Source organism: Zea mays, chromosome 5 (assembly GCF_902167145.1).
Source record: "Zea mays cultivar B73 chromosome 5, Zm-B73-REFERENCE-NAM-5.0, whole genome shotgun sequence".
Lineage (NCBI taxonomy): Eukaryota > Viridiplantae > Streptophyta > Magnoliopsida > Poales > Poaceae > Zea > Zea mays.
The window spans coordinates 212,617,042-212,758,569 of record NC_050100.1 but is presented as its reverse complement, the minus strand read 5'-3'; the positions used below and the strand labels follow the sequence as shown (position 1 = coordinate 212,758,569).

The 141,528-nt window shown below is 48.8% G+C and overlaps 8 protein-coding genes and 1 long non-coding RNA gene across 17 annotated transcripts; 4 read left to right on the top strand and 5 right to left on the bottom strand.

The window, feature by feature from the left end:
• Positions 1-38,098: 38,098 nt before the first annotated feature.
• On the bottom strand, positions 38,099-39,070 carry LOC109939596 (E3 ubiquitin-protein ligase ATL23). Its single transcript, XM_020537782.1, has one exon. The coding sequence runs from the start codon at positions 38,697-38,699 to the stop codon at positions 38,304-38,306; it is 396 nt and encodes a 131-aa protein (XP_020393371.1). The 5' UTR covers positions 38,700-39,070; the 3' UTR covers positions 38,099-38,303.
• A 5,404-nt stretch (positions 39,071-44,474) lies between these two features.
• Positions 44,475-46,703, bottom strand: LOC100191517 (uncharacterized). Of its 2 annotated transcripts, none has more exons than NM_001382609.1 (4): positions 46,078-46,703; positions 45,829-45,965; positions 45,474-45,713; positions 44,475-45,359 (listed from the first exon to the last, which is right to left on the bottom strand). In NM_001382609.1, exons 1-4 carry the CDS (start codon positions 46,184-46,186, stop codon positions 44,853-44,855), a joined length of 993 nt encoding a protein of 330 aa, NP_001369538.1. In that variant the 5' UTR covers positions 46,187-46,703; the 3' UTR covers positions 44,475-44,852. The 2 variants fall into 2 exon arrangements, with proteins under 2 accessions (NP_001369538.1, NP_001369535.1); NM_001382606.1 differs by having other exon boundaries at positions 44,638-45,359; positions 45,829-45,973; positions 46,078-46,701.
• A 16,122-nt stretch (positions 46,704-62,825) lies between these two features.
• Positions 62,826-65,240, top strand: LOC109940002 (protein trichome birefringence-like 20). Its single transcript, XM_020538679.1, has 2 exons — positions 62,826-64,074; positions 64,196-65,240. Exons 1-2 carry the CDS (start codon positions 63,577-63,579, stop codon positions 64,952-64,954), a joined length of 1,257 nt encoding a protein of 418 aa, XP_020394268.1. The 5' UTR covers positions 62,826-63,576; the 3' UTR covers positions 64,955-65,240.
• Positions 65,241-66,244: 1,004 nt separating this feature from the next.
• LOC100216912 (PRM5N superfamily protein) lies at positions 66,245-70,073 on the bottom strand. Of its 2 annotated transcripts, XM_035967757.1 has the most exons (5): positions 69,354-70,073; positions 68,568-69,122; positions 67,429-68,440; positions 66,802-67,350; positions 66,245-66,703 (listed from the first exon to the last, which is right to left on the bottom strand). In XM_035967757.1, exons 1-3 carry the CDS (start codon positions 70,020-70,022, stop codon positions 68,204-68,206), a joined length of 1,461 nt encoding a protein of 486 aa, XP_035823650.1. In that variant the 5' UTR covers positions 70,023-70,073; the 3' UTR covers positions 66,245-66,703; positions 66,802-67,350; positions 67,429-68,203. The 2 variants fall into 2 exon arrangements, with proteins under 2 accessions (XP_035823650.1, NP_001136770.1); NM_001143298.1 differs by lacking the exons at positions 66,245-66,703; positions 66,802-67,350 and having other exon boundaries at positions 68,097-68,440; positions 69,354-69,961.
• A 27,391-nt stretch (positions 70,074-97,464) lies between these two features.
• On the bottom strand, positions 97,465-100,934 carry LOC100193550 (rRNA processing 7-like). 2 transcript variants are annotated; one of them, XM_020553070.2, is made up of 8 exons: positions 100,745-100,934; positions 100,515-100,655; positions 99,911-100,249; positions 99,635-99,691; positions 99,382-99,531; positions 98,630-98,727; positions 98,332-98,542; positions 97,465-97,709 (listed from the first exon to the last, which is right to left on the bottom strand). In XM_020553070.2, exons 1-8 carry the CDS (start codon positions 100,758-100,760, stop codon positions 97,624-97,626), a joined length of 1,098 nt encoding a protein of 365 aa, XP_020408659.1. In that variant the 5' UTR covers positions 100,761-100,934; the 3' UTR covers positions 97,465-97,623. The 2 variants fall into 2 exon arrangements, with proteins under 2 accessions (XP_020408659.1, NP_001132133.1); NM_001138661.2 differs by having other exon boundaries at positions 97,471-97,709; positions 99,635-99,712; positions 100,745-100,901.
• A 138-nt stretch (positions 100,935-101,072) lies between these two features.
• On the top strand, positions 101,073-104,648 carry LOC100193012 (uncharacterized). The gene is made up of 4 exons (NM_001371032.1): positions 101,073-101,242; positions 101,350-101,419; positions 101,826-101,931; positions 103,997-104,648. Exons 1-4 carry the CDS (start codon positions 101,128-101,130, stop codon positions 104,156-104,158), a joined length of 453 nt encoding a protein of 150 aa, NP_001357961.1. The 5' UTR covers positions 101,073-101,127; the 3' UTR covers positions 104,159-104,648.
• A 2,421-nt stretch (positions 104,649-107,069) lies between these two features.
• LOC100280233 (putative leucine-rich repeat receptor-like protein kinase family protein) lies at positions 107,070-111,598 on the top strand. 6 transcript variants are annotated; one of them, XM_035967958.1, is made up of 13 exons: positions 107,070-107,153; positions 107,521-107,627; positions 107,754-108,052; positions 108,234-108,366; positions 108,458-108,529; positions 108,622-108,765; positions 108,935-109,006; positions 109,100-109,159; positions 109,274-109,371; positions 109,502-109,651; positions 109,750-110,094; positions 110,404-110,783; positions 110,872-111,598. In XM_035967958.1, exons 3-13 carry the CDS (start codon positions 107,947-107,949, stop codon positions 111,190-111,192), a joined length of 1,881 nt encoding a protein of 626 aa, XP_035823851.1. In that variant the 5' UTR covers positions 107,070-107,153; positions 107,521-107,627; positions 107,754-107,946; the 3' UTR covers positions 111,193-111,598.
• A 1,662-nt stretch (positions 111,599-113,260) lies between these two features.
• On the top strand, positions 113,261-116,820 carry LOC109940001 (uncharacterized). Its single transcript, XR_002262529.3, has 2 exons — positions 113,261-114,114; positions 115,468-116,820. It is a non-coding gene; the product is annotated as an uncharacterized lncRNA (long non-coding RNA).
• A 546-nt stretch (positions 116,821-117,366) lies between these two features.
• LOC100216857 (ASC1-like protein 2) lies at positions 117,367-119,916 on the bottom strand. The gene is made up of 6 exons (NM_001359510.1): positions 119,736-119,916; positions 118,833-119,065; positions 118,572-118,727; positions 118,214-118,399; positions 117,945-118,129; positions 117,367-117,697 (listed from the first exon to the last, which is right to left on the bottom strand). The coding sequence occupies exons 1-6, from the start codon at positions 119,865-119,867 to the stop codon at positions 117,666-117,668; spliced, it is 924 nt and encodes a 307-aa protein (NP_001346439.1). The 5' UTR covers positions 119,868-119,916; the 3' UTR covers positions 117,367-117,665.
• Positions 119,917-141,528: the final 21,612 nt, after the last annotated feature.

Below are 141,528 nucleotides of genomic sequence, written 5' to 3'. Positions count from 1 at the left end.
CAGCTTCTTGCGACGGTCGCCATCGTCGCTGGAGTCAGAATCTCCGGTGAAAACGTCCTTTAGGCACCCCTCGGGCGACTGGTAGCCGAGGTCTTGTCCTTCCGCAGCCGCGACTTTTCCGTCAGCTCCCCTCTGGCTTGGCCAGTGATGGGGCGACGTGTCGTCCTTGAAGGACTGCTCGCGCCGCTCGCTGACACGCCGTGCGAGTTTGATAATCTCACGGCAGACGGCAGCTCGGTGGCGGCTCTTGGGGTGCACTTGGCACGTGTCACCACTGTCTCCCTGGGGCCATGGGCGCTTGCTGCGCTCGCCTTGGCCCCCGGCAGCAGCAGCAGCAACTAAAACAACGAACCATGGCTTTTCATGGTTGTGGCTCTTGTTTCTCTTTTTCTTCCTGCCTCCGCCCTAGGTGACGACATCTGAGTCGCCCACCTTAGTAACCTTGGCATGTGGTACCGAGTGCCAAGCACGGCCCTCGGCGGCTCTGGCGCACTTGTCATCTAGAGCAAAAAGTGTGGTGCGTCGTCCACATCATGCGTGGCCAACTTCTCTAGCATCTTCTCATCATGTACCCCCTGGCGGAAAGTAGTGATGATGGATGCATCCGAGATACAGGGGATTGTCCCACGTACCTTGGTGAAGTGAGAAATGAACGCTCGGAGGGTCTCCCCGGATCCCTGTCTCATTGTGTGGAGGTATGCCTCCACTCCGTGCCGCTGGTAAGCGCTGGCGAAGTTCGCCACGAACCACACACAGAGCTCTTCCCAGGAGTAGATGGATCCTGGGGCTTGGTTCATGAGCCAAGTCCGGGCTAGTCCAGACAGGGCTACATGGAAGTAGGTTGTGAAAGGGAAATGTGCCTTTGGGCCATTTCTAAGTATTTTGGTGATTGAGTGCAAACACAAGTGCTTAAATGTGAATCTATGCCCATGAATGAACAAAGTGCAAATCACAAGTAAAGGTATATTTCTAAGCCTTAGTACATTGGTTTTGTGTACTAATATACTTATCTAAGTGTTAGAAACAGAAAGAAGGAAGAAGAGAAGAGTTGGCTGTGTACAGCCAAGACTCAGCTCAGTCTGGCACACCGGACTGTCCGGTGGTGCACCGGACAGTGTCCGGCGCGCCAGGCTGACTCGGCGTAAAGAGGCCGCTCTCGGGAATTCGCCGACGGCGTTCGGCTAAAAATCACCGGACTGTCCGGTGTGCACCGGACTGTCCGGTGAGCCAACGGTCGGCCGGGCCAACGGTCGGCCGCGCGATCTGCGCGGGACACGTGGCCGAGCCAACGGTCGGAAGGGGGCACCGGACTGTCCGGTGTGCACCGGACATGTCCGGTGCGCCAGCGGCTCCCAGATCCACAACGGTCGGCTTCGCCATTTAAGGAAGGAAATCGGGCACCGGACAGTGTCCGGTGTGCACCGGACTGTTCGGTGCACCAGTCGACAGAAGGCAAGATCAGCCTTCCAGTTTTGCTCTCAACGGCTCCTAGCTGCCTTGGGGCTATAAAAGGGACCCCTAGGCGCATGGAGGATAATACCAAGCAACCTTAGAGCATTCTTGATCATCCACACTCAGTCTTTGCGCATTCGTTTGTCATTCTCAGTGATTCGAGCTTCGTTCTAGTGAGAACTTTGAGATAGTCTTTCGAGCTCGATTCTTGGCCGTGTGTGTGCGCATTTTGCTGTGGATTTGTGTGTGTTGATTCTCTCCCTTACTCTGTGCTTCTTTGTGAACTTCAAGTGTAAGGGTGAGAGACTCCAAGTTGTGGAGATTCCTCGCGAACGAGATAAGAAAGGAAAAGCATAACACTGTGGTATTCAAGTTGATCATTGGATCACTTGAGAGGAGTTGAGTGCAACTCTCGTCCGTTGGGACGCCACAACGTGGAGTAGGCAAGTTTTGTACTTGGCCGAACCACGGGATAAATCACTGTGTCTTCTCTGTGTTGAACTTCTTGTGATTATCATATTGTGCAAGATCTTCGCTCTAGCCACTTGGCATTAACTGTGCTAACGCTTAACAAGTTTTTGTGGCTATAAGTTGAATTTTACAGGATCACCTATTCACCCCCCCCTCTAGGTGCTCTCAGGTTGCCAGTACGGCGGTGTCTCCACCTGCTGCCGTAATGGCAGTGACATAAACCTGCAGAAATTTTGACGGGTTTGTCATACCGTCGTATTTTTCCGGCAGATGTGGCCAAAACATGGGCGGTCACGTTGCTGCGCGGAGGTGGTTCGCTAGGGCAGCACAGCCTACTCCAGCCAATGGGATGCTGGTCTGGAATCGAGCATCCCCTTGGGCCCGTGGCGCGACCGCAGCGGAATCTTGTCCGAGGCCGCCGCAGCGCTCACGTGTCTTCTCCGAAGAGATACAGGCATCTCTTCCCGCACGTCTGCGGTTGAGTTTATCCCGCAGGTCTCCTGGTCCCTCTGGAGGAACTTGCGCGTCTCCTTCTACACGTCTGCGGTTGAGCTCCGTTCGCAGATCTCCAGTCGGGGCAGTCCTCACCGAGGGCGTGCGCTCCAAGGCAGATGCTTCGTGCCGGCGCCAGGGCGACCGAGGCCTGGGCTTGATCGAGCCAGTGTGCGCCATGTCAAGGAGGCGGTCCACGTCATCGCGCCACTGCCTCATAGCCCCTGGCGGGGCCGTGGGGCTTGGCAAGTGGCGCAACAACTCTCTGGCCGCAGAGAGTGCCCCAGCGGGGGTATCCCCTGACGGAGTCCGGGACACCCATCCTAGCGTGCGCCGTCGTGTGGGGCGCACGACTGCAGCACCAGGCGTCGGATGGCCAGAGCTCTGTGGCGTAGAAGATGCAGCCTCCTTCTCCATGGAGAAGCCTTCAGAGGTCTCGCCACGATGCTCGGCGATACGGACCATGGCGTTGAACAGGAAATACAAGCAAAAACCTAATGCCTAGGCCCCTACCTGGCGCGCCAAATGTCGGAGAGTAAATCTCCGGCCGGGTGGCAGAGTGCACCCGCCCTAAATCCTGAGATGAGGAGGGGCTTAGGCGTTTTGACTGATCATTGGAATGAACGAGAAGCACTCAAGAACACACAAGGATTTAGAGTGGTTCAGGCCACCGGAGCGTAATACCCTACTCCACTGTGAGATGTATTGCTTGAGAGCTTGTATGAGCTTGCGAGTCTAAGGTGTGACCTAAGATTGCGTGTGTGTGTGTAACGTCGCATGCCTCCCCTTTTATAGCTGAAGGGGGGCATGCACAAAGGTGTTGGGCCCCAACATGTGGGCCTAGGGACATCAAGAATATAACGCTTGGAGCCACTAATGTCTGCTACCGAGGCAACCTTCTTGCGCCTGTCGTCCGAGATCTCCATATCCTCGGCGTGCAGGGGAAGCTTCTTGTAGAAGGGATGATGAGTACAGTGTGCGGCTCGGAACGCGCGCATTGTTCTCCAACAGACTGGTCATGCACGCCGTCTGCTGGATGACCTTGACGCCGTCTGCCAACGGATTGGACAGCGCACATTTAATGTCGAGAGGGCTTGTCGCCTGTCTGCGCGGTGGCATGCGGCGCGTCCTCTCCGCAATAAATGCAGAGGTTGCACGGCTGTATGGGCCTTATGTCGGGCTCGGCCCGTTGGCTTATGTTACGGGCCACAAGCCATTCAGCAGCCGCGAGACTCCGCCTGAGCGGGAAGCATAGGGCAAAGGGCTGGACACGTGTCGGCCACGGACCCCTATTCGTGCCGGGGTCCTCCTGGTCCCGGAACCTTGCCAAGGCCCGGTCCTTACCCGGAGGGACCTGGGACTTACTCGAGGGACCCGGCATGCCCTCTTGGGAACTCCGGACCCGTTCGTACAGGGGTCCGGTGGAGGTCCGGACCTATCAGTGCACCCCGGGGAGTCTTATCTTTCCTTGCCACATGGTGCTCCTAGCCCTCCCCCATGTGGTGGGGTTGGGTGCTGCTCCCCGTGTGACCTGGAGGTGTCGTATGGGTGCAGTGTCTTCATACTGCAGAAGGGGGTACCCCTGTCTCGAGGTACCGACAGTTGCTATTCTAGCAAAGGGAAGGTGTTTTTTCTGACCTTCGGCTTAAGGCCTTCGTTCACGTCACAATATAAATTTGTTGTTATAACAAATTAATACTGCGAGGGGCTACTGTTAGGGCCTTCGTTTTCCGAAGGTCCTCAAAAACATGACTAATAATGTTTCCCAAGTATAATACACATACAGGCACCTTCGGACTCAGGATGAAGCTGTGCACAATATGGGAAGCAGGGTCGGAACAAAGGCTAAACCAGCGCCGAAGCTGCGCGCAAGGGAGCTTCGGCTCAGTACCAGAAAAAGGAACCGACTTAAGGAGAAAAAGGCTATCTAGTCCTCAACAGATTGTTCTTAAGTTAATAGTAAACATGAAGGGCATGAATGTAATTTCACACAGGCTGCGTCCTGTGCCTATAAATAGATGAACAGTACCCCCGTATTGTTCATGTTGACTTGTACTCGCTCGTGCATCACGCTTGTACCTTTGCCTTCTGTCAAGCTGAAGGTACAAATGTAATTCAATATTGTTCTTATTCATTTATGATTATGTAAAAAAAGATATATTGATGGTGTCATATAATTATCTATGTTATTTCTCATGTTTTATATGCTTCGTCTTTCATTGATACATGTTGTGATGATGAAGGTACGTCATTCATGACCTTCGTCCGAAGATCGTTATATCCTTAGAGAAATAATGATTTGAAGGACGAAGTGCATTAACTATTAACCTATTTTTGTGTTGCCTTATTCTTAATTCATAGCATTTAAGAACAAGTGCCAACAACGCAGGCTCTTTCTCTTGCTCTTTGTTTCTCTTGAATAGGGGGTTTCACTTGAATGAATAAATAAATGGGCAAGTGACTAGGCCTGCTAATGGCAAAAAATCCAATCCACTCCCACCCATACCCAAATCTAATTACTTTGATATCCATCCCACACCCAACCAAAAATACTAGAGGGAAGTTAAACCCAACCCATACAATAACATTATTGATCCCAAACCAACCCGTAATTGGGTGGAAACCCATGGAAAACCCGTGGGTTTAGCTTATTGTCTCACATCAAGCCAACTGCATACACATTTTAAAAATCACATTTTAAAGCAGTAAATTAATTCAAATAAAAAAGTTTTCAACTACAAATTTGTATAACTCATCATGATGTACATTTTATATTTTGAACATTTCTTCATATGATAAACTAAAAATAAATTTGTTCATAAAATCTATATCTCTCTCATAGTTTATGGAACTACGAGAGATATGTATAGAATTTGTGCATATTGTTAGAACTATCATGTGAGATGAACAAATGATCAAACAACCAAAATAAACTTTGTAGATCTTGAAAAGTTATAGAAGTTTGTAGTTGACAACTTTTTCATTTGAAGTCATATTGTCAACGAAAACTATGCCTGAATTTAAAAAATTTAAAATTTGAATTTTGAAAACAACCTCGAAAGAAAAAACCACCAACATGAAAGTTGTAGGTATTGAAGAGTTATGAAACTTTGTAGTTGACAATGTTTTGATTTGAAATCATCTTGCCATGCAAAACTATGTTTGAATTTTGAATTTTAAATTTTTCAACCTACATCGGATGGAAAAACCACCAAAATAAATGTTGTAGGTCTTGAAATGTTATGAAACTTTGTAATTGTCAACTTTTTTGTTTGAAATCATCTTATCATTGAAAAATTCATGTGAAGTTTTCAAATTTAAAATTCAAATTTTGTAAACGGTCTCGGATGTAGAAACTATTAAAATAGAATTTGTAGATATCAAAAAGTTATGCAACTTTATAGTTGGTCACATTTTTAAATAAAATGGTACTGATAAAATGGTATAGTATAGTGTGCTGTGTGTGACTAAAGAAATCAAAGACTTCTCTAAACCTGAAATAAAATGGTACTGATTAAGGTGGTAGTCTGATTGGTGAATACCCATGGAAACTCATACCTATACAAATCCATCTATATCAATGGGTATCCACCATTTTGACCCGCAATATAAAATAAACTCACCCAACCCAACCCGTTAATAATTAAAACCCATAAGAACCCACCAAAACAAAATCATTTCTTAAACCCACCTAAAATACCCATTTACACCCACCCCATTTGCAGGCCTACAAGTGACCTCAAATGGAGGAGATGATGTATGCCCCCATGGCATAGAAATAGCCGTTGTCCTTCACTCGACTTTCACGGTGTCCTAGGATATATCTAGTGTACATCAGCTTTCTGTCCAGTATATTCCATCCGCTAGTTCAGAAACTAGTCGTTAATACAGTGTTAGCATCCGGTATTCGTTGAGCGGTGCTTATCGAGCATATTCGGTGAGTATAAAAGTCTGAGGTACATATAGCTACAGACCTTTCCGAGTACTACTATTCCGTGTGTCACTATACCGTGAGTATATACGCCCGACCGTGGAGCTGAAAACCTTTGGTCTTTTGTTTGGACTCGATGGATAGAAGATCTCACGTATTTGACAAACTGAAAACCTATATTTTTTTTTTGGGTGTGTGTCTGCGCGCGCGCGCGCGTTGCTTCAGTTCGCGTAGCTTGACTGCGTTAATGCTCACTCACCATTTGTTTTCGTCTGATGTTCCCATGCTCCTTCTTTTATACTCCCTCCGTTTCTTTTTATTAGTCGCTGCATAGTGCAATTTTGCACTATCCAGCGACTAATAAAAAGAAACGGAGGGAGTACCTTTTTTGTTGTTGTAAATTTAGAAGAAGCAGATAGCGTTTGGGAGAGAGAGAGACTACGCGAAATCGAACGAACAAGCACAGGCCACCTACTCCCAGATCCTGACTCCTGAGAGAGACCGTTGGGAATAAACAGACAGGAACGGAGAAAACCAAGCAGGACGCACGCTTCTTTCTTCCAGGTGAGGCGTACGCCTCGAATCCAAAAGGTGTGGGTGTGGTGTGGTGCCACATGGCTGGGAGGTAATTAAAATTTCGAAATCAATAGATTAATTCGGCCCCAGAGCTGAGTAGCAGTAGCAGGACTAGTACTACTGTTGCTATACTACATCAGTGTCCACGTAGACACCATTATATTTGTCAGAACTTACACGCGGGGGGCGTCGTACGGAGACGCTCAGAGGCAGCGTGTTATAATAATAACTCGAGTAAGTCATGGAGTTGGTGAGCAACAAACAACCAAAGATTTTTCAAATGTACACACGCACGCTCCCAGTTCACTGTTATCGCCCATTCAACTCTCGTTCTAGAAGATGACATGGGGCGTGTTCGGCTGGCTACAAGCCGACACTGTTGCAGCTGTTTGGACTGCTGCAGCTGCAATCCATAGAGAGAAAAATACTGTAGAAGCCGCAGCCGCAGCCGGATTGCAGCCGCAGCAAGCCGCAGCGAACAAGCTCATGGGTTTACGTCTGATGGTAAGTAGGTAGGTACGGGTACGGCCCTTGGATGCGAAGCTTTTTACCCTGATGAATTGAATCAAGTTCCCCCTGTCATGTCAGCCTCTATATATAACGTACGTCACCGCCTCCTCCTTTTGAATATGCTTTAAACCTCCCTTTTTTATGTTTAGAAGAAGATGCCATTGCCTTCGTTGTTCGTCTACCTAGCACGCATTTTATGATCGAAAAAAAAGGATGGCGGGAGGGACTTGCGTCGATCACTATGACCTGAACCGACCGGACGGACGCCTATGAGCGCGATGCTCTTCTCTTCCAACCATTAAAAGTCCCGGCAGAAATTCCAAGTCTTGGGAGCTCGCTCGCTCGTCCACTCTGGGCTCTGGCCGTCGACGGCCTCGATCGAGCCACCCCCACCAACCCGCAGAAGATCCCGATGCTTTCCATGCGCGCGGCTCGCGTTTCCGCTGAAGAAAGAAATCTCCGGGGCTGCAGATTGATCTCGCTTTCAGCTCAGAACACCGTATCAGAATTGTGCTCGCATCGCATTGCATCGCGGGCGGCAGAGTTATAAATTAATCTAGCTTAGTAGCATAAATCTCCGCGTTGATGACGTGGACTGGCCAGTAGACGAAGCAATTAAACCAGCCATCGGAGCGTCCGACTCCGACGACGTGCGCGAGAGAGAGAGTTGGGCTCCCGTCACATCGTCCGTCCGGTCTCCCCGGCCGGGCATGGCGACACGATCGACGTCGCTGTCGGCGGCCGGGACCCGACGCTGGCTGCCGATGGCCGGTCGACGACGCGGACGGCGGAGGCGGGCGTTGAGATTTCTTTTGACTTGGAGATTTGGAGTGGAGTGTTTTTAATCCGGGGTGCGTGCGCGTGAGTACGGGCGCGGGCGGTGCTGGACGGGAATATCTTCTCCTCCATCCATCGTCATCGTCCTGGTCTTCCCCGGCAGGCTCCCACATTATTGGGCCACACAGCCACTCGTTCGTTCGTTCGGCGTGTGTGGTGGCCTGTGTGCTCGTGCGGACCTGTTGTGCTTCCTGTGGTTGCTGACTAACCAGCAGTCGGACGGACTCCGGTAGCTACGGCCCTACGGCGCGCTGGTGAGATTTTCAGTTTGACTTTTCTGTTGGTAAACCAAGTCGTCGTCGTGCGCTGCCGCTACGTGTGAAACTGCATGTGAATATTTATCACAAGAACCGCCCTACAGTCTACAGATACGTATAGGTGCGACTGGCACGTCAGCTTCGTTTCATTTAAACCTGCTGGAATTCTGTAACCAAACTAGCGTCGACAAGTTATATATATCGACCCGTTGTTACCCGTAAGTGCTTGTTTGGGTAATCTTGAATTGGAGTGAATTGAGGTGGTATAAGATGTATTGAAGTGTAATATGAACTAATTTCCTTTTCAATTCCTAAAATACACGTCAATTCCTCTTTATCGAAACAAGGCCTAAGTGTGAACAGTATCCTGCCTGGTATACGTACCCAATCTGCTGGTATGCGGTCGATTCTTTTTTCTTCGTTGGTTGGCTGGATGATCGATCGTAGTCCTCTCCAATAATTTGGGTCTGTTTGATTAATTAATTAATTAATTGTGGCAAGCGAAATATGCATGCTATAGACGCGGAACAGCCGTTGTTGGTGGGTTGGGCTTACTATTCTAAAAGGTTGCCAGCTTCACCTGTTTCCATGAAACTAAGCAGAGGCTGACAGCATCCTTGATCGGGTGGTTAGTTTTGCACCAAGACACCTGAACATGCGTATCGCTGGTTCGACGAACCGCGTGTAACGTACGAGGCGTTGGCTCCGGAAATGAGGTCCCCCCCCCCTCCCCCATTCACGAGCTCTCCCTGTCTCGTGCATGCCACAGCACGTTTGTCCAATCAACGTGCAAAGGCATCGAAATATATATAATCTACAGTGGTAGATTGTAGCAGTTCGGAAATGAAACTACGGCACGTGGAACGCGCGAATAGTGTCCAGAAAAGAATCTCCGACAATATGCGCTCTCCATACGTGGTGGAGTGGATGATAACTATGCCCGCCAGGCGCCAGCAGTTCCGAGGCGCTCGATCGGTCGCCTGTCGGAAAGCCACCGGAACACACGACGACTCGTCGGGAATCCATCATTGAGCTGAGCATGGGGTCCAGGTCTACTGCCTCCCTCCCCGAAGGAAGCGGCACCAAATCATTGAGCCGGCCTCTCCATCTTATCTATCTCCCGAACAGAACAGAACAGCCATCATGCCGCATGGACTGGATCGCGCGGGTTGCTTGATGGCAAATCCAAAGCCTTGGCTAGCTCTGTCCCTTCCTTCCCCCATCCTCATGCTAAACGTAGACGATCACGTGTATATATGTAGTACTACCTCCGTACTCGCGACGACTCTGAGAGCATGGGCTGGCCACGCCGGATCCCGACGAAACACGAGCCACGTGCCCCGACGATCGACGACGCGTGAAGCTATAGGCCGATCGTCGGCGTCGGCGGAGAACAAGTCCGAACGGATCACTCCGCTCATCACTGCATGCCCTGCCATGGCATGGCTAGCTGCTGTTTAGTTTCGCCGTCGATCCGTCTGCTAGGCCACGTGCTATAGCGAGGGGGACGACGTATTCAGAGGCAGGCGGCGAACCATCAGTCGCTGGTCTAGCTACTACCACTACTACTACTCTCGGCCTATGCATCGTCCCCGTCATTTTTTCCCTACTGTTGACAAAGCGAGAGGTTGCCAGAGGCCCAGCGGATCTACTCCAGCATCCACGGGCCACGGCCATGCCCTGCGTCGGCGATCGCGACGGAGGAGGACCGAGTCCGAAATGGAGGCCGCGTCGATTCGATCCCGCCCTCAGCCAGTCTTCACGTCCAGTTCGGCACTCGTCGTAGTCAAGGGCGATGCGCCACCAGGGCCCCCCGTGCGCCGGCAGGCATTGACATCCCCGCCCGGGGGCAAGTGGCGGGCCAGGGATCACAAGTACGGTACGGTCGGGTCGGATGCGGATGCGGCCATCGTCATATCTATCTCCCCAGACCGATCGGATCACCACCCGCACCGACGCGGGACGATTCGCTATCCTGCCGGCGTCCCGGGTGGGGCCGTGGGGGGCCGCACCTGGCGTTCCTCTCCAGCGCCGACGCCCGATTTCCTCCGCAAATCTTCCGGTGCGACCGGGTCGGTCGGTCCGACGGACGGACCCAAGCACTGTGCCCTCCGCGGTTTCATGAGCCCGCACAGACAAGAGTCTGTTCTGTATGCTGGGCCCCTATTTTTTCGCATCGCGTGGGCCGTCTGTTTGCGTCGCGTCGCTGGATTCGGAGGCTGGACACGAGAAAACGTAATTCATGGCCCACTCCCGCCGCGCCACGACAGTCGAGAAGTCGAGAGTCTCGGCGACCGCCATAAGCGATAAGCGGTATTTTAAATCTGAGATATTTATTTCACATCTAACCGCCGAACTGATTTTATAAAAAAAATTCCTTCCACCTCGCTTCACTGGTAAGAGGGTCCCCCATAAAATTAGCTTATACTCTTGGATGTGATATGGATGTCCTGAATTTAAAATAAGCTCATAAACATGGTACCCTTTAGTGTCCCGTTCGGTTAGCTCTAATTAAGACCTGAAACTATTCATGCTCATCAGTTTTAATACTGTTGAGCACCAAATTGAGCGCGGACGGTCCGCGCCTGTGGGCCGGACGGTCCGCGCGTGCGCAGAACAGATTAGGGTTCCGAGTTTTGTGCTACGGTTGTTAGCTAAAATCATGGGATAAGCTCGGAAATTAGTTTGTAAAGGGTCCAGCCCCCCTCCTCTATAAATAGAGAGGTATACGGCCGATTTGTAAGCATCAACAATCGAATCAATACAACTTCTATTTCGCATTTTATCTTAGGAGTAGTTCTAGTTTAGCCCTAGTTTAGTCTTCCAATCCCCAAATTTTCCGCCTCTCCTCGACTCTACGTCGATTAGAGGAGTCTAGGTCGGTCTACCCGAGCCTAGACACCACCTAGGATCTCTACTCCCCGACGGGGTCCCTCCCGGGAGCGAGATCCAGGCGCCGTCGGCGATCTTCCGCCGTCCCTGCGTACGCGCGGACCGTCCGGCCCCAGGGCGCGGACCGTCCGGCCGTCAGGCAGGAGCCCTAGCCGCGCACCAGGCCGCGGACCGTCCGGCCCCAGGGCGCGGACAGTCCGCCCTTGCGCAGAGAGCACCACCGCGCCTCGCACCAGGCCGCGGACCGTCCGGCCCCCGCACGCGGACCGTCCGCCCCTGTGCAGAAGGCACCGCCACGGTTCTTGTTGAGTGTTTGGCGCTCCAAAAAGGCGTCAACATACTTTTTGGCGACTCCGCTGGGGAAAACACATCTAGGCTCATCAAATCGGCCCTCAATGGCCGGTTCAAAAGATAGCTCTGAGGTTTCCACCAGCAATATCATCACACCGACATGGGAAGCCTTGCCGGCTGAAGAACAGCTCCTGTTCGAGGAGCGCCAGGAGCAGCTGATCCAAGAAGCAAAGGCGAAGTTCCTGGCTGACTTCAAAGTGGACAAGAACAACAAAGTCGTTCGGCAACGGGCGACAGATCTGGCTTCGCTCCGACCTACTACGATTACCCCAAATGTAAGTAGCACCAACGAACTCCAATCTCTTAAAGCTTACATAGACGAACAGCGAGAACAGATGCAAAATATCATAGGGGTTATGCAAAACGATTGTAGGAGACTAGTACGTGCATTTGATAAATCTAGTATAGCAAATTTTCCTTCACACGAGGTTGAATTAGGAGATAATACACATAATACATCGGTTAGAGGTTGTCACGATCAGTCACAACCCCCTTATGGGATGCCGATGGACACGTACCCTGAGCAAACGCAAATCGGCAGTAAACCAGCCGATCTACACATGTCCGGATCGTCCGCTCACGAGCGCGGACCGTCCGGGACAGCCACAGCCGGGCCCATTTTTAATGAGTTACCTAGACACGCACCCGAGCCACCACATAGGGCACCGAATTTAAACTATCCAGTCGGACGGTCCGCATACAACGACGGACGGTCCGCATATAATCACGGACGGTCCGGGTACGTATCCGGACAGTCCGCGCATGAGTCTTTTGAGGGGGATTATTACCTGAATCCTCGCTCATCCCAATAACACTTCCCATCACATTATGCAATGCACCAGCCCATTAATTCAGGATCCAGAGCCCAGGAAAGCTTTCCGGCCCCACCCAGGAGGCCGGAAAGAAACGATCAAACCTATGACCCATATAGGGCAAATGGAAATGCACCACATAGCTCAAACCAATGGGGGGAACGACAACATACTAACATGCAACCAACCCCACCTATGTTTGACCAGAGAGCCGGTGGTCTTGCACCGGCTGCCATTGGTATAGTGAGGGAAGAAATAGCCGGGGCATTCCGAGATAAGCTTGGAGTAAGCATGGTCCCTGGGGGGCAATCATATCGGAAGCCTTATGACAGCCGATTTGATCACCACCCATACCCACAGGGAACCAGGATACCCGAGTTTGCAAAGTTTTCGGGTGACCAAGGAAAGAGCACGCGTGAGCACATAGGCCAGTTCCTAGCACAATTAGGAGAATTGGCCGACACCGAAGCATTCTGTGTGCGTTTATTTTCATTATCCTTAACAGGGACTGCATTCACATGGTATGCCACGCTCCCTCCTAATGCCATTTTGTCATGGGGAGACTTAGAGCAAAAATTTCATGAACATTTCTTCTCTGGTGATTATGAGCTAGATTTAGTAGACTTAGTGGCCCTACGACAAGAAAAGGATGAATCGGTTAGTGATTATATCCGGAGATTCCAGGGTACGAGAAACCGATGCTTTCAAATTCATTTAACAGATAAACAACTGGCGTGAATAGCCTTTGATGGATTGCGCTATTATTTAAAAGAGAGATTAGAAGGCATCCAGTTCTTTACTTTAGCACAATTACATCAGAGAGCTTCGGCTTGTTAAAGCCGAGGCAAAGAACTAGTCAGAACGGTTCATCATAATGTCCATATAGTAGAACACAATCAAAGTAGTTCGGACGATGAACCAAAGACAGTTTACACTGCCGAAATAGTTTGGCCCGAGCAGGCCAAATCTTCGGCTTGCTCCTCCTTGCAGTTAGTTCAAAAGGAACAACAGGAGGAGGTTAAGTTTACATTTAATATCGGCAAATGTGATAAGATATTCGATGAATTACTAAAAAATGGTAACATTAAGATCGATTATACCGCCCCACCCGCCGACGAACTAAAGCGTCGCGCATATTGCAAGTGGCACAACTCATTTTCCCATGCCACTAATGATTGTAATGTGTTTCGACGACAAATCCAATCGGCCATTAACGAGGGACGATTGAAATTTCAGGAGGACACAGAGCCCTTTCCAATGAATGCGATCGACTTTAATAGCAAAAAGGTCCTAATTCGGCCCAACACAGCCGATAAGGGCAAAGACAAAGAAATCATCATCGGCAACGCACGGAAGGCCGATGAAAACAACAAAATTTCTTGCAGGAAAGTGATGGCCGAGAAGACTCCTGATGGAGGGGAGACACTGAAGGTGACCATCACAAACTCCGGCACTGGTGGGCAAGCACAGACAAGGGGGTATGCGCGAGAACCCATACTACGCATCGCGGACGGTCTGATGTCTAGGTGCGGACGGTCCGTAACATCACCGGACGGTCCGAAGCGTTCCGACGGACGGTCCGGCAACGTCGAAGAGCCGCGACGACCACGTACCTTCAAACCACGACGACCAGAAATAGGTACGTGGAAAACTAACATGTTCAAGGCAACTGGTCGGTTGGTAAAATCTAGCCCGACCTTTGATCAATTATTGTCTAAATATGTGAAAAAGAAGGCTGGCTCTAGCGACCGGCCACCAAAGGGACCTCGCTTACCCACCCAGGTGCGACGACAGGTTAGGCCGATTGGACCACCACACCAATCGGAAAGGACGGGAGGTCACAATGTTCAATTAAGACCTAACGTACCTGCATGGACACCTCCACCACCATATCTACCTATGCCATATTCATGCACATACATACCTCCACCATACGTCCCAAATCAAATGTGGGGCATGCCACCATACCCATTTAGGATGCCACATTACCCCGCTTGGGGGGCACCCCAAACATCTGTATTCAATAGGTTGACACCTCCAGTACAAGACCGATTGAGAGCCCCTCAATCTGGTCCACGAGCACAGGCCCAGCAAGATTGCCGAACAACTCGGCCCCAAAGGCTAACTAATCCGGCAGGGGGGCATACAGCTACAACCTCCAACAGTACGAAAAAGGGAGATGTCATTAAAATAGGAATGACAGATGTCGTCGTACAACAAAATAACGAAGGGCCGATGATTTTTGGTGAATCGGCCAACACAAACAAAAAAGAAAGTACGACTGTCAATAAAATAGCTGATCCAAAATACTCCATGCCCCGATGGTGCCCATCGGGACTGACACGATCACAAAAGCGAAAATTACAACGCCTCAGAGCAAAGGAGAATCAGGAAAAAGAGGCAGAAAGAATATTCAATGACACGCATCCGCAGTATCCGCCACCGCAAAAGAGATGGAGACCAAAGGCCGTTGAGAAAAGTCAAACGACCACAAAGATAGTAAATAAAACGACAAATGTGCATCTCTCTGCAGGTATGGTAGACTGTCCGGCTATAAAGGCCGGATCATCTGCACAGGACGCGGACCATCCGACCCCTGAGGCCGAACCATCCGCACTACACCAAGACACCTCCGACGACGTACCGACGCCCATGGAGGAAGACGACCTGCAAGGAGAAGACCTGGTCAACTACGGAGCTACGCCAGAACACTTAGAGAATTAGGAAGGCAAGGTGACGAATTGGTCAGGACCAGTATGACGCTCGGCGATGTTGGGACTGACAGTTCGATCAAATCTAAAGGGATCACGTCCGTTGAGTCAACCATCAAGACCAAGGCCACTGCGTACCATCCTAGTAAGTGGCAAGATGCCTAAGAAAACCGATGTGATAACATCGAGTTAGTTACTTTTGGTTCGCTCAGCTCCACCAAAAGGCAGGGGGGCATATGTTGAGCACCAAATTGAGCGCGGACGGTCCGGCCCTGAGGCCGGACGGTCCGCGGTCCGGACGGTCCGCGCCTGTGGGCCGGACGGTCCGCGCGTGCGCAGAACAGATTAGGGTTCCGAGTTTTGTGCTACGGTTGTTAGCTAAAATCATGGGATAAGCTCGGAAATTAGTTTGTAAAGGGTCCAGCCCCCCTCCTCTATAAATAGAGAGGTATACGGCCGATTTGTAAGCATCAACAATCGAATCAATACAACTTCTATTTCGCATTTTATCTTAGGAGTAGTTCTAGTTTAGCCCTAGTTTAGTCTTCCAACCCCCAAATTTTCCGCCTCTCCTCGACTCTACGTCGATTAGAGGAGTCTAGGTCGGTCTACCCGAGCCTAGACACCACCTAGGATCTCTACTCCCCGACGGGGTCCCTCCCGGGAGCGAGATCCAGGCGCCGTCGGCGATCTTCCGCCGTCCCTGCGTACGCGCGGACCGTCCGGCCCCAGGGCGCGGACCGTCCGGCCGTCAGGCAGGAGCCCTAGCCGCGCACCAGGCCGCGGACCGTCCGGCCCCAGGGCGCGGACAGTCCGCCCTTGCGCAGAGAGCACCACCGCGCCTCGCACCAGGCCGCGGACCGTCCGGCCCCCGCACGCGGACCGTCCGCCCCTGTGCAGAAGGCACCGCCGCGGTTCTTGTTGAGTGTTTGGCGCTCCAAAAAGGCGTCAACAAATACAAATAAAACTAACATTCCACGTGAAACAGTTCCAAAGAATCCGTTCCGAACAAAACAAACAACCCCTTGAGCACTAGATATATACTAACTGTATTTTTAAAAAAATGTTTATTTAGCGATTGAGGGAGTAGCGTTGATACCTCTATTCTCGTGTGTCTGCTAAAGTCCACATAAGTTGCACAACCAGCACTACCGGAATTCGAGGCTTTGCCGAGTGTTGCATTCTTTGCCGAGTGCCTTTTGTCGGGCACTCGGCAAAGAAGGCTTTGCCGAGTGCCGCACTCGGTAAAGTTAGGCTCTCGGCAAAGAGCCCCTTTACCGAGTGCTAAACACTCGGCACAGGTAGGCACTCGGCAAAGACAAGTTTGCCGAGTGTAACGCACTCGGCAAACGGGGCTCTCGGCAAAGGGCCGTCAGCGGCCGTCCCAGAGCTGACGGCCGTCAGTCTTTGCCGAGAGCCAACGGCTGGCACTCGGCAAAGAGGCTTGTTTGCCGAGTGCTACGTAATAGACACTCGGCAAAGACCTCTTTGCCGAGTGTCATCTCCAGACACTCGGCAAAGTGTATTTTCATTTTTTTTATTTTGCCTCCCAAACTTTTTGTGGTATGTTCCTACACTATCTAGACCTACATGTATCATTTGTGGACAATTATAACATAGTTTACATAGTTAGTAGATTTAGTTCGTTTATTTAAATTTCTTCGGAAAATTCAAATTTGAACTGCAGGTCACTCGAAACTTCGAAAACTGTGCATGAAAAAATGATATTCATGTTACTTAGCATAAGTTACGACCGATTCCAGGAGCGGACCGGAAACTTCGAGCAACATGCTCACTAAACATGGCCGTGAACTTGCCATACACATGTTTAAAAATTGTATAAAACACAAACAAAGTCCGAAAATCCTGAAACTTGTCCACGTGTCATGATATCATATGTACAGGCTGCGATAAAAATTTTAAAATGTTTGGAGAAAGTTGTGGGACACTATGTGTAGAAACCTGGGAGAACTACATTGAAACTCTATGATTTCATGTGTAGTTCTCCTAGATTTCTACACATAGTGTCCCACAACTTTCTTCAAACATTCTAAATTTTTTATCGCAGCCTGTACATATGATATCATGACACGTGGACAAGTTTCAGGATTTTCTGACTTTGTTTGTGTTTTATACAATTTTTAAACATGTGTATGGCAAGTTCACGACCATGTTTAGTGAGCATGTTGCTCGAAGTTTCCGGTCCGCTTCTGCAATCGGTCGTAACTTATGCTAAGTAACATGAATATCATTTTTGCATGCACGGTTTTACAAGTTTCGAGTTGCCTGCAGTTCAAATTTGAATTTTCCGAAGAAATTCAAATAAACGAACTAAATCTACTAACTATGGAAACTATGTTATAATTGTCCACAAATGATACATGTAGGTCTACATAGTGTAGGAACATACCACAAAAAGTTTGGGAGGCAAAATAAAAAAAATGAAAATACACTTTGCCGAGTGTCTGGAGATGACACTCGGCAAAGAGGGCTTTGCCGAGTGCTAGATGTGTGGCACTCGGCAAAGATGTAGTAAAGACTCTTTGCCGAGTGCCGCTACTGGGGGCACTCGGCAAAGAAGTAGTAAAGACTCTTTGTCGAGTGCCGCAACGGGGGACACTCGGCAAAGAACTCTTTGCCGAGTACCGCCGATCTGGCACTCGGCAAAGAATATTTTACAATTTTTAAAAAATCTTTGCCGAGTGCCAGATCGCGGGCACTCGGCAAAGAAGGAAAATAACTAGCCGGTTCTTCTTTCTCCTTTCTCTTCTCTCACGCTCTCTCTTTCTTCTCTCCCGAGCCGCCGCGCCGCCGTAGTGTCGCCGCCGCGCCGCCCGCCGTCTGCCCGCCTTGGAGGCCGCGCCGCCCGCCGTGGAGGCCGCGCCGCCCGCCGTCTGCCTTGGAGGCCGTGCGCCGTGCCCGCCGCGCCGCTCGCCGCGCCGCCCGCCGCGCCGCCCGCCGCGCCACCCGCCGCGCCCTCCTCGGCCGTGCGTGGTGCTCTCCGCGGCCGTGTGCCGTGCGCCGTCTGTCCGCCCCCTCCCCGCGGCCGTCCCCGCCGCACCCGCTCGCTCGTCGCCCCGCCGCCTCGCCGCCCGCCACCGAAGGTATAAATTATGCGTTTTTATATTATTTATATGCGTGTTTATATGTGTGTTCATGAATTTATGCATGTTTATATGTTGCGTGTTTGTTAGTTAATAAACAAAAATATTTATATGCATGTTTAACTGTTTTGGTCATTTGTTGATAACGAACCGGTATTAGTTAATAAACAATATTATTTACGCCACCTTTTAATTTGAACAAACACATGTTTATATTAATGTAATCAAAGTAGACACAGTCACATTTTTAATGAGAAGGAGAATGAGGGTATTTCTGCGTAGGTTGAATGTCCTTATCATTTTATGCATGGATTTCCGGCCATCGTGCCGTTGAATTATGCGTGGAAGACAGCCATCGTGCTGATACTTTTATTTGCAGGATTTCGAAACCTCCCCGTGCAGGGGAGGTGCTGCCGAAATTTTCTGTTGCTAGGCTTCTGTTAGGGGATGGAGGACCGTGAGTGGATGTACACGGGCCGTAGAGGAAGGAACGATGTCACCACTGAATGGATTAGAAAGACTGATGATTTCGTGGAACGGGCATATGGCGAAGCTGCTAAAGGAGCGAGTCTAGTCCCGTGCCCGTGCAGCAAATGTGACAACCGGAAAAGAAAACCAAAGAAGACCATGGTAGAACATATTTGGAAGAATGGATTTACGTCGGGCTATACTCGGTGGATATTTCATGGTGAAGCGCATCGTACGAGAGAGGAGGTGCTGAGACAACGTGTCGAGGATTATGACGCGGATGCGGGGGTAGCAGATATGTTGAACGACTATCAGGAGGCACAGTACACGGGAGGATGTATGGATGACGAGCCAGAGCCGACTGCAAAGGCGTTCTACGACATGTTCGACGCGGCACAGAAGCCCCTTCACGGCCAGACAAAGGTTTCTCAACTGGATGCCATTGGGCGTGTAATGGCGTTCAAGTCGCAGTACAGCATGAATAGAGACGCATTCGATGGCTTGTTGACGGTTATTGGGAGTCTGCTTCCGGATGATCACGTTCTGCCAAAGAGCATGTACGAGGCACAGAAACTACTTCGTGCACTCAAGATGACGTATGAGCAGATTCATGCTTGTCCGAAGGGCTGCGTGCTATTTAGGAAAGAATACGCGGAGGCAAAGTACTGTCCCAAGTGTAATTCGTCTAGGTTTATGGAGGTAGACTCTGGTGATGGACAAAAGAGGCAGCTCGACATCCCCTTGACAATCCTACGACACCTTCCGTTCGTACCGAGGATCCAGCGTCTGTACATGACAGAGGAATCCGCGAAACAGATGACTTGGCACAAAAATGGAAAACGATACAATCCTGACAAGATGGTGCACGCATCAGATGGTGAAGCATGGAAACACTTTGATGACATTCACCGTGAGAAAGCCGAAGAGGCTCGTAATGTACGTGTTGCGTTGGCCACAGATGGGTTCAATCCCTATGGAATGAGCGCTGCCCCGTACACATGTTGGCCCGTGTTTGTTATCCCAATCAATCTCCCCCCTGGTGTGTGCTTTCAAAGGCACAATATATTCGTGTCGTTGATAATTCCCGGACACCCGGGGAACAAAATGGGCGTGTACATGGAGCCTTTGATCGATGAATTGGTACGTGCCTGGGAGGAAGGGGTATGGACGTTTGACCGAGCTACGAAGACAAACTTCAGAATGCATGTTTGGTACCAGTACTCCATGCATGACTTACCGGCCTATGGGCTATTCTGTGCCTGGTGTGTTCACGGTAAGTTCCCATGCCGAGTTTGCAAGGAAGCTCTCAGGTTCATTTGGTTGAAAAAGGGTGGCAAATATTCGTCCTTCGATAAACATCGACAATTTCTTCCTGCTGACCATCCATTCCGCCTAGACATCAAGAACTTTACGAAAGGTGTCGTAGTGACAGACCGCCCACCTGCAGCGATGACTGGTGCCGAAATTCGTCAATAGATAGATGGGCTCGTGGCCAATACAGAAGGTGGTTTTGTGGGATATGGTGAGCAGCATATGTGGACACATAAGTCTGGCTTGACTCGGCTCCCCTATTATGACGACCTGCTCCTTCCACACAACATTGACGTGATGCACACTGAAAAAAATGTTGCCGAGGCACTGTGGGCAACAATTATGGACATTCTTGATAAGTCAAAGGATAATGTGAAGGCAAGAGTGGATCTGGCAGCGTTATGTGATAGACCAAAACTAGAGATGAAGCCGCCAAGTGGCGGAAAGACATGGAGAAGGCCTAAGGCCGATTTCGTCCTAAGCAGGGCCCAGAGGAAGGAAGTACTTCAGTGGATCAAGATGTTGATGTTCCCTGATGGGTATGCAGCTAACCTGAGTAGGGGGGTGAACTTATCTACTATGCGAGTCTTAGGGATGAAGAGTCATGACTTCCACATATGGGTTGAACGGATTCTTCCTGCGATGGTTCGAGGCTATGTCCCTGAGCATGTCTGGCTAACGCTTTCAGAGTTGAGCTATTTCTTCCGTCAGCTTTGTGCAAAAGAGTTATCTCGGACCGTGGTTGCAGACTTGGAAAGATTGGCCCCCGTGTTACTGTGTAAGCTTGAGAAGATATTTCCACCCGGCTTCTTCAATCCAATGCAGCATTTGATTCTTCATCTCCCCTATGAGGCACGAATGGGGGGCCCCGTGCAGGGACGTTGGTGCTATCCAATCGAGAGATGTCTAAAGACTATTCGAAAGAAATGTAGAAATAAATGCAAAATCGAGGCTTCCATTGCAGAGGCATACATTCTAGAGGAGGTCTCAAACTTCACAACAACTTATTATGGTGACAAACTGCCGAGCGTGCATAATCCACCCCCTCGTTACAATGATGGCGACAATGAATCGAACCTTAGCATATTTCGAGGCCAACTCGGAAGCGCAAGTGGCTCGACCACCAAGACCCTGAATCATGACGAGTGGCGACATATCATGCTATACGTATTGACCAACCTTGAAGAGGTGACGCCATACATGGAACAATTTCTTCATGAATTCTGGCGTCGATCAAGGGACCCCACTCCACAGGAATATGACGCTCTTCTTAGAAAGGGTGCGCGAAATGGGTTGCCCGATTTCATTTCCTGGTTCAAACGTAAGGTACGTGCTTAGTTTGTAAAAGAGATACGTCTTTGAACTCAATTTAGCATCTTTTAACTTGCGAATACTTGCAGGGCCAAAGAGATCCGTCTATGAGTGCCGAGTTGAGACAAGTAGCCAACGGCTTTGCTTATAGGGTCAAGAAATATTCTGGGTATGACGTCAATGGATACCGTTTTCGCACAACACACTACGACCAAAGTCGGCCCAATCGGAAAACAACGTGTTCTGGAGTCTTTACGCCGGGGCTTGACAATGTCGATTATTTTGGACGAATTGAAGAAATATATGAGCTCAATTTTTATGGTTCCAAACCTCTTACTCCAGTGATATTCAAATGTCATTGGTTTGACCCTCAAGTGACGAGACGGACACATTCTAATCTTGGGATAGTCGAAATTCGACAAAATTCCACCTTAGCAGGAGACGATGTCTATATCGTGGCCCAACAGGCCACACAAGTGTATTATTGTAACGCCCCGAATTTTGCGGTTGAATTTTTTCTTTTCTTTACTCGCCAAAATTCGGGCGTTACCTTTTCTTTTTCTTTTTCCCCTCGCTAAACCTTGACCTTTTCCAAAGTTCTAGCGGGATTCGGTTTGGAATTCCCGTGTAAGAAAAACCCTAAAAACCTTATGTTGTTTGATGCACCATGCCGAACCCTGCATTTCTTTTGATTGCTTTGAAAGCGCAATTGCATTCATCGGATTTCGAAAATGAGAAGAAGATCTTTCTTTCTCTTTTCTCTCTCTCTTTCTCTCTCCCCTCTCTCTCTCTCTCCCGCGCCCTGGGCCGACCCCGGCCGGCCCAGCCGCCCCCTGGCGCCCCCCTTGGGCCCAATAGGCCCAACCGCCCCCCCCACCTCCCCTTTTTCCCCCAATTCCTTCTCCCTCCCTCTCATTTTCTCTCATTTTCTCTCCCTCCCCACCCAAGCCGCCGCCCCTACCCCTGCCCTAGGTAGCCGTCGCCGCCCCCTGCTTGCCGCGCCGCCCCCTGCCGTCGGCCGCCCCTCGCCGTCGATCCCCGACGCCGGTAAGCCCCCCCCCCTCCTCCCTCTCTCCTCCCTCCCCCATCCTCCCTCCCCTTCCCCCCGCGCGCGCCCCATGGCCGGCTCGGCCGGTTCGGCCGCCCCGCGCCCTGCCCCGCGCCCTGCCCCGCGCCCCTGCGCGCCCAGCGGCTCGGCCGCCCCGCCCCCCTGCTCGGCCGGTTCGGCCGCCCCCTGCGCCGCCCGCCCTCGCCAGCCCGGCCGCCCGCCGCCGGCTCAGCCGCCCGGCTCGGCCGCCCCTGTGCAACCCGCCTAGGGCCGGTTCAACCGCCCCCCCCCCTCTGTTTTTATTTATTTTTTTTTATTTTATTTTATTTACTTTCTGTGATTATAATTACTGTATTTTAAGTAGGCTAATCACTGTTCATGCTATGGGAAAATAGGAAGTTTAATTTAAAATTCCATTATGCTATTGATTCACGTAGTTAATTGTTTACCCTGTGCAATGTTGATCAACTAAAAGTGATTAGGTTTCCATCAGTATATATAGATATATATAACAGAATTATTTTGTTAAAAACCAATTGTGTCATTAGTGCATAAGATTTAACCCCCTGCGAGACCTTTCCCGTTTCTTTCTAACCATAACAAATGCGTTATCGAATGTCATACTTGATGCATATTCGCTTTATTTGTTATCTTGTATGGTGTACTGTTCTTTTGTATTAAATATGTGGATGTATGTATGTACGTTTGCGCTCGCATAGAGAACGATCCGGTCGAAGAGCCCGAGGAATTCGCAGGAGAAGCCCCTGAGCAGCAGTCGTTTGGTGGAGGCAAGTGTCCTTTGACCTATCTATGTCCTATTCATTCTTTAATTCACCTCCCGCATTACACGTTTATACCTAAGGATTGACTAGCTTTTGTTATCCATGTCCTTGTTTACCTATTTGGGTCGGATTATTACTACTTAGTCTGATGCTATTGCTCAACTCTAATCAATGAACATGATGTGATTATCTATGATACGCTGTTTTCCCGTTCTTCTTTATGATGTTGTACTTGTGGTATTCAAGGGGGCTCGAGCGGTTTCTCGAGTGCCTCTCCGTAAGGACCTGTTCTATGGATGACCGCCCGGGAAAACAGTGCAACCATAAGGGTGGAATGGGGTGCCCTTAGCTGAATAATTAGAGGATCCGGGGTGTAGTTCACTTAGCCGTCGTGCCGTCAATGGGGCTCGGTGTATGCGGCTCGCTCTGCCAAGTTTGGGTTCGCCCCTTGGGGAGGAGTGCGGTGCATTTAGGAAACCTAACGGGTGGCTACAGCCCCGGGGAATCTTTGTAAAGGCTTCGTAGTGAATCCCTGGCCATTCACCTCGGGAGTGAATAAGGGTCTTGCAAGCCCGGGCCAGAGAGGGAATCACGGCTTGTGGGTAAAGTGCACAACCTCTGCAGAGTGTTATGAAACTGATATATCAGCCGTGCTCGCGGTTATGAGCGGCCAAGGGAGCTCCAGTGATTAGTGGTACTTGATCAGAGACATTGTGGTACAGGTGGTTATGAGATTGATGGTTCCGGTTATGACTATGGTGCTGGTAAGTGGTATTCTTTCCGTTTGGAAAGGGTACATCGGGTTAATAACTTGGGTTAATGCTAAAACCTGGCTTTCTACTAGTAAATAATAATCTGACCAACTAAAAGCAACTGCTTGACTTATCCCCACATAAAGCTAGTCCACTACAGCCAAACAGGATGCTTGCTGAGTATGTTGATGTGTACTCACCCTTGCTCTACACACCAAACCCCCCCCAGGTTGTCAGCATTGCAACCACTGCTCAGGCGAAGATGAAGCTGTGGAAGGAGACTTCCAGGAGTTCCAAGATTACGACGAGTTCTAGGTGTGGGTTAGCGGCAACCCCCAGTCGGCTGCCTGTGAAGGCCGCGTTATCTACGTTTCTTTTCCGCACTTTGATTTATTGTAAGAACTATATGGACGTCTCAGACGTATGATGTAATCGACTATTTCCCTTATTAATACTATTTTGAGCACTGTGTGATGATGTCCATATTATGTAACTGCTGTGTACGTGAATAACTGATCCTGGCACGTACATGGTTCGCATTCGGTTTGCCTTCTAAAAACCGGGTGTGACATAAGTGGTATCAAACTTATGTCACACCCGGTTTTTAGAAGGCAAACCGAATGCGAACCATGTACGTGCCAGGATCAGTTATTCACGTACACAGCAGTTACATAATATGGACATCATCACACAGTGCTCAAAATAGTATTAATAAGGGAAATAGTCGATTACATCATACGTCTGAGACGTCCATATAGTTCTTACAATAAATCAAAGTGCGGAAAAGAAACGTAGATAACGCGGCCTTCACAGGCAGCCGACTGGGGGTTGCCGCTAACCCACACCTAGAACTCGTCGTAATCTTGGAACTCCTGGAAGTCTCCTTCCACAGCTTCATCTTCGCCTGAGCAGTGGTTGCAATGCTGACAACCTGGGGGGGGTTTGGTGTGTAGAGCAAGGGTGAGTACACATCAACATACTCAGCAAGCATCCTGTTTGGCTGTAGTGGACTAGCTTTATGTGGGGATAAGTCAAGCAGTTGCTTTTAGTTGGTCAGATTATTATTTACTAGTAGAAAGCCAAGTTTTAGCATTAACCCAAGTTATTAACCCGATGTACCCTTTCCAAACGGAAAGAATACCACTTACCAGCACCATAGTCATAACCGGAACCATCAATCTCATAACCACCTGTACCACAATGTCTCTGATCAAGTACCACTAATCACTGGAGCTCCCTTGGCCGCTCATAACCGCGAGCACGGCTGATATATCAGTTTCATAACACTCTGCAGAGGTTGTGCACTTTACCCACAAGCCGTGATTCCCTCTCTGGCCCGGGCTTGCAAGACCCTTATTCACTCCCGAGGTGAATGGCCAGGGATTCACTACGAAGCCTTTACAAAGATTCCCCGGGGCTGTAGCCACCCGTTAGGTTTCCTAAATGCACCGCACTCCTCCCCAAGGGGCGAACCCAAACTTGGCAGAGCGAGCCGCATACACCGAGCCCCATTGACGGCACGACGGCTAAGTGAACTACACCCCGGATCCTCTAATTATTCAGCTAAGGGCACCCCATTCCACCCTTATGGTTGCACTGTTTTCCCGGGCGGTCATCCATAGAACAGGTCCTTACGGAGAGGCACTCGAGAAACCGCTCGAGCCCCCTTGAATACCACAAGTACAACATCATAAAGAAGAACGGGAAAACAGCGTATCATAGATAATCACATCATGTTCATTGATTAGAGTTGAGCAATAGCATCAGACTAAGTAGTAATAATCCGACCCAAATAGGTAAACAAGGACATGGATAACAAAAGCTAGTCAATCCTTAGGTATAAACGTGTAATGCGGGAGGTGAATTAAAGAATGAATAGGACATAGATAGGTCAAAGGACACTTGCCTCCACCAAACGACTGCTGCTCAGGGGCTTCTCCTGCGAATTCCTCGGGCTCTTCGACCGGATCGTTCTCTATGCGAGCGCAAACGTACATACATACATCCACATATTTAATACAAAAGAACAGTACACCATACAAGATAACAAATAAAGCGAATATGCATCAAGTATGACATTCGATAACGCATTTGTTATGGTTAGAAAGAAACGGGAAAGGTCTCGCAGGGGGTTAAATCTTATGCACTAATGACACAATTGGTTTTTAACAAAATAATTCTGTTATATATATCTATATATACTGATGGAAACCTAATCACTTTTAGTTGATCAACATTGCACAGGGTAAACAATTAACTACGTGAATCAATAGCATAATGGAATTTTAAATTAAACTTCCTATTTTCCCATAGCATGAACAGTGATTAGCCTACTTAAAATACAGTAATTATAATCACAGAAAGTAAATAAAATAAAATAAAAAAAAATAAATAAAAACAGAGGGGGGGGGCGGTTGAACCGGCCCTAGGGCGGTTGAACCGGCCCTAGGCGGGTTGCACAGGGGCGGCCGAGCCGGGCGGCTGAGCCGGCGGCGGGCGGCCGGGCTGGCGAGGGCGGGCGGCGCAGGGGGCGGCCGAACCGGCCGAGCAGGGGGGCGGGGCGGCCGAGCCGCTGGGCGCGCAGGGGCGCGGGGCAGGGCGCGGGGCAGGGCGCGGGGCGGCCGAACCGGCCGAGCCGGCCATGGGGCGCGCGCGGGGGGAAGGGGAGGGAGGATGGGGGAGGGAGGAGAGAGGGAGGAGGGGGGGGCTTACCGGCGTCGGGGATCGACGGCGAGGGGCGGCCGACGGCAGGGGGCGGCGCGGCAAGCAGGGGGCGGCGGCGGCTACCTAGGGCAGGGGTAGGGGCGGCGGCTTGGGTGGGGAGGGAGAGAAAATGAGAGAAAATGAGAGGGAGGGAGAAGGAATTGGGGGAAAAAGGGGAGGTGGGGGGGGCGGTTGGGCCTATTGGGCCCAAGGGGGGCGCCAGGGGGTGGCTGGGCCGGCCGGGGTCGGCCCAGGGCGCGGGAGAGAGAGAGAGAGGGGAGAGAGAAAGAGAGAGAGAAAAGAGAAAGAAAGATCTTCTTCTCATTTTCGAAATCCGATGAATGCAATTGCGCTTTCAAAGCAATCAAAAGAAATGCAGGGTTCGGCATGGTGCATCAAACAACATAAGGTTTTTAGGGTTTTTCTTACACGGGAATTCCAAACCGAATCCCGCTAGAACTTTGGAAAAGGTCAAGGTTTAGCGAGGGGAAAAAGAAAAAGAAAAGGTAACGCCCGAATTTTGGCGAGTAAAGAAAAGAAAAAATTCAACCGCAAAATTCGGGGCGTTACAAACCTATCCCCCTTAAAAGAATCTCGCCCTCGAGATTCAGGGCTGGCTAGCAAAGAGCTCCGGGTACTTGGCCATCAGATCATCTTCACGCTCCCAGGTTGCTTCTTCCTCAGAGTGGTGATTCCATCTGACTTTGCACATTCTGACGGTCTTCCTTCGGGTGACTCTATCTGCAACCTCAAGGATCTGGGCTGGCTTCTCAACGTAGGTCAAGTCCTCCTGGACCTCGAGACCTTCCACTGGTAACTGCTCTTCTGGCACACGCAAGCACTTCTTCAACTGAGACACATGAAAGACATTATGCACAGCAGACAAATTCTCGGGCAAACTGAGCTGATAGGCCACTTCTCCACGTCTTGCAAGAATCTGATACGGACCAATGTAGCGGGGTGCTAGCTTGCCTTTGACTCCGAATCTTCTGACTCCTCTGATCGGTGACACTTTCAGATAGACAAAGTCTCCGACTTCGAAACTCAGCTCTCTTCTTCTTGTGTCTGCATAGCTTCGCTGCCTTGATTGCGCTATCTTCAGATTCTCTCGAACCATCTTGATGTTCTCTTCGGCTTCAAGCAAAATATCTGGCCCAAACACTTGCTTTTCTCCAGGCTGATCCCATTGCAACGGAGTTCTGCAACTCCTTCCATACAGCGCTTGAAACGGTGACATCTTCAAACTGGCCTGGTAACTGTTGTTATAGGAAAACTCTGCATAAGGCAATCGCTTGTCCCATCCGGACTGATCTTGCAACGCACAGGCTCTCAACATATCTTCCAGAATTTGATTGGTTCTTTCAGTCTGACCATCTGTCTGCGGGTGATAAGCTGAACTGAAATTCAGATGCGTGCCCAAGGCTTCATGCAACTGCTGCCAGAAATGAGAGGTGAACTGCGTTCCTCTGTCTGACACTATCTTCTTTGGCACACCATGAAGACAAACGATCCGAGACATATACAATTCTGCCAATACTGCACTGTTGTAGTTGGTCTTGACAGGTATGAAGTGGGCTGACTTGGTCAAACGGTCCACTACTACCCAAATGGAATCGTAGCCGGCTCGAGTGCGAGGCAATCCGACTATGAAATCCATACCGATTTCATCCCATTTCCACTGAGGGATCTGCAACGGTTGCAACAATCCAGCTGGTCTCTGGTGTTCTGCCTTAATTCTTCGACAACTATCGCACATAGCCACATGCTCTGCGATTTCCCTCTTCATTCCGTACCACCAGAATTTCTTCTTCAGATCCTGATACATCTTCTCACTGCCAGGGTGAATCGTATAAGCTGTCTCATGAGCTTCTTTAAGAATCAACTCCCGAATAGACTGGACATTGGGAACACACAAGCGGTCTTTGAACCATATCACGCCTTCTGCATCTTCTCGAAAATCTTTGCCTTTGCCTCCTAGAATCAGTCGCCGAATCTCACTGATCTTCTCATCATTTTTCTGCGCTTCTTTGATTTCGCGCTCCAAGGTAGGTTCCAATTCAACTGTGACTCCTCGCGAATTGTTCAGAAATCCGAGACTCAACCTGTCAAACTCTTTGGCCAACTCATAAGGCATCGGGCGAGCAACCATCAGATTGACTTGACTCTTTCTGCTCAAAGCATCTGCCACTACGTTTGCTTTGCCTGGATGGTAATGGATCTCCAACTCATAGTCTTTGATCAACTCTAACCATCTTCGTTGCCTCATGTTCAATTCTGACTGAGTGAATATGTACTTCAGACTCTTGTGGTCTGTGTAAACATCGCATTTCTGTCCATACAGATAGTGCCTCCATGACTTCAGTGCGTGAACCACTGCTGCCAACTCTAGATCATGGATTGGGTAGTTCTTCTCATGAACCTTCAGCTGTCGGGACGAGTAAGCCACAACTCTTCCCTCTTGCATCAACACACATCCCAAACCCGTGTAACAAGCATCGCAATACACCGAGAAGGGCTTGTGCACATCGGGCAAGACTAGGACAGGCGCTGTTGTCAACTTCTCTTTCAGCGCTTCAAAGGCCTCTTGGCATTTCTGGGTCCACTTGAACTCAACCTTGTTGCCTAGCAACGCTGTCATTGGTTTCGCAATCTTCGAAAACCCTTCAATGAATCGCCGATAATATCCGGCCATTCCAATGAAGCTCTTGATTCCTCTAGCATCTGTTGGCGCTTTCCAGTTTAGAATGTCTGCCACTTTCTTCGGATCCACAGCCAATCCTTCTTTGTTGATTATGTGACCCAAGAACAGGACTTCACTGATCCAGAACTCACACTTGCTCAACTTTGCATACAACTGGTGCTCTCGCAATCTCTGCAATACCATCCTCAAATGACTTGCATGCTCTTCTTCACTTTGAGAATAAACCAGAATGTCATCAATGAATACCACCACGAACTTATCAAGATAATCCATGAATACACTGTTCATCAAGTTCATAAAGAATGCCGGCGCATTGGTCAAACCAAAAGACATCACTGTGAACTCATATAAACCATACTTGGTAATGAATGCCGTCTTCGGAATGTCCGAAGGTCGGATCCTGAGCTGATGATAACCTGACCTCAGATCAATCTTGGAGAACACACTGGCTCCTCTCAACTGGTCGAACAGATCTTCTATTCTGGGCAAAGGATACTTGTTCTTGATCGTGACCTCATTCAAAGCTCGATAATCAATACACATCCTCTTGGTGCCATCTTTCTTCTCCACGAACAAGACAGGGGCGGCCCAAGGCGAGGTGCTTGGCCGGATGTAACCTTTCCCTGACAGCTCATCAATCTGCTTCTTAAGCTCAACCAATTCTGGTCCAGATATTCTGTAAGCTCTCTTGAAGATAGGGGCGGTTCCAGGAAGAAGCTCTATAGCAAACTCAACTTTCCGCTCTGGTGGCATACCCGGTAAATCCTTTGGAAACACATCTGGGAATTCAGACACAACCTTGATACTCTCAATTGGATCTGCTTCACTGCTATCAACGGCCATCTGATAACAACTTCCTTTCTTTGGCTCAGGCGGGACTAACTCGGTCACCACTTCCTCTCCTAGTGGGGACACCAACTTGATTGTCCTTTTATCACAACTGATAACTGCCTGATACTTATCTAGCCAATTCATCCCTAGGATGACATCTATTCCCTGAGTACCCATTACTATAAGGTTGGCGGGAAACGCTATCCCCCTTATTTTCACACTTATATTCAAACAAATGCTATCGGCCCGAATTCTACCACCGGCTGAGTCAATTTGAATAGGGGTTGACATGGTAGTAGTTGGAAGATTATGTGCTTCTACCCATGATGCAGTAATGAAAGAATGTGTTGCTCCAGTATCAAATAACACTTCTGCCATATGGGAGTCGACTGGGAACATACCTACTGTCATGTCGGGGATCTCCTGAACTGCTTCAGCCTCCAGGTGATTCAATCTTCCATGATTATAGCGCTGCTGAGAGCGGTTGCCTGATCCAGGCTGAGGCACATTCTGCTTTGTTGGGGCATTGGGGCCTGACTGCTGCTGGGCTGCCTTCTTCGGACGTTGCATCACCCAGTGGCCTTGCTCTCCACAGTGGAAACATGCCCTGTTTCCAACTTGAGCTGGTGCTGCCTGACTGTTCTGCTGATTTGCTGGGGCAGGAAGACGAGGTGTTTGCTGATTCTGCTTTTGAAACTGACCTCCTGACTGATTGCTCTGACGGTTCTGGTACTGATGCTGAGGATACTGCCTTTGGGACTGCTGATACTGCTGACGCTGCTGATGCTGCTGAGATGGACGCTGGTTCTGCCTGAACTGCTGAGGTTGATTGCCTGAGAAACGGGGACGGCTGCTGCTTCCAGGCTGGGGTCCACTGATCTTGCGCTTACGATCTTCCATCTCCTTGCGCTTCCTTTCTGTCATGATTGCTCTGTCAATCAGGTGCTGGAATGTCGGGAAGGTGTGATTCATCAGCTGATACTGCAGAGGGTCAACCAAGCCTCTCAGAAAACGGTACTGTCGCTTGGCGTCGGTGTTGACATCTTCAGGAGCATAGCGAGACAATTGCAGAAACTTGTCCCGGTACTCACTGACAGACGATGACCCTTGCTTGAGGGCCAGGAACTCCTCCTTCTTCACTGTCATCAGACCTGCAGGCACATGGTACTGACGAAAGCTACCTCGGAATTCTTCCCAGGTGATGGTGTCGGGGTTGGCATGGGTGGCGAGGTAAGACTCCCACCATGATTGGGCTGCTCCTCTCAACAGACGGGGACCATACAGAACTTTCTCCCGGTCATCGCACTGAGCGGTATGCAACTCCCGCTCCACAGTGCGCAGCCAATCTTCAGCATCCATGGGGTCAGAAGAATGAGCGAACGTTGGTGGATGACCTCTCATGAATTCAGCACGCTTGTCTCTAGGCATCTGAGGCATCTGAGGCTGGGGTGGTGCTTGCTGCTGTTGCTGCTGCTGCTGCTGCTGAATGGCGGCCAGAGTCTGACCGATGGCTTGAACTGCCTGAGTCTGCATCAGAAACATCTGCTCAATCGACATCGGGGGCGGGGGCGGCAGGTGCTGCTGCTGGGGCACCTCATCCTGCGGAGCGGCTCGCTCCTGCTGAGCACGCCTTCCTCCTCTACGCCTGTTCTCTGACATCTGCAGAACGCAACCACACATCATAACTGATCTGGCAAAGCTTGCAGCATAAGAAAAGAGTATAGAATTCTCCAACAGCACTGAACAGATGAGCATCTTCACTGATCTCCAACACAGACCACACAGCTTCTCAGATAAAGAGGAAAGGAGAATAATGGGTTTCCCAACTATATAACTAACTTTATTGACATAGTAGGTAAACCAAAATGCAGGGGATACCCACACTCTGGTGACAATCATTACAAAGATCCAAACCAAACATAGTTCATCATGACAAACATAAATGCACAGGATATAGCAAACTACCCTGTCTAACTAAGACTAACTAAAACTGAGACTAACGCTAAGACTGAAGCTTCTATGTATATATTTATTTCGTATTAATTACAAGATCCAACTCTAACGATCTATGGTTCTAGGTTTATCTTGGTCTTGCAGGCGGGATTGCCATAAGACTGGTGTCCACGCTGAGGTGAGCGGTACGGGTGCTGAGTCCCAACGGGAGCGGGGGAACCACCGTCCAGAAAACGACGTTCCGCACGCTCAGCCCGCAGCTGGGCGATCTCAGCACGAGCCCTACTCAGCTCGTCTAATGCATGGTCCAGCTCCGTGTTTAGCACGGCGGCTAGGTTGACTGTGCTGCTCAACCTAGGATTGCCCTCACCGACAGGTGAGACAATCACGCCTCCTGTGCTGCCAGATGGACGGCGGGGGTAATACTTCAGGTCAAGACCGTCAGCTGCCCCACCGAAAACCGAGCAGTAGTGCGAAAGCGCACGCCGTGCAGCATCTTGCATGGCTGCCTCAGCTGAGTCCCGCTCAGAGATAGAATAGTGCTCTGAACAGGCCTCTGCACCCTGGAGACTGTCCTCCGGGCAGCGCACCAAGCAAGTTGCCTCCCAGCGGTCCGGGTAGACCCCGCGACTATGCTGGTAGACCACACAGCGATACTCGACGGACCAAGTATGCCGGTCAAATGCCCGACGTAGCAGGGTGTCGAGCGCATCATGGAAGTGACACCCGCGAGCAGCGTCGCGAGTGATGGGTCGAGCAACCCATCCTTCCGGCTCAGGGTTAGCGGAGAAGTCGGTGTCGTGGCTCGAGCTGTCGTCGCCTCCTCCGTCGTCTGGGTCTCCTCCAGCAGCTACTCCAGAGGCTGGGGCGCCCAGTGGTGATGCAGGGGGCGGCTCCAGAGGAAGCACAGGGGAGCAGCTCCTCACAGACTCTATCTCCTGGTGGAGCGAGAAAGAAGAGCCCTGCTGCTCCTGTCGTCGACGTTCCTGCTCCTCACGCAGGCGATGGTGTAGTCTCTCCAAGTGGCTGGACTGCCCGGCCACGGGACGGCGAAGCGGACGCTCAGCAAGGCGGGAGGGTAAGAAGGGGATGACTGACTTTCGTGCAGTGTGTCTAAGTCGAGCCATCTACAAAAGATATCGCAAGCAAAAGGGTGAGAACAGAATTAATATGACCAGCAAGTAATGAATCATAGATAAATGAAGGATCAGAATAAAACATAATTTTCAGCAAGGTATAATATGTAGTAGAACATAGGTTTGGTCAGTAGGACCAACTTTTGAAGGGATATCAAAGTCAAGGAAGAGACAGAGGTCTATAATCCTTAGAACGGCCATTCTACTCTAGGTTAGCGGTCCTACAGTCCATATTATGTAACTGCTGTGTACGTGAATAACTGATCCTGGCACGTACATGGTTCGCATTCGGTTTGCCTTCTAAAACCGGGTGTGACAATTATCTCCCATATGCGTGTCAAACGAAAGAACATCTTAAGGGTTGGGATGTTGTGTATAAGGTATCGCCGCATGGGAGGTTACCTGTTCCTAACGATGAAGATTACAACTTAGACCCGGACACATATGATGGAGAGTTCTTCCAAGAAGATGGGCTAGAAGGGCGATTTGAGATAGACTTAACAGAAGCTATCGGAATGGACGTAGATATTGAAATGGTTGTTGATGAGGAGGATGATGAGGTGCAAAATGATAATGACTTAGTAATCCTTGAAGGCAATGATGAGGTTGCGTCTTCCGATGGTGTTGAGATTGAAATGCTTGATAGTGATGATGAGAGTTTTGATCCGGCTAACCCCGACACATATGAAGATTATTTTTAATCGATGTAATGCTATATGACTTTTTATTTCGCACCTGTTTTTAAATACATCTTTTTACATGTGCTTATTTGTTTACTCTTAATTGCAGGTTGTTGGACAAATATGGTGGGCGGTTTCCTGAGGAGGAGGAGGGGGAGGAGGAGTAGGACGGCGGACGATGCAGAGCAGGCAGCGCAGCAGCAGGAGGCAGAGCAGGCAGCGCAGCAGCAGCCGGCGCCTCAGGACGACGACGACCAGCAGGACGACGACGACCAGCAGCAGGACGCCTCAGGTTCAGGCGGCTCTAGTTCGAGGAGCATCTACCTGCGAGGCCCCGCGAGTCTCCCGCCGCGTCCCATACTTCGGGACAGACGGCCGTTGATTCGGCCGGAAGGGGAGAGGTATGTAACTTTATGTTCTTCATTGTTCATATTATGTGTTCAAAATCATAATATAAACTAATACTTTTTATTTATCACTTGGACATGTCTTGGACGGTTTTGGATTATGCTGGGGGTCATCGTCGCCCCCCCAACAACATCCTCGGCCTGCTGTGCAGGGAACACTTCCCTGGACTTGTGGAGTACGCCGGAGTGACGGGCCCAGCCTTCACCTTCGACCACTACGCCGTCGCCCCCGATGCAGTAGACCGGGACGGCAGAGAATTCAATAACAAGGCGGAGCGGGTGAAGCAAGAGCTGTGGGTAAGTCTTAGTATAATATAAAATATGTCGCATTCGTTGCAAATTCTTGAAATAATGTATGGATACATCGTTTTTGTATGCAGGATTTCTTCAGATGCGATGCTGGATACGAGGCTAGGGCGGATGTGGTGGCCACCACGTGCTGTAAGAAGCTCGTCGTGGACATGCACTATGAGGCCCGCATCTAGGCCATCATCACCTACCACGGCTCCGTCCTTGGGGAGAAGGTGACCAAACCTCAAGCCCGAACCATGTCGTTGACCAGGGAGCAGTACATGCAGGTAAAGTCATGCATGTTTGGTACCAGTACTCCATGCATGAATTTTATTTTATCTTCTGATATGCACTTTATGTGTTTACTTTGCAGGTGATTCCACATTGGTGCGCCGCACATCCTCTCTGCTGGGAGCAGATGGTGGATAGGTGGTGTTCGGCTGAGTGGGACGAGGTGCACACAGCTAGCCGGGAACGGCGTTTGCAGATGCAAGGGCCCTCGCACCACCAAGGCAGCCGGAGCCTAGGCCAATATGCCGAAGCATGGGTACGTCACCTTTTTATTTCGATATATAGCACTAAGTTAGATATTATTTCTAACTATCTCGTTGGTTTTCGTTGCAGTCGGCGTCACATGGTGGCAGGCCTTGTTCCACCTTCTCGGCCTATGCTATGGCCCATAAGGGTAAGGCGACGTCCGACGTCACCTACAACCCGGATGACGGGCCCGAGGCCTACACCAACCCCGCCGTCTACAGCCGCCTCCATGACTACACCGCCATGGCGCAGGAGGTCCATGGCCCAGACTATGATCCGAGCACCGAGCCTATCGACCCCGATGTGCTCATGAGGGTCGGAGGAGGCAAGAGACATGGGCGGTACTGGATTGCCGACGGGGCAATCGACTCGTCCTCCACTCCCACTCTGTCTCAGGTGAGAGCAAGGAGCACTGGCTCGAGCCCAGCCATTCGACCTCGGCACGACAGCTCACAGCATCGCATTTCACAACTCGAGGTTAGTGCTTCTGTAACTCGTCCTTCCTTTAGTTATATACCTAGTCTTTGAGTTACTATAACGTTGGCTTGTAATATTACAGACCCAACTAGAAGAGATGGAGGCGAGGATAATGGCAGAGCGGGCGGCGGCTGATCAGAGGATGGCGGAGATGTTCCAGTACATGCAGAGCCTTGGCGCCGCACAGGGCATCGCTCCGCCACCTCCATTGTTCCCCCCAGTTAACCCTACTCTCTTCCACACTCCTGTGAGTACCAAAATTGTAGTTAGATGTTTGTAATGCATCTGGTATAACACATGCTATCTCTTCTTTGTGCAGGGCCAATCTGGGGCGGCATCCAACAACCCTCCGGAAGGGTTCAGCCCAACGCAACCCCGGCCAAACCGCCCACCTCCATGAGTCGTTGTTTTAGACTTCACAACTTATGTATACTACTTATGTTTCTGTTTGATACTTATGTGAGATCTTGCGACGTTTGAGACTTATGTTTGTGTTGAACACTTATGTTTGTGATGGATATTTATGTTTGTGGTCACAGTTTTATGTTTGTGTTGGCTATTTATGTCTGTGATGATATCTGTGATGTATATATGTGATATCTTCTGTTTGTGTGGATGGAAAACAAAAAACAAATAAAAAAGGTACATACTGGTCACTTTGCCGAGTGTAACACTCGGCAAAGAGGCTCTTTGCCGAGTGTCTGGGTCATAACACTCGGCAAAGAGCACAGACCTGGGCACCGACTTAGGCTCTTTGCCGAGTGTTATGTCGCTGGCACTCGGCAAAGAGGTCGGCTTTGCCGAGTGCCAGTTGGGACACTCGGCAAAGAGCCTGACATGGGGACCCTCCCTGGCGGGCTCTTTGCCGAGTGTCCCAAGCGGCACTCGGCAAAGACGGTGGCTTTGCCGAGTGCTGCCAAGAGGACACTCGTCAAAGATATCTTTGTTGCCGAGTGTCACCGTTGACACTCGGCAAAGCCGCCGTCTCCGTCAACCGGCGCCGAAACGGTCGCTTTTCTTTGCCGAGTGCCCGAAGAAAAGTACTCGGCAAAGAAGTCTTTGCCGATGTACTGTTTGCCGAGCCTTCTTTGCCGAGTGTTACACTCGGCAAAGCCTTTGCCGAGTGTTTTTAAGGCTTCGCCGAGTGCTTCCGGCACTCGGCGAAGAGGTTGATTCCGGTAGTGCAGACGACACAAAATGCCATACGATGATACGAATGCAAAAATGCCTTTCTATGACATGTTTATATGGCTAAATGAGACCATTATAACTCGCACCCCGAACCATGATAATGTGCAACAGGGCCTTGTTTGGTTCATTGAAGCTTTGTCTGGGTGAAGCAACTGTTTGGACGAGCGTGCGCTACACCCGTCCAGCTAGGCCCTAGATAAACGCTCGATTCAGGTGTACACATTGAGTCATGCTCCGAGGTTGTTTTTGCACGTGTCCAACCAAACCTTTAACACCGTCTAAAACATCCAAACAAACAAAGCTTGCATGCGTCGCGACAGGCCCCGACTTGTTTGGTGCGGTTTGCTACGGCTTTAATCCGGCTATGATTACCTTTTCTATAGTGTTTTTTCTTTATGGATTGCAGCTGTCCGAACAGCTAGCTGCAGCAGATGCGGTTGCAGGGCAGCCGAGTAAGCTCATTGTTTCAGTGGAAGGTGCATTTATATATGCACGATCTGTTGTAGAAACAAAATTTCGTATGCCACACTGTGCATTGTTTGCTATGCAAATAGCTAAATGTCTATTAAGAAATGTATTTTCTTGTTGGAGATAGCAGACCACAAAATTTCTAAAAGTGACAGTCCCAAGCAATTAACCTAAGACTAATCAGATATTATTGCTAGCTTATACATAGAAAAAGTGATTGTATGCTGATGATACTGATAACCTGCTGGTTTGCTAGTGAAGTTCACTTATCCTTGATGCACCTTGCATTGTCTATATTACTCGCCGCCTCTGCACAAGGGCGAAGCTAGGTAGACAATAGTGGGTACATATGTACCCACTAAAATTTGCAAAACTAGTGAAGTATATTAAATTTTCACCATATATACATCTGTTACAAGGTATTACCATACACCATCAAAACACGTGCACCCGCCTCTAATTTACTCTAGGTTCGCCACTACCTGTAGCGTTAAGGAAATATATCTATTTGGATGACAACCTCTAGTTCGTCCTCGGGAAAAAAAAAGCTCCTCTCTGGACTCCCGTTTGACAAGTGTCACCTATTGCAGAACGTGTGGATAAGTTAACGACGAGTGATCGTGCGAGTGCAACGTCACTGTACCTGGTAAGCGAATTCTCAACTCGCAAAATCAACACATAATGAATTAAATCTGCTTCTTAATTAATTACAAAGGGTGGACTGGATCATGTAGCACAGCAGAGGATGATTTTGCAAATGCAAGAACTACTACAAACTTGTATGTATCTATGCGACTATGCACAAGCAGGAAGGATTCAGGCAGCAACGATCTGGCTCTTGAAGTCTAGATGCTCGCTGGCTACCGTTCCGCATTTCCCTCCCTGTCTGCGCCGCCGCCGACCTCGGCGCGGCAGACGGGGCACACACGGCTTTTGCGTAGCCACTGGTCGACGCACTGCGCGTGGAAGCCGTGGTCGCACCGCGGCAGCACCCGGCAGCGGTCCCCCGCCTGGAACGCCTCCAGGCACACCGCGCACTCGGCGCCCGCGCCGGCCTTGCACTCGTGGGCATGGCACGGCAGCTCGTTAAGGTCCTCGGCAGACAGCCCCTCCGCGCGCTCCTCGTCCTGCCGCGACGCCGCTGCGCGGAGGACGACGCCCCGCCGGAGCGCCCAGACGACGATGAGGATGTGGAGCACCAGCATCGCCACGACGCCGGCGACCAGGAGGAGCACGGACACCGTCAGTTCCACCATTGTTGCAAGTATATGCAACCAACGCTTCGAGCTACCGACTTGTCTCGGCGCCTAGCTACAGCGACAGGCAACAGGCAACAGCAAGCGATCGAGCACGAGAGGTTTGCGGAGGAAGCCGGGTTAATGAACAGGAGAATCCGCAAGTGGCTGTAGAAGAACCACCTCGCAAGTCGCTGGATCTCGAGCCTGAGGTCCAGGTCAATTGCATCTTCCATGTCTATCTCGTCTTAGAGAGCTTTGACAAACTTGCCGCACAGGACATGCTCGTAAAAGCGACACCATGTATGATTCCTGAAGATATGGTTATTGAATTGTTTAAGCTCTCGCTTTGGAGGAAACGGTGTGCCGGATCACATTAACAATGTCGCAAATGGTCGGGACTAACGAATCAGCGGTGCTGCAACTGTACATGGCAGTAGCCTAGCTCGCGTGGCGAAAACGACGATCCAGGTGCTGCCGTGCTAGCCTGCAACTGCAAGACGTACGGAAGAACAAACAGGCTAACAGCCGTCCGGGAAAAAGAATGCATTTTAACGTAATGTAAGAGCGTCTAAAAGAGACTAACTGAACAACTTGTCAAGCTAAATTCTAGCTAGTTAACAGCAAAATAGCTTTTCAATACACTAACTATTGAACTTGACAAGCTATTTGGCTCAAATTGACTCACTCGCTAGTCAAATTTGGCTAATAACTTTTACTAGCCAAACTAACTTATATGTTAGAAAGTTTATTAGAATAAGATGTTATATATAGAGTTTAATATTTATGAAGAGATAAATAGAGAGTCAAAAAATAAAGAGCCCTTGTAGATGCTCTAAGAATATCGAGTCAAGTTATTTAAAATTTAATCAAATTTATCAATAATTTTATAGTAAATAACTATCATTAGATTCATCATAAGATATAAGTACTATTATACGTTACCTATTTCACGTTATAAATATATTAATATTGTCCGAATTTTTGCATTTTGGTCCTTCATCGGAAAAAAAATTCACGTTTGGACCCTAAAAAATTTTAATGTCATTTTTGGACCCTTTACTCGGCGCCGTAGCCTGTGGTACGTGTTGCGCCGAGGTACGTGTTGCGTTGGCACAAACGGACGTCGTGGCACCGACGTGGTACCGAGCTCGGCGCCATAGATCATGGCGCCGAGCTTTGTTTTATATAGGAAACTTGTCTATCTTAGTTGGTAAAATACATGACTCTTAACCCTGTGGTCGTGGGTTCGAGCCCCACGGTGGGCGTTTTTAATACTTTTTGTCTTTGTCACTTATTTATTTTTTTGTTGTCCATATTTTTCGTTTATGTCGCTGATTTGTCCGTCATGTTTTATTTCTCATCCAATTTTATTTTTGTGACTGATTTGTTTATTCGTCCAGATTTTTTTATCCGGCGAGCACAACAGCTGTATATGCAGTAAATTCTAAAATATATCATCTATGAGACAAGTATATAATGGAGTATAATTTTATTTAGTGCAGAAGAAAAAAAGATGAATATGTGTGCTTCTTTTTAGTGGGAATATGTTATTATGTATTTAAAATTTATGTTCAAAAGAACTCGATGAAAATATAATATTTTTATTTGATCACGATTGAAGTAAGAGTGTTCTCATTTGATTTTTATTGTGGTTAGCTGAGCAAACAAGAGGAGAAGTTGATGGCTTGTGAGCACTGTAGCACACAGCTGCTGTGCTCGCCGGATAAAAAAATCTGGACGAATAAACAAATCAGTCATAAAAATAAAACTGGATGGGAAATAAATCAGGACAAATAAATCAGCGACATAAACGAAAAATATGGACAACAAAAAAAACAAATAAGTAAAAATACAAAAAGTATTAAAAAAAACGCCCACCATGGTGCTCGAACCCACGACCACAAGGTTAAGAGTCTTATATTTTACCAACTGAGCTAGACAAGTTTTTTATACAGAATGGAGCTCGGCGCCATGATCTATGGCGCCGAGCTCGATACCACGTCGGCACCACGACGTCCGTTTGTGCCAACGCAGCACGTACCTCGGCGCCATAGCCTATGGCGCCGAGCTGTGTTACCTCGGCGCCACAAGCTACGGCGCCGAGTAAAGGGTCCAAAAATGGCATTAAAATTTTATAGGGTCCAAACGTGAATTTTTTTTCGATGAAGGACCAAAATGTAAAAAATTCGGTTAATATTGTCTATAAACTTCATCATCATTTAAAAAATTTCGATAAGAAATAACGTTTCTTTTAACGGAGGCAGCAGTTGAATCGAGCGGTGCGATGCGATGCGACCAAGCGACCTGGGCAGGGGAAAGCGACACCACGGCCGGTAGGTAGGGACAACTTGGCGCCAGTGTCAGTGTCCCAGTGAGCTGTCCTCGTTTTTATTTATTTATTACTGTCGCTTCAACTTTAGTTTGTCTGCTTGTGTGCCGTGTGGCGCGCGTTGCGTGTCTTCCATGTCGCAAGTAAAAAACACAGCGGCGTAGCGATGAAGGCAACGTGAATATATTATTACAGGAGTGCCTTGTTTTGCATGTAATGCAGCTTCGGTTGGCATCGGCAGAACACGACCATGATACTTCAGCTGTTTCTTCAGGGTTGAAGGTCCGACCAGACGTGTTTTCTACTCGGAACTAAAGTTTAGCTCGTGATGAATGGTTGAATGCATATTACGAGTATTAAATATAGTCTAATTATTATAAAACTAATTACAAACATAATATAATTTTTTAAGTCTAATCAATCTATTGGCTAGCAAATATTTACTGTAGCATCACATTAGCGGATCATAAAATAATTAGATTTGTGAGGATTACAATGACACAGATTAAGAAAACCCTAAAAACCACCGGTCGAGGGAGAAAAATGATTTTAGCCGAGATGGGCCGGCATGGAATGTAGTAGGCCGTGGTCGAGGAGCCCTGCAAATAGATAAGTTAGGCCTTACAGATTGGCTATGGTAGCAGTCGTACCGATCCAATTCGAGACACTTCGGTTTGGGCCATGGGCACCAGCTGCGCGCGTTAGCTTAGCCCTACTGTTTTCGTTTTAAAATTGACGGTTTCATTTTTCAAAACACGCACACACAAAAAAAACCCCGTGACCTCGGCTGAATTAATAGTGTACTCTCTTATTTCTTGCTGCGGTAGATTAAGTTGAATTTGGCAGTACAGGTATATCGGAATGAATCTTTCAAGTGTCCAGAACGCGACAAAAGGGGAAAAGAGTGTAGCACCACTGCAGCTGAAATAGCAGTGTCGTGACTCGTGATCCGCCAGGCATGTGCAGCGCCAGTGTGGGATGGGATAGATCGAACCCCAGCCTCGCCATCGCGCGCCCACCGCATCGACGGCACGGCACGGGGATGGAGGCCGCCCGCGGCACCTCAAGCTGGCAACCTCGACCGCAGCGGCTGATCCGCTGCAGCTGACCTGACCGGGAGATGTGCGACTAGAGATGAAAACAGATGACCGTCAGGGTAGATGTACATACACACTAAATTATCGAAGGTATTATTTAACTTAGTGTACGTATAGTTTGTATACATGTCCGCGAGGCTGCTGTGTAGTGCACATGATGATCCAATAATACAAGGCTGTTGTAGCATGTGCTAGCCTGCTACGTGCGTCCACAAGGCAATAACAGAGAAAGCAGCATGGCAGGCACATGGAAATCTGCAACAGCAGCATTGCTTGGCGTCCTATGTTCCACTTGATCACTCTCCTATCTATGCATCCACACTGTTTAGCCACACCATAAAGATTGCCTAGTCAAATAGATTAGTTTTAAAACAGTTTGCATGATATTATTTTCGTAATTGGGTTTTATAAAGAGTTTTTTTTTTAAAAAAAATCCGTTGGGTTGGCCACCCTAGCCCGTACGGCTTCTCTACTCCACACGCCCTCCGGCCTCCCCACTGCTTGGTTCCATCAGTTTCTCTCTCGCGGTCGCGGTCACTTTCAGAAATGAAATATGTCTGCTTTCCGTGCCAGGGGGTTGATCGCAACCCCCGACAGATGCTCGGACGGCGAGAGGCCCCCATCATCCAAATATTTAAGGCGGGGCACATAGATTTTTCTTATCTAACTAGGAGCACCGCGATGAGATTATCGGCTTTGGCTCTATTAGATGGCTAACACGTACGGCCCCAACAAGCCACATGTTTGCAAGCTTTTCTAGACGACGCGTCGCAGTCCATGAGGGGAGATGGAATCTTGGCTGTTGAGTGGGCTGGGTGGGGGCTGCACAAGCACAAGGACAAAAGGTGCTCGCTTGTCCAACCACGGCCGAGACAGAACTTCTTTTGTAGTTTAGTTAACACTAGTAGTGGTAGTAGTACACGTAGCACCGGCTTAATCAGGGCACTATATATAATCACGTCAGGCTCAGCAAGAACACCACCACCACCAGCAGAGCTACGGCTACCGGTGCCAAAATGTGTAAGGAATGTCAAATCCCCATGCACACGACAACGCATGTGTGCTTAGTTTAATCGTAGCAAGCAGGCAGGTGGCATGGTTCACAGGTATTTTTATGGCATGTACTAGTAAGTATATATGCGAGGGATTAGAGGATGCCTTGCTGCTCTAATTAGGGCAAACCTGACGGGAGGATGAGGCCTTGAGAGGGATGCATCAGACGCCCATGGAAACAGTTAAAGGCCAACGGTGAGAGCGATACGACAGAGGGAAGTGGCGGCCAAATTAAAGACGCTTCTCTTTTTCAGAGGATTGGATCAAGCTGGGAGTGAGAAAAAAAAGCTTCTTTTTACTAGCGCACATTTTTTTTTATTCAGTGTTCATCTGGACACTGTTGAGCAACGACTTTCAGTTCCTGTTGTTCCATCTCCACGAGCTGGCTTCTCCGGATATATTCGACGAAAAGACCTTAATTTCACCGTAAGTCGGAAAGCCAATCACACATATATCCGTGTTCCTTGCTCACCCTCATCTAATTAAAGCCTAAACTGAATTCGCCGAGCCAGCATCCAAAACCAAGATAAAACCGGTGAAATTTGCCAAACAAGACCGTTTGCGTTTGATCGTCGAATTTGCTAGAACAACGACCATTTCTCCATGGGTTGCGCTGTCAGCACCCACTTGTAGAAAGAATATCTAGTAAATGCTACTGATGATGCGCAAGAGCGATGGAAGCAGATGGTTATATATGACTTCACAAGAACATGTTCGGATGCTCGATCGGAACATATGTATCAACTCTCCTAAATCCGATGCTCATATACAGCCAAGCCAACCAAACAGTACGGTAACTAACTCATCAGCAATCCTGCTAGTGAGCCACAGAAGTACTATGGCACACGAGTGAGCCACCCAACCGTTTCTGTTTACTTCAACGAAAGATACACATTTTTTCTGTGTAATGAATGTGAAAAGTTGCCTCTGCTCTTATTCAGCTTTCCTGTTCGTGCGTCTGTGGAAAGATGAAAGGGACAGAAAGTCGCGTCTGTCTCTCATGTTCGTATTGCGCGAGTGTGCAGGACTTGTTTAACATGTCCTAAGCTTTCCAGACGCACCGATCTATACTTAAATATGGTGTTAACCAAAGTACTCTGTGTTGCGTTTTGTTTTTGCTGTTTCTGGACTCGTAATTGGAAGCTGGATGCCATAGGCTGCATCTGGCCAACACTGATGATGGCCATGGTTTCTTTTTGTTTTCTTCAGACCTCATGCTACAGAACAGAACGGTTTCGGTGGGGGGCACTGTTCCATTCATTAATACACTACACTAGCTGTTTCAGTTTCACTGTGCAGAACTCACAGCTAAATCATGCGAAAATGCGTAATAGTACAGTATTTTTTTTAAAAAAAAAACCAACTGGTAATAACACCCTGATTTGACATAGGCACTGTGCCATAAAAAGAGTAGTACTTGCCTCTATGCGCACTTATTTCTCCCCCAACTCCATTGATCTTCTGGAACACCACGAGTGACTGGGATGATCAACGATATTAATTACCCACTCTTTACCCTACCATGCATGCATACACTTTCTTCCTTCATAACGGCATAACCATAGCTAGAAATTCACCATTACAGGCTTACAGCAGCGTTGCGCAAAGAAAAATCACGGCACGATTCTTTTTTCTTCTTGTTGACACAGGATTCGAAGACGGTCGATCGATCGGCGTGGGAAGATCGAACGTCTAGTTCCACATCCACCAGCTGATCTGGCCGGCGTCCTCGTCCTCGTCCGCGTGGTGGTGGGTGGCGTGTCCGGCGAAGAACGCGGCGGCGGCGGCGGCGGCTTCGTCGGCGTAGTAGCTGCACCCCTCGTCGCTGCCGGCGCCGTCGTCGTCCGACTGGATGCCTCCTCCGGCGCCATGATTCACGGGGCCCATCGTCCCGCAGTCGTGGTAGTGGTCCTCGCCGCCGGGGAAGTACGACTCCACGCTGCTATCAACTGCCGCGGCGAACCTGCCGTACAGCAGCGCGTCCGCGTCCACCACCGCGCTCCCGCCGCTGCCGGTGCTCAGCCTGTCCTCGGACTTCACCTCCTGCAGCACCTCGAACGTCGCCGCAGGCTCTGCTGGCTCCTCGACGTCGTCGGCCAGGGAAGCCTCGACGTCCACCGCCGGCGCGGCGGTGTCAGCGGTGGCGCCGCCCTCCGTCGCATCCTCCTTCTCTTGCAGCTTCTCGGTCAACGACACAACCTTAATGAAACCACAGTCGTGGAGTCGTCTATCAGCAACGTGCTTGGAGCGAGGCCATAACCATACGAATGGAAGAAAGCTCGCTTGGTTGCTGTCCTGGAGATGATTAATTACCTGTGAGCGGAGGCGGTTGTTGTCCTGGAGGAGGGCGTCGTGGTCCGCTCGGAGAGCGTCGAAGGAGGCCTTGAGGCGGTCGAAGTCGCGCTCGAGCTGCTTGGTCTTCCACCGGGCGCGGCGGTTCTGGAACCAGACGGCCACCTGGCGAGGCTGCAGGCCCAGCTTGCGCGCCAGCTCCGTCTTGCGCTCCGGCTCCAGCTTGTTCTCCTCCTCGAAGCTCCTCTCCAGCAGAAGCACCTGCACGTGCGCGCGCCATGCCCATGCACGCGTCAGGCTCGCTCAGGGCCACGCCATGCATCTACGTATTGCCTATCTAGCTAGGTGGCAAGAGGAGTTGACTAGCTAGCTATACCTGCTCTGGGGTGAGGCGGCGCTTCTTCTCCGGCAGCTGCTCGTCGTAGTACTCTTCCTCGAGGAGCTCGTCGGGCGAGGTGAAGAAGGGCCGTTTTACGCCGCGCCCTTCTTCAAGGCCAAGCATCGGTCTCCCGCCTTCGTCACTCCCACATGGCAACCCCAATCAGTACACAAGAATTCCTCCAAGCCAAGTACCAAGATCCATGGAATCAACAAATCAAGCTAGAGATTTGGATGGGACTAATACCTCGATGGAACAAGCCGCCGCCGGGACCGCCGCCTGCGCCGCAGTCGAGGAAGAGCATCTGCCCGGCGCCAGAGCCCGGCGCGTTGAAGATGAGCCGTCCAGACTCCATGGTTCAATGCAAGAGCGAAGCAAACTTGGAGATTCTTTGCCTTAATTATCGCTTAATCCGAGACTAGTATCTATATGGCGCGTCGACCTATGTACAGAAGCTAGCGAGCTAGCTGCCGTGCCGACGACGACGGCGAGGGGGTGGGATCTATAAGAAGCAGGAGGAGGAGGCGAGCATGGCGGCGATCTTGTGGCGGAAGAAGCTCGTGCTCCACAGAAGCCTCGCCGGAGTCTCCATCGGAATCAACCAAAATCCCATCATGCACGCCCCAGCCCCTGAGCAACCGCGTGATCTCCTTCCTCAGCCGCGCGGAGGAGATCGAGGCCGCCTGAAACAGCCTCTAGCCGGCCGGAGAAGCTAGCGAGGGGACAATTCGGCTACGCTGCGGCGGCCGGATCGGAGGAGGTTGGTGGACGACGGAGCTGCAAAAAGGAAAAACCTATTTCGCTCCCTTTTTAAAATTCTATATTCTATCGACGAGGAAAATGCTTTAGTATTCGATAATATATTTTTTTTGCTCTGGAGGGCTCTGGAACTAAAGTTTGAAGAAATGGAGAGGGAACTTCTTATAGGCGCCGGGGCAAGGCGGGTTGACGGTTTTACCCTCGGTGGCAGCGGTGGGTGGCCGGCGCGGGAGACGAACGTGGTAGGCCGGTAGAGCAGAGGATCTATCTTTTTGCGCTGAGAGGAGAGAAACGTTGCCCACTTGAAGTCTCAAAGGCATGGTCAGAACTCACTCAGGATCTTCTGTCAAGGGACCATCAACGCTGTATATATAACGAGACCAGCTTGGATTGCAAGGTTGTTTAATGTAGAACCGTGTTCTTTTCTACCGACTCGTATTCGTTCTCTGATTCATCCTACGGACAAAGTTATGTTCAAGGAACCATGAGTGACAAGACAATGGCGGCGCACAATACCACAATTAGATTCATATACATATACATATATACTCTTCCTGTAAGCTTAATTTGTCATTTATTTATTTATTGAGTGTCTGTTTGAAAGACAAAAAGATTTTACATAAATCAGTTTATTTTATAAACAAATGTAGAAGGAAAAAACTTGTGTTCTAACAAAGCTTCACTGTGTTCCTTCTAGAAACGCATGCACTGCCCCACCATTCTACCACGCGCCAACAACCTCCGCCCTACTCAATAAGTACGTACTCACGCCATTTGTATTATGTGTTTCTGTGTCAATGCCTGATCTCACACTTCCTTTCATGCACACCATGATCCCATGTTACTGATTCTTCTTGTACTCCCCCCGTTTACAAATATATGATGTTGTTGACTCTCTTTTTTTCAAAAAATTATCCACTCGTCTCAATAAAAAACTATTAAAAAATATAAAATTTTAAATCATGCCCAAACAATCAAAAGTGATAAAACAAATCACAACAAAATAAATATCAATTCACAGTTTTTTAATAAGTCGAGTTATCAATATTTTGAAAGAAAACAATGGGTTAAATTTGTCATATATTTGTGTGAACGGAGGTAGTACTCATTTTACTTTGCTAACAGAATACTTTGGCTCCATTTAATAACAGTAAAAAAATTAAAATTGGGTTATTTTTTTAAAAAAAATACTTAGAACAAAACCAAAGTGGCTTAAAATTTAGGGGGAAAAAGAGAGTAGTTTCAACCATTAATTACAAAGTTATCTTCCTGGTTGGTGGATGCCACGTGATGTAGCTGAAACATATCTACTGTTATCGAGTAACAGGAAAATATGTGGCTACCATCATGCATGTGTGAAGGCTCCCAATAATTCAGGGTCTGCTGCTGTAGCCATCTCTTGTTTTTTTTTACCACACTTCGTTCGGACAGTTAACCTGGTGAATCTGATTGATTACGACGTTCTCATCATTACAGGATAAGCCTTTACTCTTTCTACAGTCAAATGGTATCAGAACAGTATAATAGTCAACATCTGTTGCTGTTAGAACAGTTTTCAATCTATCAAGGAAAAAAATTACTGGCTAGGCGATAAACGGACTGCACTTTTGCTCTGTACATCTTTGCGGCAGAAATGAAACTACGGTGACGCAACGAGTCTTGGCTAGATCCAAGGCGAGCTGTGAGCAAGGTGACGGCCGGACCGGACAACCAATTGTGGATCAGTCCATGCCGTCCTGTCGGGTAACTGTCCGGTAGTGACAGGGAATTCAGGCCATTCCACTGGAATGGAGTGGACTCGTTCGTCCGCACCCCCGGCCCCGGGGCTCCCCAGCAGCTCCATCCTGCCAAATCGGCCGTTCGTTTCCACGGTCGAGCTGCAGCTTCGCTCCAGGCTCCGGCAGTTCACCTGTCTACTACCGCCACGCATCTTCACCGTGCGGCGGCCTGATGCTTCGCGCCTGCGCGGCCATGTGACCGGAGTCGACAGCCAATGTGTAGGCCTGGGCAAAAAGAACCGGAACCGAGGAACCGAACCGAAATAACCGAGAACCGGAACCGAACTAACCGAACCGAAGGAACCGTTATGAATTTCGGTTCTGGTTTTTTGAGAACCGAAATAAATGAGATATTTTCGGTTCTGCACTCCAAAGAACCGAAAGAACCGAAAGAACCGAAAAACCCAAAAGTATTAGATTCAATTTGTTACATGTGTTTGTAACTTCGGATGTTGTGTTATCGACTTATGTTGAACCTCTAATCATCCATGTATTATCTATAAAATTATAGTCATTGTGCACTTGTCGTTGTTTGTGGGGAGATATTGCTGAAATTTCTCACAAAAGTTATCGTTATTCATAATTTTAGAGTGGCTGTTACAGTTCGGTTAAAACCGAGGAACCGAACCGAAGAACCGAGAACCGAACTAGTCGGTTCTGATTTCTTTATCTTGCTATTTCGGTTCTAGTTTTTGAAGAACCGAATTTCTACAAGAACCGAGGAACCGAACCGAACCGAACCGAAGAACCGAATGCCCAGGCCTACCAATGTGGTAGGGCGCGGGCCGGCCGGGCCGGCCGGTCGTGCTGGTGGTCCATGTGGTCGGCTATACTGGCCCCGGTTTGCACTGAAAGATTCCCATCGAGCCTCGTCCAGCGCAGGCTCCATGGGTTTCCCCATGTTATCATCCCATGTGGAAACTAGTTGTACTCCTGTTTTCTTTTATGTACTCTCACCGTATTACTTCATTATTTTTTCACTAGAAAATCATGCATGCTAGGGTTGTGGGGAAGAAGATAAAGCTGTTGGGAGGTGCTGATGCAATTTTCTGATGATCCCATTTAGTATGGTCCAAGGGCAGAGGATAGGATTAGGATGGTCCTCACTGTTCTAGAGATGACAATGAGTAAATACCAATCGGGTATTACTATCCTATACTTATACTCGCGACAAAAAATAACACCGTCAGGTCACCCATATTTACTGGTGGGTATGGATTTACTCTCATACCCATATCCATGTGGGTACGGGTCACCCGTCGGTTCGTCCATACCAACAAAGATTAAATATCTATCAAAATAATACATTAAACAAACATTAATTATATCTATCTAAATATCATTACAAAATTTCTAGAATCATTCAATCACCCATTCAATAACACCATGGATAATTGGATAAAATATCAACACTATAATAGTACCACATAACACATTACATGGTCATCGAATATTTGTTAAGCCTCCTATGACACTATTGCCCAAAATGTTGTTAAATAGTCAAAATAGATAGATGGCCGAAGCCCAAGTTCACGCTTTTATACTGGGTATTTTATACCCATGTGTTAACGGGTATGAGTGAGGGTGGAACGTTCTAAAACCCGTTTGCCCATCAAGAGGGTAACATTTGAATTTTTTGGGAGTCTATAAGTAGACTTTGTGGCTAGCTTTGGACACAATGTTCACACTCATACACTTGTGTACAACTTTTGAGGGTTGAGAAACACACTTCACTCACTTGAATCCTTTGGATCATAATTTGAATAAGATTGGAGAGCTCCTAGTGCATCATATCTAGTTCTTGCATCTTGTAGCATTAGTTAAGCGGTTGTTGGAGATTGTTGTTGCTCGATCATCTACTATAAGCATGGACTCTGGTGCTCATTACCTATGGGAGATTCACAAATAGAAACTCTAATGAAATTGTGGCTAGTTGGAGTGCCTCTCTGGTGTGGTCCTTATGGTGCCTAAGTATTAGGCTTTAGCCTGTAATACCACTTAACGCATGAACCATCTAGCTTACACTCACCACAGTAAGGATTAGATTGCTAGCAAGCAACCGAACCTCATGGATAAATAATTGTGTTCATTCACTTGATCGGTTTGGTTTGATCTCTATCACACCTATATTTATACTCATGTAGGGTTTGTTCGTTTTCCTCTTAATCCATGTAGATTGGATGGGTTTAAATCCCAAATAAGTCAAAATCCGTCATAATCTTTTCCAATCACATCCAATTCATATGAAGCGAGAATAGCCGAACAAGGCCATAGGGGTATGACTTTTCTAAACGCTGACAGATATTAATTTGATCCAAACTAGCAAGAATGTGGTGCACTTAAAGGAGAAGGCAGTGTTGAAATTAAATTCCATGCTATACTGCAAACCAGACGTACGTAGTTTATTTAGTTAAGTTTTCTTGTGGTGAAATACACTCTAGCTAGTCCTTGACTCTGGCACTATTTTTCAGTATTAGGCGATGACGCCTGCAGCGAATTTTCAATTAGACAGTCGAGTCGATGGCTCCGATGACAATCGCAAGTAAAACGTTTTTTTTCTCTATAAAAAGATTTCGTGAAAAATATGTGAACACCTAACTTCTGACGTTGCATAAAAACGCGCAGCCGGACTGCTCCCTATATATAGGCTACAGCTAGCTACCTTGCCACTTCGTTTTTTTCTAAAGCAGACACTGATACGTTAATTTTATGCAGCGGTATCTTCATTAGTTCAGTTTAATTAGAGTAACACATATAATAATTAACCTCTGATGGCACTATCAGTGTACCTGTGAAGCTAAAGTTTAAAGAAAGCATCACCCCGTATGACGAAAGCGACATGCAAGGGGTTCCTTTCACACAAGGATATATAACAAAACTTAAACTGGATGTGCAGCTAGAGCATATTGTGTCCCGGTACTTGAGAGAATTTGTTTTGGTGTAGAGTTCCCCACTAGTACAATAATCATGTCCTTTGGTGACGCTTGAACTCTCTAACACACTAAAAAGAATAACTCATATAGTGGTAGGACTCTGAACCAAATACAGTACAGTAATCATGCATTGTCTCATGCGTAGTTTTGTACTTCACTTACACGCAGCACATGTAATACTGGATGAGAAGTTTTTGTCATATATGAACTAACTCGTGAATGACTATATATATAGTCCCGATTGATAGTTAGACCATGTTTGGAACCTCTATATAGAGCTAATAGTTAGTCAGCTAAAAAATTGTTAGCTGGGTTGAGCCATCAAATAAACTAAGTATTAGTTATGAATTAGCTATCAATTAGTTGTCGTATTAGCAGGGAATGTTTGGAATCTCTACAACTTACTATAGCAGATAATTAGTAGCAGTTCTAGAGTTTCACAGAGCCTTATACATTTCAGTCCGAGAGTTAATTATACCAATTAATTAGGGCTAAAGATCATCATACGCTTATTAAATTATAAATCTATAATTAATGCTCCTATTAACCTTAACTTAAACTCTAACCGGATTAATGTGTTGCACCAAATGTCGTTTCAACCTTTTACGCTACTGTCGGAAGGTTAACTTAGTTGGCATGAAAATGATCGTCTGGTGCGCGCGCGCGCACAGACCATTATATCACCGTGTGCAGTGCAGTTGTGCTTACAACTTATCGTGTTCAGCTATACAGACTTAACTAGCAGTTTTACCTATCTCACCTCTTAAACTCTACTCTATGAAAAAAAAATGCAATCTACAGACTACAGTGTAAATAGTATAGCGCGTTTGGTTCACGTATGGACGAAGCCAGGTTACCTGGTGCCAGGCCCAGCGCCTGCAGAGATCTACTGTTGTTTGGTTCCACCGAGTCATTTCAGGCTGACTGACCATCTGCAGCTGCCGGAGTGCCGTCTAGTTACCTGCGACTGCGAGGTGGATTCAGCCAGCCTGCTCCATTGCTTGCTCGCACCACGCCACGTGAGGTAGGCCCGGCAGAAATGTCCGATAGTGACATTTTCCCGGACCAGAGCCTGGCCACAGGCGGCGTTTTGCACACGTCGTCCGCAGCCTCAGCCTGCCGAACCAGGCGGCAACAAACAAAACTGGTGCTGCTTGTTGCATCTCCGGCGAGTCTGGTTTGGCTTGGCCGGCCCGGCTGCAGGAAATCAAACGCGCTCAACGGCCACACCCCAAGTTGTAATCCAGTTTGAAAATAACTCGTGTGACCAGGTAATGAACCGTGAATTTTTCATACACCCTTTGCTTGCCTAGGTTCATCTTGCATCCCCTTTTTATTTTGATTGACGGTATGGATTCGGAGTAACTAGTTAGTGGTAAGACCAACTCCAGCAACCCTCCGTATACCACTCCGCATCCGCATTTTGCACGGTCGCGGGCACTGTTTCGCTCTCCAGCAGTCTCCGTATCCGGCTCCGTAAAACGCACGGCGTGTACCCAGACTCCCCATTTCCACGCTTTCTCTCTCCTCTCCGCAGCTCTCTCGCGGGCGCGCGCGCCTGCTGGCGGGCCCCAGGTGTCATAGACTGCATGCGGAGTGGGATGGGGAGTGTTGCTGGAAACGGAGACGGATACGGAGAGGAGAGAGAATGTGTCGGCCGCGCGTTTTAGGGATACGGAGTCGCACACTGCTGGAGTTGGTCTAAGGGGGGAAGAGAGAGGCGGTGGGCTCCAGCTCCGCGCCCACGGTGCTCGTCGTATACGCGTCGGGGGCGTGTGATGTGATGGCGCGGGCCCAGACAGCACACCCGGCCCACGGCCACGGGGACGGAGCCGGAGCGGCTCGTGCGCCCGCGTCGGCGCAACGAGATGCCACGCGGGGGGCAGCGCCGTAATCTCTCGCGTTTCGGGAGATTCCGGACGGCTTCTCTTGCATGCACCATGCAATTGCCCCCCCGCGGGCCCCGCCACCCGTCGCGGTAGTAGCACATGGACGCGCGCCCACCGGATCCTCTGCGCCGCTGCTTTGCGCTCGCACTCGGTCCCTCCGTTTGGGTGGGACTCGAAACGTTAGCCATGCCTGCCGCTCATGCGTCGTATACGTCTCCATCTCCACGTTCTTTTTTTTTTTTTTGCTTATACGAGGAACCTAAGATTTTTTTTATTAAGGCAACGAAGAGACAAATCAGATCTTTATCACACGGTTTTCTCAAGAGTTTCCGACTTTTTCTTTCTTGAGACAATACCGATACATTTTTTTGATTCCAAGCAAGTGCACTCGTATAGTTGTATCGCGGTCACGGGCCGAGAAAGGTTAGTTATTCTCTCCGTGGAAATGTTAGCGTGCAAGAAACACACCAGTACACGAACGACTTTCACATCTACAAAGCGGACCGCGATCGAGATTTAGGTAGTGTTTGGTTGAAGAGCCAAGTAGAACGGAGCCGTTCTGTCCCAGTTTTGTTACTGTTTGGTTACAAAGGAACCAGAACGGAATTGCTCCAATTAGGGAATATTCTCCTCAGATCCGGAAACATTCCGCTCCAAAAAATCAACGGGACGGAGCCGCTCCGTTCCCATCCCGCTCTCACAGTCACGCTCCGTTCCGTTCACTCTGCAACCAAACAAAAAACAGAGCCACTCCGTTCCAGATTACCAAACACAGAACAGAGCGACTCCGTTCCTAGAATCAGGGATGGAACGGCTCCGTTCTACTTGGCTCTTCAACCAAACACTACCTTATACCCCCCCGCCTCGAGACCAATCAGAATCGTCTCACGTCTAAAGCGTCGATTCCAAATTTCGTCACACGTCTCATCCCACAGCGCCAGCGCCCTCCCGGAATACGAATAGTAATCTCCTCTTGGCATCTTTTTTGGATCAGGCGTCAACAATTCCCGTGGCCACCTCGTGTGGCCTGCGCGGGAAGCAGAAGCATGTCGGCTGGGCGGGCCGGGCCCCGCAAATGGTTCTCTTCTTCCGTTCCGTTCCGTTCCGTCCGTCTCGCTTCTTCGTCCTCCTCCTTTGACGTCTTTCTTTCTTTTTCGCCGCCGGCCGGAAAGCAAAAGGAAGCCAAGCGAGGGGAAAGTGCCCTTGTGTTGATCACTCCTTTTTTTCTTCCGCGCCCACTCGCAAAAGGCTTGATGGTTATTTTATAGCTCTCTTTAATTCTGCTACGCGAGGTGACGCTTCCACATCTCGCGCACTCGATTCGCCCGCGCGGTGCTTCATGTCTATTTGTGCTCCTTTCACCAGCGCAAAAAAAAGCTTTGGGAAACCTGGGGGACTTTCTACGAAATCTGCATGCAGAAACAAAGCAGAAGCAGCGCCCCTCTACAGCTACGAGTGTTCTTCGAGCATATATGTCAATACGTAGCAGAGATCTAATTACATCTGAGTGCTTGTAAGTAGTACAGACATGTGAGAGTGATAATAATGACTCGTGTTCCTTTTGAAAGCTGTGTGTTAATAGAATCTACGATCGGGGCTTCGTCAAACTCTTAATAATCTTTTGTCGTGGCCACCATGGTTTTCTATACGATTCAACTACGACATCGTTCTTAATATGCATGCATGGTGCCATCTTTATATCGTACTCATGATATTCTTCCAGAGACGTGTGACGACTGCTGTACTTGCAGCAGGGGAGACATGCGCTTGCAAAATAATAAGATGCTAATAATAAGACACGTATATTGACCTGCTAGGCAATTGCTTTCTGTAGTTTGTTTGGTGCGATGATTACACGGAAAGTTTGATTACGCAGCAGTTTATTAACGACAAGGAAAGAAAGAAAGAAGGTTTACTCTAATATAATCTTCTTTCTCACGGCCGGGTGGTTAATTACAAACAGTATCTTGTCACGCGCGGCGCGAAGCATCTGGTGGGCCTCCGATCCCTCTCACCACCGAACAAGGAGACAAAAACTCGAGTACCATTTCGATTTCGACGTGTTCTCAAAAAAAAAAAAAAAGTCGCAGCATGTTCTCGAGCATTTCGAATACGTTACTTCCTTGTGTTTCTCTCTTAATGATCGAAGCAAAGACCTAAAATATACGTAAGGTCACGATTATATTATATGAGTACGCGGTTCCCGCCAGGCCCTGGTGGCCGGTCTATAAGCAGCGTCATAATTGCCCATTAGAGCATGCATGTATATATAGGAGGACTAGCTGATTCATAAGTACTAAATTCTAAGAGCCAATGATAACACCGATCGATGCATGAGCATGATCAACCAGCGGTACACAACACCAAACGGAAGCAATTGCAACCCCCCCCCCCCCCCCCCCCCCCCCCCAAAAAAAAAAAATCTATACAGACCAGTCTAGATGAATTTCTTATTATTAGGCTCGAAAGAGGCTACTAGCTCTTTAGCCGCCGCCGCCGCTTTCCTCTGCCAAGTCAGCAGGCACCCCGTAGCCAAACCAGGTGCAGCGCATCACGCAATCAGCACCGGCCGGGCGCCAGCGGCGGCACTCGACCGAGTGCGCTTTTCCAAAGACGCAAAGGCGCTGGATCGTCGCCGGCCGAGCAGCATTTGCATTCCTTCGTTCCCTTGCCTAGCCGCTGGCCTGGTCGTACTGGTGCCGCGCGAATGAGCTAGGAGGGACGGGGACCGATCGAGTGGCTCTCGCCGTGGACGTGCACTGCTCGCAAAACCACTTGGTGCAGTGCATGGCCGTCCGTACAGCGAGCATTTTGGACGGCCAGGAGAGACGGTTAGGCTGTGGCCGAGTGCAAGTGTGTGCCAGCACAGCAGTGTGCGTGTGCGGCTCTTGGCTTTGTCTCAAGGGCCAGTGCCATGGATGGACATGCATGGACAGAAGGAGCGAGCGGCGACAGGGAGGAAGCGCAGTGGCCAGTGGACAAGGTCAACCACGACCAGTAGCAGCGCACCGCCGGCCTCGATTGGCCGAGAGAAAAAGGAAGAGGGGGAGGAGGAGCGAGCAGAGGAGAGCATGGTTGCAGATCAGCGGCAGCCGGCATCAGCGATCAGTGAAGGCGCGCGGCACTGCAGCACGATCCGTCGACGTCAAGCCAAAGGCTCGCTGCACCTGCTCCAGAACTGTATCAGTGTATGGCCATCGTCTCGTATCTCCGAGATTTTTCGAGGAACGATCGTCCGTCGTTAATGACCTACGGAAACCGATAAGTAGAGCCACTGCGTTACTGATCTTATGACGTGGACCAAACACCAACACATGTCACTAGTAGTGACTGTGTGAGTGTGATGCAGAGGTGAGCGGGTAGCCTAGCCTCTCCCTGTGCGCGCCTTTGCCCGCGCATTTCCTACAGTGCATGGCAGCAGCAGCAGCACCGGACGGGTCCGATCATATCCGATCCGATCCGATCCGATCCTGTTGTGTGTGTGTGTGTGGTGGAAGGCACTGTGGCATGGCAGGGCAGGGCTCAGCAAAAGGACCTCCGACCCTCCATTGACCCCCGCCTGCATCTGCATGCATGTGCCCGTGCCGTGCTCGTCTATCTGAATCCCGAAGCACAACGCATCAGCTAATGGTTACTCCTACTAATCAGTGTACGTCTGTGCAGTGCATACCGCTTTCACTTAGCTTTCTCTGCCATTAACCTGCGCTGCTCCGTTGTGGGAAGATGAGAAGAACGAATGGCTGTACGCCGGCCTGCCTGTGTGGCTGCACTACTCCTCTGGATCTGAATCTGTCCCTAGCAGTCCAGCTGTTTTGACAGTAAGGTCTGTGACGGAGAATATGTGTTGGTTTAGTTTGTAAGTGAAGAGGAAGCCTGAGAATATATGTATGTGTGCATGTATGGCCAGGACTCAGGACAGGTTGATCAGCTATTGGGACACGCACGCACGTTGATGCACCCGCATGAATTGAGGCCGACAGGGAATCCAGGTCCAGGAGGAGGTAGCGCGCGCCTAGATATTTCCTTTCTCCTGTTGTTCAAGAGTAGTACATGATAAATCCCCCCTTTTAAAAAAACAAAAATCGAAATCAAAGAGAAAAAACAGTTAAGGCATGACGCTTACAAATACAACAAGCACGTGCATTGATTTCTGCACCACTGATTTAGCAAAAAAAAAAAAACCCGTCTTTTGGAGCGAGCAACCCTCTCAGCGCTGCGACAGGACAAGGATGCATGCACGCGCTCCTCCGTCAAGCACTTAAGCTAGCTAGGCAGTGGTGAGGTGATGTACACAAGTGCTGCGTGTGGCGCACCGACCGGCCATTCCTATCCGGCTGCGATCTCGTGCTGCCCCGATTAAGCAAAAACAAAAGCCACCGAGAGGGCCTTTGTTTAGACCTGGAGAAAGCTGGGGGTGCGCGATCGTGCGCGAGCACCACGCCCCCGGCCCGTTGCCGAGAAACGAGTGGGAGCAAAAGGCACACCTGCCGCTGCCGGCTGCCAAGCAAGTGCTCTCCGCACTACTACTAGGCAGGCAGGAGCACGATTGCGAAGAGAGGGTGGTGGAGTCTCCGGCCCTGTGGCAGGCTGGCTGGCTGGCTGGCTGCAACAACGAAGCAGGAGGCATCATCAGACATCACCTTATAAATATGTGAACTAAACAGCGTCTATGATATATCCGGGGCACGGGTCCTCGAACTTGCCATTTTATATCGATCACTCGGGTCTTCTAATTCTCAAAATTATATATAAAAAATAGGTGTTATATCAGTCCATCTAAAATAAAGTTTACTCAGATTGGATACCGACGTGACGTGAAGTGAAGTAGACCCAAGTGGCCAAGAGATAGTTTTAAAAAGATGTTATGCTTTCTAGAGAGAGAAAAAAAAAATCACCGGCTAGATTCCATTCGTTTTCCTCGTTACCCTCCCCTGTACGTTCAAGCCTGCATCGGGTTTACTACTAGACGCCAACTAATCAAAGTCTTCTTGCATGCTTACCTCCAGTTTAGGGTTAGATCACCAATACAATTCACCAGTACACAGTACTATGCTCTGTGCCTCTATGCAAGGGGTTACTGAACGGCAGCATATATGATATATCTATCCTGGCCTGCACAGACAACTGCTATCCACTTTTTTTTGCTGACAGTGAAGAAACCGCGACAGGAGCGCAAGCTTATCCTGAACAATAATATTGTTGTAAATACTAATCCGTATATTTTTTTCTTAATCGAGGAACTCGACAAAAACCTTTTTGCTTCGCTGTGAAGCAACAGTGGCGGCTTTTGCATCGTCAAATTTGCAACAGCAACAGCAACAGCGCGGTGGTGGTGAATCTTGTGAGTGGAAGGGAGAGTCAAGGTGGAATGGACGGACTCGCGACTTTACGAGGGGTGGGGGGTGGGGCCGTGGGGGTGATTGAACGCTGATGGGACGACCCCAAAGGCAACGCCAAAGCTGAGGGCATAAATACTCGATCCTGTAACTGTAACGGGATGAAAGTGGCCATGGGGGCCCCATGGTCGGCCTGCATGGTGCGCCACTGTTGTTAGTAAGGTAGGCGAATAAAGCTTGCTGCCTAGGTTAAGGTAGGCGATTGTTTGATGATCCCTAGCTAGCTAGTAGCTCCTGCCTCCTAGGACGACTGGACCTTCACGTACTAGTACTACCATGGATTGGTAGCCTATTGCCTAGTTGGAGTTTGATAATCTAGACAGCATAGCATAAGAGAGTATGGGCAAATGAGGCCCCTTTGTTTTTTGGTTATAGTGTGCACTTTGTTGGATTATCCACACACACAGAAAGGCTACCTGGAACGGGAACTCCGAGTCGAGATTCTAGAACGATGGCGAATTGGAAGATGCTAGAGATGAGATGAAAAAGGTGAGTAAAGTGTGCGTGGAAAAGTCATGTGAAAAATGGACCATTTCTGTTGACGTCGGAAAAGATATAAATCACACACGCCAGTAATAAACGGCTGTGATCCTCACGCGATCTTTTAAACACAACGTAGGACATAGCGGACCCACAAAACCAATTTAGAGATCGATTAATCCAATATTAATCGTATATTTTTTTTACTGGTAGACTGTCGAATACTACATCCGTTCACAAATATATGACACCGTTAGCTTTTTTCAAAAACTTTGACCACTTGTTTTATTCAAAATTGTAAAATTTTAAGTCAAACACAAACTACCTTAAATGATAAAACAAATCACAAAAAATGAATAAATGATAACTCATTAATTTTTTGAATAAGACAATTGGTCAAAATTTTTATAAAAAAGTCAATGCTATCATATATTTATGAACGGATGGAGTACCTTCCAACAAATTTACAAAACACATAAAGAGAGGAACACACATATTTTATCCTAGCATCGACTAGGTCACCTAAAACGTCATCAAATCTCATTGAAAGACATAGCAGACAACAAGATGTACGGGGAGGACAGGGCAAAAGAGATAGTAGGTGTATTTTTGATTGATTGGATGTTGAATGGCTCAATGAGTTGTGATTCTCTCAAATATATGGAGAGTTGGCTTTATTCAAGTAGAAAACAACTCAAGGATGCATTTCCAAGTTTTCTACGCCACAAATCAATATAAAAACGACATGCTTAAGTATCCAACAAAATTTGACCTAGATGACTTAGAAAGCCGACTAGGTCGAGTTTCATATAGATCGACTACCGTAGGTAGCATGACAACATGAATCGATCTAGACGAGATTAGGGGTGACCTGGCCGACTTTGCCCACTAGTCGGCTACCTACTAGCTGTCTACCTAGCATCTATGGGTGATGTATACATTGACCATACACTAGTCTAAAGGTGATACATGTACCGACTATTGTTTGGGAAGCACTTTATATTTCTTGCCGAACACTTGGAAAATATTGCTTTAAATATCTTTTGTCGATTGCTATTAAAAGCCTATAATCTTGCAAAGTCCCAGCATATATGAATTTCAAAATATTGCTTCGAACACTTTATAAGGATCCTTCCAACTTGGTGACCACTTTCCAAGCTTGGATGTTGGATATACTTCTGACTTACTTCGACCGATTGGATGTTAGATACCTCTATCATTTGTGATCATTTCATCTATATCTATACCACTAAACAATCTACCAATTTAAACTTTGCAAAATCCACCCAACCAAATCACCTCCACACCCATATATAACCTCCACTAAATCCAACAAATAAATTGCACCCAAATTAACACATCATCAAACCAACGGTCCAGATCGTTGAATAACCTTCTCTCACTTACTCGAATCCAATGGATTATTTGGACCATCACTCATTCGTCATCCTCTCACCCTCACCTTCACCCTCATCCGCAAACTCACTGCACTAGCCCCCCCCCCCCCTGTCCTCGTCGCTCAGTCTCCTCACTCATGCCGCCATCGGCAACCCCTCTCATCGCCGCCGCCATCGACTTCTCACTTCTCTATAGGATCGTAGCGTTAGCGCGAATATATGCTAGTATATAAAGAAGATGTAGTCTTATATCAGTATAAAACAACTCTAAATATGTTCTCCAAATTTCCAACCCAAAAACTATTGAATTGATTCAAAATCTATCAAAAACTTGGTTAGCCGACTTAAAGGATCGACTATTGTAGCCAGCTTGCCAACAGAAAGTTGATCTGACTTGGATCAGGGGACGGTCTGTTCGACTTTGGGCATCGGGATTCCTCGAGTTTGTGGGGTATCCTGGTTGACTTTGGCCACTCACTCGATCGGACCGTTGATTTTTTTTTAAAAAATTGACCACTCGTATTTTTCAAAAAAGAATAAGTTACCATTTATTTTTTATTTATTTTATCACTTAAGGTAGTTTGTGTTTGACTTAAAATTTTACATTTTTGAATAAATATTTTGAATAAGACGAGTGGTAAAAGTTTTCGAAAAAAATCAACGATGTCATATATATTTATCAACAGAGATAGTATTGTGTATAAACACTTTCTATTGTTTTCTTTGGAGAGGGGGGAATCGGTAGAATCTTGTAAGCATACAATGGGCTTGACTTCCCGTGTATTGTTCTCTGTGCAGATATGAAAGGTTGTTCTAAATGGGAAATACTCCCTTCGCCTTTATGGGCCGGTCTGTATTCAAGTGAAACTCGAGGCCTATTGAAACTGTGTAGCTGATGGTCTTGACTCGACGAAACTGAACGCTCCAATGCTCCTTCCAACTTTATGGGCCAATCCGAGTACCGCAAACTAAAGGTTGTCACAAGCAAGCATGTATTAGGCCGCATGTGGGCTAGATTTTTACACGGGCCAGCTCTTTTTCATCTGAGCGTCTTGACGAATAGTACAGACGAAGGGATTTACGTAGACGTTGGTGATGTCCTCCGGAAAAGAAAAAAAATTCCTACATGAACATGATGCGCCCCGAGGACTATGGCGATTTTGTTTAGCCTTTTTTCAGTTTCTGGTCAAAAAAAAATGTTGCGGACATGGACAGTAGGAATCGGTCGAGTCGGAATTCATTGATTTCTAAATCCTATGGTTTAGTACCATCTCCGTACTTAATCTTTATTATACTCAGATAATTTTTACAGCCAAATTATTTTATAATTAAATTATCAGAAAAGCTGATAAAAAAACCTCCTATGTCGGGACCGCCTGAGGCTGTCTGCAGCGCTCTCTGTTGATGCCCCCTCTCCTTGATTTAGCGTCAACAGTACTGCGCTAGCTCCTGCAACGGTTACCACTAAAGCTGCTATAGTGGTAGCGCATGCAACGGGGATTCACCGGATCTTGGGGGAGCGAGTCGGCCCCCTGCTCTGAAGCAATGTGCGCAACAGTGTGTTTTTAGTAGAAAATATATTGATAAGGGTGATGTATAAGTAGGTAAAACAATATTTTATGGTGGTAGTGAGGTATAGGGGGAGTATTTAGGGGAAACTGCTGCATGAGATGAAAAAATAGGGGGTCAAATGTTGATGATGTGACGCAAAAAAGTGATTTAGGGGGAAAAATTTATGAGAAACCGCTGTGGATAGCCTGAGCCACGATTCTCGCGTACCTCCTCGTGTCGCTGGTCTCCTTCAGCCTCTGCGGTTATAAGGCTGCCCAACGCTTCCCGCGGCCGCTCCCTCTCCCCTTCCGTAGAGGCAACAGGAAGCCCCTAGATGCTGCACCGCTGCCCTCTAAAGTGACCCCTACGGTGTAGCCGTGCGTTCTCCTCTTCTCTCTCCCTCTGGATTCAGCGTGCGCTCGCTTCCTCCCCTTGTACTGTGTTGCGGGTCCACGATTAATTGTTAGTATATGAAAAATTGATAAATGATGAAAAATAGGTATAGAAAATGATATTTTATGGTTGTAGTGAGGTATAGGGGAAAAAATAAAGAGAACCGCTGCAAAGATAAAAAAATAGGGGATAAAATAGTGATGATGTGACGTAAAAAAGTGATATATAAGAAAAAATCTAGAACGAACCGTTGCTGATAGTCTAAAGTTAGTGGCAATGTGCAACACTACCACCATCTGCTTTCATCAATGCTGCAACATATCGCGGCTTGCCTCGCATTGCTCACCATGTTGCTTCGTTCGGTTGCTATATAATAAAGGTGATCTGACCACGGCGCAAGCACTGGACAAGATCACCACGCAAGACTACGTCCTGGTCGACGTGCGGAGCGACAAGGCCAAGGCCAAGGCAGGCGTGCCACGAGCGGCGCGCCGCAGCTGCCAACGAACGCGAAGAACAAACTCGTCTCTGTGCCGTATGAAGCCAGGAATTAGAAGACATTTTGACTTGGAAATTAGAATGTGCTAGCGTCATCACGCAATGCTCTGCTCTCAGGCTGGAAGAGCTTCCGAGCAAGCTGAGGGTCCTTCTTTGTTTGGCTGTGTTCTTCGAATGCTGTAAGTTTCGGCTTTCTGTTGACAATGTGGTGGCCTTGTCGCTTCAAGCCGCCATTGGTGGAACTGCTAAGCAGTTCCACGTTTCCTGAGTCAAGGACAAAGTCTTCAGGTTCTCTGTTTCTGCTAAGCCTATGTGGTTCTTTCCTTGTCGTCTTCTTTCGTTCTCCTGTAATCTCTTCAAGTTCTTCTTTCACCTACGGGTCAACCACTCGTATCCACGACAGGTCAGTAGTAAGTACATGGATGATGCCATGATGGATCGACCACAGTGCGAGCTCGCCAAGGAAAAGCAACCCGAAAATTTTTTTCCGGGTATTGAGTTGACTCCCTCATGTTGTCGGTACTGCTACTGATTCGTGCCCGATCGAGCCCCCACACGTTCTTGCACGTCGACGTTGGCACAACAGCAGAACACTACTTGATTGATCATCGGCACGCAAAACATAAAATGAAACCACCGACTGCTCATTGCAGCCGGCGTGAGTTTCCAAGATGAAGCCTAACAGCAGCAGCAGCAGCAGCCAGGTCGTCCGCAGAGCTGCATCCACCACCGGCCTGCTCTTCGTCGTTCTGCTCGTCGCCTTCACCGCGTCCAACTACTCGTCGCTCGACACCGACCGGCTCCTTGATGTGCCGCCCAACGCCGCGTCTCACGTGCAGACGACGGCGCCATCTTCCTCCTCCTCCCTCGAGGTCGAGAAGAGCGCGGCGTGTGACGACGTCGCGAGAGGCGAGTGGGTGCCCGACCCGGCCGCGCCCTACTACACCAACGCGACATGCCCGTTCATCGACAGCCGCCAGGACTGCATGAAGTACGGCAGGCCCGGGCTTGATTCCATCCTCCGGTGGCGGTGGCAGCCGCACGGCTGCAACCTGCCCCGCTTCGACCCGGCCGCCTTCCTCGGCCTCGTGCGCCACAAGTCCATGGCTTTCGTCGGCGACTCCGTCGCTCGAAACCACATGCAGTCGCTCATGTGCCTCCTCTCTAAGGTACGCACATGCTTTTGGTTCAGTGCAGCGTACCAGCATCAGCGGACGTTGCATTGCATTGCAACGTTAGATCATCATACGCTGATAGATAGGCTCGGTTGCCGCGCGCGCGCGCGCGCAGGTGGAGTACCCGCAGGAGATGCAGCCCAAGGACTGCATCCACTGCACGCGCACCTACCACTACCGCGAGCACAACTTCACGGTGACCGTGTTCTGGGCGCCGTTCCTGGTGCGCTGGAACCTGACGCGCGCCGGGGCGCTGCAGTTCATGGACCCGCACAACGTGTACCTCGACGAGGCCGACCCGGAGTGGGCGCGCCAAGTCGCGGGCTACGACTACGTCGTCCTCAACGGCGCCACGTGGTTCACCCGCCCCGTCGTGCTCCACGAGCGCGGCCGCGTCCTGGGCTGCAGCGACTGCGGCGACCCCAACGCCACGTTCGTGCCGCCGCACCACGCCGTGCGCGCGTCGTTCCGGACCGCGCTCCGCGCGCTGCGGGAGGCCCCGGGGTTCCGCGGCAAGGTGGTCGTCCGGACCGTGGCGCCGCCGCACTACGAGAACGGCAAGTGGTACGACGGCGGGAACTGCCTCCGGACGCGGCCCATGCGGAGCGGCGAGACGGGCCTCCCCGACACGGAGGCCGCGTTCCACGCCGCTCAGGTGGAGGAGTTCCGCGCCGCGGCGAGCGCGGCGCCGCCAGGGCGGTTCGTGCTGCTGGACGTCAGCGAGATGATGCAGATGAGGGGCGACGGACACCCCGGCCAGTACGGGCACTGGCCGCACGAGAAGGTCGGCTTCGGCATCGACTGCGTGCACTGGTGTTTGCCAGGCCCCATCGATGCTTGGAGCGACGTGTTGCTTCATTTGATCACTAATTGACACATGACACGCATGTTCATGTTGTTATTCTGTACATGTTGCATCGAATTGGATGCAGAAGTGTAATGATTTATGTATTCTGCCATAGAAGCCATTGTGCGCTATACAGCGTTTGTGCACATCCTACTAGTCGAAGCTGCGTACTTCTACTTCTGCCATCAGGGAAACTTAAAGGTTGTCAAGCCCTGGTCGGTGGCTGATGTCTATTCTGAAACGGGAACAGAGGAATCGGGTATGTGACACCAACAACAAACACCACGTTATTATCAACCAGAAATCAACTACAGACCTCAGATGTTTTCAGTTGTGATGTGCAGAAGATGGCTGGATCCAAGACACAGATTGCCGCTGAATAGATGACATCTTACTGTTTGTTAGTAGAGTCACTACGAACCATGGATTACCGCCTGCTGTTCAGGCTACAGCTCTGATGAAACTTGCCCCGATGCTTAGTCTATTTTCAATCCATAGTATCATACACATCTAATACATGTCATATAATTTTTTTAATAATGTGGTAAGATAGTTAAGAGGAAAAAGAAAAAAAATATCTTGAGAGAGATACTACTTAGGCATGAAATCATATGCATTGAAACTTTTAAAATATCCCACATCTCGTATTCTCACATATACTATCATATAATATTTTGTAGAGGATCGGAAAGTATTCAATGATGCTATACATTGTGATAATTATTTTCATATAATATGGCAGCTTTAGATATTGTGACAATATACAATGGACACTTAATAGCCTTAAAAACGAATACCTTTTTCTTTCCAGATGGCCATACTAAACTTAGGTCTAGTTTGACAACTTCAATTTTTTTAAAGGATTCTCATTTTTTCTTGGAAAAATAAACTAATTTCCCTTGAAAAAATAAAAACCACTTGAGAAAATAGGGTTGTCAAACTAGCCCTTAGGGGTAGTTTAGTAGCAAGGGAATTAGATGGGATTGAGGGAATTAAAATGCTCTTCCTATTCAAAATCAAATATAAAGGGGATTTCAGTCCCTCAATCCCCTTGCTTCCAAACAATCTCTTAATCTTCTCCAATTCCATTCTCCCAAACTATCCCTCAAGATGGCACTGCCATGAACTTAGTGGTCAACGAAGATATGTGTTAATTCCTCTTTTATGTGATTAGTCAACCAGCTCAACCACCGAAGTTGTTTAGTTGAGCAGCCTGAAGTGTCTGATCCGATTCCCTGTCCAGGAAAGAACAACGGAATCATGGATTGCACGTTGCACGTATTCCCGGTATCCGATCCTTTTTTTTTTGACTCGATCGATCGTGATCACGATAGTATAAGCAAAGTTGCAGCAGAAAGAAGTAGCTTAGTTGCTGAAGGAAGTCAACCACTCGGGAGCCGGACGCAATGGCTGGCCCCAAAAGCAAGAGAAAAGACTATCCTGGACAACTTTTTGCTTCCTTTGAACAATGCCGAGTTACTTTGCTTCGAACAATGGCAAAAAAAAAATCTTTTAGCTTGAATGGTAGCACGAACAGTGCTATTGTCGAGAAAGCAGCATCTGCAGCAGCAGCTCGCTCCACAGGTCGATCGGCCCCGGCAAGCACCAATGCAGGCAGTCCACCACGAAAGTTCCCTCGACGCTGCCACCGGGCGGGTGACCGTACCGGCTCGGGTGCCCGTCCGGCCGCAGGTCCATCGCCTCCGTGATGTCCAGCAGCAGCAGGTCCGTGCCGTCCCTCCGCATCACCGCCTCCGTCTCCCTGAGCGCGTCAACCTAAAGCACAGAGAAGGATTCATCAAGTCATTACATGCCAGATACTCAGATGCCCGCGTTCCATGTCGCAAAGAATCGACGGCACGTCGATTTCCCACCTGCGCTGCGCGGTACTCGGCCTCCACGGCGCCAAGCTCGCGCTCGCGGCGCCGGAATGGGCGTGTGCGGACGCAGTCGCCGCCGGTGTTCCACTCCCCGTTCTCGAAGTGCGCGGGCGTCACCGTGCGGAGGATGACCTTGCCACGGAACCCTTCGCTGGCCGCGATGGCGCCCAGGGCCGTGCGGAACGCGGCGCGCACGGCACGGGGCACGGGCAGCTCGGTCGAGTTTCCGGCGGCGGCGGCGGCGGCGTTGCGCCCGACGACGCGCCCTCCCTCGCGGTACACCGATGGGCGCAGGAACCAGTTGGTTCCTGACATGACGACGTAGTCGAAGTCGGCGATGTGCGAAGCCCACCGGGCGTCCGCCGTGTCCAGGTGGAGGTCCCACTGGCCGAGCGTCGCGTTCGACAGGTTGGCCTTCACCAGGAAGGGCGACCAGAAGAGGGAGATGGTGAAACCGTAGCTGCCGTAGCGGTAGTCGCGCCGGACGACTCTCCCCGTCACGTCGATCTCCGGCGCCGTCCGGACCTCCACCGGTTGTGCCTCCTGCAACATGGTCGGCGCGTCTCATCAGGAGCCTGGAGGAGACGAGCAAGAAAATAAGCAAGTCCCCGAGCTGCATACCTTGGACAAGAGGCAGAGCAAAGATTTGGCGTGGTTCCTGGAGAGGGAGTCTCCGACGAAGGCCATGGACTTGCCCCTCATGGCCTCCAAGAACCGCGCCGCATCGAAGCGCGGGAGGTCACACCCATCCGGCCTCCACCGCCACCGCATGAACTCGAGGCTGGGCTTGCCGAACTTCAAGCAGTTCTGGTGGTCGTCGATGAACGGGCACGTCAGGTTCGTGTAGTACGGCGCCTCTGTGTCCGGCACCCACTCTCCCCGCGTGAAGTCGCAGGCACTGGCGACGCCAGCCGGAGACGGCGACGAGGAGGAGATGTGCGGGTGACGATCAGAGAAGGTCATGTCGTAGAGCGAGACAAGCGCAAGGAGTAGCAGGACGATGATAGGTGTGGCAATGGCGGGCGATCGCCTTGGGGACGACGGGCTGTTCTTGTGTGGCATCATGATCGACGGACGCAGCTATGTTCTGACGGATACGATTCAGGACGCTTTCTTGTTCAGAAGTCAAGGGATGGGAGAACGGAGAAAATGCAGGATGTGCAGCGCAGCTTGCGCTTTGTATTGCCTGCTGGCGATGCAGGTGAAAGTGTGCGTGGCACGACTGCCACTTCTGAGTTCCTTCTACAGAAAACCCTGCTCACTGTGCGTGTGATATTAGGCTTATAATTGTGCAAAAAAAAAGTGAATTTACTTTGCTCTGGACATGGCCAAAACATCAATTTACAGAAGTTGCATTTTGCACCACTCACTCAATGTCAAGACAACACGAGCAATGCTATCGATGAGCATCCAGCATCTGGAAAAGCAGCTCGCTCCACAGGTCGATCGGCCCCGGCAGGCACCAGTGCAGGCAGTCCACCACGAAGCTCCCCTCCACGCTGCCGCCAGGCGGGTGTCCGTACCGGCTCGGGTGCGCGTCCGGCCGCAGTTCCATGGCCTCCGTGATGTCCAACAGCCGCAGCTCCGCGCCGTCTCGATGCGATGTCGCCTCGGTTTCCCGGAGCGCGTCAACCTACGTACGGCCCAAAAGACAGCCATCAGATTTGAATCTGCAAACCACTAGTAGTCATTCTTGTCACGTCTCCGCCTCCGCGTAGAGACTAGATGGAGGGCATGGCATAGGGGGTCGATTTTCTCACCTGTGCCGCGCGGAACTCGGCCACGACGGCGTCCCGGGCGCGCTGGCCGCGGCGAAACGGCAGCGTGCGGACGCAGTCGCCGCCGGTGTTCCACTCCCCGTTCTCGAAGTGCGCGGGCGTGACCGTCCGGACCAGGGCCTTGCCGCGGAACCCCTCGCGGGCCGCGATGGCGCCGAGCGCCGTGCTGAACGCGGCGCGCACTGCGCCGGAAACGGGCATCTCGGTCGCGTTGTGGGCGCCGCTGGCACCGCTGTTGCGCCCGACGGGGCGCCCACCCACGTGGTACACGGAGGGGCGGAAGAACCAGTTGGTGCCCGAGAGAACGATGTAGTCGAAGTCGGCGATGTGCGCCGCCCACCGGGCGTCCGGCGTGTCGAGGTGCATGTCCCATAGGCCCAGGCCGAGCTCCGCGTTAGAGAGGTTGGCCTTAACCAGGAAGGGCGACCAGAACAGGGAGACGTTGAAGCCGTGCCTGCCGTAGTGGAAGTCTCGCCGGACGGCCCTCCCCGTCACATCGATCTCCGTGTTCGTGACGATCTCCACCGGCTGTGACACCTGCAACAAATATTAATATAGGAACGTCCGTTGCTTCAGCAGTAGAGGAGCAGAAGGACATGAACTGAATCAAACAAACAAAACAACCACTGTGTGGTGTGGTCTGTGTGGCAGTGGCACTAGAAGAAGTTGCCGGATCGGCGTGCCATGAGACGCGAACAAGATATGTTCTCGTGGGAGTCGCCAAGAGCAACGTGCTGTCCAACGGCAACATGCATGGGATGTACGTACCTGGGAGAGGATGCACAGCAGAGACTTGAGGTGATTCCTGGCGAGGGAGTCCCCGACGAATGCCATAGACTTGCCCCTCATGGCCTCCAAGAACCGCGCCGCGTCGAAGCGGGGGAGGTCGCACCCGTCGGGCTGCCACCGCCAGCGCAGGAACTCGAGGCTCGGCTTGCCGAACTTGATGCAGTTCTGGAGGTCGTCGATGAACGGGCACGTCAGGTTCGTGTAGTACGGCGCCACGTCGTCCGGCACCCATTGGCCCCGCGTAAGGTCGCAGGCCTCGACGGTGGTGGCGGCCGGAGACGTCGAAGACGAGGAGGAGTTGATCGGAGACGACGACGACGACGACGTGTCCGGAACCGTCGAAGACGAAGGGGTAGTGGCCAGACTCGGCGTCGTCGTCGACGACGACGACGACGCAGAGGAGGCGCGGCGTATGTACTGGTAACTATCAGCGAAGTTGATGTCGTAGAGCGAGAAGACGGCGAACGCCAGCAGGACGAGGACCGGCGTGGCAACGGCGACGGAGATCTTTCGAGACGACGGGTTGATGTTGTGGAGCTTCATGGTCGAGTGGCTTGCTTTGGGTAGGAGAGAGGGCCGCATGGAACGGAAGAAGAAAAGGTGCACGCTTGCCGCAGGGTGTGTCGTGTGCAGGTAGCTGGTACTCATAGTCGTTGTTTCTGCGGCGGCCGTGGGGGTCAAAGTGCGCGTCGCGCGACGCGACAAAGCCATTTTCTCTCTTGGCGACGGAACCTGGTACGCTGCATTGTTCACTATTCCCTGGTTTAACTGACGACGAAGCATCTCCGCTAGCAACTAATATACAGTATTATATATAGATTTGCTAAATCATACGTGTCTGATTATTGCTTTACTTTTAAACGACAAATGAAATTCATCTAATCTCAGGACTTATCTTCAACTTTAGGATGCACTATTTTCTTTTTTTGCAGCTAATTCATCTTCACATCAAGTACATATCCAATAGAAAATATGTGCTGTATATTATAAGATCAACCGTGTATATTTTTTAACACCCCGTGTCTTCTTTCTGAATTCTGACGACGATAGTGTTCTGAAGTGCGTCGCGAGGTCAAATTCAGGTTGCTGGCTTGCTCTGCACATTCCAGGGACCAGGGTGTGGGCGAATCGATCCATGTGGCTCGAAATCAAGGAGCCCGTGCCCCGTACCGTTGTCTGTTTCAGCCCGAAGAGGCGAATACTAGGAAGACTAGGGATGAAAATGGTTTCGGTATTTTTCGGTATTCCGGAAACCAATTTTAAAATTTTTCGATCAGATTCACTGTTAACGGTATTTTTCGAAAAACGGAATCGGTTTTTAGATTTTTCTATCGGAATTGGTATCGGAATCGGTGTGGTGTTTTACCGACTGTTTCCTTCGGTTACCGTTTTGTCGGAAATTACCGGATTTGTGTCTCAGAATTTTCCGGAATTGTGTTTCGAAAATTTCTGGAAAATTGTGTCTCGGAATTTTTCGGAATTGTGTTTTAGGTTTTTTGGATTTTTCCATAATGTGATTTTTCGCATTGCCTATAGGTCTCTAGATAAGGATTACTTATTTTTATATTTTTTGGACGCCTTAAGATTTTTTTGGATGGATTGTGTTGGAAGGCAGTTGGGACCACCCTTTTTTATGCATATGTTATGTACTAGTAATATATAATGATAGAGAGCCGGCAGTCTGTCTTTTCCACACACTAGGTTTTAGGGTTTTCTTGTGAGGTTGTGAAAAAACTCTATATGTGAGAAAAAAATATTTCATAAGTAAGCATGCCATGCCAGCTAGATCGAGTGGATATTGTGAATTGTGAGCTTTGAGAACGAGTGGATATTGTGAATTGTGAACTTTGAGTCTGTGAACTTGTTATAATGTGAACTTGTGACCTTTGTAAATTTTTTATATTATAAATTTGTGATCCTAGTGAACTTATTATATCATGAATTGTGAACTTGTGGTCATTGTGATCTTTTGTCAACTTTGTTGTATTGTGAAGTTTGATATGTTTACCGATCGTATTTTAGATTTTGACTGTTACCGGTGTATTTTCCGCACCAAACTTTCGTTTCCGATGTTTTCGAAATACCGATATCGTTTACGTTTACGGAGTTACCGTTTTCGATTTTGTTTCCGATAAAAAATATGAAAACAATAATAGTTTTAGTGTTTACCGACCGTTTTCATCCCTAAGGAAGACTAGGCATTGGCAAGAGATGGTCGGAGAGAATTGCATATTTGCAATTTCAAGGAAGATTCAGAAGAGTCGTCACCGAGGCATGTCGGATGACACAACAAGGTCTGTTGAGGTTGTGTTTGGTTTGTATTTTGTTGTGGTTTTTGTCCTTCAAAATCTAAAAGTTAAACCAAAGATCTCGTTCTAGCGGTAGACAGGTTCGAACTCATAATCTCTGATTTTGATATCATATTAAGTTACACGTACCGATCGATTTAATCCAAAAACTTAAGATGATATGAAGATATGAACAATTCCCTCATACTCCATCGTCCTAAAATATAGTTCTATCTAGCCTCTTTTATCCATCCACGTTCGAATGAATAGTAATGAGTGTAGATATACATACAAACTAATAGATCAATTAATGAATATATGTTTAAAATAAAACAAATTATATTTTGAACGGAGGGAGATATAAAGAAAAAAACAATAGTTCTTTCATGAGGGAGTTATTCGTAGACGAGAAGACGACGGGACTACGTCACAAGCGCTATCGATATCAGATGATGACTTCCTCCAGTTTAGTATATTTTTTTTTTGTCTAACTAGGATCGGACCGCTGTCTGGCTGTCTCGTTTGTATGGAACATCGAACATTCGTACTACAGATTTAGGGGGTGTTTGGTTTCTAGGGACTAATGTTTAGTCCCTAGATTTTATTCCATTTTAGTTCCAAAATTGCTAAATATAGAAACTAAAACTTTATTTTAGTTTCTATATTTAGCAATTTATACACTAAAAAGGAATAAAATGAAGAGACTAAACATTAGTCCCTAGAAACCAAACACCCCCTTAGGGACCCGCAGTTTTGCTCTATAAAAGCAGTACTTCTATTTCTTTTTAAAAGAACCCCCGAATGCCAAAGGTGCTTTGAATCTATCAATTCTTGCCAACGGGGAAAACAGAAACAGCTTTGGCTTTTGAGCCACGAGAGCTCCTCGATTCCGACTTTCCCAGAGATGCACGCCTTGACTTTTCAAGCGCTTAGCTGACCGAGTAAGAGCAACAGTACGTGATCGAGAAAGAGGAAAGGGACCCATCTCAACTTGATACTAACTTCCGAGTGCTTGCAGAGTTGCAGGCTTGCAGTTGCAGCTAGCGCCAGCTACTGTTAATCCACCTCTCTAGTGTCGAGGCCTCCCAAGTCCCAATCTGCTTTTCCGGTCTCTAGGCCGTGTGCGCACCACGGAGAGCGACGCCCTCTGAAGCCCTTCGGCTCCGAGCTAGATTGCCTCGGCGTGCAGCGGTGCAGGACTGGACGCGGTCGCGCGCTGGGGCCGTGGCGTGAGCGACTCCAGGTCGACGAAGATGGGGCCATGGGCGATGGCGACGACGACGACGACAGTGATGGCGGTGACCAGGGCAACTAGTCACTATAGTACAGTCATGGAAACGTGGTTTGGCGATGGAGAGAGGGAGCGATGTATATGTAGATGGGCTGTGTGTGCAAAAGGCCGGAAACCCAGGCCTCCAAACGAACAAGGAATGGAATGGCATGCTTCACAGCCCGGATTTTTCCGGTCCAAAAATACGGAGATCGAGGGTCATGCCAACATGGACTTCTTGGCTGAGCTTCCATCTGCGCAGAATTCCGAGTTCAGATGGATCATTCCTTCCTTAGCTAGTTAGCTGCTAATTTTGCGAACGTGTTTCGTTGTAATGTCAAATATCAGAGCAGATCGTTACCAACAGGTACTGCATTGAAACCTAACCAAACAAAAGCACAAGTAGCCCCCCTGATCTCCTCCGGAACCGGGCCGGACCGCCGGAGCAACATCATTCGCCATGAACGGAAGCGACGACGACGTGTCAGTAGTAGTACCGGCGGTTGTGGTTGTTGCGGATGGCACAGCAGCCGAGAGAGTAGACGACCATGAGGAGCACGAGGACGGCGACGTTGAGCTCGGCCACGGTCCTCCAGTGGAGCCTGGCGGTGGCCACCACGCCGGCCTTGCACGCGTCGCACTGGAAGCACAGCACCCGCCGGTCGTTGCTCCACACGCGGCAGTCGATGGCGTCCGCCGCCGTGGCCGCGCCGGACGCCGGGGGTGCCCAGAACGTGGCGTTGACGTGCTGGAGCCCGCAGTACGCCGGCGGCTTGCAGCAGCCAGACTGCGCCGCGCGCGCACCGTTGCCATTACACAAGAGAGTATACACATTACTCCCTTCACCCCGTAGAATAAAGTGTACATGTTTTTAGAAAATTTAACATTTTAAAAATTTGATCAACAATTCAGCAAAAAAAATATTTTTCGTGTAGGCATGTTATATGTTTGAATTTGTATTAAAAAAAACTTTAATGCGATGCTCAATTTATATTTGTTGATGTCATATTTTAAAAAAAAATTAATGGTCAAGGTATAAAGACTTTGTCAAAAAAAAACACATACACCTTATTTTATACGATGGAGGGAGTGTATAGTACTGTATGCTTGCACTCTGGCATGTCGAGTGGACCCACGTACTGTATGCCGTGCATGGTGCCATATATGTATTGCCATGCAAGTATGCAACGCAACTGGCGGATCTCCGCCTCCGTGCATGCGTACCTGAACGAGCGGCAGGTACCGCTGGTACAGCTCGCCGCCGTTGGTCCCGCCGGCCCAGCCGCCACCGCACACGCCCGCGTCCTCGATGCAGCTCTGGATCCGACGCCACGTCTCATAGTCCCCGACCATGTCCTGCAGCCAGTCGGAGTAGTCCGCGATCCGGTACTCCCCGTACCCGGCCCCGGACACGGCGGAGGCGGCGCCCCGGTTGGTGACGGCGAACGCGAAGGCGGTGGCCACGAACATGCCGATGAGGATCACGAAGATGGCGACGACGTACGCCCAGAGGAGCGGCGTGGCGCGGCAGCACGCGCCGGCCAGAGCCAGGAGCGACAGCAGGAGGAACGCGGCGCCCAGCGCCATGGCGGGCGCCCGCACCAGGCGCTGGCACTCGCTGGCCGGTTGCGCCAGGACGTAGGCGCCCGCGCCGATGAGCGCCACGGAGGCGAGGAGGGAGATAAAGTTCAGGGCGCCCAGGATGCCGTTGGAGAGGCTCACCATGGTTGGAGTGCTGGACCCCTACGTGCACACGTCCTTTCTCGTCCCAATATGTGTTATGTGATGATCTGTCGTCCTACAGAACAAATGGCTTACGTACGTATATGCGTTTGCCTCGCTCTAAGCTGAAGGGTTGATTTCGGCAATCCTAGTAGCCCTTGTTCGCTTCATTCGACTGATGTTTCGGGATCAAGATTGGAAACAAAAGAGCGGGAAATGTGGCCAAGGCATTGATTTTCTTGGGTTTGCGCCGTGCTCCGATAACCGAGTTTACGCCCTGACAGAACTGAGATTTATCCCGGAATTTCAAGCTCTTTCGTACTAGAAGATGGCAATGTGGCAATTCATGACGATTATTCGGGAGGCTTGCCACAAAATGCGGCAGTCCCAAGAGGACAAAGTGATACCGACTCTAGCTTGCGTTTGTACTGTATTATTGATATAGTGGAGTTTGAAATATAAAATAAAATAAATAGTCTGTCGAAGATATCTCACAGTTTTGTATCGTGTCGCTGCACCACCACGTCAACAACCATATAACCAATTATGAATTATGAAGCCTATAGCACCTCCAACAAAACACCATATATTGAGCCTAAATAAGACCTGGTTTAAACTGTTTAGGGCCAAAAAAACATCTATAACTCTAATGTTTAGTTCTATATCATATTATTAAAAAATAAATCATGTTATATAGGAAAAAGGTTAAAAATAGTGTAAAAATGAGAATATATACGACTCTGGTATATAGGGTCCTATATTTAGAACCGGAGAGGTAGGGTCCTATAATTATTTGATAAATTTTTTAAAATATACCCTTTGATAGAGCATATTTTTTATGTTAGAGTCCAATATTTCAAAATACAACTTGTTTATAACTTCTATTGGGGCAAGCTCTTAGATATTTGTTGTCATAATAAATTTGAAGTTCTTTAGATGTAGATATTTGTTGAGATCTTTCTACAATGTGTACAAAAGTGGCATTTATCCATGGCTAGGGATGGCAACAAGGCGGGATAGGATCAGAGACTAGTCTCTTATCCCACCCTGTTCTCCAAAACCCATTCCCCGCCCCCGTCTCGTTTATCTTAACGGGAACAAACATATCCGCATCCATGTCCGTGTGGATCCCTGTTTTCCATTATTTGGGGCCCCACGAAGAGTACCAACACAAAAAATAAACATTTATTGGATAATAATAATTAAAAATATATGAATTATCAAAAGACAATAGAACAAAATAATTCTAAAACAATTAACAACCATATAATACAAATCATAAATTACAAGTCGCAATTGTTTCAGCTTATAATATACGCAAATACACACTAGAGTTTCTTATCGGATCCCAATAGAGCCTTGTGGGGTAAGTTTCTTCCTCGTACACGACCCATTAATTTTTGGACCCCACCTTGTTAGCGGCGTAGGGGAGAAACTGTCCCTGTACATATCTCGAATGGGTCGGATTCCAACCTTGAATGGTCGGATTCCAACGAGGCCTGACTCCACAGGAATTTTGCTATCCCTATTCATGGCTCATATCTGTATAAGGAAGGTGTCACCAATATCAAATGATATACATCACAACACACTATACCACTATATTTCACACAAATTTAAGGGCATGATAGAAGTAATTATATATAGGACGTGTGTTGTGATAGACATCTCAAAGTTAAGTGTAAGAGCCCCTTTGTAATTGTATAGTTTCTTATTTTGAGTGTAAGTCAGTTATAATATTTAATTTCTACTTGCTTAGACCCTATTTACTTAGAATATTATGCATATATATATATATATATATATATATATATAGGACAGGTATAACGGGAGCTCTGGGCTTCCAATAGGTAAAGGAAGCTCAGGCCGACCACCCTGCAACGTGGTTCAACCCAACGCACCGACTCAACCAGGCTGTTGGGTGCGACACCCGTCCTATGCACGCAAAAAAGGAATGCATGCATGAGTCAAACATGTTCCCTAGCTTCTTCAGGAGCTCCAGCGCTGAGGCCGAGTACCGCGATGTGGCCAATGGTGTAGCCGAGGCCTCCTTCCTCTGCTAGCTTCTTCAGGAGCTCCACAGCCTCCCTCCAGCGCGCCACCCTCGTTTACTACGTCAACGTCAACGCGGTTAGGGTTGAAACCAATCGAAAATGATCGAAATTGTTGGTTATTTGAAAACGATAAACTCTGGTCAGAAAGATAAATATTTTGTAGTTTCCACAAACACATAATAAAGTGACGTATTGCCTAATTTTTAAGATATAAAATACACAAACAACTCTTTTTCATCATTCATATTATTTAGAGTAATTATAGGTTTTGTTTTTCTCTTACTCATTCACTTGAACACAACAAAAGTCTGTAACTTAAATAAATTATATGCTACATGTATCTTATATTATATAAAAACGATAAAAAGCAGTATTAACATGACTCAGAAACGAAAAATACGTAAACGATCGTAAAACTAGCTAAATCGTTTTCGTACCGTTTCTAATCGGTTCCCGAAAAATTCGAAAATGATCGGAGAAAAACAATATTTGAAACGGGACGATACGGAATTTCCCGTCCCGCTTTCATCCCTAAGCGTGATCTACCTCTCCACCAATCCCGTGCAACATTAGCACACGAAGCATGTGAAGATTGACCTTCACTTTGTCCGCGAACGTGTCGCCACCGGTGACGTTCTCGTTCTCAGCGTCCCGACCATGTTACAGTTTGCAGACATATTCACCAAGAGGCTGCCGTTGTGTGTTTTCGCCGAGTTTCGATACAGTCTCAACACCTGTACAGGAAAGAGTTGAGGCTGAAGGGGTGTTAGCAACCTTGTTAGGGTTTTGGGTCAATCCTCATGTAATTACTTGTATACCCTGTGTAATGGGCTTGGCCCAATTACTCTGTCTATATTAATACATTAACAACTCTCGGTAGGGTTTTCATTCTCTAACCGCTATACCTTATATATATATTAGGTCTCTAGATCTATAAAAAAACACAAGTTCTTTCTGTTATATAACTTGTTTTAGACTAATCATATATTCATAAGTAGCATATGCATACAATTTGCATGTATGTCCATATTCATTATTATTTGAATGAATGTGGACGGAAAAAAGTGGGCTAGAAAGAATTATATTTTTGGACGGAGGTTGTACATTTCATGATTTAGCATGTTATTAGTATTATGTTTCTCTATATGCAATTGCTCGAAAGAGAGGCAGAGATCATTCCATTGGAGATAATGCCAGACGACGAAAGGATTTTGTGTCGATTTGTTGCTTGTTCTGCATGAGGACATCACATCACTAACATCGCCAAATTATTATGTATTGTTGTTTATGACGTCGGATATGCAAAGTTGGCTCTACAATTTTGCCAAGATATGCTAGGTGAGCAAGTATTTCCAACTGGTTCTCAAGTCTAAGAACGTTTGTTCTGATTTTCAGAGAAAAATAATATACACAAACTCAAGAACAGTTCTTTGTATCAAACATCAACCAATTCAATTTGGTTCAGACTACTTCGAGTGGGCCTCGATTCGGTCGACTTCTTGTTGCATCAGAAGTTATAATTTACAGTTTTAAGTACTCTAGCCTGGTGTAAGAAATTTTCTCTTTTTCGAGGGAGGGGTGGCCGCCGGCGCAGGGTCGTCTCCTGTCTCCACCGCCGGTTTCTTCCCACGGCGGTCGGCTTCGTCTTGACCAGGATATCCATCGTACGGCAATTGATTTAATTCGAAGACCCTGTTCAGACGGTCATTTGACCCGCGGATATCAAAGCTGCGCTGGCCTTCCGTCCTCAGCACGTAACGCCCCACGAGCCGCATGGCCCCGTCCTCCGCGTCGCGCACAAAGGCAGCCGGGTCGCGGTTCCGCAGATTCAGTGCGAAGGCAGGGCTTCGCACAACCCTTCCTCCGTGAAAAGGCATCTGGCGAGGGCACACTTCGCCCAGCACCCAACCGTGCGCCAAGGGCCACACCCCATACGCCACAAACTCTTCAACTAAATCACGCCCACTGCTCTGACCGGCGGCGCACCGAAGGGCCCCTTCGTCTGCATCTTCCTCTGCCACTTCAAAAGGCGGATACGCAGAGTAATAATGAGAGCACATCTCAGACACAGGGAGACCTTTATGGCCTTCGACAGTACCCTCCGCAACGTAAAACCAAAATTCATTCCAATTGCCCCACTTGTTGCGGGCGCACGGAACCAACTCCACTACTGGCATTGTGGTCTTACCGGTCTTCGGCGTGAATGTGCATGACCCGAACTGGGCAACTCCGTCCCCAACCATCCTCTTCTGCCAATGCAAACAATAATTCTTCGCAAAAACTTCAACAGACGGCTGCCCGCCGTACGAAGTCGTCGCCCAGACATACTTCGCTAGCGCCACCATGGCATTCGGTGTTAGCTGATGTATCTGAACATTGAATCTACGCAGGACTTCGCCGACAAACCGGTGCGCAGGCAAGCGGAGACCGGCGGCGAAGAACGCCTCAAAAACGACCAACTCACCCTCCAGCTCGGGGACTTCCTCCGTCCCCGGAGCACGAGCAACCCCGCCGCCAAAGTAGCCCAACCGCTGCATATCTTCAACGCGGGCTGACGTCATCCGTGACACACCAAAATCAACAGAGTCGCCGGCGCGCAACTCCTCCACCATCACGCTACTCAACGTCTCCTCAGACGAGGCGGCGGCCGGGGGCGCGGTGTCGGAGGAAGAAGAAGAGGACGGCATTGCTACGTACCGTCGGCGGCGGCGGGCGGTTTGCTTCACTCGAGCCAGCACTCCGGCGAGAAAAAGGAGCAGCGGAAGAAGAAGAGCAGCAAGGCGGCGGGAGGCTAGGGTTTTCACGGAGCGCGGAAGGCAAAGTTCAAACAGCGCCGGCCCCGCCCCCTTTTATAGGCAGGGCGCGGCTCTTCGGGAAACCCGCAATCCGACAGGGCGCGACGCTTCGGGAAACCCGCAATCCAACAGTACGCCGTCCATCAACGGTCACATCAGAAACCCCCGCGGAACCACTTCGAGCGAGGGCAGCGTCTCCGCCATCTAGCGACGTCTTCGGCACCAGGTGACTTTGTCGAACTGGTCCCTCGGAGGGCAAATGTTGGGGCGAAGGCAAAGACGTCACCCTTCGCTCGTCGTCTCTCGCTGCAGTCGCTGGTCTGACGAAGACAAAACGGGCAGGGACACCCTTCGCTTCATTCAGCACAAGACGAAGGCCTGCGGTGACGTCTCCCCGTAGCACGGCCTCATCCTGCTCTGAGGCCCACGTGTGATCTGGCCCATTGTAACGGGCCCCGCGTGGCCGCCTTTGTGTTACGGGCCTAGTTTGTAAAGGCATTCTTGTAATTACGGCTTGTAACCCCGCTTTATGGGAATATTCTGGGGATAAACTAGGTGTCTGAGGGCACATGCGTCCTTAACACAAGGCGCTGGGCACTCAGATACCTATAAATACCCCCGCAGTGCCCGTGAGAGGCTAGATTAACAGAGCTATTGCCCCCGTGCACGTAACCCTGTTGTCACCACCGTTCACCCTTGTTGGCCTCCTTGCTGCTGAGAGCAAGTTCCAACATTTGGCGCCCACCGTTCGTGCTACGACAAGACCACCCGCGATGGCACCCAAGAGAGCTAACCCGAAGGCTGACGAGGCTGCGAAGGCAGCACTGCTGGCCGCGAGAAAGGGCAAGGCCCTCGTCCTCACCCAATCCACCCACCAAGAGCCCACTGAAGACAACATTCCCCGCACCTGCGAAGACGACACCTTCCGCACCTGCGGGCCCGAAGGACAATCGCAGCCGCCCCCAGGCTTCGCCCCAGTGGAGGGCGCGGATCTCACCGAGGACGGCGAGGTCCTCGGCGTCTCAACAGAAGAACAGTTACAGCTGCGCGCCCTGCGCCTCAAGAACCGCAATCTCCAGAGGCAGAAAGAGATACTGGAAGCCAAGCGCCAACGTGTGTCCGCATTAGCCAAGGTGCGGCAGATGATACGCGACGAGGAGCAGAAGGCCCAAGACCTCGAGCGCGAGATCGCGCTGATGCAACGCGAAGGCCACCTCGGTCTACAGCAAGAGCCACCCCTCCAGCAGCGCGCGCAACCGGAGGACACGCGCGAAGGCCACCTCGGCCTGCAGCATGGCCCACCCCTGCAACACCGGCCGCAGCCGGAGAACCCGCGTTTCCCCCAACATGATTACGCCTTCCAGCACGGCGCACCATTCCAAGGGGTCAACTACCTCGATGAGCGAAGTCCCCTGGCGCCACACCTGCAAGTGACGCCGTGGCCAGCTAACTTCCGAGCAGGGGCATATCCCAAGTACAACGGCAGCACCGATCCGGCGCAATACATAATGAGTTATCAAGTCGCCGTTGCATCCGCCGGAGGGGACGACGCCACAATGGCGAAGTCTTTCATCATCGCCCTAGAGGGCCCAGCACTCACCTGGTTCACCAGATTGCCTCCGTTGTCCATTGATTCGTGGAGAAGTCTCAGGGACAAGTTCCTGCTCAACTTCCAAGGGTACCGCCCAGACACCGACGCCCTGGCCGAGCTCTCGCTTTGCAAGCAGCTGGAAAAGGAGACTCTACGGGAGTATTACCGCAAATTCCTAACACTCAAGTCACAGCTGCCCTCCGTCGATGATCAGATCGCTATCCACTACGCCATCAGTGGCCTTCGTGCCGGCGTCCTCTACAGTCATTGTATCAGAGATCCACCCAAAAACCTCCAGGAGCTATATCAGCTCTTTGAAAAATATGCCAAATCCGAAGAGCTCCACCAGCGCAAGATTGAGTCGCAGCGGAAGCCCAAAGATGCCCCACAGTCCAGCCGCACGTGGACGAGGACTCCGCAACCAGACTCCGGTCGAGATGGCCGCAGTCAACAGCAAGTGCACAACATCGCCAACCAGCAGCCTGCTGCTGACCCCCCTCGTGGCCAGGAATATCCCCCCCAGGGCCGCGGAAACGGAACTCGCGGCAGGGGCCGAGGGCGCGCGCAGCCGCCGCGCCGGTTCTACTGCCTTTTCCATGGCGACGACTGCGCCCACCAAACCAAAGACTGCCCCGAAACGAAGGCCACCAGAGACAGAATGGCGCGGGCGCAGCCAGCCGACAATCCTAGAATTGTCGCGCATAATTACCAACCACCCCCTCCACCATACATCCACGCTCCCGCTCCGCATCCACCGCACCACGCTTACCAACACCATCAGGAAGTACAAATCGTACCTCCTCCACCCCCACCGCCACACCAGCAACACCAAAACATCCCCCACGCCCCAAAACAGGAAGACTTCGCCGATCAACCATATCGCGGAGTCATTCACATGATAACAGGGGGGTCCAGCACTGACTTCGACACCAAGCGGCAGAAGCGGGACCATTACCGCAGCATCAACCACGTCGCCGTCACTGGCCCAGTCGTGCAGACGAAGTGGTCCCACATACCGCTAACCTTCGACGCACGAGACGTCGACCTGCGCAGCGCCCCCCACATCGACGCTATGGTTATCAATTGCAGCGTGGCAGGCTGGGACTTACACAAAGTCCTAGTCGACAACGGCAGTCAGGCGGACATCATCTTCCTCCATGCCTTCGACTGCATGGGTATAAGCCACAGCTTGCTGAAGCCTTCGGACAACCCCTTGTATGGTTTCGGCGGCAAGGGCACCTTCCCAGTTGGCAAGATAGAGTTGCCCCTCTCCTTCGGTGTAGCACCCAATGCCCGAAGTGAGCAAGTAACCTTCGACATTGTCGACATGGTATATCCGTACAACGCCATCATGGGCCGGGGCTCCATCAATAAGTTCGAAGCTGCCATCCACGAACTGTACCTATGTATGAAGATACCAGGTCCGCTAGGCGCTATCACGATCTACGGCAACCAGCAGACGGCGCGCAACATAGAGCGGGACTTCGTGCCTGGTCAGAGGAACGTACACTGCCTCACGACCCAGCGCGAGGTCCCCGCGCCCGCCAGCCCAACCGACAAGCAGCACGAGAAGGCACAGTTGCAGAGCCAAGACGGAACCAAGACTGTTCCCCTTGATCAGGCCACGCCCAAGCAGACAGTCACTATCAGCGAAGACCTCACGTCACATGAAGAAGAGAAGCTTCTCTACTGCCTGGCCAAGAATAAAGATGTCTTCGCCTGGTCCGCCCTAGACCTGGTCGGAGTCAGCCGATCCATAATTGAGCACAGCTTGGGAATTGACCCTTCGGTGCGACCAAAAAAGCAAAGGCTCCGCAAAATGTCCGACGAAAAGACAGAGGCCGCCAAGGCGGAAGTGCACCGCCTCCTAGAAGCTAAATTCATCGAGCCAGTGGCTTACCCCACGTGGCTCTCCAATGTCGTAATGGTGCAGAAAAAAAGCGGGAAATGGCGAATGTGCATAGACTTCACCAGTCTCAATAAGGCCTGCCCGAAGGACAATTTCCCGTTGCCGCGGATCAACAAAATAGTCGATAGCGCGGCCGGATGCGAGGTCATGTCACTCCTCGACTGCTTCTCCGGCTATCACCAGATATACATGAAGGAGGAAGACAAGGCTAGCACCAGCTTTATAACACCCTTCGGCACTTATTGCTTCATCAGGATGCCGGAGGGACTCAAGAATGCGGGGTCCACCTTCTCCAGACTCACCAGAACAGTACTCGAAGGGCAGGTCGGTAGAAACATATTTACATATGTGGACGACATCGTCGTCGCCAGCAAGAATAAGGAGGACCACCTCGCCGACCTCGCCGAGACATTCGCGAACATGCGAGATGCACGACTCCGCCTGAACCCGGAAAAGTGCGTCTTCGGTGTTCGCCAGGGCAAGATACTGGGTTACTTGGTGTCACACCGCGGCATCGAGGCCAACCCAACCAAGATCCAGGCCATCGTCGACATGTCGCCTCCGCAGTCCGTCAGGGACGTCCAGCGTCTGACAGGCAGACTGGCCGCTCTCAACAGATTCATCTCCAGGTCCGCCGAGCGAAGTCTCCCCTTCCTCAAAACACTCCGCGGCGCGAAAGACTTTGCCTGGGGACCGGAGCAAGCAGCGGCCTTCGCTTCACTCAAACAGTACCTGTCGGAGCTGGCCATCCTCACCAGCCCCCGACTCCTCGCTCCCCCTATTGCTTTATGTCGCGGCCTCGCCGCACGCGGTCAGCGCGGCACTAGTGCAAGAGCAGTCAGTCGAAGGCGCAGTCAGACAGTGCCCTGTTTATTATGTCTCCGAAGTCCTGACACCGTCCAAATGCAACATGACAGAGCTGGAGAAGATCGCCTACGCAGTTGTCATGTCCTCGCGCAAACTGCGCCATTACTTTGAAGCATTCAAGGTCCGAGTCACCTCTGACAGAGGGCTCGGCGAACTATTCAGAAACCCGGAGGCATCGGTGAGGATTGCCAAGTGGGCAGCCGAACTCTCCGGCTACCACATCAGCTTCGAGCCCAGGACAGCCATCAAGTCGCAAGTCCTGGCAGACTTCGTCGTCGACTGGACTGGGCCAGCAACACAGCCGGACCCGTCCACAGAGAAGATCTGGACCATCCATTGCGACGGTGCATGGTGCCATGCGGGGGCAGGCGTCGCTGCAGTCGTCACCTCACCAGCCGGAGTCAAACACAGATATGCAGCACGCCTCAACTTCGCTCTGGAATCCGACAAATGTACAAACAATATAGCAGAGTATGAAGCGGTTATCCTCGGCCTCCGCAAGCTAAGGGCCCTCGGAGTCACCACATGTATCATCAAGACAGACTCCAAGATAGTTGCCGGACAGGTCGAGAAAGACTATGCAGCAAAAGACCCCGCCCTCATGCAATACCTCGCGGCTATCCGGAGTCTCGAGAGACAATTCAAGGGATTCACCCTGCAGCATGTGGATAGGGCCAAGAACGAGGAGGCCGATGCCTTAGCCAAGGCCGCCGCCAGGGGCGAGCCCCTGCCCTCCGACGTGTTTTTTCACACCATCGGCACTCCAGCCGTCCGGAGCCCCGAAGGGCTCCAGATAACTAATGATAGCGAGGGCCACCGTATAGTCAACCTAATCATGACCGAAGACTGGAGGGCACCAATAACCCTGTTCCTACAGGGGTACTATCATCCAGCCGACGTCAGTGAGGCGAAGCGCCTCAGACATCGAAGCCGGGACTTCGCTCTGATCGAGGGCCAACTATACAAGAAAGGGGTCAGTCAGCCAATGCTCAAATGCGTCACCGAAACCGAAGGCATGCAGATCCTACGCGAAGTCCACAGTGGCACGTGCGGCTCGCACGCAGGGCCAAGGGCCCTGGCAGCCAAGGTGATCCGACAAGGGTTTTACTGGCCTGCAATGATCTGCGCCGCAAATCGGGTCACGAGGTCCTGCGAAGCCTGCCAGAAGTTCTCTCCTCGGTCAGGCAACCCCTCGCAATATACAAAGCTGATCGCCCATACATGGCCTCTCCAGCGCTGGGGCCTGGACATCGTCGGGCCCCTGCCCACCGCTCAGGGGAACCTTAAGTTCGCCTTCGTAGCCGTCGAATACTTCACCAAATGGATTGAAGCGAGGGTTGTTTCCACAATCACATCAAAGACTGCCCAAAAATTCTTCTGGCAGAACATCGTTTGCCGCTTCGGAGTACCGTCCGAGCTAACAGTTGACAATGGCAAGCAGTTCGACAGCCAAGATTTCAAGGATTTTTGTTTCTCCATCGGCACCAAGCTTGCCTTCGCTTCAGTCTATCATCCGCAGTCCAACGGGGTCGTGGAGCGCGCCAATGGGAAAATATTCACAGCTGTCAAAAAGATGCTCCTCGATGAAAGAAAAGGCAGATGGACCGATTTATTACCGGAGGCAGTCTGGGCGCTAAACACAACCGAGTGCAGGGCGACCGGGTTCACTCCTTTCCGCCTTCTATACGGATCGGAGGCAATGACCCCGCAAGAAATAAATCATGGGTCCCCGCGTACAGTTCCGTCAGCCGTCCCCGACGTGGATGAGCCAACTTCAAAAGATCTCATTGACGGAGACCGGGTCTTCGCCCTACAGGCCCTAAACAAATATCAAGCCCAGACCAAAGCATGGCGCGACCGCGCAGTCATCCCGAGGGAGTTCAGCGAGGGGGACCTCGTACTCATCCGAACAGCTCGGACGGAGTCCAAGGGCAAGTTGGAGCCCAAGTGGGAGGGCCCCTTCATAGTCAAAACAAAAGCTTCCCCCAGCGCCTACAGGCTCACAACGCCAAATGGCGAGGACCTGGAGCACTCCTGGAACATCGACAACCTTCGCAAATTTTTTGTTTGATCCACTTAGGGCTGATTTCGCCCTTGTAATTCACCACAAACAATCTTGTACCGGCCCGCACTCTTTTCCTCCGGGGGGGTGAGGTTTTTAACGAGGCGGAGCCATGTAATATATGTGAGAAAAATCCCCCGCAAAAACAAGTGTCGAAAAAAGACCGCGACAACGGTCTTCGGCATTCGACCAATTCGAGGTCACCGCGAGGCTAAGCGCTAGCCACCCTCGCATGCGACAAGTCCGCGCAGAAGTCGCCTAAGGGTGCAGCCGGACTTAGCACAACAAGTGCGAAAAAATTCCGACGTCTATCGCGAAGACTATCCGCGCAGAAGTCGCCTAAGGGTGCAGCCGGACTTAGCACAACAAGTGCAAAAAATTCCGACGTCTATCGCGAAGACTATCCGCGCAGAAGTCGCCTAAGGGTGCAGCCGGACTTAGCACAACAAGTGCAAAAAATTCCGACGTCTATCGCGAAGACTATCCGCGCAGAAGTCGCCTAAGGGTGCAGCCGGACTTAGCACAACAAGTGCGAAAAAATTCCGACGTCTATCGCGAAGACTATCCGCGCAGAAGTCGCCTAAGGGTGCAGCCGGACTTAGCACAACAAGTGCGAAAAAATTCCGACGTCTATCGCGAAGACTATCCGCGCAGAAGTCGCCTAAGGGTGCAGCCGGACTTAGCACAACAAGTGCGAAAAAATTCCGACGTCTATCGCGAAGACTATCCGCGCAGAAGTCGCCTAAGGGTGCAGCCGGACTTAGCACAACAAGTGCGAAAAATTCCGATGTCCCTCGCGAAGACTCCGCGCAGAAGCCGCCTAAGGGCGCGGGCAAACTAGTACAACAAAAAGCAGAAGCGACAGCATCAAACCATCCGCGCTAAGACCGACTATAATCACACCAGCACAGCATAGCCAACCATGCCACACAAAGTACACAGCGCCCTCGCCGGCACAGGCGCGCGAGGGCACACACCTTCATCTTACAAGCCTTTACACATATACAAGCGAGGGCGCCACACTCTACATCGGCTCAATCTTAGGAATAATTCCCATCTCCCTATAATTAAATAACATTATCCTAAGCTCCTCACCCGCAAAAAGACTTCGCAGCTCCCCTTCCCCTACACCCGCGGCGGCCGGCGAAGACAGCAGCTCCTGCCGACCAGCCCTACTCACGCGAAGCCGAGCCCCTTCCTCCGCGCTAACCCTACGCTTTGCAACCGCCCTTCGTCGTCGGCGTCCGGTGCTAGGACCTGACACGTTTGACGTGTCCGCGGTGTGTGGCGACGCCTCCGCCGCAGCCACGTCCAAGGCCGCAAAATAATCCAAGTCCTCCTCCGACGACTCCTCAGTCCACTCAACCGAGCTCCCAGAGTCAGTAAAATCAAAAAACTCAGATACAGGCCCACCATATTCATTCCCACCTTCCGCGGTCGAAGCCGCCAAAAACTCAGTAGTAGCGGTTGCGTGCGCAGGCCCAAATTCTTGAACCTGCGCAGCAACCAAAATTCAGCACAACATCCAAAAATTCCCCAACCCTAAACACCCACTACGCCACCTGCGAAGGCCCTGGCGCTGCGGGAGCCTCCGCCGTTGCCTCCGCCAAAGGCTCCGCCGCGGCCTCCGCCGCAGTTTCCGCCGCCTCCGCCGCGGAACCTTCAGCACTCGGCACAGCGGCTGCGGGGGCATCAGGGTCGCCTTCGCCAGTCGCAGCGGATGGGGGGGCAGCCGTCGCGATCGCTGCGGCCTCCGGGGTTGGCTCCAGGTCGACCCCAGTCACAGCCTCCGCGAGGGTCGACCCCAGATCTGGCAGCACGCTGTCCAGAGCCCCGAAGTCGTCCACCCGCTCGCCGCGCTCCGCCTAGGACAAGACACACAGATTCAGCAAACACACGCACAGCCCGCATACAGCAAACACCAAACAAACAACAACGTTACCTGAGCCCTCGCAGCCTCGGCGCGCTCCCTGACCACCTCACGACCGTACAGACCCCACATCCGGTCGTAAAGGGCCCCGGCGGACTCCTTCACTACGGGGTCTTCGACCTTATAGATGTCTCGCTCAAAATCTTCATCCACCTGGTCGAAGGCCTCGAAGTGCCGGCACCCTTCGCGGGAGAGCGCGTTCATCGCCCCCTCGCAGGTGACCAGGGAGGCGTACGACATCAACCCCCCCACAACGGTTGGAAGTTCCAGCAGCTCCTCCTGCGCCCACTGCAGACAGCGAAGCCCGGGCTCCCGGTCCGGCACCTCGAAGTCACCGGTCCGCGCACCAAGCTCACGATATGTATCCATAAGCTGTGTGCGCGTCCGTTCGGCCTCCGCACGCATCGCGGCCTCGGCCTCCTTCGCGCGGCTCTCCAGGGCGGTGAGCCGCCCTTGCAGTTGCTCCACGAGCTCCTTGGCAAGATTGCCCTCCGCCCGCGCCAGCTTGGCATCCGCCTGCGCAGCCTGTTCCTTGGCGATGGCCTCGTTGGCTTCCCTCCTCTCCGCCGCCAGTTGGCGCCGGAGGTCAACTTTCTCCCTCTCCAGGGCGGCCACCTTGTCTGTCAGATTGCGGCACTTGCTGTCGGAGGCCGACTTCTCACGGACAGCGTCAGCATGTTGCGTCCGAAGTCTCTCGACTTCGGCAGACAAAGCCGCCGTAAGGGCCCCCGACGCAGTACGGCTGGTGAAATCAGCCACCTGCAGAGCACACATAAGGAAATCAGCCACCCGGAGGGGGGGGAGGAGGGAGTATAGATCAGCGGACCTGACTCAGCGCCTCCGTCGCCTGACTCAGCGCCTCCGTCACTCCCTTCAGCCGGCGGGTCGCCGCGCCCGCCTCGTCCCTGACCAACGCGAGGGCCGGCACCTCGCCTCCGGCGCCAAGGATCTCGCCCCTCGCCTTTGGCGCTTGCGCAGCCGTCGCGATCGCCGCGGCCGGCGCAACTATGGCAAGCTGGCCCTCGTCCGACCCTGCAACGCATCTTCGAATTAAAAAAAAATGACAATAATAGGCCAGCGACTTACCACCAAGATAGTCATCCACAGTAATGTCGGTGCCGAAGTCGGCAACACGCTTGCCCACCAGCGGCAGCGCTCGGGCCGCCTTCGAAGCCTCCGCCACTCCGCTGGCCGGGGGCACCACCTTCGCTGACTTGGAGCCTCCGGCGCCCGCCGTTGCCTCCGGCGCCTTGCTAGGTGCAGAGGCGCCAGCCTTCGCCGCCAGCGTTTTTGCGGCCGAGCTTCGTGAATCCTGACAGTCGCCTGGCGTTTTTGCGCCGCCCCTTGGCGATCCTTGTCCATCACTGTCCACACAACAGCACCGATATTTCGCCCGTAAGGAAAAACTCTCCACCGATGAACCATACGAGATGTAAAACAGTCCTCCTCAGCCGCGCAGGGGATAGGAACATTTCTAGGCCAGCAACCCCCGGTAACCCTCAGCATCCGAGCCGAAGACTCCCGGAGCTCGGGCGAAGACATCCTCTCCCCCGGGGCCGCACACGTCCTCATTAAATCCCTAGCAAAACTATCAGACACCCCAATCCCTCCCATCGCAGTACCTAATTTTCTCTTTTTCGAGGGAGGGGCGGCCGCCGGCGCAGGGTCGTCTCCTGTCTCCACCGCCGGTTTCTTCCCGCGGCGGTCGGCTTCGTCTTGACCAGGATATCCATCGTACGGCAATTGATTTAATTCGAAGACCCTGTTCAGACGGTCATTTGACCCGCGGATATCAAAGCTGCGCTGGCCTTCCGTCCTCGGCACGTAACGCCCCACGAGCCGCACGGCCCCGTCCTCCGCGTCGCGCACAAAGGCAGCCGGGTCGCGGTTCCGCAGATTCAGTGCGAAGGCAGGGCTTCGCACAACCCTTCCTCCGTGAAAAGGCATCTGGCGAGGGCACACTTCGCCCAGCACCCAACCGTGCGCCAAGGGCCACACCCCATACGCCACAAACTCTTCAACTAAATCACGCCCACTGCTCTGACCGGCGGCGCACCGAAGGGCCCCTTCGTCTGCATCTTCCTCTGCCACTTCAAAAGGCGGATACGCAGAGTAATAATGAGAGCACATCTCAGACACAGGGAGACCTTTATGGCCTTCGACAGTACCCTCCGCAACGTAAAACCAAAATTCATTCCAATTGCCCCACTTGTTGCGGGCGCACGGAACCAACTCCACTACTGGCATTGTGGTCTTGCCGGTCTTCGGCGTGAATGTGCATGACCCGAACTGGGCAACTCCGTCCCCAACCATCCTCTTCTGCCAATGCAAACAATAATTCTTCGCAAAAACTTCAACAGACGGCTGCCCGCCGTACGAAGTTGTCGCCCAGACATACTTCGCCAGCGCCACCATGGCATTCGGTGTTAGCTGATGTATCTGAACATTGAATCTACGCAGGACTTCACCGACAAACCGGTGCGCAGGCAAGCGGAGACCGGCGGCGAAGAATGCCTCAAAAACGACCAACTCACCCTCCAGCTCGGGGACTTCCTCCGTCCCCGGAGCACGAGCAACCCCGCCGCCAAAGTAGCCCAACCGCTGCATATCTTCAACGCGGGCTGACGTCATCCGTGACACACCAAAATCAACAGAGTCGCCGGCGCGCAACTCCTCCACCATCACGCTACTCAACGTCTCCTCAGACGAGGCGGCGGCCGGGGGCGCGGTGTCGGAGGAAGAAGAAGAGGACGGCATTGCTACGTACCGTCGGCGGCGGCGGGCGGTTTGCTTCACTCGAGCCAGCACTCCGGCGAGAAAAAGGAGCAGCGGAAGAAGAAGAGCAGCAAGGCGGCGGGAGGCTAGGGTTTTCACGGAGCGCGGAAGGCAAAGTTCAAACAGCGCCGGCCCCGCCCCCTTTTATAGGCAGGGCGCGGCTCTTCGGGAAACCCGCAATCCGACAGGGCGCGACGCTTCGGGAAACCCGCAATCCAACAGTACGCCGTCCATCAACGGTCACATCAGAAACCCCCGCGGAACCACTTCGAGCGAGGGCAGCGTCTCCGCCATCTAGCGACGTCTTCGGCACCAGGTGACTTTGTCGAACTGGTCCCTCGGAGGGCAAATGTTGGGGCGAAGGCAAAGACGCCACCCTTCGCTCGTCGTCTCTCGCTGCAGTCGCTGGTCTGACGAAGACAAAACGGGCAGGGACACCCTTCGCTTCATTCAGCACAAGACGAAGGCCTGCGGTGACGTCTCCCCGTAGCACGGCCTCGTCCTGCTCTGAGGCCCACGTGTGATCTGGCCCATTGTAACGAGCCCCGCGTGGCCGCCTTTGTGTTACGGGCCTAGTTTGTAAAGGCATTCTTGTAATTACGGCTTGTAACCCCGCTTTATGGGAATATTCTGGGGATAAACTAGGTGTCTGAGGGCACATGCGTCCTTAACACAAGGCGCTGGGCACTCAGATACCTATAAATACCCCCGCACAGTGCCCGTGAGAGGCTAGATTAACAGAGCTATTGCCCCCGTGCACGTAACCCTGTTGTCACCACCGTTCACCCTTGTTGGCCTCCTTGCTGCTGAGAGCAAGTTCCAACACATATAATACAAATCATAAATTACAAGTCGCAATTGTTTCAGCTTATAATATACGCAAATACACACTAGAGTTTCTTATCGGATCCCAATAGAGCCTTGTGGGGTAAGTTTCTTCCTCGTACACGACCCATTAATTTTTGGACCCCACCTTGTTAGCGGCGTAGGGGAGAAACTGTCCCTGTACATATCTCGAATGGGTCGGATTCCAACCTTGAATGGTCGGATTCCAACGAGGCCTGACTCCACAGGAATTTTGCTATCCCTATTCATGGCTCATATCTGTATAAGGAAGGTGTCACCAATATCAAATGATATACATCACAACACACTATACCACTATATTTCACACAAATTTAAGGGCATGATAGAAGTAATTATATATAGGACGTGTGTTGTGATAGACATCTCAAAGTTAAGTGTAAGAGCCCCTTTGTAATTGTATAGTTTCTTATTTTGAGTGTAAGTCAGTTATAATATTTAATTTCTACTTGCTTAGACCCTATTTACTTAGAATATTATGCATATATATATATATATAGGACAGGTATAACGGGAGCTCTGGGCTTCCAATAGGTAAAGGAAGCTCAGGCCGACCACCCTGCAACGTGGTTCAACCCAACGCACCGACTCAACCAGGCTGTTGGGTGCGACACCCGTCCTATGCACGCAAAAAAGGAATGCATGCATGAGTCAAACATGTTCCCTAGCTTCTTCAGGAGCTCCAGCGCTGAGGCCGAGTACCGCGATGTGGCCAATGGTGTAGCCGAGGCCTCCTTCCTCTGCTAGCTTCTTCAGGAGCTCCACAGCCTCCCTCCAGCGCGCCACCCTCGTTTACTACGTCAACGTCAACGCGGTTAGGGTTGAAACCAATCGAAAATGATCGAAATTGTTGGTTATTTGAAAACGATAAACTCTGGTCAGAAAGATAAATATTTTGTAGTTTCCACAAACACATAATAAAGTGACGTATTGCCTAATTTTTAAGATATAAAATACACAAACAACTCTTTTTCATCATTCATATTATTTAGAGTAATTATAGGTTTTGTTTTTCTCTTACTCATTCACTTGAACACAACAAAAGTCTGTAACTTAAATAAATTATATGCTACATGTATCTTATATTATATAAAAACGATAAAAAGCAGTATTAACATGACTCAGAAACGAAAAATACGTAAACGATCGTAAAACTAGCTAAATCGTTTTCGTACCGTTTCTAATCGGTTCCCGAAAAATTCGAAAATGATCGGAGAAAAACAATATTTGAAACGGGACGATACGGAATTTCCCGTCCCGCTTTCATCCCTAAGCGTGATCTACCTCTCCACCAATCCCGTGCAACATTAGCACACGAAGCATGTGAAGATTGACCTTCACTTTGTCCGCGAACGTGTCGCCACCGGTGACGTTCTCGTTCTCAGCGTCCCGACCATGTTACAGTTTGCAGACATATTCACCAAGAGGCTGCCGTTGTGTGTTTTCGCCGAGTTTCGATACAGTCTCAACACCTGTACAGGAAAGAGTTGAGGCTGAAGGGGTGTTAGCAACCTTGTTAGGGTTTTGGGTCAATCCTCATGTAATTACTTGTATACCCTGTGTAATGGGCTTGGCCCAATTACTCTGTCTATATTAATACATTAACAACTCTCGGTAGGGTTTTCATTCTCTAACCGCTATGCCTTATATATATATTAGGTCTCTAGATCTATAAAAAAACACAAGTTCTTTCTGTTATATAACTTGTTTTAGACTAATCATATATTCATAAGTAGCATATGCATACAATTTGCATGTATGTCCATATTCATTATTATTTGAATGAATGTGGACGGAAAAAAGTGGGCTAGAAAGAATTATATTTTTGGACGGAGGTTGTACATTTCATGATTTAGCATGTTATTAGTATTATGTTTCTCTATATGCAATTGCTCGAAAGAGAGGCAGAGATCATTCCATTGGAGATAATGCCAGACGACGAAAGGATTTTGTGTCGATTTGTTGCTTGTTCTGCATGAGGACATCACATCACTAACATCGCCAAATTATTATGTATTGTTGTTTATGACGTCGGATATGCAAAGTTGGCTCTACAATTTTGCCAAGATAGGCTAGGTGAGCAAGTATTTCCAACTGGTTCTCAAGTCTAAGAACGTTTGTTCTGATTTTCAGAGAAAAATAATATACACAAACTCAAGAACAGTTCTTTGTATCAAACATCAACCAATTCAATTTGGTTCAGACTACTTCGAGTGGGCCTCGATTCGGTCGACTTCTTGTTGCATCAGAAGTTATACTTTACAGTTTTAAGTACTCTAGCCTGGTGTAAGAAATTGTATCTAAACGTTTGGATGGGAAATGGATAGGGAAATGAAAATGGATTGAGATAAAAGAAAGGGATATGGGATGGTTAGTCTCTATTTCTCTATCCCTATCTTCAGTTCAATTATCCAAACATGGGATCACATATTCACATTTCCTTATCCCAACCCCTATATCCCATTTCCCAAATTTAAGGTCATGTTGATCTGACGTGTGTGGAAAATTTTGTGCATAATTTGTTGGTAAGCTCTGTCGCTGTATTGAAAGAAAATGAGCTCCCTCGAAATATCAAAAGTTGATCGCATTTTGAATAAAACGATTGCAACTAAAAAGGGCAACAACAAAAAAAACTTAAACATGGGATCAAAATACTTGGAACATGCTTTTGAAATTAAATATCATCTTCTGGTGGCAACATATTGTTTTAAACGATATATAACATGCTAACATAAATGGATAGACCCAACACACAATTGTGGCGCGTAACACAACCAGTTTGGCTATGTTAGCTAGGACCAACTTTGGGGATGTCGTAGTGCTCGCTGAGGTTTGCCAGATATTGGTTGAAGTCCTGGATGCGGTCTCTGTGCGACTTGTTGGCGACTTTGGCCATCTTCTGCATGTCAATCTTATGCTTCTGTTCCATGTAGCATCGCTCTGCTGGTGTGAGATGGTCATAGTCAGGATGTGGGTTCCCTTCATCTCCGGTCTTGTCTAACTCAATCCGCTCATTGTTGGGATTAGTTGGTAAATCAGATCTCCCCCCTGAAGAAAACAACCGTAGAACTGGATATGAGGCCAGTGTAGCTAGCCGAAAAATGCTTAGATTCATGGCGTCCAGTTACACAAAAAACAAAAGGTGAGACAATGTATAGAATTAATCAAGTTATTGGAAAATTGAACCAAACTCTACAGAGTATTTTAGTAAAGATTGATCCACCAATAACATGAGAAAGCGGTCATATCCTATCCTGTCATAATACTAAACTTATCCAGGTTTCCAAACAAATACATTGTCATTGCAGGTGCAACCAACAACTGAGTGACCGAGAAGGTAATAGGACTAGGGTTCTTTATTTGTTCCACCGATAGTTCACATAGCCACTAATAACACTTATCAGCACAAACTAAATGACAAATCCCACTAGTGATGCATCCAAGATTCTTTATCAAGCCATGAATCTATATAGCTGGCGTATAAACTACAAACCATTGTATCCAAATAAAGATAAGATGAGCACAAGCATATACATAGATACTAATGTAGCAAAAAATGTTAGAAGCATCAGTAACCTACCTCCTACTGTTGATGGCATGGACATATAACAAATATAGAGAACCTAAACAGATGTAATCATCAACAGTTATGCAACAAAAAAAAAACCATATCGATTATTCAGTGCATGGATCCATAAACTGTCAGAAGGTATCATGCACACAACCAAGCAGTTGATGGGTACCACCTCTAACAAACATATCGAATTGTGCAGAAGTTGGACATCAGATGCTTAAGTTTAAGATTGGCCAGTGTAATAACGAGAAAAACTTTTGTGGAGCTCATCGTGCCCAATCTGAGACGACTCCTGACGCTGGTACTTCATCTTCTTTTTCTTCGCTCTACCATCCTTCACGTCCAGCACTTTACTCTTCAGCTTCAGTCTACACCTAACAAAGTTTTGGTATTCGAACATCTTGCTGTAACAAAGAAATCTAGTAAAATTAGCTAGGGTTCCAAAAAAGTGGCAATATGCGCTAAGCGGTCGGTTAACGCCTCGATTGGGGCATAAGCGCTAACAAAGCGGCGCGGCCGCCTCGGTGGAGCAGCGGCTGCTGGCTCGCGCGGCGCGCAGTGCAAGCCGTCGACGTTTTACACGAATAGATCAGATCATATTCGAACACAGATAGCTTGGGTTTCGTTCATCGGTTTCGAACAGCGGGAACGTAAGATAAGGATGGACGTACCAGGTGATGCTTGTCACCGGAACTAACACCTGACGCAGAGTGGTGGCGGCAGGCCGGCGGCCGCCCTGACCTAGAGGCACGCGCGCGAGAACGGGTTGAAAGTAGAGAGACTTCCGAGCGGAACGGGAGATAGGAACGCATGAAATTTCCACAAGAAATATATATCCACGAGAAATATATATTCCCGTTTATTAAAAGGGACGGACGGAGTCCGGGTTCGACGGTTTCGGTGCCGGGTGCGGACTGCGGAGTTTGTTGCGTTACCTGCAGCCCATGCCCGACGTCATCTCTCCCGTATGCGTTCCGCGCCCACGAAGATCTCTTTCCACTAAAAAAATGTGCTCGCAACAGTTCAATGCAGCGGCGCCGTGACCGATTCCTATCTGACTTGCTTTCTCTTCCAGAGCTGGAAAAGATGTATCAGTGAGTACCTTATTTCTTGTCATCATATACAATCAAATTTTTAGAGGTTTCATTTAATGTTTTTTGGTGATATGTACCAGGCTACCAGCCTATTATGTTGTGTTGCATACCGGTCGGTCTACCATGTATCAATAGTTAGTCCTAGAAGTCCAACTAACAAGTAGCATAGTCGACATTTTTTTTTGCTCACAAGTCACAACTAAACCTGAGCGGTAGTTCCGGTGCCCATAATTCTTGGTGTGTTTCATGGCTTCGTTTTTGTACTCTCTGTTGCAAAATAATAGTGTATGTATTTATATATGTGTCTATATTTATCATCATCTTGTTGAATATAGACATATAAATTAAGAGCTAAAAAGAATAATATTTTGTTGTGTTATAAATTAGTTAAACTAAACTATCAATAGAAATAATATTTTGTTGTGTTATAATTCTCATTTCCGTGTACCATTTATGGATTGCTCTTGTTCTGTAATACTAACTGTTGTTCGGTGCACAAATGTTTCTGGTTACCCCTCGGTTGATAAAAAAGAATACGGAAAATTTGCTGTTTTGCTGATCCAGATGTTGGAGATCGAGTTCATAACGCTTTCTAAGTTCACTGATAGACACAGATATTCCTTTCAGAACTAACTTATCCCTGACTCGCTGTCACATGATGAGAGCTGGTTACCTATTGCTAGCATCTTTAGCTGCATTTTACATATTCAGGCAATGAATGACAGAATGAGGTTCTTTACAAGCATCAAAGCAAGTATCTTATTTTTGTACTGAGATGCTCTCTTCCGTGTAACTAGGTTCTAGTAAGATCAAAGAGAGAACGAGAGTCAGTCAAGAGACAAGTTCACCGCCACCCTACACTCTAATCGGGAGTGCGAAAACCTTAGGGCCTGTTTCGTTATTTTCAATCCATATTGATTGGAGGGGATTGATACGGATTGAGAGAGATTTTGACTTACTAGGGATTGAAACCCCCTCAATCCCCCTAATCCATATGGATTGGGGTAGAACCGAACAAGCCTTTATTGGGTGCATCCCCTCCTCACACTGTATATATAAAAAAAGATGATGGCGGTACACGAACTAACATTCGTTGATATTTCATTCCTACACATATATAGTCAGTGAGGAAATATGGTGAGGAAAAGTGTGGCCGCCGGAGTCTCACCACCTATAGCGTCCTTCGTAAGGTGACTCCCTCTACCCTCTCATTTTTCTTTGGTTCTACGTTTTGGGGTATACGAAGATCCTACACGTCTAACACCAACATCGCCGAGTGCACCAGATCATAGCTCTGACTAAAAAATAACATATATTGGCACCCGCAAATGCAAGACAGTCTACAGTTGATATTGTTTCAGCCAAGAACCATACATGGTAAGATAATATCCAGCAAATCAAAATTGTTTGTTGCGAGTGACCATCCTTTGGCCATCTTTAAGATTTGAGCAGAATTAGTAAGGCTTGAATTTCCTCTGGGCCCGAAGTTCCTGTATCCTTTTCTTATCCTGCTGGAACTTGCTCTGCAACATTGCCAGTTCTGCGCAAGAAACACAAAGCTATAAGTTCCCAGGATCTGTCATTCATATTATAGATAGGACATCATACAGCACAGACGGCCGAAAAAAAAAGAAACTCTTTCCGTGAGTGAAATCATATTTATTAAACCTGTAAACCACGAGTCAAAAAATAACATGAACAAAATAAATCGCGAGAAGAAAATCAAACAAATCAGAAAACAATAATAACCGGGTTCAGATTTCTGAACTAACTAGAACCTCAATGTATCACACACACACACACAAGAGAAAGAGAAACTTCCCACACATATGGTTCATTTGAAGTCCAATCAAGATAGCACAATGGCTGTGGACTTGTGATTCCAACCAAACTGAAGATGCAAAACAGTAAACTTCTAATAGAACCAAATACTACCCCCAAAACCAGAACAGAAAATATCAAGCTGCAGGTACAGGTTACTCGTATTCAAATGGCAAACAAGTGAACAGATTACATTTTATCATGGCTGGTGAACTGCATTGCATTACAACTAACAAGTCCAAGCACATCATAATGTGCAATATATAGTCTGGGTTCTATCATGTGTAGTAACACGGAGTGGAATAACAAATAATAAGTCTTGTTATGAAATGATGACATACCACTGAGGTGGGCTTCTCTTTTCTGAAATCTGTAGAAGTTCATATCAACTTCCTTGGGTTTCATTTTAGCCATTTTATGTTGCATTGCACCAAGAGATACAGAGCCAACAGCCGTTCCAGTTTCAGTATCTGTGGTCTTTTTCCTCCCCTTGTGATGAACCACAACTGTCCATCCATCTTCTGCTGCGCGGGCCTCTCTCTCTTTCTTCTCCTGAAATAACCAAGTAGGTATTAGGAACAAACAACTTGTCTGTTTTGTTTCATCAGAGGATATATATGTCACAGAAGAAACACTCACCTTCTCTTGTTGTTCCTCATGAGCAACAATAAATTCATCTATTGCTTCCTGCAAGGCTTTCAAGCCAGGTCTCTTCTGTTTGTACTCCAAGATCCATTCTGTCAAGAGTCAAGACATCACGTATAAGCTATGAAGACTTTGATGCATGAAGCTGCTACTTTTAACAGGAAAGGAGAATAAAAATGTGAAATTAATTGGATCACAACATCAAGCACTATGAATTCTGCAACACATATTGCCAACTATATAAGTTATTGCATCGCAGGACTCAGTAAGCTAGTAATTAGACTAAAAGATATTTGACTTTGTATGTCAGTTTTCTTTTGAAGTTGGTACTAAAATGAATTCCATATGTATTCATCCTAGGAGGAATTTATATTATTATATAATACACATATATAATCTTTTACTCCCTGCATTGTTCAAAGGAAGTGCTGCTTTGGGAGTTGACTATAAGTAGAGTTGTTTTTAAAGCTACCTCTACCAAATACAAATTTACCGATACTATAAATATATCATTAAAGAAACAGTCATCGAACGGTCAAAGTTGCTTGTGGAGACTGTTGACGCCCAATGACTTGAGTGAATATTTAGGCTAGTTCCAAAAAGACAACACTAAGGGTTCTTTGGATATAGTACATTCAGTATTTAATTGTGAACACTACTTTCCATCAAATAACTTCACAAAGAAATGTCAGCGCAGACTAGCAAAATAGTATCCCAGATATCAGAACTCAAAAGTAGAACATTACTTTTCATTCCTCTAGAGCAGTCTTCATCAACTAATGGAATCTCATCAGCGTTTGCAGCACTAACATCAACATGTCCCTCCAAGTTGTTATTATCTTTACGCGATGCATGCTTGTCTTTCTTCTTGGCCTTCCCAGATTTTTTAACTTCCACTGCAATCAAAGAACAGACATGCCACAGAAAGCATAACTATGCAAAACATTGAACTGACACTTCAGAACAACTTTGACACAGAGACAACATTGCTAGCCTTACTTTTCTTTCCCCGCTTTAATTTCTGAGGCTCTTCATTATCCACATCTTCACTCAGTGCTGCAAGTTGGTTGATATCAGCTGCATAAATATTAGCTATAAGGTAAATTATAAATGGAAGAACTACTATATAATGAGAACACTAGGACATAATATAGATATCAAATGGTTTTTGCACGAACTCACTATTTAAACCATTTAAAAATATGAGAAAAGATCAAAGCCATCAACTTGTCAAGACAAATGCTCAGCACCATTGCATCAAAAAAAAAATCTTACCACTAGTTTCTTCATTTTGATTTTCATGCAGAATTTCTTCTGCGTCAGTAATCCCAGCAGAGGCCTTCCCTCCCTTTACCTTCCTTTTCTTTTTCTTCAGCTTAGGTGCTCCAGCATCTTCAGTAACAACTGAACTTTCATATACGACTGCAGGACTGCTACTTTCCATTTGCTTCTTTTTGCTCTTCTTCTTTAGCTTCAGTGGAGCATCATATTTACTGTCTGACAGTGATTCCACCACAGCATCTGCCGTATCATGATTACTCTTAACATTGGCATGCTTATTTTTCTTCTTCTGCTTCACCAATGGAATTTTCTTTCTCCTTGGCAATTCTTTTTCTGGCATTCAATGACGAAGATAGAAAACATTGTCTTAGACACTTCTAGGCCGGTTCTACATTTTCATTGCCCAAAAAAGAGGGAAAAAACTTGATTGTTGTACCTAGGGCGCAGCGAACAACTTAAGATGCAATGAAACAAATAAAAGTTCAGTTCTGGGCACAAGATAGAACTACTCTGGGATAAAATAAAACTACTGATTCTGATTTCTGAAACACAAATATAAACAAATGGGAGGAAAAGGATAAGAAATCCATGTAATCACCTTCTTTAACGCCATGCCCGGCAGCGGGTTCGCTATCGACGGCACATTCCAACACTCTGTCCTTCTTCCTCTTCAGCTGCTTCCTCTTCACCCCAAGCGCCAATTTCTTGTCCTCCTTCGCTTCCCGCGAACCCTTCTTGTCTAGAATGAGCAAACTCTTAATTTTCCTCCCTAATTCGAACTTATACAATCAGGAAGCAACGGAATTCAGAGGGGCGAAAGTGCCGAACCTTTGGATTTCCCCATAGCAACAGACTAGTAACCAATACGAAGGAAAGCAGACAAACGGGTAGCTCCGCAGAGATCTCCGTCCGTGACTTGCCCCAGGCTGTGGCGGCGTCGGAGAGGGGTGTCGGCTTCGGCTGTCGCCAATCGGCGTCGGGGAACTCCGATGATTGTTTTAGGGTTTGGGCCTTGGCAATTGGTATTGGGCCTTCCAGACAGATGAACCCAAATAAAGGTGGTTCCCACGTTCCAGTGACTTGCAAAGGTGGCGCGTGGACCCGACCTGCCAGTTTTTAGTGACTAGGCTTTGCGCCTTCTAAAACCCTAGCTTCAGAACGAACTAAAACCCGCGATCTGAAGCGACTAGTCGAAGGCGGCGGCGGCGGCGATGGGGAGCGACCTGGAGACGGAGAAGAAGAAGACCCCGGTGGCGCTGATGCCCATCGCGAAGCCTCTCGCTGGAAAGAAGCTCTGCAAGCGGACCCTCAAGCTCGTGCGACGAGGTTCGTGAGACTTTCTTCCTCGCCCTCGCCCAATTAGATTACGTGTTTGTTCTATTCGGTTGCGAGTTTCTTCTCGTGTTGTGATCCGGTTCTTGGTGAATTTGCAGCCTCTGAGGCCAAGTGCCTCAAGCGCGGAGTCAAAGAGGTAGTCAAGAGCATTCGCCGCGGGAACAAAGGGTATGTCAAATCTAGTTTCTTTTTTTTTCTTCCTGTTCAGTGCTTGATAAAAATAGACTTTGAATTGCCTCATTGGCTAGTCGTCGTGGCAATCAGCTTAGGGCACATGGTTCTCACTTAGAGTTTATATACATCTTCACTTACGAAATGGTATTATGTACCGTAGTGGTATTTTACTCATAAAAAGTACAATAATGCCTGCTATTTTGATTTGATTTACTTGAAAATCCACGTGGACAATAAATGGTAATTGAAAGTAGTTATTGTGATGAAATTGTCCGTTTTTTGGATGCAAAATGAACTGTTGTCTACCATGGAGAAATTGCTTCTCTTGATGTTTAGATTTCCTAAAGCATTTATTGCCTAATTGTTAGCACCATTGAAATCTGCTTTGTTTTTTTTGCAGGTTGTGTGTGATTGCTGGAAATATTTCTCCTATTGATGTGATTACACACGTTCCAATACTATGTGAGGAATCTAATGTTCCTTACATATATGTTCCATCAAAAGAGGTGGGTTCACATTTCCTCCATTTTATTTAGGCTTGATTATTCTGCAGTCGTGTAGGTATAAAATTATGTCACTGTCGTGTAAGATATTATGAGATGGCAGTTACTACTGCATGGTGCATATCCATACTAGAAGTTGCTTATCTGATGACCAAAATCTATATATTTTATAAATTGAAAAATTGTGTCCTATTACTAGTAGCAGGCCTGTTGTAGTGGTGAGAAGTGAGTCACCAATTTGCGGGTTTGAAGCAGCCTCTCCACATTTGCGGTGGAAGGCTTGCCTCAGTTTATTCTTTCTTTGGACTCCACTAATGTGGGAGCCTCTGGCATTGGGTCTGTCCCACACATTCCTGGTAGTAGTTGCTTGGTAGTGATAGACTGTTTTTGGTCTGTTCACATAATAACTAAAGCCCTGTTTGACTGAGAAGCCGGTGAAAAAACAGCTTATCTGAGAAACTGGTGAAAAACACTTTTTGCTTATTGCCTGCTTTTAGTTCATTTTGAGAAGTAGCTGAATTGATAAGCTGCTGCAGAAGCGCCTGTTTGGTACAGCTTCTATTTAAAAATGTGAGGCTGTGAAATAATCTATGCCAAATGTACCACCACCTATTTGCTTCTCATTTGATAACTACTCTAAATAAAATCTAAAATACATCCATGCACTTGTAATTTGTAAATATTAATGGTATGTTTCGTTTCCAGCCACAAAAGTTTACCAATATTTGCCACAAAAATTTACCTAAGGTTATGTATTCAAAATATTTGCCACGCCTTATAGTAAGCCTAAGAATAAGAGCAGGCGTCTGGTGCAGTACTGATAGCTGTCTCATTGAGTCACCAGGTCATAGGTTTGAAGCAATCTCTCCACATTTGCCGGGGGGGGGGGGGGGGGGGAGGCTTGTCTTGGTTTATTCCCTTTCCATACCTCACTCATGTGGAGCTCTATGCATTGGGTCTGCCCTTAGTAAGCCTTAGAGAATCTTGCTACACTTTTTGATTCATTGATGTGGAGGACTAATTTAAATATTTAACGGAAGGGAATTTTGCCGCACTTTGTGGTGGTAACAAAACAGCAGCCATGGTTATTAAGGTGTCGCTTAAGCGCCGCTTTAGCGAAGCGACACTTAAGAGGTAAGGCGAGTTCGTCGGTTGGGGCGTCCTTGTTGCCTTTCTTTCCCTTGTAAGGCGTCCGCCTTTGGGTTTGAGGCGTTGCTTCGGCGTTTCGAGTGTCGGCAAGACGTTGATTTGCAGATTCTACGTGGGATGGAGTAGGGACGTGGGGTAAGAAAGCCTTACGGTGAGAGAAGCTCCAGGCGACAGTGGTCGAGACCTCCATGTGGCGACCTCTCCGGACTCCAGGCTTTCCTCCAGCCCCCTCTGGGCTCCGCCTGCGCCCGTGCTTCTTCCCTCCAACGACGGCTCTGCTCGCGTTAGGTCCCCTCTGCCTTGCCCCTGTGAACTCCCCTCCGGCCTGCCCCCACTGTCAGTCACCCTCTAGATGCAGCCATACACCCCTGCCGCTGCGCCCGCGAGCTCCCTTCCGCTCCTTCTGTTCTCTTTGTGAGCTCGGCCAGGGCCCAGGAGGTACTGAACTCTAAACTCTCTGCTGAGTCCACAAGCAGTAGCTATTGAGAGATGAGATGTTGGAGTTTAAGTCTATTATGTTGGTTTATGTTGAAGTTGGACTGCTATTTGCTACTGCAGTACTATTATCCCTATAAATTTTAGACTATTTCTATCTTTTCTTTTTTATTTCCTATTTTTATATATTACTAAGACACCGGCACGCCGCCTTGACTTAACCTTTAAAAGGTAAAAAGGGGGTGAGTCGCCTTTCCTCGCCTTAATAACTATGATAGCAGGCAAGCAGCCAAAGTTGGTCAAACTCGCCTAACCTTAACCCTATGGCAAATGATGGCAAGTTGTGGCTAGCAACCAAACACCCCCTAAATACATGCTAAGTTTGTTCTTTAAATTGTATTGCAGTTGGTTATTTTATTTGTACCAGGTGCTTATGATAGAAGACAGGTCCAAGATATTGATGTGACATTTGCCTTCTGTACAGGATCTTGCGACCGCAGGAACCACTAAGAGGCCAACTTGTTGCGTCCTGGTTCTGACCAAACCAAACAAGGGGGAGCTCAGTGACGAGGTGAAGGATAAACTGAAGTCAGACTATGACCAAGTTGTAACGGAAGTTGCTGAGGCTACATCTGCAATGTTCTAAGGACCATTCAGGGACCACATCATCTGAGAATCATGCAGCTACATTCTTGGCGTACTATGTAACCTGATCCCTGTCAGTCTGCCCTGCTTGCGTGAACCGCACCAGTATGCTTTGCATGGTGGCTGGAGGGATATGACTATATGAGTTTACCTATATATTATGGACTATCCTTGTTGGCGTATTGTTTTATTAACGATTATATTTAGCCAGTTATAATCCGTTAGGTGAGCAGATTGTTTGCTTGGGTTACCAGATCTTGGTAGCCAGTGGGTGCGGTTCCAGGTCTTCTGTTGATGACTTATCACAAGATGTGCTTGTGATTCCCGTGTATGAGGAATTGCGACATCGTAGAGGCGTAGGCTATGTTCAGTAGATCGTGCCTTGCCTCGTGTATAATAATACTGTTTTGTATCGTAGACAATATTGTTTACAGAGATGATGATGAGTAAGCTGCTGGACATAGCCAGTGCCTTATATCAGGGTTAGTTTTTGGCCTCTGCTCGTTTGGTTTAAAACCCGTTTTAAACCTAAAAATTTTGCGGGGTGCATGGTTCAGAAGTTATGTCGGGTTAAACCAGCGTGTGGAGTATTGCTCTTCGTTCTGTTTGTTTGATGTTTGATGGAAGCGTGCGGCAAAGAGCTCTTCAACTGTTTGTTTGATGGACAGTTTTCTTGACCTGTGGTGTCTGGTGCCACGCAAAGATTGTCGGATCGATAGAGCGCAGTCGTACTACGGCACAGTAGAGCTGTGCGACCGTTTCCTACAGAATTCAGCGAATACGCAGAGGAACAGCTGTGCTCTGATCTTTTGATCTGGATCTTAGCTTCACGGCGCTTCTGTTCGGAAGCTCGCGGCAAACACACCAGACACGACAAGAGTTTGGTCCGGAATTTCTGTGCTTGTTGCTGTTCGGATATGTCAAGCGTCACTCTCTCTAGGGGAGTGACTGCTGAGCCAGGGACAGGGAGGCTCACGGTCACGGAGCCGAGTTGGAGTGGTTGCGTTGCGTACTTGCTTTGAGAGATTTGTGCTGCTCTGTAGCTGCCACCGGGGCGCCAACCACCCTTTTTTCCAATCCCGGGCTTGGGTTGTGTTAAGTAGGATTCTAAATGCGTGGCCAAACTTGCGGAATGTATCGATTCCGTCATGCCCTAAACAACGACAAGCAAAAGATCCAACGGCAAAATGGCCTCTATCTTGCAATAGTTTATGAGATTCACTTTGCCACTTCAATGGTATACAGTACCAGATGTCTATGTTGTAAAAAGCATATAGCCATCCAGATTTGGTTTAAAAGAAAATTTCATTTCAAAATTAAATTAAATTAAACGTGGTTGCGCAGGAAGCCCTCCCTGTGCAGCCTTTTTACCCTGCCGGTCAAAGATACTTGAGGGCGGACGACGGCGTGTGGCGTGCAGAGCCTTTTTGTTGATGACCTGACTACTGGTCACCATGCGTTCATGCTTGAGATCACCTGGTCAAATGGCCAGTCCCAGCATACAAGGTGCGTGACTGACATTTGCAAGTTGCAACGGCTGAGAGCAGTGGATGTGGATGCACAGATCTTCTACAGCTGTATATCCTGGGCTCCTGGCATGCATACATTTTACTGTATGGTATTGGTATGACACTGTGCTGTGCATACGCGTGAAATGGATTCTGTTGTCCTTGTTGACCTCGAAGATTTCTTGTGTCGATCAATCATGCAGCCTGATCGGCTCACAGCACAGCACCCAAACCAGCTCCAGATAGCACGGAGCAGTACTGAATGTATGCAGCAGCCGCAGCCCAAACTAACACGGCCGAATCAGGCCACATCTTCTTGGCCATCATTCAGATTTAAGTTGCACAAGGATCATCCATCCAACCGAAGCTCGTCCTTAGAAAACCAACCATGCCAATGATGCAGGCTTGGACACGAAGTTGAGATTTGGACGGCCGAAGCAACATTATGACTCACGACCCCATGCTTGGGAGCTTCATCAACCATGCTCACCTCTACATGCAGGACAGGAACATCAGAAAAAAAACCCCAGGCTATCATTTTTGTCTACACTGACAACCTATCCTTTTCGGTTTTTTCATGCCCCCGTGTCCGTGTACGCTTTAATCTCCCCCTCTTATCTCTTTGCATTCCCAACCATACCTGTAGGGTACGGTCGGTATGGCACATCGGCAACCAGCTTTTGCTCTTTACACACACACACATACAACGACACAAAGCGAGAGGTGCGGCAGAGGAAAAAAGAGAAAAAGCGAACCGGGGGGGACAGGCAGCAAAGCATCCCTCGTTTCACTGAAAAGAAAGGTCACGTCTTTCGTGCAACGCGAGCCTAGCGTCGGCAATGATTCCAATCGCAAGGACAGGTAGAGCATGCCCGTCGCCTGTCTCCAGCCGTTCTTTGCAGATCAAACAAGGAAACGAGGTTGATGGCGTCCTGGATCATCACCATGCTGATTAGGCGATTAGCAATCTTGCTGCCCTAGGCACCACACAAACCTCCAGTCCCCCTTCCTTAAACACCACTCTTGTACATGCACCCATCTACTTCCATCACATGACACAGGAAAGCACGGGTGACCCTCTAATATAATTTTTTTTGAAACGCCAATGGCAGGAGCTCTAATAATTGCTTATGCAAAAGAGAAGCTAATTAGAATCTCTCTCTACCCCTTTTTTCTTGGAACCTTTTTTCAGACGCTTACTAAGAGCTTTTACAAGCATGTATTCGTGCAAGCATTTGCATGATAGTAATCTTTCTTTTGTACAAACTGCCAAGTGAAGTGAGACAAACAAGACGTGGTAGTAACCCAGAGCCCAGGCTGCTGCTATTCCGCTACAGTAGACAGCATGAGCATGATGGTATATAGTACTACTGTCCCTCTTGTTCTTGTGACCGGGATTGCGTAGCTTTTAGTTGGTTCTTGATTCCCCATCCACACAGCAAGAAGACCAAAATTCCCTTGTCCACTTCCTCCTCCACTTCAGGTCAGGTGAGAACCGAGAGGCACCTCCTCCCTGTCATTATCCTCCCTCTCCCTCCCCAGTCCCTCCTACTAAAGACACATTGCCCCGGTTGTTTATCGCTCCCACCAGAACTCCCACTTCCCTAGCTATTTGTCCAACTGCCCATCCTTTGGAGAATTCTTTTGTGGCAAGAATCGCCAATCAGTTGAAAGTTGCCGTTGTCAGTCGTGATCTGTCATAGTCTTTGCTCCACTGCAACACACCCACACTCCAATAAAGCTGGTGTCTTTCTTGAGTGGGATCAATAATAATCTATAAACTTTGGACTAGATTAGACTAGGCACCTTAAGTTAGCCGTCACTGTTTTTCATAACCTGGTTTCGTTCTTCACAGGTCCCAAGAACGCAAAAGGAAGGAAGGGTGAGAGGGGAGAGAGTAAGGAGGAATTTTCTTGCCTCCTTTGCTGTAATTTTTCTATTCCAAACAGGCTCAGGTGGCAGGCATGTTTGTCCCCTCCACCCCCTCGGCCCCGGCCCTTGCTCCTCCCCCCTCCTTTTGTTTTCCTGCTTTGCTTGCGGCCAGAGCACAGGCATCTTCTTTTGGTCATTTGCTTGCTACACTGACAGGTTCTCAGAGCAGAGGCATCCGGCACCCCTGGTAGGCTTCCACTGCCACTGAGAATTTGGTTCTGGGAAGAGAGAAAGGCTGCACGATTCTTCCTCACCTTGGCCTCACTCTTGCTTCCATGCTTGACATTGAACACGGAGCAAGCTCCTGAACTTGTTGCCGAGGAGGCCACACTCTTGCGCTGCCTTGGCAATGGGGGAGGTTGTTGCTGCTTCCTCCCTGGCCCTGGTGCTGCTCTTCTTCTGCTCTTGCGGGCCTGCAAGCGGCCTTCTCTCCCCCAAGGGTGTAAACTATGAAGGTCAATATTCCGTCCCAAATCAAGAGGCATCTTGTTTATTTTTGTGTTTGTTCTCTTTCGTTGGTCCTTGTAATCATCCCTGTGATGCTCTCAGACCAAACAACTCTGTGAAAGAAATATTTGTCTATTCGTTTTTCCCTTTTTGCTACATTGTTGCAGTGAGTCTCTCCTTTGTTTGCAGTTCAAGCTCTCATGATGATCAAGAACTACCTCAAGGATCCTCATGGTGTACTGAAGAACTGGGACCAAGACTCTGTGGATCCTTGCAGCTGGACAATGGTCACTTGCTCTCCAGAGAACCTTGTCACCGGCTTGTAAGCAAGCCACCTACCATTTGTGTGTGTTCCAGCTCAATCAATGTTTCCTCTGTATCTTATTGTTTCTGTGGCTATTTCCATTTGGCAGAGAAGCACCAAGCCAGAACCTTTCTGGAATTCTCTCCCCAAGTATAGGGAATCTGACCAACCTTGAGACAGTGTAAGTTTTGCTGCCAAGATTAGCTTCGTTAATTTCTATGTTTACTATGTTTATTGGGGCAAGAGGAGATCTCATTTTTTGTATATTTATAGTCTTCTGCAGAACAACAACATAAACGGGTTAATCCCAGCAGAGATTGGAAAGCTAAGAAAGCTCAAAACGCTTGATCTGTCCAGCAACCACTTCTCTGGAGAAATCCCAAGCTCTGTGGGCCACCTTGAAAGCCTTCAGTATTTGTGAGTGCAATTCTGCTCCACTGTACTAGCTTTGAACAGTTGGAAGTTTGTTCCACCGTACTTGTCTTGAATGCTATTCTGGAGGTTTTCTATTCATGTCCTGTTGTTCCTCAGGAGACACAAGTGTCTATTCTTACTTTTAATTACTCCAACATTGTGCTGTTACTAGGAGGCTTAACAACAACACATTGTCTGGTGCCTTCCCTTCATCATCAACTAATTTGTCACACCTTATTTTCCTGTGAGTACTCATTGCTTGTTTTGCTGTTGTGATATGTGTCTTGTGTTGGCTATGTGGTGATCATTGATCACTGTTAACTTGCATTTCTCTCAGGGATCTGTCATACAATAATTTGAGTGGTCCAATCCCAGGGTCCCTGACAAGGACTTTCAAGTAAGGCTATAGCCTGCTGTTATTTATCTTGATCAAAATTTCCACTTCCACTGAAACATATTTACCTCCAAATTTTGAGTTACCAGGAATAGTATTCACACCATTCGCTTGCAGCATTGTAGGGAATCCACTGATCTGTGCAGCAACCATGGAACAAGATTGTTATGGGTCTTTACCTATGCCAATGTCTTACGGACTGAATAACACACAGGGTATGCAGAATCAATCAGTTCATGATGCTAGCAATTATATTAAAGACACTTGTGCTCAATTAGCGCAGATATTCAAGTATAATTTTGTACGTAGTTAGCAAATTGATCTAATGACAATTTTTATCTAAAGGAACTGTGATTCCTGCAAAAGCTAAGAGCCATAAAGTTGCAATTGCATTTGGTGCTACAACTGCCTGCATCAGCCTTCTGTTCCTTGCCGTTGGTTCACTATTCTGGTGGAGGTGTAGGCGAAACCGGAAGACTCTTTTCAACGTTGATGGTAGGTAAAATGCTCAAGTTACTAATCAATTCATGAACTCAGTATTTTGATCGTGAGTCTTGACGGTATCAGTTACCATACTGTATTGGCTACTGCAGATCATCAGCACATAGAGAACGGCAACCTCGGAAATATGAAGCGGTTTCAATTCAGAGAGCTCCAGGCTGCAACAGAAAACTTCAGCAGCAAGAACATATTAGGAAAAGGCGGGTTTGGTATTGTTTACCGGGGGCAGCTTCCAGATGGAAGTCTTGTAGCCGTCAAGAGGCTCAAAGATGGTAATGCTGCAGGCGGGGAAGCACAGTTTCAGACTGAAGTCGAGATGATCAGCTTAGCAGTGCACAGGAACCTCCTCAGACTCTATGGGTTCTGCATGACTGCCAGTGAGAGGCTACTGGTCTATCCGTACATGTCGAATGGGAGTGTCGCGTTGCGCCTGAAAGGTAAGCAGTTTTCAAGTTATGAATGCACTAGTCACCAGTGTCACGTGCTTTTCTTTGTTGAAGATTAATTTTTCTCAAGTAAATGTATATGGAATTAAACATGACTGCTTGATTTTCTTTTTCCGAACAATGTGACTGCTTGATATAATTGATGACAGAACCTATCCAAGCTATGAAGCAGAATAAAAGAAGATTTACAATTTGATTCTTTCGTTCCGTTTCCTCTCCTTTGGGCAGAATATTAGACAAACAATACGATTCCCTTATAACCAAAACATTAATTTTTTCCCTCACCAACTCAAACTACAGGGAAGCCACCACTGGACTGGATCACCAGAAAGAGGATAGCACTTGGGGCAGCACGAGGTCTACTTTATCTGCACGAGCAGTGTGATCCCAAGATCATCCACAGAGACGTTAAGGCAGCAAACATACTGCTAGATGACTGTTGTGAAGCAATTGTCGGGGACTTTGGGCTTGCAAAGCTCCTAGACCACCGTGAATCGCATGTCACCACAGCTGTGCGCGGAACTGTTGGCCACATCGCTCCCGAGTACCTCTCGACTGGCCAGTCATCTGAGAAAACAGATGTCTTTGGTTTTGGAATTCTGCTGCTGGAGCTGATCACTGGTCAGACTGCACTGGAGTTTGGGAAGTCATCAAATCAGAAGGGAGCCATGTTAGACTGGGTAAGTTAATTCAGTACCATTTTAATATGGTCTACACAACTTGTGGCATATGATCATACCTGAGATAACAGACATTGATGCTGTTCAGGTGAAGAAGATGCACCAAGAGAAGCAGCTGGACATACTTGTCGACAAGGGCCTGGGGAGCAAATATGACCGCATTGAGCTGGAGGAGATGGTGCAAGTAGCACTGCTATGTACTCAGTTCCTCCCTGGTCACAGGCCCAAGATGTCAGAGGTGGTCCGGATGCTGGAAGGCGATGGACTTGCAGAGCGGTGGGAGGCGTTACAACACACTGAGTCACACAAATTCAAGGTGCCTGAGTTCTCCTTCAGCCGCTGCCACTCTGACCTGACGGACGACTCGTCACTGTTGGTGCAAGCAGTGGAGCTTTCTGGGCCAAGATGACACCAACGGAGACGGTCTGTGGCAAGAAGTATCCAGCAGTTGTTTCCCAGTAGAAAATGTAAATAATACAAAGTGAAGCAACTGGTGCTGCATCCTGTCAGAAGTCGAAGCAAATCTCAATCAGCTGAACTGTACAAAGATTAAAAAAAGAGCACAACCTAGTCTAAGCATGGTACATTACTACATCTACAGATTATGTAACTGTTGGTAGAATAAGGATAGAGCAATGTTTCCATTTTGTTTGTTATTTTCCCCTTTGTATTCTATTACTGTAGTTATAGTTTGTAAAATGCAAAAACGGTGGCAATAGCGCTCGATGTTGGTGCTGAAGAACTCAAATAGCTTAGTAAAGACCAAGTGTAGACAGGTGCCAACGAAGAATTTGATTGTGTGCATGAACTTCCTACCTCCGTTGCCAACACATACTGCAAAGAAAGCAGGTATAATTCCTAGCCATGACGGCATTTTTTGCATGATATAAAATATTTGGTATCTGCTGTAGACTGTTTAAGTTTGTCCTAAAAATTAAAATGAAAAGGTTTACCGCCCATTCTCTAATAAATATTCGAGGCAAAAGCAAAGTATCCACATCGGTCATTCTATCTCAAAGTTGCATTCCTTTCTCTTTTGCAAAAGATATTCATAAAGAGAGCGAGGGGCATCTGCACCCTTTACTTCCTTTTTTGTTATAAATTCTTTGACCTTTGGTTTCCTCCTTTTTTAAAAAAAAAAATCTCCACACATCTTAAAGCAACATATCTAATTAATTAAATATTTTCTTAATTAATATCCAACAGGGTCCCAAGCTGTGCTCAATTGTTGGGAGGGCTGCTTAATACTCCCCTTAGGGATGGCAACGGGAAATTTCCCGTCGGGTTTTAGCTTCCCGGTCTCTGGGATGAATTTTTTTTCGCACGGGGATCCCACGAACGCTTGCGGGAGGCATTTCTTCCCATCTCCGTTCTCCGTGGAAATAAATCCCCATCGGAGATCCCCGTCCCCGCTAAAATTATAGTTAGGACGCACTTTATATGTTATTAATACAAAACATTGTCACTTATACACAGTGTCAGATGTAAGAAATCATTATGTGTACATTAAAATAAACACATTTAAATAATGAGTGATCTCTTAACAATGTAATTATTTATTTTTATAATTAATTATTATATGAAAACATCGTCACATGTAAGTTTGACAGGTCCCTGCGGGAAATGGGGATAGGAAATGCTTTCTCATCCCCGTTCCGTTTACCCGGAGAATTTTTCCCTGTTTACATTCCCGCGGGGGAAGAAACTTTTCTATCTCCATCCACTAATGGAGGAATTCCCCGCAGGAAATCGGGAATCGGATCCCCATTGCTATCTCTACTCCTCGTGTACATGGAAGAATAGATTTCTAGGCTTAAAAGTTGTCCAAAAATAACTTTTTTCCTCAAAAATATAGGACAATTGTGTTTCATTGTATTAAGAAGTGAGAGGGCCGTCAAACATCACTGAATCCTCCTGCTAAGGCCCAAAGCAAGAGGAGGGGTAGTAGGTTGTATCCAGCAACGTCCTCTATATTCATTCTCTATATCCATCCTTTGGCTGGCTCCAACAAGGTCCTCTAAAAGGTTCTCTACCCTAAATATAGAGGATCAAACGGTCATCTACGCTCTCCAACAACGTCCTCTAAACGGTCCTCTAAATTTAAAGAACGCTGCTGAATTCTCTATATATAGAGTTTCTCCAAACGATCCTCTATCCATTTGACTACTTTAAATAACCGGTTTAGCAAAACTAAAATATATACAATACATTTGAGAGTATGATAAATACGTATGTACAAAAAATAAAATTTAAAAATGTCTTTAATATGGATATTTGAGTATAGAGGACGTGATTTAGAGGACGTTGTTGGAGAGAAATGAAATATAGAGGATGAAATCTTTTAGAGGAGACTGTAAAGGACAGATATAGAGGATGAATATAGAGGACGTTGCTGGAGACAGCGCAGTCTCCTCTAAAAGATTTTATCCTCTATATCTCCTTTCTCTCCAACAACGTCCTCTAAATCACGTCCTCTATACGCAAATATCTATATTAGAGATATTTTTTATTTTTTGTACATACGTATTTGTCATACTCTTAAATATATTACATATTTTAGGTTTGCTAAACTGGTTATTTAAAATATTCAAATGGATAGATGGCCGTTTAGAGAAACTCTATACAGAGAGAATCCAGCAGCGTCCTCTAAATTTAGATGACCGTTTAGAGGACGCTGCTGGAGAGCGTAGAGAACCGTTTGTTCCTCTATATTTAGAGTATAGGAGGCTTTAGGGGCTCTTGCTGGAGCCAGCCTTAGACTCTCTCCAGCAACGAACTGTAAAACAACATGTACTCTAAATTTAGAGGATATTGTGCTCCTTTATCCGTCCAATAAGGAACCCTAAAAGGCACTCTAAAATTTAGAGTCTCTGTTTGAGCCGCTACATGTAGAGAAACATTGTTCGTCCTCTATCCCGCAACCAGAGCGCTACGACCTACACCTACGAACAACATGCATGGTCCTCGCCTGCAACGGCTCGACGAAGCTTGACCGCTGAGGACGACCACCAGAGCGGTAGGCGCTCTGCTGCGGTGGCGCAGAGTCGTTTGGCGATGGCGGCGCCGTGGAGAAGCTCGGCGACAGCTCTGTGGATCTAAGATGGGGAGGACTTCTATCCACTGGCGCGGTGTCGCTCGGCTATGGACGCGGAGTCACTTGTCGGCGGTGTGGAGCTGGGTAGTGGTGCCCTGGATCTTTGCTCGACGGTGTGGAGGAGCTGGCGCGGTGCCGCTTGGATGTGGACACGGAGTCGCTCGTCAAAGTCCCTGGACGAGTGGACGAGTGTTGTACGAAGAACAAAAATCCAATTTCCCATTCGAATGTGTGAAGGTTAGTTCGAAAAATAAATATTGTTAATAAATTAAAAACTATTTTCGTGCTTCAATTATAAGAATTAGCGTGTTATGAAAATAAATCAAATATAATAAAATGAAATGGAGAAAATGAATTCTGTTAACACTGTAGCTTTAGAGGACCATTTTTAGGGGACGTTGCTGGAGACTGAAATGATATAGAGGACATGATTTTTTAGAATGTGCTGTAAAGGACAGAGAATATTCATTTAGAGGACGAAATTTATGGGACGTTGCTGGAGACAGTCTTAGGTCGGATCCAGCAAGAGCCCTTAAAGCCTCCTATACGTCAACAGCAGGTCAGCTTTACATAGCAGTTATGGACAGTCTCGCAAGCTCTCTTAGGCCTAGTTCGTTTGTGCCGGATTGGTGGGTCGGAACGATTCCTAACCGGATTGCTTCTCTAATTTATATAAACTTTGATTAGCTGGAACGATTCCGGGTGCAATCCGAGACAAACGAACGAGGCCTTAGGGATCACAAGTGCTTTTCCTCTTCAATGTGCCTTGGGATACATTGGATCGAAGGTGCAGACCCGTCGAATACTCTATCATTTCGCTGTTTCCAAAGCATCCACGCTCTAAGAACAAACAGAGAATTCACTCATTTTCGGTAGGAAGGGGTGACTAATTTCTCGGTCCTATAACCACCATTCCCCCGCTGTTGTAGGAGCTAGTACGTCAAGACCACAGCTACGGAGTACAGAGAAGCAGATTTATCCTGAAAACACATATTCAATTATGATGTGTTGAATGTGCTCCTCCTGATCACACAAAACACAGCTAGGATGTGGCAGTCATTTCTTAGCAAGCCTATCAGCCGTCCAAGAACGGTTATGAAAAGCGAGCCAAAGGAAGAATTGACTTCTTTTGGAGCCCAACTTCGCCATATGAACTCCTAGCCATCAAACTGAACAGCACCAACAAAAGTCGAGAACCTCCACCTATGCTCATCACACACCTCCGGAGACAGCACAAATCCCTCCAGAAGGTCCAAAATAATCAAAAACTTAGAAATTATTGATACTGTAAGAGTACCCCAAACTGTAAGAGCACCCCAAGCGATGGGGGAGGCGGCGGAGGGAGCAGAGTGCACATAGCAGCAGCCACAGACAACTACAAGTTAGGGCCTAGAGGAAGTGGATTCTTGGCTCCTGCTCACGGAGGATTCTGATAGCAATTGTACCAACTCCACCGCCACTGCAAACAATAATAGTCACAAGAAAATGGTTTTTTGTGACGTAGACTAATAGTTCACTTACTGTTCGCTTGGCTTTAATTTGTACCAGATTCTACTGCTTCTATAGTGTTTTTGTCTCTATGAATTGTAGCTGCAGCAGTCCAAACATCCGACTTTAATCCGAAGCGAACAGCCCAGAGCAGTATAGAATGCAAGAGAAACAGCAGATACAGAGAAGGAATGTAGTACCTTCACAGCTCGCCATGGTATATGAGCAGCAGCAGAATGTTTATGGAATTGGAGGGGGGGGACGCTGCCTCTGTCACCAGCAGAATAAGTAATCTATTTCTATATTAATCATGAACTGGTCTATTTATCTTAAGCACTATAGGCACAGGTTAATCCATTAATAAACCGCCATACTCTAAACTATCATGTAGTGATATGTTTATCTTCTGAAAAAGCATCCAATTTGATTGAATCAATACTCTGCAAAACTTCACTGTGGGTGCAAAAGGATGCAGCTCATCTGTATAACTGTATTATATATTTATATTTTACATTGGCTTGCCTCTTTAGAGTTTATCTTTAATTATTTATTCCTTCTAAATTTTTAGACAAATAATTTCCAGATATCTTCCTACATTAGGATCCAAACAAGAACTAATAGTGTACTCCTAGTTCTGACAAAGCCCATTGATCATGTACAAGTTCTCATTTCTGTGCTATACTACTGAAGACCTTTGAAGTGGTTTTAGTTTCTACTTTATAGAGTATCAAAAGTCAAAACAATTGGATCCCAGATCAATATTATTGCATGGTATGTACACAGTACACCTATAATTTATCATACACACATTCGGTAACTGTTTGCCAATTTCATCTCAGATATCTCTTTCATCAATGGAGGTGGGCATAGTACATTAGTACCAGACAATGCCATAAAAAGTATATCAAACCTCAATATTCTAACAACTGGTGAGGTGGACCTATTACCAGTCCACTGGTTTCAGATGCCAGTGAATTTGAGCCCCAGGGATAGAGCAGCCAGGATCCTCAAGCACAAAAAGAAAAGGCAAGAAAGTTTGATAAGACCATAAGGTATGCAACAAGAAGGCCCTGGATCAAGGTCGCTTCGCCAAAATATCAGAATAGATCTTAAAGGGGATCAGATGTCCTCACCACCAGATCTACCCAATAGTAGCTACGGTACCATTCCATATGGTATTTCATTTAAGAAGAAGACCGGGGATTTTTTTACCTGAAGAGTGTCATTCAGACCACCTAACCATCTCAACTAGAATCCCTTTCGCACCAGAAGCTCATAGTGAACAGTTTTTTTTGGCAGATTGCTTATTTCATTATCTTGGTACTACAATACTACACTTCTGTTTTGTAAGTTCACTTGAAATATTCTATTGTTAGAGCATGTTCTGATAACAAAAGGTAAGGTAAAATGTATAGGGAAGTACTATAAGAGAAATTATAAAAGATAATTCCAACATTTCAGATGACTAGCAACAGAAGCTACCACCATACCAATGGCATTCGATTGATAGTAAGATATCATATTTTGAATGTCATAGACTGGTGGTCTATCAAAACGATTTAAAACGACCCATGAACATAAGTTATAATATGCTTCGGTGCTATCATTAGTAAAAGTAAATATGAATTGTAGCTTAGAGAAGGTAGCATAAATTGCAACATTCTTATTGTTTCAAAAATCTTTATAATAAAAAACTCGACCCGCAGGGTTAAGACAACCACATGGCATTATATTAAGAAGATTTTCTTACGCAAATCGAGAAAACTTTCGAACACCTGCCCCATCCATACGCAATGCTTTGGTGTGGGATAGATGAGGGGATTTTTTTAACCCTGGCCTGAAATTCACTCTGGCAGAAAATCTAACCAGGACCTGAGGAGTGCTACTCAGACCATCTAACCAACTCAATTAGAGATCCTTTCGCTAGAGCTTTATGATAAGTTAGCATTGATTTAAGCCCAGTATTGAAAGGGGGAACTGGCCAAGGTAGAGGCAGACATGTGCACTGCTAACATTTTCCATTAACTGTTGTGTGTGTGCTATGCAATGTGACCTGATTTTACATCAATAGATAATGATAATGCCCAAGTGACATCTATCGATGATGCTCACCTAGAGAAGGGCACTAATTTATTGTTACTTATCAAGAACAAGGACAGAAGAAAAACAGCAGAATGATTTGATACACCTTCAGAATTTACACAGCTCAATCCATCCACGTATTCCTTTTCGCCTTTGGAACTTATACAGCTCAATCCATCCCCATGTTACTTATTATCTTCCAACTCTACACAGCTCAATCAATCCTCATGTTCCTCTTCACCTTCAGAATCTACATGAAGGTGGGTAACAGTGAGTCTTATGATACATAAATAAATCTGATTCTTATAGTACGTGTTAGTCTTTTAGCAAGTGATAGATAATGAATGAGCCCCATGATAAATACATGCATGGCTGGAATACTAAGAGCTGGTGGTATATTCAACTATAACCAGAATTTAACTCCAAAGAATGTTTTATCCAATTTTAAGTTCAACCTCATATAATAACAGAAGAATCTAAGGAAAAGGAGAACCTACCAGATCGTATATCATCGCCAACGTGCCCTCTAGACTGTATTTGCTTCACAAGCATCCGATACATTAAAACCCACCAATATATGTGTAGAACAAGTAGAGAGAAGAGAAGACTGTTGAATACATAGTAGTATATTGGCCCGTCAACTTTATGCTTTTCCTTGTCTAGAGTCAGAACAACTTCATAGCTGAAATTTAAGAATAAGTGCATAGTTTTATTAATACCGAGCCCCTAAAGTATACAGACCCATGCATTAGTTACTCATCTTTACCTCGTGCTCCAGAGAATCCAGAACGGATAATATATAAGGCGGAGGAGTACCCAAGAACTGACGAAAACAAGAAATGAAACATCTGCAAACAACTCATGGCCACTATACTTGGAAATTTTTCCAAGCTCCAGGAACACATCAGTAGCATCATGAATGGCAAGGACAACTGAACCCACCCGAGCAAATCTGTTTTAGAAAAACGATTTTCAAATGATATTGTGTTTAAAATGCAACTGGCACTATAAAGAAATATTCACAAACCATCAGTGTCTGAGTATGTGTTGAGAAGAAAGATGTATGAGAATGCAACTTGACTTGGATTCAAATATAAATAAAAAAATATAGATAGCCAGTGTACCTGAATATGTAAGACAGTGCTATCAGACAGACGGTTGCTACATGATGAGTCATTGAAATACCGAAGTCTGAGCGCCTTATTTCCCAAAACAAAAGGGCAAATATCGAGTATGTGTAAAAGCCAGCAACATACATATAGACTGTCTTGAGTTTCAATCTGGGAAATAAAATAACATTTGCTATAACTTGGTACAAATAAAATTATAAAAATCTGGCCAAAGAAGATCTTGCCCCCTCAAAATCGAGAAGACGTTCAACATACTTAATTTTTTGATCTGGCCAGATCTGATCGCCTGGTCCAACCCAGAAATTTCTTGTGGTTGTGAACCATGGCTCGTTGTACGTCACAGACAATGCCAATAGCTCCCCAGAAAGAAAATACATGCATTTCCAAGCTGATTCTTTAAATTTCCTGATCTTTCTCTTGCCTGCATATGTAGTAGGGCCAAGCTTCTTCTCATCCTCCTCCTTGAAAATCAGCTTCCTGGCTAACCACTATGAACAAAATGCTGGATGAGGTCTAATGCATGCATAGGCCTCCCTTCTGGGAAAAAAAAGAAAATTAAAGTTCATCTGGAAGATGCCAAATAACTCTCATTCATTCCCAAATCCCAACAAGGCAACAAGGTACAGCCACAGCTCACAAGTGATCTCCTTTAGATTTACTAGAACAAGAAGAAATAAAAATCAGCCAAGTGTGGAATTGCGTAGATGCAGCTACTTTAATAAACAATTGGCGCATCGTCTTAGCAACCTAGCGTGACCGTGCCTCCGAAATTTTCTGCCTAATAGGCGCCTCCGTAAGGACACTCACTCAGATCAACATATACTTGAATGATGGTTAAGTTAAATAGGAATTCAGGTTTTGCTACTCCATGTCTCAATAGCATGTAAGCTCACGAGTTACATGTGAGATTGTGAGTGACATAAATAGTACTTAGCAAATCCTGAAATGATAGTGAATTGATTGACAGATCCTTTGGATTTCCACCCTTGCTAATCATGAGCACGCAAGCACCTGCTCACAATCCATATAGTTCGTCGAAACCTCGAGTCCTCGACTCCCTCTCTTCGTACTCTATAAAATAACTGGCTCGAGCATCGTTGATAATGATACGTACAGCAAACGAGAAATGTTGTAAAAATGAGCGGGAAAAACTACAACCTCGAATACGAAGCGGTCGAGGAAGAAACGGACGACGAGGAAGAAGACGACGAAAAGGGGAATGGCCGCGAAATCTGGGTAGGCAGGGTAGCTCTCCGCCTCCCAGTCGATCAGCGGGGGTGAGAAGGCCATCGCCGCTCGCCGGAGGGAGCCGCAGAGAGGAGCGAAGCGAAGACTTGCCTGTTGCGGTTCGTCCACTTGGTCGCGTCGCGTGGCGGCTGAAGGGTCCTTCGTGTGGCTTTCCCCTTCCTATGACCATTTGCCAGCTGATTTAGAACTTAGAATAATCGAAGTTCAAACCTATTCTAGAAGTTTGGAACGATGAACGCGATTATGCGATTATGTTTAGACCCAGTTTGGATCCTTGAATTGAGTTTGATTCTAATAATTATAATTTAGACATGAATACAGTTTATATAAAATACATTTGTATATTATTGTTGGATACTTGGATATATGGAGAAGATATTTATTTGGTACATTTCTATTATAGTAGAGTGAGCTGAAGAGTATATTATAAATTGTAGAGTGAAAACAGTTTGATTATACATAAAATCAATTTACATCTCTCACCCTATAAATTTAAATTTAGAAAGTGATGAAAATACCAAATTTTAAGCCAAATAATCTACTCTATTAAGTCCCTTATAGTTATTAAATAATCTACTCTAGAGGGGAGTGGATAGGCGAAACCTGAAAATTATAAATTTTGAACACGCACTTCACCCGGGGTTAGGGTTAGAGATAAATAATGTTGAATTCGGAATGCAGAAGATAGTTCTTCTTGTTATGAGTTGCGCAATCAATGCGGATAACTTTTGGAACTAACTCAAAACAATATGAGCAAGAGAACTTTTAGAGAGAGAGGAGAGGGAAGAAACTAATTGAGTGATGAAGATCAACACAAATGAACATGGTGATTTGTTTCCCGAGGTTCGGTTCCAATGAAACTACTCCCCATTGAGGAGGCCACAAAGGCCGGGTCTATTCCAACTCTTTCTCTCTCTCAATCGGTCACTTAGTCTGGTCTAGTGCTTCTTCTTAATCACACGGGTCACTAAGACCCCGCAAGGATCACCACATAATTAGGTGTCTCTTGCTTGCTTTACAAAACACTTGGAAAATTTAGAATGAGAAAAGAAAACAACCAAGCAACAAGAGGAATAAAAGAAACACAAATCACCCTCTCTCAAGTCACTAAACACTTAATTTAAATTTGGAGCTTGGAGAGTATTGAATGCTTTGATTGTGTTTTTGGATGGCTTGAATGAAGGTGGTTGGGGGTATTTATAGCATCCAGCCACTTTCTAGCCGTTGACTGACTTTGTTGTCGATGGACACAACGGTGGTGCATCGGACACTCTATTATTCATTGTACGGTGAGTGCCACGTCAGCCGATCGTTGGGGTTTGGAGCTGTTGATTGTTAAAGTCTTCTGTCTTCTTATGGCACCGGACAGTCCGGTGCGATCTGACATCGCAGACTGTCTCTGACTTCTGACGGTCAGACTGTTCCGTAGTCAACCGTTAGCGAAGCTGACCGTTGCTCCGTTGTCTCATCGGACAGTTCGGTGGTGCACCAGACAGTCCGATGAATCTTAGCGGGCGTGCTCTGAGAAAACCCGAGAGCGGCCAGTTCGCGAGGTGCTCAACCAAGGCATCGAACAGTGTCTGGTGCGCCACTGGATGCACCAGATTTTGTATGCTCCAAACTTTGTAGAATTCTCTCAAGTCCTTTTCTTTAAATGTTTATGTTGAACTTTATGCACCTGAGAAAAACATCCACTGGTCAAACTAGTTAGTCCACATGGTTTATGATGGACGTCAAACATCAAAATCGATTATAGGAAATGTTGAGGCCATTTCCCTTTCAATCTCCCCTTTTTGATGATTGATGCCAACACAAACCAAAGCAACTATAAAGCATATAAATGTAACTAGTTTGCAATTTGTCAGATGTGCATAAGTCACTTTGAAATGAAAGTAGTTTTAAACATATATGGTTGCTTTGATCTAGTTTAACATTCTGGACTACTTAGCTTGTTTTTGCAAATCTTTTCGAAAGGTCTTTTCAAATTCTTTTGCAAATAGCCAATGGTATAAGAATATGATTTCAAAAGGAATTTTCAATTTTTTTGAAAATTCTCCCCGTGTTTTAAATGCTTTTCCTTTGGCTAAATAAAAGCTCTCCTGAAGAAGTTCTCTACTTAGCTGTCAAGAGGGTTGTGCAATTTGAATAGTCTCTCCCCCTTTTTTAAAAAGTTTTTTTTAAAAAAAATAGGGTGGTGGTGCGGTCCTTTTGCTTTGGGCCTATTATTCTCTCCCCCTTTATCATTAAGCGCCAACAACGAAGAGAACTAGAGGCCTTTTACTCTCTCTTCCTTTTGAAAAAGGATATGAATGAAAGTTCGTGAGTAGGGAAAAGGATAAATGGTACCGATGGAGTCGTAGTGAAAGCCTTGCCTTTGCCAAAATCTCCATTTCCCTTTCAATCTAAGACTAATCATAGAGATACTCATGGAAGCATATTAGTCTTAGTCTTGGCACAAGAAGAATAAGAAATATGCATTTGTACCAAATAAAAGAGATATGATCAAAGGTATATAAATTAGCAATGTGTGTAAGATTTTAATCAAAGTTCTGAGAATCAAGGATATTGAGTTCATTCCTAAGCTTGATGAAGGTCTTTTCATCCAGGGGCTTGGTGAAGATATCGACTAATTGGTTGTGGGTGCTAACATAAGCAATTTTGATATACCTTTTGTTAGTGATCTCTCAAAAAGTGATACCGGATGTCTATGTGCTTAGTGCAACCATGTTCAACGGAAGTGTAAGGAAAATGGACCCCGAGCCATTTGGCTAATTGAGTTTTGGTGTTTTGATGAACAACACAATCCGTGAACTAATAAGTTTTCTAGTGTTTATGTTTGTAGTTCACAGGATGCAAGATTTACTTGGACTAAGGAATTGAGGAAAGCAACACCTCAAAAAAAGACATTAAGAGGATCCAAGAAAAGTCCAAGTGTGCTGCTGCGGACTGTCTGTGCGAGGCGCACCGGACTGTCCGGTGCACCAGGGAACTCCAGCCCAACGGCTAGTTCCAGGTGGCACTCGGAGAAAAGACCACCGGACTGTCCGGTGTGAGCACTAGACTGTCCGGTGTGGAAAGCCTGCGGCGCCAACGGTCACCTGCTCTGATAGGGCAACGGTTAGGCGCACCGGACAGGCAACAGTGCGCTGTCCGGTGCACCACCGGACTGTCCGGTGTGCCGCAGAGAACTGCAGCTTTTCTCCAACGGCTATTTTGGAGTTGGGGCCTATATATACTTCACCCAACCGGCCATTTGAAGGTGTGGGAGCCCAAGCAACATGCCAAGGCATATAGTGCACATTTCCAGGAGCTCAAACACCCAAGTGCTTAATAGAATCACTTGGTGATTAGCGTAGGTGCTTTGCGAAGTGCTTAGGTTAGTTAGACCGCTTTAGCGCTTGCTCTAGGTGAACCCTAGATTGTTGAGTGAGTTTAGACAAACCTCACAACCCCTCGGCTCTTGCGTGAGTCGTTGTAATTGTACCGAGTGGGGCGAGAGTCTTGCGAGACCGTGACAACCGCGTTTGTGTCACGGCCGCCACCGTGTACCGGAGGGAACGAGGCCCGCGGCGTTTCGGCCGGAAGCTCGATAGTGGAGACGGCGGGGAGCGTCCGAGAGGAGCCAGAAGCGGAACACCACTTGCGCGTGGGGAAGGCCCGCGGCTCTCTACGGAGTTACTCTACCGAGGTGCTTGGCCCTCGCGTGGGCTTCCCTTTGCGTAGGGGCACCAACGAGGATTAGTCGGGACCTTGCGCGGTTCCGGATACCTCGGTAAAAATATCGGCGTCATCCACGAGAGTTTGCTTCTCTACTTTGCTCTTTAAGTTTCCGCATTTATATTAAGCATTTAAGTTTCAATCTTGTATTCATACTTATCTAGTGTAGATTGAAACTTAGCCTTTGCGGTAGAGATAGCAACACTTAGACAAAACCTAGTTTGCACATTCTAGTTTGATTATTGGCATAGGTTTTGCTCTAGGGATTTAATTGTGGCCTAGTTTAGTAAAAGTTTTAGAAGTCCTAATTCACCCCCCCTCTTAGGCGTCACTCGTTTCCTACAAGTGGTATCAGAGCCTGGTTTGGCTCATTTGAAACGCTTTAGCTTCACCGCTAAAAGAGCCGACGCTTTTTAGAGGAAGGGATGGATACCCATAGGCCACCACACTTCGACGGCACTAACTTCCCATATTATAGTGCTAGAATGGCTTGTTACCTAGAGGTCGTTGATCTAGGTGTTTGGAGAGTCACTCGCGACGGGATGAAACCCCCAAGAATCCCGAAAAACCCACCGCGAGTGAGGAAAAAGAAATTCATTTAAATGCTAGAGCCAAAAATTGCTTGTATGAATCTCTTAGCATGGATATTTTTAATCAAGTATTTACCTTGAAAAATGCTAATGAGATTTGGCTAAAATTGCATGAGCTCCATGACGGCACATCAAATGTCTGTGAGCAAAAACATTGCCTAGTCTTAAATGAGTATAATACTTTTGCTATGAGAGATGATGAGCTTGTTAGAGACATATATTCTCGTTTAAATCTAATCATCAATGAGCTCAACTCTATTGGCATAAATAAGCTAGGTGATGCGGACATTGTGAGGAAGATTATCTCCCTGCTGCCACAACGAAGATATGGGAGCATCATCACCATCCTTCACAACATGGAGGACTTGAGTAACATGACCCCGACCATTGTAATTGGGAAAATCGCGGCTTTCGAGATGTCGCGAAAAATGTGTCGGGGAGAGGAGCCAACTTCCTCAAAACCATATGTGTTTGCATGTGATGAAAGGAAGGGTAAAAAGAAGGCTTCCACTCCAAGTTCCTCAAGTGAAGAAGAGGAAGAAGAAGAAAGTGATGATGATGAAGATAATCAACCATGCACATCATCCTCCGAGGACGAAGAAACAATCCGACGCGTCGAAAAGGTAATGGGGATGATCCGCAAGATTAATCTAATGGGTGTGCCTCTGCATGTCGAAGATATTCTCTTTAACATTGATAGAAAAAAGCAAAGAAAGAGAGGATGCTTCGCATGTAGGGAGAAGGGCCACTTCAGGGACAGCTGTCCAACTATGGCCAAACCCAAAAAGGAGAGGAGCAAAGGCAAGGCGCTAACAAGTGTTAGAACTTGGGATGATTCTTCTAGTGAAGACGAACCTCCAAGGACGCGCAGCCACCGGTCCTCATCACGCTCCTCACGGTCATCACACAAATGCCTTATGGCAAGAGGTAACAAAAGCATTCCATCCTCTAGTGATGAAAGTAGTAGTGATGATGAAGGTGAGGGAAAGCTCTCTGTAGATGAGCTTGCGGAAGCCGTTGAATTTTTCCAGGATGTTTGCACAAAGCAAAAAGCTCAACTTAAAACCTTGAAAAATAAGTTGATTAGCTCCCAAATTGATTACAAAGGTTTGCTAGAAAAATTTGAAACTTTTGCAAACTTAAATAGTGAGTTGTCAACTAAAATTGAGCTATTAGAGTCTAGTGCTCCATCCACTGCTACCGATGATGGCCTTATTAAAAAGAATGAAAAACTTAAGGCTAAGTTAGCTAGCTCCCAAAATACTATTGAAAATCTGCTAGAGAAAATGGAAATTCTTAGCATACACAATGATGAGCTAACTACTAAGCTAGAGAACATTGGTAGCACCCCAGTAGCATCTTTAGTTAAAATTCCTGAAATTATTAAAAAGGATTGTCGGGGACCATAATTAGGGGTACCCTCAAGACGCCTAATTCTCAGCTGGTAACCCCCATCAGCATAAAGCTGCAAAGGCCTGATGGGTGCGATTAAGTCAGGGACCAGTCCATACGAGTGACTCGATCACGCCTCGCCCGAGCCTAGCCTCGGACAAGGGCGGCCGACCCCGGGGGATTTCCGTCTCGCCCGAGGCCCCCCTTTAACGGCGGACACATCTCTAGCTCGCCCGAGACCTTGCCTTCGCTAAGAAGCAACCCTGACTAAATCGCCGCACCGACCGACCGAGTCGCAGGAGCATTTAACGCAAAGGTGGCCTGACACCTTTATCCTGACACGCGCCCCCCGGCAGAGCCGAAGTGACCGCCGTCACTTCGCCGCTCCACTGACCGGTCTAACAGAAGGACAGCGCCGCCTGCGCCACTCCGACTGCAGTGCCACTTGACAGAGTGAGACTAACAGGCAGTCAGGCCTTGCCGAAGGCGCCATAGGAAACTCCGCTCCGCCCGACCCAGGGCTCGGACTCGGGCTAAGACCCGGAAGACGGCGAACTCCGCTCCGCCCGACCCAGGGCTCGGACTCGGGCTAAGACCCGGAAGACGGCGAACTCCGCTCCGCCCGACCCAGGGCTCGGACTCGGGCTAAGACCCGGAAGACGGCGAACTCCGCTCCGCCCGACCCAGGGCTCGGACTCGGGCTAAGACCCGGAAGACGGCGAACTCCGCTCCGCCCGACCCAGGGCTCGGACTCGGGCTCAGCCCCGGAAGACGGCGAACTCCGCTCCGCCCGACCCAGGGCTCGGACTCGGGCTAAGACCCGGAAGACGGCGAACTCCGCTCCGCCCGACCCAGGGCTCGGACTCGGGCTCAGCCCCGGAAGACGACGAACTCCGCTTCGCCCGACCCCAGGGCTCGGACTCCGCCCTGGCCTCTGCCGAACGACCTCCGCCTCGCCCGACCCAGGGGCTCGGGCTCGGCCTCGGCCACGGAAGACAGACTCGACCCCAGCTTCGGAGGAGCCCCCACGTCGCCCGACCTCGGGCACAGGCCCGCCGCGTCAACGGGAAGCGCCATCATCACCCTACCCCGAGCCGACTTGGGCCGCAGAGAACAAGACCGGTGTCCCATCTGGCTAGCTCCGCCAGATAGGCAATGATGGCGCCCCGCGTGCCCTGTGACGACGGCGGCTCTCAGCTCTCTTACGGAAGCAGGAGGACGTCAGCAAGGACTCGACCGCTCCGACAGCTGTCCCTCCGTCAAGCTCCGTTGCTCCTCCGACAGCCACGACATCACGCCAGCAGGGTGCCAAGATCTCTCCGGCTGCCACATTGGCATGTACTTAGGGCGCTAGCTCTCCCTCCGCTAGACACGTAGCACACTGCTACATCCCCATTGTACACCTGGATCCTCTCCTTACGCCTATAAAAGGAAGGACCAGGGCCTTCTTAGAGGAGGTTGGCCGCGCGGGACGAGGACGGGACAGGCGCTCTCTTGGGGCCGCTCGCTTCCCTCACCCGCGTGGACGCTTGTAACCCCCTACCGCAAGCGCACCCGACCTGGGTGCGGGACGAACACGAAGGCCGCGGGATTTCCACCTCTCTCACGCCCGTCTCCGGCCACCTCGCTCTCCCCCCTTCGCGCTCGCCCACGCGCTCGACCCATCTGAGCTGGGGCACGTGGCACACTCACTCGTCGGCTCAGGGACCCCCCGGTCTCGAAACGCCGACAGTTGGCGCGCCAGGTAGGGGCCTGTTGCGTGCTGACGAACAGCTTCCCGTCAAGCTCCAGATGGGCAGTCTCCAGCAACCTCTCCGGCCCGGGACGGTGCTCCGTTTCGGGAGTCTTGAGTTCATGTCCTTCGACGGCAGCTATGGCATGATACTCCTTCCACCGCCGCGCGACAACGACAATGGCGGCCGACAACCCGCCCGCCGGCGGCAGAATCGACGACATCTTCCCCGCGTGGTGGAAGAACAACATTCGAGCTCGCCCCGTCCTCTCCCCCGCCAACGGAGGAGGAGGCGGGGCAACCAAGGCCAAGCAGGAGGCCGCGCTTCGTCAGCTGTCGAGCGAATCGACGTCCCCAGCGCCCCAACGGAGGGCACGCCGGGCGTCGACCTCGCGTTCGAGACAAAGGCGAGCGCCGTCCCCCCGCGACACGCCAATCCTGAGCAAGTGGACGACGCCAGCGCACTCGCGGAGAGCTTGCAGGACGTCGCCCTCGTACCTGAGACGACGGTGCAACCAGTCCCGATGTGACTACGTCGCTCCGCGTCGACCAAAAGGTACTCACTAATTCCCATCCTACGTCATTTCGACTCGGCCTCAACCCGCCTAGCGACCTCGCTTTGGCGGGCGCTCTCATTGAGGCGAGTGCAACCCCACTGGGGTTTCGTATGCGGTCGCCTTGGGACCGATTGACGGACGTCTCGACCTACGGGCCCTCTGGGTCCGAGGAAGATGACGATCCCAGCATCTGTTGGGATTTCTCTGGATTTGGCAACCCCAGTGCCATGCGGGACTTCATGACCGCATGTGACTACTGCCTCTCCGGCTGTTCCGACGGTAGCCGCAGCCTTGACGACGAGGACTGCGGCCCAAGCCGCGAATGTTTCCACGTCGAGCTAGGGGATCCCTCCGAAGGCAACCATCTTGGCATGCCGGAGGACGGTGATCTTCCTAGGCCGGTGCCTCGCGCCGACATCCCGCGGGAGCTAGCTGTGGTCCCCGTTCCGGCGGGGGGTCACGACCCACAGCTCGAGCAAGTCCGCGGGGCGCAGGCCAGGCTCGACGAGGGAACAGGAGCGCTTGAGACGATCCGCCGGGACGTCGGGCAGGTATGGGCGGGCCAACCCTCGGCCGGAGAAATACGTCACCTGCCCCAGGGTTTCCAGCACCGCGTCGCCAACGACGTCAGGGTCAGACCGCCACCCGCATCCAGTGGGGTCGGTCAGAACCTGGCAGCCGCCGCGATGCTCCTCCGCACGATGTCGGAGCCATCAACCATCGAGGGTCGGCGAATCCAGGGAGAGCTCAAGAATCTCCTGGAAGGCGCTGCGGCCCGACGGGCCGAGAGCACTGCCTCCCGAAGGCAGGGATACCCCTCGGAACCTCACGCCGCGACTTCCCGATTCATGCGGGAAGCCTCGATCTACACCGGGCGCACGTGCAACACCGCGCCTGCGGCCCCGGGCCACCTCGGCAACGAGCACCATCGTCGCGACCGTCGGGCCCATCTCGACGAAAGGGTGCGCCGAGGCTACCACCCCAGGCGTGGGGGCGCTACGACAGCGGGGAGGATCGGAGTCCCTCGCCCGAACTACCCGGTCCGCAGGCCTTCAGTCGGGCCATCCGACGGGCGCCGTTCCCGACCCGGTTCCGACCCCCGACTACTATCACAAAGTACTCGGGGGAAACGAGGCCGGAACTGTGGCTCGCAGACTACCGCCTGGCCTGCCAACTGGGTGGAACGGACGACGATAACCTCATCATCCGCAACCTCCCCCTGTTCCTCTCCGACACTGCTCGCGCCTGGTTGGAGCACCTGCCTCCGGGGCAGATCTCCAACTGGGATGACTTGGTCCAAGCCTTCGCCGGCAATTTCCAGGGCACGTACGTGTGCCCCGGGAATTCCTGGGACCCCCGAAGCTGCCAGCAACAGCCGGGAGAGTCGCTCCGGGACTACATCCGGCGATTCTCGAAGCAGCGCACCGAGCTGCCCAACATCACCGACTCGGATGTCATCGGCGCGTTCCTTGCCGGCACCACCTGCCGCGACCTGGTGAGTAAGTTGGGTCGCAAGACCCCCACCAGGGCGAGCGAGCTGATGGACATCGCCACCAAGTTCGCCTCTGGCCAGGAGGCGGTCGAGGCTATCTTCCGAAAGGACAATCAGCCCCAGGGCCGCCCATCGGAAGGGGCTCCCGAGGCGTCTACTCCGCGCGGCGCCAAGAAGAAAGGCAAGAAGAAGTCGCAATCGAAACGCGACGCCGCCGACGCGGACCTTGTCGCCGCCGCCGAGTACAAGAACCCTCGGAAGCCCCCCGGAGGTGCTAACCTCTTCGACAAGATGCTCAAGGAGTCGTGCCCCTACCATCAGGGGCCCGTCAAGCACACCCTCGAGGAGTGTGTCATGCTTCGGCGCCACTTCCACAGGGTCGGGCCGCCCGCAGAGGGTGGCAGGGCCCGCGACGACGACAAGAAGGAAGATCACCAAGCAGGAGAGTACCCCGAGGTCCGCGACTGCTTCATGATCTACGGTGGGCATGCGGCGAATGCCTCGGCTCGGCATCGCAAGCAAGAGCGTCGGGAGGTCTACTCGGTGAAGGTGGCGGCGCCAGTCTACCTAGACTGGTCCGACAAGCCCATCACCTTCGACCAAGCTGACCACCCCGACCACGTGCCGAGCCCGGGGAAATACCCGCTCGTCGTCGACCCCATCGTCGGCGACGTCAGGCTCACCAAGGTCCTGATGGACGGAGGCAGCTGCCTCAACATCATCTACGCCGAGACCCTCAGGCTCCTGCGCGTCGATCTGTCCTCCGTCCGGGCAGGCGCTGCGCCCTTCCACGGGATCATCCCTGGGAAGCACGTCCAGCCCCTCGGACGACTCGACCTTCCCGTCTGCTTCGGAACACCCTCCAACTTCCGAAGGGAGACCTTGACGTTCGAGGTGGTCGGGTTCCGAGGAACCTACCACGCGGTACTGGGGAGGCCATGCTACGCGAAGTTCATGGCCGCCCCCAACTACACCTACCTGAAGCTCAAGATGTCGGGCCCCAACGGGGTCATCACCGTTGGCCCCACGTACAAACACGCGTTCGAATGCGACGTGGAGTGCGTGGAGTACGCCGAGGCCCTCGCTGAGTCCGAGGCCCTCATCGCCGACCTGGAGAACCTCTCCAAAGAGGTGCCAGACGTGAAGCGTCATGCCGGCAACTTCGAGCCAACGGAGACGGTTAAGGTCGTCCCTCTCGACCCCAGTGGCGACACCACCAAGCAGATCCAGATTGGTTCCGGGTGTAAGGAAAATGGACCCCGGGCCTTTTGGCTAATTGAGTTTTGGTGTTTGATGAACAACACAATCCGTGAACTAATAAGGTTTCTAGTGTTTGTGTTTGTAGTTCACAGGATGCGAAGAGGATTGGACCAAGGCAATGAGGATGCAACACCTCAAATGAAGACATAAAAAGATGCATAGAAGTCCAAGACTCAAGAACAAAAGAAGCCCATAGAAATCAGCAAAGAAACCTGAGAAGAGGGCTGTCAGCCAGCGCCTGGTGGCGCACCGGACAGTGCACAGTACCTGTCCGGTGTGCACCGGACTGTCCGGTGGGACAACCGGATGGTCTGCGCAGAGAGGCCGCAGGCAGGCGCTCTCGGGCTGTAGCACCGGACTGTCCGGTGTGCACCGGACTGTCCGGTGTGCCAACGGGCAGACGGCAACGGTCGAATCCAACGGTCGGATCCAACGGTCGACTGCTACAGACGCCAACGGTCGGCTGACATAGGCGCACCGGACATCTACTGTTCAGTGTCCGGTGGTGCACCGGACTGTCCGGTGCACCCGACGACAGAAAGCTGCTGCTTTCTGTCCAACGGCTAGTTGAGGGTGTGGAGGCTATAAATAACACCCCAACCGGCCATTCTCAAGTGTGAGAGCCCAAGCAACATTCCAATACACATAGTGCATATTTCCAAGTGCTCAAACACCCAAGTGCTTAATAGAATCACTCGGTGATTAGCGTAGGTGCTTTGCGAAGTGCTTAGGTTAGTTAGACCGCTTTAGCGCTTGCTCTAGGTGAATCCTAGTTAGTTGAGTGAGTTTAGATAAACCTCACAACCCCTCGGCTCTTGCGCGAGCCGTTGTAATTGTACCGAGTGGGGCGAAAGTCTTGCGAGACCGTGACAACCGTGTTTGTGTCACGGCCGCCACCGTGTACCGGAGGGAACGAGGCCCGCGGCGTTTCGGCCGGAAGCTCGATAGTGGAGACGGCGGGGAGCGTCCGAGAGGAGCCGGAAGCGGAGCACCACTTGCGCGTGGAGAAGGCCCGCGGCTCTCTACGGAGTTACTCGACCGAGGTGCTTGGCCCTCGCGTGGGCTTCCCTTTGCGTAGGGGCACCAACGAGGATTAGTCGGGACCTTGCGCGGTTCCGGATACCTCGGTAAAAATACCGGCGTCATCCACGAGAGTTTGCTTCTCTACTTAGCTCTTTACATTCCGCATTTATATTAAGCATTTAAGTTTCAATCTTGTTGTCATACTTATTTAGTGTAGATTGAAACTTAGCCTTTGCGGTAGAGATAGCAACACTTAGACAAAACCTAGTTTGCACATTCTAGTTTTGATTCTTGCATAGGTTTTGCTCTAGGGATTTAATTGTGGCCAAGTTTAGTAAAAGTTTTAGAAGTCCTAATTCACCCCCCCCCCCTCTTAGGCGTCACCCGTTTCCTTCAATTGGTATCAGAGCCGGTTTGGCTCATTTGAAACGTTTTAGCTTCACCGCTAAAAGAGCCGACACTTTTTAGAGGAAGGGATGGATACCCATAGGCCACCACACTTCGACGGCACTAATTTCCCATATTATAGTGCTAGAATGGCTTGCTACCTAGAGGCCGTTGATCTAGGTGTTTGGAGAGTCACTCGTGACGGGATGAAACCCCTCAAGAATCCCGAGAAACCCACCACGAGTGAGGAAAAAGAAATCCATTTAAATGCTAGAGCCAAAAATTGCTTGTATGAATCTCTTAGCATGGATATTTTCAATCAAGTATTTACTCTGAAAACTGCTAATGAGATTTGGCTAAAATTGCATGAGCTCCATGACGGCACATCCAATGTCCGTGAGCAAAAACATTGCCTAGTCTTAAATGAGTATAATTCTTTTGCTATGAAAGATGATGAGCTTGTTAGAGACATGTATTCTCGTTTGAATCTAATAATCAATGAGCTCAACTCTATTGGCATTAATAAGCTAGGTGATGCGGACATTGTGAGGAAGATTATCTCCCTGCTACCACAACAAAAATATGGGAGCATCATCACCATCCTTCACAACATGGAGGACTTGAGCAACATGACCCCGACCATTGTGATTGGGAAAATCACGGCCTTTGAGATGTCGCGAAAAATGAGTCAGGGAGAGGAGCCAACTTCCTCAAAGCCATATGCTTTTGCATGTGATGAAAGGAAGGGCAAAAAGAAGGCTCCCACTCCAAGTTCCTCAAGCGAAGAAGAGGAAGAAGAAGAAGAAAGTGATGATGATGAAGATAATCAACCATGCACATCATCCTCCGAGGACGAAGAAACAATCCGACGCGTCGGAAAGGTAATGAGGATGATCCGCAAGATTAATCTAATGGGTGTGCCCCTGCAGGTCGAGGATCTTCTCTTTAACATTGACAGGAAAAAGTAAAGGAAGAGAGGATGCTTCGCATGTGGGGAGAAGGGCCACTTCAGGGACAACTGTCCAAATATGGCCAAACCCAAAAAGGAGAGGAGCAAAGGCAAGGCGCTCACAAGTGTTAGAACTTGGGATGACTCTTCAAGTGAAGATGAATCTCCAAGGACGCGCAGCCACCGGTCCTCGTCACGATCATCACAGACATCACACAAATGCCTTATGGCAAGAGGTAACAAAAGCATTCCATCCTCTAGTGATGAAAGTAGTAGTGATGATGAAGGTGAGGGAAAGGCCTCTCTAGATGAGCTTGCAGAAGCCGTAGAATTTTTTCAGGATGTTTGCACTAAGCAAAAAGCTCAACTTAAAAATTTGAAAAATAAGTTGGTTAGCTCTCAAAATGATTACAAAGGTTTGCTAGAAAAATTTGAAACTTTTGCAAACTTAAATAGTGAGCTATCAACTAAAATTGAGCTGTTAGAATCTAGTGCTCCATCCACTGCTACCGATGATAGCCTTATCAAAAAGAATGAAAAACTTAAGGCTAAGTTAGCTAGCTCCCAAGAAGCTATTGAAAATTTGCTAGAGAAAATGGAAATTCTTAGCATACACAATAATGAGCTAACTACTAAGCTAGAAAGCATTGGTAGCACCCCAGCAGCATCTTTAGTTGAAATATCTGAAATAATTAAGAAAGATGCTTCTACTTCTTGCTTTGATTTAATTGATGATTCTAACACCTGCAACCAAGTCGCTGTTGAGAATATTGTTATAGAGACATGTACGGATGAGGTTGCAAAGGAAAATGAACAATTAAAGCAAGAAGTGGCTCGCCTTGGCAAGGCTTTGTATGACAAGAAAGGCAAAGCCAAACAAATCCAACCTCCACAGGATAACACCACTGCGGGAGTGAACAAGCCTATGGAGGGAGAAACTGTGATTTGTAGGATATGCCACAAGGAAGGCCACAAGTCTTTCCAATGCAAGGCGATGACCGGGGATAAACAAAGGCAAAAGCTCAAGCAAAAGCCATCAAGCAAAATCTCCAGCACCTACATCAAAAAGGTGAACAAAAAGGACGCTACACCATATTTGATCAAGAAGAAAAAGAATGGAAAGGTGATAGCAATCAAGGCCAACAAGCAAGCCAACAAAGGAAAGGGGGCCAAACGCATCTGGGTGCCAAAAGAGATAATTTCAACCATGAAAAGCACCAAGAAGGTTTGGATCCCGAAAGGGAAGTGAGTGAACCAAAGGTCGTCGGGAAATTTGGAGACTTGGCAAATTTGGGATGTACATCATGGGTTACATCATATTGGATCAAGTTTATTGCCAAGTGGGTTAGTGAAAATTTTGGACCCAAATTTCCCACCCATGACTAAGGTAACTAGTTTTATTGTATTCTTCGTTTTTAGATATGCGTATCTATTTACCTTTTATCTAGTTAACCTTTCTTGCCTAGTATTACATTTGTTATGTACTTCCGTCTAAAATCATGCATACTAGGTAAATCATATGGTAGGATTGCTTGTTCTTAATTCATACTCTTAAGCAAACCTACATGGCTCAAAATGTTTAGTTAAGAATGGCACATTGCTTTTATATCACTCCATAGTAAATGATGCATAAATTGAAAATTTTTGATTTCTACAAGTGTATCATTTAACTTATATGTGCCAAAGTTAGGATTATGGATAATTTGCCCCTCTTGATATCAAATCAGAGTGCATGTCTCCTACAAGTATTCAAAACTTGTATGCACACCTTTAGGGGGAGGTTACTCTATAATCTAACACTTTGAGACTAACACCTTTTCAAGTCTATTTCATGTGATAGTCTCATTGTAAGGAAAATGAAGTCCCCTGAGAAAGACAACAATCTTCCACTGCAAAATCTCCAAGAACTCTCATGTCTCTCAAGCTCGCCATTGATCTTCAATTGGTATCTTTTGAGACTACTTTCAGTATCATTTACATGTCTTCTCCAATATTTGATTAGACTATATTTCATATCATATGCTTCCATGTTGCTAAAAATGCATAAGTAGTTAACTCATATTCTGTTACCTATGCATAAGGGAAGTCAGTCTTTTCAAATCATGTCTTGCACCTCTAATTCTCACATGCTTTTTCCTAAGTAGAGGATCTCTGTCAGGGGGAGTATTTCTTCATCTCTAAAGGGGGAGAAAAACTCTTTCCAAAGGAGAATACTCATTTAGGAGAAATAATCTTTTGAGGAACTCCTACTCATGGTATCTTTCATGATCTACAAGTGGTATTCCTTCATGGCTTAATTTAATATACTTCTAGTGATATCATTTGTTGAGGGCAAGCTTTTATTTACTTCCTACATGCTTTTAATGTCTTCCTTTTCGGTGGTTGATGCCAAAGGGGGAGAAGTTTAGGAGCCAAAGCAATGAAAACTATATCAAACACCAAACACCACCAATTTAAAATTTTATATCTACAAATGACTTTTCAAGTGGTTTTGGTTATTTGGTCCAAAAATAGGAAGTAAGTGAATTATGGAGTTAGGGGGAGGCTTAAGTCCATAATGTCACATTGTGGGGACAATCATGCATTCTAGCAAGTAGATTGCACTTTTTAATTCAAATACTTGTATTATTTGCTTGCTTTGGTTGTGTTGTCATCAATCACCAAAAAGGGGGAGATTGTAAGGAAAATGGACCCCGGGCCTTTTGGCTAATTGAGTTTTGGTGTTTGATGAACAACACAATCCGTGAACTAATAAGGTTTCTAGTGTTTGTGTTTGTAGTTCACAGGATGCGAAGAGGATTGGACCAAGGCAATGAGGATGCAACACCTCAAATGAAGACATAAAAAGATGCATAGAAGTCCAAGACTCAAGAACAAAAGAAGCCCATAGAAATCAGCAAAGAAACCTGAGAAGAGGGCTGTCAGCCAGCGCCTGGTGGCGCACCGGACAGTGCACAGTACCTGTCCGGTGTGCACCGGACTGTCCGGTGGGACAACCGGATGGTCTGCGCAGAGAGGCCGCAGGCAGGCGCTCTCGGGCTGTAGCACCGGACTGTCCGGTGTGCACCGGACTGTCCGGTGTGCCAACGGGCAGACGGCAACGGTCGAATCCAACGGTCGGATCCAACGGTCGACTGCTACAGACGCCAACGGTCGGCTGACATAGGCGCACCGGACATCTACTGTTCAGTGTCCGGTGGTGCACCGGACTGTCCGGTGCACCCGACGACAGAAAGCTGCTGCTTTCTGTCCAACGGCTAGTTGAGGGTGTGGAGGCTATAAATAACACCCCAACCGGCCATTCTCAAGTGTGAGAGCCCAAGCAACATTCCAATACACATAGTGCATATTTCCAAGTGCTCAAACACCCAAGTGCTTAATAGAATCACTCGGTGATTAGCGTAGGTGCTTTGCGAAGTGCTTAGGTTAGTTAGACCGCTTTAGCGCTTGCTCTAGGTGAATCCTAGTTAGTTGAGTGAGTTTAGATAAACCTCACAACCCCTCGGCTCTTGCGCGAGCCGTTGTAATTGTACCGAGTGGGGCGAAAGTCTTGCGAGACCGTGACAACCGTGTTTGTGTCACGGCCGCCACCGTGTACCGGAGGGAACGAGGCCCGCGGCGTTTCGGCCGGAAGCTCGATAGTGGAGACGGCGGGGAGCGTCCGAGAGGAGCCGGAAGCGGAGCACCACTTGCGCGTGGAGAAGGCCCGCGGCTCTCTACGGAGTTACTCGACCGAGGTGCTTGGCCCTCGCGTGGGCTTCCCTTTGCGTAGGGGCACCAACGAGGATTAGTCGGGACCTTGCGCGGTTCCGGATACCTCGGTAAAAATACCGGCGTCATCCACGAGAGTTTGCTTCTCTACTTAGCTCTTTACATTCCGCATTTATATTAAGCATTTAAGTTTCAATCTTGTTGTCATACTTATTTAGTGTAGATTGAAACTTAGCCTTTGCGGTAGAGATAGCAACACTTAGACAAAACCTAGTTTGCACATTCTAGTTTTGATTCTTGCATAGGTTTTGCTCTAGGGATTTAATTGTGGCCAAGTTTAGTAAAAGTTTTAGAAGTCCTAATTCACCCCCCCCTCTTAGGCGTCACCCGTTTCCTTCACCGGGCTCGACCTCAAATAGGAAGTAGTGCTCGTCAACTTTCTCCGCGCGAACGCCGACGTCTTTGCGTGGAGTCCCTCGGACATGCCCGGCATACCGAGGGATGTCGCCGAGCACTCGCTGGATATTCGGGCCGGAGCCCGACCCGTCAGACAGCCTCTGCGCCGATTCGACGAGGAGAAGTGCAGAGTGATAGGCGAGGAGATCCACAAGCTAATGGCAGCAGGGTTCATCAAAGAGGTATTCCATCCCGAATGGCTTGCCAACCCTGTGCTTGTGAGGAAGAAAGGGGGGAAATGGCGGATGTGTGTAGACTACACTGGTCTCAACAAAGCATGTCCGAAGGTTCCCTACCCTCTACCTCGCATCGATCAAATCGTGGATTCCACTACTGGGTGCGAAACCCTGTCCTTCCTCGATGCCTACTTAGGGTATCACCAAATCCGGATGAAGGAGTCCGACCAGCTCGCGACTTCTTTCATCACGCCCTTCGGCATGTACTGCTATGTCACCATGTCGTTCGGTTTGAGGAATGCGGGCGCGACGTACCAGCGGTGCATGAACCATGTGTTCGGCGAACACATCGGTCGCACAGTCGAGGCCTACGTCGACGACATCGTAGTCAAGACAAGGAAGGCTTCCGACCTCCTCTCCGACCTTGAAGTGACATTCCGATGTCTCAAGGCGAAAGGAGTCAAGCTCAATCCTGAGAAGTGTGTCTTCGGGGTGCCCCGGGGCATGCTCCTGGGGTTCATCGTCTCCGAGCGAGGCATCGAAGCCAACCCGGAGAAGATCGCAGCTATCACCAACATGGGGCCCATCAAGGACTTAAAAGGCGTACAGAGGGTCATGGGATGTCTCGCGGCCCTGAGCCGCTTCATTTTACGCCTCGGCGAAAGAGGTCTGCCTCTGTACCGCCTCTTAAGGAAGACCGAGTGTTTCGCTTGGACCCCTGAGGCCGAGGAAGCTCTCGGGAACCTTAAGGCGCTCCTTACAAAGGCGCCCATCTTGGTGCCCCCAGCTGATGGAGAAGCCCTCTTGGTCTACGTCGCCGCGACCACTCAGGTGGTTAGCACCGCGATTGTGGTCGAGAGGCAAGAAGAAGGGCATGCATTGCCCGTTCAGAGGCCAGTCTACTTCGTCAGCGAGGTACTGTCCGAGACCAAGATCCGCTACCCACAAGTTCAGAAGCTGCTGTATGCAGTGATCCTGACGAGGCGAAAGTTGCGACATTACTTCGAGTCTCATCCGGTAACTGTGGTGTCATCCTTCCCCCTGGGGGAGATCATCCAGTGCCGAGAGGCCTCGGGCAGGATCGCAAAGTGGGCGGTGGAAATCATGGGCGAAACAATCTCGTTCGCCCCTCGGAAGGCCATCAAGTCCCAGGTGTTGGCGGACTTCGTAGCCGAATGGGTCGACACCCAGCTGCCGACGGCTCCGATCCAACCGGAGCTCTGTACCATGTTTTTCGACGGGTCGCTGATGAAGACGGGAGCCGGCGCGGGCCTGCTCTTCATCTCGCCCCTCGGGAAGCACCTACGCTACGTGCTACGCCTCCATTTCCCGGCGTCCAACAATGTGGCTGAGTACGAGGCTCTGGTCAACGGGTTGCGGATCGCCATCGAGCTAGGGGTCAGACGCCTCGATGCCCGTGGTGACTCGCAGCTCGTCATCGACCAAGTCATGAAGAACTCCCACTGCCGTGACCCGAAGATGGAGGCCTACTGCGATGAGGTTCGGTGCCTGGAAGACAAGTTCTACGGGCTCGAGCTCAACCACATCGCTCGGCGCTACAACGAGACTGCGGACGAGCTGGCTAAAATAGCCTCGGGTCGAACAACGGTTCCCCCGGACGTCTTCTCTCGGGATCTGCATCAACCCTCCGTCAAGATCGACGACACGCCCAAGCCCGAGGCACCCTCGGCACAACCCGAGGCACCCTCGGCCCGGCCCGAGGCGCCCTCGGATCAGCCCGAGGCACCTTCGGCCCCCGAGCGCGAGGCACCGCACGTCGAGGAGGAGCAGAGCGGGGCCACGCCTGATCGAAATTGGCAGACCCCGTACCTGCAATATCTCCGCCGAGGAGAGCTACCCCTCGACCAAGCCGAGGCTCGGCGGGTGGCGCGACGCGCCAAGTCGTTCGTCTTGCTGGGCGATGAGGAGGAGCTCTACCACCGCAGCCCCTCGGGCATCCTCCAGCGATGCATCTCCATCGCCGAAGGACAGGAAATCCTGCGAGAAATACACTCGGGGGCTTGCGGCCATCATGCAGCGCCTCGAGCCCTTGTCGGGAATGCTTTCCGGCAAGACTTCTACTGGCCAACGGCGGTGGCTGATGCCACCAGAATTGTCCGCACCTGCGAAGGGTGCCAATTCTATGCGAAGCAGACCCACCTGCCCGCTCAGGCTCTACAGACGATACCCATCACCTGGCCCTTTGTTGTATGGGGTCTGGACCTCGTCGGTCCCTTGCAGAAGGCGCCCGGGGGCTACACGCACCTGCTGGTCGCCATCGACAAATTCTCCAAGTGGATCGAGGTCCGACTCCTAAACAGCATCAGGTCCGAGCAGGCGGTGGCGTTCTTCACCAACATCATCCATCGCTTCGGGGTCCCAAACTCCATCATCACTGACAACGGTACCCAGTTCACCGGCAAAAAAATCTTGGATTTTTGCGAGGATCATCACATCCGGGTGGACTGGGCCGCCGTGGCTCATCCCATGTCGAATGGGCAAGTAGAGCGTGCCAACGACATGATTCTACATGGGCTCAAGCCCCGGATTTACAACGACCTCAACAAGTTCGGCAAGCGATGGATGAAGGAACTCCCCTCGGTGATCTGGAGCCTGAGGACAACGCCAAGCCGAGCCACGGGTTTCACGCCGTTCTTCCTGGTCTACGGGGCCGAGGCTATCTTGCCCACTAACCTGGAATACGGCTCCCCGAGGACGAGGGCCTACAACAATCAAAGCAACCAAGCTAGCCGAGAAGACTCACTGGACCAGCTGGAAGAGGCTCGTGACAAGGCCTTACTACACTCGGCGCGGTACCAGCAGTCCCTGCGACGCTACCACGCCCGAGGGGTCCGGTCCCGAGACCTCCAGGTGGGCGACCTGGTGCTTCGGCTGCGGCAAGACGCCTGAGGGAGGCACAAGCTCACGCCCCCCTGGGAGGGGCCATTCGTCATCGCCAAAGTTCTGAAGCCCGGAACATACAAGCTGGCCAACAATCAAGGCGAGGTCTACGACAACGCTTGGAACATCAAACAGCTACGTCGCTTCTACCCTTAAGATGTTTTCAAGTTGTTCATATACCTCGCGCCCACGCAAAGGTTTAGTCATCAAGGAAGGGTCGGCCTCGCCTCGGCAAAGCCCGACCCTCCCTCGGGGGCTAAAAGGGGGGAGACCCCCTCTGCGTCGAAATTTTCCTCGAAAAAAGACCTCTTTTTAGCAGAATTTCTTTCGTGCTTTTTGACTACTTCGAAAAGCGGATCCTGGAAACGACGGAGTACACGTAAGCAGCCAAGGCTGACCGAGCCGAGGGACTCCTACGCCTCCGGGATACGGATACCTCACTCATCACCTTCTGCGATAAGTAACTCGCGTTCGGATAAAGTGATCTCGCGGACCGAACAAGTCTTTACGTTCAGAAGCTCTTCTGCCGAAGCGGTCCTTCAAGCCTTCTCGACTAAGTCGGAGACAGGGCCTCATGGACGGGTGAAAGTACGCGTAAGCGGCAAGGCCGACCGAGCCGAGGGACTCCCACGCCTCCGGGATACGGATACCTCACTCATCACCTTCTGCGAGAAGCAACTCTCGCTCACACAAACATCCCTGTTATCGACAAAAAGTCCAGATGCTCGAAATAAGAGGAAAGGAGACGCAGCTTTACAGCGCGGCGAGGGTGTGTTTTCTGGCCTCAGCGGCCGCAGAAGGCACACGCTACAAGACAATCTGATCCTGCAGGCTCGGGTCTTCACGCTGGAAGAGGGCTGTAACGCCCTCGGCATCAACGACACCTTCAGCGAGGACCGACCCAGCCTCGGACGACGACGCGGTCCAGGGACTTCTCCGGGAATCCGACCCGAGCAGGCAGCTCGGCCGGTTGCCTCAGGGGCCTCGGCCAACCATCTTCCAAGGGCGCCAGCCCGACCCGAGGCCTCGGCTGGTCAACTCCGGCGTCGGTCCCGCTGACGGACAACCCGGCTAGGCTCCGGCCAACCAGGTTTCCATTTTCGAGCCAACTCTGCCTCTATTCGTGCTGATATCGCTACCCCTGGCCTCGGCTCATCGAAGAGCGGCCAAGGGGGTCCCTTTAACTAAGCTAGAGGAGCCCCAGGCGGCAAGGCCGACCGAGCCGAGGGACTCCCACGCCTCCGGGATACGGATACCTCACTCGTCACCTTGACACGGGGCGACTCATGCTTGGTGAAGCGATTCAGATAATCAACAGGCGAGACTTAGTGCTCGAAGATGAGGAAAAAACACGGCTCCG

Excerpts from the sequence above, each read along its gene's own strand:
- LOC109939596 (XM_020537782.1), bottom strand. The coding sequence starts at position 38,699 with ATGGTGGAACTGACGGTGTCCGTGCTCCTCCTGGTCGCCGGCGTCGTG.
- LOC100191517 (NM_001382609.1), bottom strand. The coding sequence starts at position 46,186 with ATGGAGTCTGGACGGCTCATCTTCAACGCGCCGGGCTCTGGCGCCGGG. Across the intron at positions 45,966-46,077 it reads CGGCGGCTTGTTCCATCGAG|GCGGGAGACCGATGCTTGGC; the intron begins GTATTAGTCCCA and ends GGAGTGACGAAG. Across the intron at positions 45,714-45,828 it reads GCCGCCTCACCCCAGAGCAG|GTGCTTCTGCTGGAGAGGAG; the intron begins GTATAGCTAGCT and ends GCGCACGTGCAG.
- LOC109940002 (XM_020538679.1), top strand. The coding sequence starts at position 63,577 with ATGAAGCCTAACAGCAGCAGCAGCAGCAGCCAGGTCGTCCGCAGAGCT. Across the intron at positions 64,075-64,195 it reads TCATGTGCCTCCTCTCTAAG|GTGGAGTACCCGCAGGAGAT; the intron begins GTACGCACATGC and ends GCGCGCGCGCAG.
- LOC100216912 (XM_035967757.1), bottom strand. The coding sequence starts at position 70,022 with ATGAGTACCAGCTACCTGCACACGACACACCCTGCGGCAAGCGTGCAC. Across the intron at positions 69,123-69,353 it reads TGCTGTGCATCCTCTCCCAG|GTGTCACAGCCGGTGGAGAT; the intron begins GTACGTACATCC and ends TATTTGTTGCAG. Across the intron at positions 68,441-68,567 it reads CCGAGTTCCGCGCGGCACAG|GTTGACGCGCTCCGGGAAAC; the intron begins GTGAGAAAATCG and ends GGCCGTACGTAG.
- LOC100193550 (NM_001138661.2), bottom strand. Across the intron at positions 98,728-99,381 it reads CTGCTCTAGAGGAATGAAAA|AATGGATCTTGGAGTACAAA; the intron begins GTAATGTTCTAC and ends GACTCTTGACAG. Across the intron at positions 98,543-98,629 it reads ATGAGGAACAACAAGAGAAG|GAGAAGAAAGAGAGAGAGGC; the intron begins GTGAGTGTTTCT and ends TGGTTATTTCAG.
- LOC100193012 (NM_001371032.1), top strand. The coding sequence starts at position 101,128 with ATGGGGAGCGACCTGGAGACGGAGAAGAAGAAGACCCCGGTGGCGCTG. Across the intron at positions 101,243-101,349 it reads CCTCAAGCTCGTGCGACGAG|CCTCTGAGGCCAAGTGCCTC; the intron begins GTTCGTGAGACT and ends GTGAATTTGCAG. Across the intron at positions 101,420-101,825 it reads ATTCGCCGCGGGAACAAAGG|GTTGTGTGTGATTGCTGGAA; the intron begins GTATGTCAAATC and ends TTTTTTTTGCAG.
- LOC100280233 (XM_035967958.1), top strand. The coding sequence starts at position 107,947 with ATGGGGGAGGTTGTTGCTGCTTCCTCCCTGGCCCTGGTGCTGCTCTTC. Across the intron at positions 108,053-108,233 it reads CAAGGGTGTAAACTATGAAG|TTCAAGCTCTCATGATGATC; the intron begins GTCAATATTCCG and ends CTTTGTTTGCAG. Across the intron at positions 109,007-109,099 it reads TTGTCACACCTTATTTTCCT|GGATCTGTCATACAATAATT; the intron begins GTGAGTACTCAT and ends CATTTCTCTCAG.
- LOC100216857 (NM_001359510.1), bottom strand. The coding sequence starts at position 119,867 with ATGGCCTTCTCACCCCCGCTGATCGACTGGGAGGCGGAGAGCTACCCT. Across the intron at positions 118,400-118,571 it reads GCACTGTCTTACATATTCAG|ATTTGCTCGGGTGGGTTCAG; the intron begins GTACACTGGCTA and ends TTTCTAAAACAG. Across the intron at positions 118,130-118,213 it reads TGGATTCTCTGGAGCACGAG|CTATGAAGTTGTTCTGACTC; the intron begins GTAAAGATGAGT and ends CTTAAATTTCAG.